This window comes from Hydra vulgaris, chromosome 02 (genome assembly GCF_038396675.1).
Source record: "Hydra vulgaris chromosome 02, alternate assembly HydraT2T_AEP".
Taxonomy (NCBI): Eukaryota; Metazoa; Cnidaria; class Hydrozoa; order Anthoathecata; family Hydridae; genus Hydra; species Hydra vulgaris.
In genome coordinates this window covers 19,811,315-19,955,493 of record NC_088921.1, presented here as the reverse complement: position 1 = coordinate 19,955,493, position 144,179 = coordinate 19,811,315, and the positions used below count along the sequence as shown (strand labels likewise).

Genomic DNA, 144,179 nt, shown 5'->3' with positions numbered 1-144,179 from the left:
TGATGTTAACGACACTGCCATATTTATCAATAAAGTTATTATTTGGTGGAAAATTTTGAATGTCAAAGCTATTGGTGCTGATACAAGGCATAATGATTCTTTGCAGGCTGTTATCAATAATCCTGATGACAAGCGTTTAAATTTAATACTACAATTTGGTGATATGGTAGTTAAAATGGCAGGTCCCAAAGGTAAGCGTATTAAACAGCTTTCTAAAGATACTGCAACTTGTATACATCAAACTTGTTATGGACTAGTAGATTTATGTAGATATTTACTTAACACTACGCAAAACTATGTACTTCTGGGTCAATTTACATCAGATCACCTGGAAAAAGAATATAGTATACTTCGTCAAGGATCTGGTGGTACTTATTTTCTTAGTGTTCAACAAGTTATTGAAAAATTACGTATCAAACATGCATCTTTACTTTTGAAATTAAATGTAGGTATTGACAATTTTAATGTGAAGTCTGGTCATCAATGTGTGTTATGCCATTACAAATTGTCTGAAGACTGCTGCGAAATTCTTGATAACTTGCAAGATCTAGAATCTTCTATTGCTGATGATGTCAAAATATCACTTATTTACATTGCTGGTTATGTTTCACGAAATGATAAAGAATGAACTGATTATGTACTTTTAGATCAAACAACGTTGTATTATCAAAAATATGGTCAGTTTTCTAAATTTTTGGATTGTGGTGGATTAAAAATTCCAACTGATAATTTGTGCCAATGGACATTTTTTTGTTTTGTAATTTTTCAAATAGTTAAAGATCATGTTTGCAGAAAATCTTTAAGCAGTATTTTTATGATTATATCAGACTATTATTTATTGGATATGGAAGAACATCATTGTGTAATATTGAGCAACATTTTTAAAAAAAATTTATGTACCACTGTCACTCCAAGATCTGGCAAAGAACCTGCACTAAAAGTATTAAAAATCTCTTAGAAGTCTACTTAGTTGTCTATTATTTATAATATATATATATAGTATAAAAGTTTTATATTATATATATTATAAATATTTATATTATAAAAATATTTTATAAAAGATCTGTAAAAGTTTCATATAGTAGTTGTTTTTTTTTTTAGATTTTGTTAACAATTTTAATCAAAATTTATCTAATATTCTTTGTTTGGTTTAATAACATTTCTACTCAATATAAAAAAATATCAATTTTGTATTTAGATGTTAAAGCCGAAACTAAAGCTGAAAGTATATAATTATGTAAATGTGTGAAATTTTAATATAGAAAAAATTTCTTTGCCCTTTATTTACATTGTTTATTACTTAAGATTATTTTTTCTTTCTTTTTCTTTTTTTATCAAAAAAAAATTATTAGGCTATACAGAGAATTAAAAATACTTTTTAGCTTTAATAAAGTTATTTTTTAGCTTTAACAAAGTTATTTTTTTTGCCGTAAAAAAGTAGGCCTCCACAAAAAAATCCGGTTGCGCGATGAATAGGCCTGTAGTAGAGAACGCTATGACCCGGCCTAATAAATTAACGAAAAATCGCCAGAACGTAAGTAAATCCACGTAATTTTAAATTACGTTACACAAATTTAAAATGTGCTTTAACTAAGCATCGCTATTTAAAACTTTAAAAGTAAAAACGTAACATTTAATGTTTTACGTTGTAAAACCGTTTTAATGTTTTAATGTAAAAATGTTTTAATGTAAAAACATAACATTTAATTTTTGAACGGATTTTCTCATTGTCGCGTGATAAAAAAGTATCATTGTAAAATGTTATTTTACCAAGAATTTATTTGCATAGTCGGAATTAATTTAGCGTGAAAATGGTGCTATCACGATCAAATTGTTGTTGGTCAGATTTTATACTTTATAAACTAAGCTTCGGCGTCCCGGAACGTTATTCCCAAAATGAACTGGGAATCACGTTATACCGGTAGGTATGTAACGGTAAAAATGAATCGAGACAAAAATTTTTAAAGTACGGTAATGTCTTGGTTCAATCGGGACGAGGTTGGTGCGGTAACGGTTGAAACCGCACGTCCCAGTTCATTTTCCGATTGGAAAACCGCACCAACCAAGATCAAACCGCACTAGTTTTTTTCGTTTAATACCGTGACATAACGTGACGTTCCGTTACGTTACCGCACTTTTCCAAAGATGTTTATTTATAAATTTTTAAAATAAAAATTTTTTAACACAAAATGCGCGTTAAAAGCAATTGTTATTTAAGAAATTATGCTTAAAAACGAATGTAAATAACGCACCCCGTAAATAGCGCTTTATCTAACTTTGGTTGATATCATAACTAAGGCTGTTAACCCGGTTGCCCGGGTACCTGCCCGTTGGTTACTGCCTGGGCAGCATTATCAAATGACGGGTAACCGTTGTCCATGCAAAAAAATAAAATGTTTCAATTTACAAATTATCATTTCTAAGTTTTGAATCATTAATTGAAATAAAATAATTTAACAATATGAGATATGACGTTATTCTTGGTTCGTCTTGATTCAAATTTTCGAGTGCGGTTGTTCAATCGGAACGTCACGTTATTCCCGGAACGTAACGTTTCAATTGGGACAAAAGTTGCCGTCACGTAACGTCGCGTAACGTTATTTTTTTGAACCGGGATGCTGAAGCTTATTATAAACTATATATATTTCAAGAAAATAACGAAAGAACTTTAACAATTTTCATGTAACGTTAGTTAACAAAAACATAATAAAGTTTTGTTTTTTATAAAATTTAGTTAAAAAACTTGAGCTTTTTAACAATATATGCAAAAGAATTTTATAATAAAAAAAACTAGCCGAGTAACTTAGAGTACTGTAACGTCAATAAATCAAATCTGCCTTTGAGCAGCGCGAAAAAATAAATTTTAGAAAATCTATTTTAAAGAGAAAGTTTTTCCGCATTTCTTAGCATTGATGCACGGTAAAACATCCAGTGCTCTAAAAAACATTTAGAGCAAAAAATAATTGCTGAAGTCTTCGATAAACATATAGAGCAAAAAATAATTAAAGAACGTTTTTTCAAAAGGGACATAAGTCATATTTTACATGTTTTGAAAAAACAAAAAAAATTAACTATTTAAATTTTTAACAAATAATATTTTTTGTTTTTGTTAGCTGTAGTTTATTGTGATTTTAATAAAAATAATTTTACTATTAAAATTTTCTCTTTTTTTTAATATACTTATAACGGTATAAAATGTGAGAGGTTTTTCAAAAAGGGCTTAAGTCTACATTTTTTTAGAGAAAAAGTAGTTATGGTGACAAATTATATTTCGTGTGATTTATGTTTGCGAATTAAGTTTATTTAGATTTATAAAAATAGACTTATAAAAATGATAACACAAATTTTTAGAACCCTAATACTTTGACCACCTCACCCTTATTACACGATAAGTAAAGGTGATAAAATATTCGGGATTTCATTTTTTTGTTAAAATTTAAAATTCATACGCGCTCTATTTAAAAAAGTAAAAACACTGGGAAAAAAGTGGATGTATAATTTTTTGTCCACATTAACGTAGTCAGAAACGTGCCATTTACATTATAAAACCCAAAAGTATACAAAACTCAATTTCGACAAAAATGGACTTATGTCCCTTTTGAAAAAACGCTCTTCAATTGCTGAAGTCTTCTAAAAAACATTTGGAGCAAAAACTGCTGAAGTCTTCTAAAATTGTGTCTGAAAGAAACTCTGATTTTCGCTTTTTAATTGATTTTAATTTGATTGACCTTTATCATTTTATCCTAAAAAAGGAACCCTTAAACATATGTTATTATTCATAGAGGTTTATTTGAGTACGGCTCAATTTTATTTGAAAACAGCCATGTAATAAGCTTTGCCACGCCTGCTTGCTAGTAGCCGCTGTAGCTTTACGTAAGAGTGGACTTTATTTATTATTAATTTATTTTTGATATTACATTAAGATGTTTAAAACATCTTAACGTAATATCAAAAATAAATTAATAATAAAGAAAGAAAAGAAAAACAAAGAAGAGTTGTTGAAATTTAGTTGAGTGTTTGAGTCCGTTGATGTTTGATTTCTAAATGTGATTGCGAACAAGACATTCATTATCATGGTATTTATATAACATAATCTCAAGAGAAACTTTAACAGTTTATCAAATGACAACCTAATACGTTTGAGTACAGCAATAAAATATTTGTTTAGCGCTACAACCGCTACCCTAAATTATTAACATTTTAACTTTTTTTAAATCATTTTTTAATTTTTTAATCAATTTTTAAATCGCCTTTTTGACTTTTTCAGAATAATCTTCAAAGCGTAAAGTTGAATAGTTATAAATATTTTTCTTAAACTATAAAATATTTATAATATTATAAAATATAAGATAAGTTTAGAGTTGCATGTAAGTATGTACAGCTAAACATGTATAATAAAAATGCTTAAATGAAAACCCAATTTGTCTGCGCTAACGTTAAACGCGGTTGGCTTAACACCGCAAGGTACTTGGGTACTTAAAAACAGTATAGTCTATCTAGTAGCCATGCTATACTGCTACTGCTTTGTTATTACAAATAAGACGCTGCGTGTCAGCTTTGTTATTAAAAATAAGATTATAAAATATTTTTTTATTTTCAAGGAAATTTTATATGCAATATTATATATAACATTTATAACACACCTTATTCATTGTTTCTAATATCTTTATATTAGATCTAATTGTATTTTTATTTGCATTTATTGCATATATTTGAGTGCAGTTTTATTTATAAATTGTTTTTTAGTTTAAAAAAATAATGCCTCATATGTTATCATCACCGGATGAGTTATCCATTATTACTTCACGTTTATCTCTCATTTTTTGATTAACGGTTTCATCATATTGTTCAATAAATTTGTCGTGAAGTCTTGAATCTTCAGGCATGCTATCCAATGAAAGTCGGCGTTGTCTGAAAAGTTTATTAACTGAGTATCCATCAACTATGTGAAATAAAAAAAGTTGTTTAATATGATTTTAATTAAAATTATTAAATCATTAAGATGCAAAACCAAGTTTTGTAAAATTAAAACAAAATAAGCAGGGCCTTCCCGAAGAGGTCTTCCAGGGTGGATGGGGGGGGGGGGGGGGAGGGAGGAAAACGTGTATGTTTTTTTAATAACTAGAGTCACCAATAATAATAATAATAATAATAATAATAATAATAATAATAATAATAAAAATGTCCTCCATGTTTGCACTTTGCTAACTATAGTTCAAAAACTGCTCAATGTGCCAACTCAAATGCTTATATGACAGTTTTGGGGGAGGGGAACACCCTATACCCCCCACCTTCCTTTCGGGACGGCCCTGAATATACGATGTGATTTTTAATTTCTAATGTTTTACCTAATGTTATATCTATTTACCTGTCAAAAATAAAAACAAGAACAAGATTGCCAAAAATCCTTTCATTTCAAATCAAAAAAATTTTCTTCAATGACTTCCTGTTAGCGTTGTAAAATAAAAAATAAAAATAAAATAAATCTAAGGTATAAAATTGATATAAATTATAGATATTGTAATTTAGTTTTAAATTTTAAACATTTATGAAAGAGTTTTAATAATTCATGCTAAGAATGTCTTAGATTCTTTGGAAAAGTTTTTCTATAGTTACAAATCAATAAAATTAGAAAATGACTCATATTTACTATATCAATAAATTATGCATCATTTTTGCAGGTTTGCATACTAATTGAATTTTAATGCATTTAATTTACTTGATAACCAAAATGTTGTTAACGTATTTGCATATTTTTGTTTCTACGTATAAATATTTCGACCCAAATTGCTTTAGATAAGTCAAAAAATATACAGCCAAGTATTGGTGACTACCTTAATAAAATTGGCAACAAAGTCAAAGAATTATAAGCTTGTTTAACAGCTTTCCCAGTGGGCATATGGCCTAAAGAACGTCTTTTGAACCGTCCAAAACAGTTTAAAAGACGTTCAAAACGTTCGAAAGACGTTTAAAAGACGTTTTTTTTACGTCCCTTGCCCACTGGGTTATGAGTTATCATATTCCTTTTGTAACTTGGAGAATAGTAAAGATATTGAAAATAACTGGAAAGCTCTAAAATTTTAAATCCCTTATGATCGACATGCTATAAAGAAATTTTTTACAAACTACGCAATAATAAAATACGTGGACCACCAAATCGGGAAATTTCCGGTGCGCCATACCATCTGTGGTGCTTTCCTCCACGCCACAATATTATTTTCATATGTATAGTAACTACAAAAATTTCTTTAATTGCTGAAGTCTTCTAAAATTGTGTCTGAACGAAACTCTGATTTTCGCTTTTTAATTTAATTTAATTGAACTTTATTGTTTTTATCGTAAAAAAGGAACCCTTATGCATATGTCATTATTCATAGGGGTTTATTTGAGTACGGCTCAATTTTAATCTGAAAATAGCAATGTAATAAGCTTTGCCACGCCTGCTTGCTAGTAGCTGCTGCAGTTTTACGTAAGAGTGGACTTGTAAAACAATTTTAATTTATTTGTGATATTACATTAAGATTAGTTAAGTGTTTAAGTCAGTTGATGTTTGATTGCTAACTGTGATTGCGAACAAGATATTCATAATCACGGTATTTATTTAACATATTTTCAAGAGAAACTTTAACAGTTTATCCAATGACAACCCAATACGTTTAAGTACATTATTTGATTAGCGCAACAGCCGCTACCCTAAACTATTAACATTTTAATTTTTTTTAAATCATTTTACTCCGCCTTTTTGACTTTTTCAGAATAATCTTCAAAGCGTAAAGTTGAATAGTTATAAATATTTTTCTTAAACTATAAAATATTTATAATATTATAAAATATAAGATAAGTTTAGAGTTGCATGTAAGTATGTACAACTAAACATGTATAATAAAAATGCTTAAATGAAAACCCAATTTGTCTGCGCTAACGTTAAACGCGGTTGGCTTAACACCGCAAGGTACTTGGGTACTTAAAAACAGTATAGTCTATCTAGTAGCCATGCTATACTGCTACTGCTTTGTTATTACAAATAAGACGCTGCATGATATATAACATTTATAACACACCTTATTCATTGTTTCTAATATTTTTATATTAGGTCTAATTGTATTTTTATTTGCATTTATTGCATATATTTGAGTGCAGTTTTATTTATAAATTGTTTTTTAGTTTAAAAAAACAATGCCTCATATGTTATCATCACCGGATGAGTTATCCATTATTACTTCACGTTTATCTCTCATTTTTTGATTAACGGTTTCATCATATTGTTCAATAAACTTGTCGTGAAAACTTGAATCTTCCGGCGCGTTGTCCATTGATGAAAGTCGGCGTTGTCTGAAAAGTTTATTAACTGAGTATCCATCAACTATGTGAAATAAAAAAAGTTGTTTAATATGATTTTAATTAAAATTATTAAATGATTAAGAAGCAAAACCAAATTATGCAAAATTAAAACAAAATACAATGAGATTTTTAATTTATAAAGTTATATCTATTTACCTAATGTTATATCTATTTACCTGTCAAAAATAAAAACAAGAACAAGATTGCCAAAAACCCTTTCATTTCAAATCAAAAAACTTTTTCTTCAATGACTTCCTGTTAGCGTTTTAAAATTAAAAAAATAATAATAATAAATCTAAGGTATAACATTGATATAAATTAATATGTTTTAATTTAATTTTAAATTTTATATATTTAAGAAAGAGTTTTAATAATTATTTTAATAACTCATGCTAAGAATGTTTTAGATTAATTAGAAAAGTTTTTCCGTAGTTACAAGTCAATAAATGATTATACAAATGATAATGACTCATATTTACGATGACTACTTCTGCTAATTGAATCCTAATGCATTTTAATTTACTTGATAACCAAAATGTTGTTAACGTATTTGCGTAATATTATTTTTACGTATAAATTTTTCGAATTATTTTAGACAAGACAAAAAATATACAGACAAGTATTGGTGACTACCTTAATAAAATAGGCAATAAAGCTGAAGAAATATTAGCTTGTTTAACAGCTTTCGCATTGGGGACATTGCCTAAAGAATGTTTTTTAATCAGTTCAAAAGAAGTTCAAAGCGTTGGAAAGATGTTTATAAGGCATTTTTTTACGTCTTTTGCCTACTGGGTTATGAGTTATCATATTCCTTTTGTAACTTAGAGAATAGTAAAGATATAAAAACGGCTGGAAAGCTCTAAGATTTTAAATCTCTTATGATTGACATGCTATAAAGAATATTCTTACGAACTACGCAACAGGCGCGAACTGGGCCACCAAATAGGGAAATTTCCGGTGCACCCAACTTGGTGCCTTCCTACACGCCACAATATTATTATCATATGTATAGTAACCACAAAACTATTTAGTATTACCGCCTTATGTACAAATTCATGATCTTTCAATTTCTGACAATGCAATTAAAGCATCTGGTACATCACGAACTTGATAGCAAACGGCTTCGACACTTTATTTTACAATATTGTGATTATTTATAAATTTAATAACTTTTAATGCTCTAATTAAAGAAACTTTAAACAAATTTATTTTCTTATAGTTAATCTTATAGTAATATCATATCAAAGTTCTTAATGACTGAAGAAAAATTAAATTGTCCTATTTAAAAACTGTTTTGCATAAATTTAGCGAGTTATAATTATATCGTATGATCTTAAGATCATACGTGCAAAATAATGTATTGTGCCTTATCTTCTTTATGTGCCTAAAGGAATTTAGCATGGCATAAGTTCCTTATGTGCACAAATGTGTACAAATTATTCAAAACTAAATTTCTTAAAAGCATAAAGTAGCAGAGCCTTTAGAAAACCTTATAAAACCTGATTTTAACCTTCATAAAATAGCATCCATACAGTCATTTTTGTATGTGTATATTTTTTGCTACACAAAATTTTGGGAAAGTATATAACACTTCGCTCAAAACTTTACTTTTTTGTCAGTCCTTATCTTGATGCTGTATTTAAAATAGGAAAATTTCCCGACATGCACTAACATCGTTTTTTATGAAGTATGATTTCTATTAGTATTAACTCAATTTTAGCTTAAAAAATTTTCATGATTGAGCGCAATCATAATTTTAAAAATGTCTGTTTATGTGCACACCAGGCCTTAAAGGGTTAAATTTATCCGTGTTACTACAAGTTTACGATACTTAGTAAGTTAGCCACTAACTGTTAGTGATTGCATAGTACATTATGCAGGTTGCTATGGTAATTTCGTCAGGAACTTCCCAGCAAGCGAATTCGTCAGTGTCTAATGAACAGAAGACGACTGCTACAAAATCTGACACATCATCATCTGAGGCTAAGAGAAAGTCTAGCGGTGCTCAAGGAAGACAAAAAAAAAAGTGCGTGATTTGCTTCGATTAGGCCGTGATTCTAAACAACGTAAATGACTGCTTAATAAACATATTAATAACAGTGTTGAAAAAGCAACTGTTCTCACCCCAAACCCTGTTTTAATTGAGGAAAATGCTTGTTCATCAAATATAACGCCTAACGTAATCAGTGAAGCAAGTACTGTGTTAAATACAATATCCTCCAGTCTTTAACAACATATACAATCAGCTGCTACTATAAGTTAAATTGATCATAAATACTATAACAGGCTGCGCGGTTTGCGCAGGTTGCGACTGCTGCGGGTTGCGCGAGAACTTGTTGCAGTATACTGAAACAAGTTCTCGCGCACTCTTTATGTTTATATAGGATGTCGGTTCATCAAGGTTTATCTTAAAAACTACTGGAGTTAGCATCATCTACTTCTTGATGATGCTAACTCCGGTAGTCTCTAACATAAACCAAAGTGTACCGAGGCAATTAAATTAATCTATAAGCCGCTTCCTAAAAGTGCACAGCCTGCACTTTCAGGAAGTTGTTATAGTGTGCACTTTCAGAACAGCATTAGTAAATGATAACATGATTCAGCCAACCATATAGATGTAAAGAATTTACAGTATAATCTAAAAAGAGATTATACTGTAAAAGATGTCTAAAGTCGTAAAATAACCGCAAGAGTTGAAAATGATAAAGTCGTAATACTTAACTGTAATGCATTTTTAATGCATTTGTAGCATTTTTTAAAAAATATTCTAGTAATAATCTTATCTAGTAGAAAATCGCGCAAGTATTGGAAAATATTGAAGTATTCAACCAAAGTTTTGCAGCAGTAATTTTTATTGGAGGCAAGCTTTTTCGTACAGTGGTAATTGGAGTAAGTCTCTTTAAAGATTGCACGATAAATCTTTTGATCAAAGGAAATTTTGGAACTAATATTGCCAATGTCAGAGTTCGATGTTCCACTTAACAACCATGCAAAAAAAGTAATTCAAGCAAGTCAAAAGAGGAAAGAATTTTTGAAACGCAAAGGAAAAGGAAGCTCACGTGGAAGTGACGGTTTGGTCGCAATGTTATTAAGGATCACAGTTAACAACATTATAGCTACTATTTCAAACTTGATGAGAAATTAAATAGTCAAGAAAATTGATGGTCAGAAATTCAGTGTTCAAATAGATGGTAGTCAAGATACGTCAGTGATTGAGCAAGAGACAATAGAGGTTCTGCTTCTACCTATTAACACTTTCATTCTCACAAGTGAGCTGTGAACGGGCATTTGAGAAATTAAAAGTTGTTTCTAACTATGTAGCGACAAGCTTGAGATATTTATGTTCATGTCGACCGAGAAGGACATTTTGGATTCAATTACAGTTAACGACTCAGTTGGCTATTTATGTAAAGCTTCAGTAAAGTTATCAAAGTGAAAAAAATCTTCATATGGATAAATGTTGTAACTTATGTTGTAACAGCTAAATATCCCCACCCCAACCCAATTTCTATTCTATTCCCACCCGTTTTATCAACAAAATATTTTTTACATTATTTTTTATTAAACCCATATCATGTTGAATATGTTTGGAAGGCATGTTAAATTCACACAGAGTTATCTGACAAACTAAAATTGTTTTTAAATAAATTGCTTTATTTTCACCTTATAACCTCCTTAATGATACTGACAAATCAAAGTTAGGCCAAACTATTTTATTCCACAAATAAGGTCCACGATGAGCAATACACAACTAAGTAAAATTTGTTCAGCAAAATGTTTCATTTAAAATGTTATCATTACGCAGGGTATATTTATTATTTGTTTTTAATGTGAAAAATATTTTGAAAATAAGTAATCCTTGATAATTCTGACATCGAAAGATAAAACAAAGAACTTTATAAATGTTTAGTTCATGTTATAAAATATCATGTCTTTAAATAAAATTTCTGTATGCACAAAACGATTTTGGAAATATATTTAGCAATTTACTTTTGCTAGTACTTCCCCAAGCAAAATATGCATAGTTAATATAGCTATGTATAAATGAGTAGTAAATTTGCATAAGGTTTTTTCCTTATACTTTTAGCAATTTTAGAGTTCATGTAATTAGTATGTGGTTTCCATGTAACATTTTTATCTGAATAAATTCCTTTCTATACAACTTTGTGAACGATTCTTTTTTATTTCAACTTATTCTATATATAATTTAGGTGAGATATTTGGCATTAGAGGTTTTTTTGATTAGAAATAAAACAGAATGTACTTTTGTTAACGTTCATAGTTAATTTATTGCCTGGTTTAATATGGGCTCAAGTTCCGGTTTGATTTGTGTTAAAATTCTTTGTTTACATTGATAAAAAGTTCATCAATGTTAGCATTTGATAAGAATAAATTTGTATTATCGATAAATATAGTTCCGATGCCTTGTTAAGGTCATAAGGTCACCAGGTGTTGTTGTTAAGGTCATAAGGTCACCAGGTGTTGTTGTTAAGGTCATAAGGTCACCAGGTGTTGTTGTTAAGTTCATTTATATAGATTTAAATTAAAAGGAGTTCTAAATAGATCCCTGTGGAACACCACATGATATTTCTGTGGAACACCACATGTTGTTTCTGTGGAACACCACATGTTATTTCTGTGGAACACCACATGTTATTTCTGTGGAACACCACATGTTATTTCTGTGGAACACCACATGTTATTTCTGTGGAACACCACATGTTATTTCTGTGGAACACCACATGTTATTTCTGTGGAACACCACATGCTATTTCTGTGGAACACCACATGTTATTTCTGTGGAACACCACATGTTATTTCAGTCATTTCATTACAGCATCCATTATTATCCGTATTGCTTTCGCTTTTTTTTAGAAACATTTTGATACCATTTTTAACAGATTATTTTTTATGCCGTAGTATTTAAGTTTATGAAGCAAAATACTATGATTTACGGTACCAAAAGCTTTAGAAAGGTCAATAAAAATGCCTAGGGTACACCACACAGTGTTCAACGGCCCATCTAATTGTTGACGTCACTAAAAAAATATGCTGAGCTAACACTAACTGAAGTAAAGCGCCAAAATAAATGATTGCCTATCTTTTCTTTATATATGAAGGAAGTTTGGCTATCTTAAACATAAAAATAAAACACATAGAAAGATTTGGAGCAAAAATAGTTGCGTAAATACTCTTAGGAATAATTTTCCTAACTGTTTTCAGATAACCAGAAAAAACGCATGACAACGGTAATGTTATTGAAATTTTTTCTTTTTCATGCTGACACAAAAAATAACAAAGACTTTGCAAAGGAAACTATTCAAGCTCAAAAAAAGACTACCCTACGGGTATTTGTTTTTAAAAGTTACGTTCTAAATGTCTTTTAACGTTTTTTAAACGTCTTTTAAACGTTCTTTACGTAAGAATGCTTAGAAGGCGTTTAAAAGACATTTAAAATACATTTAGAACGTAACTTTTAAAAACAAGTAATTTCTAAGTAAAGTATTAAAAAAAGCTTTTGTAATTTTACGCTAATTAAAATGTCGGAAATAAATGATTTTGAATCATTAAACTTCAACGTTTCAGAAACTAATTATTTCTCATCGGGTGAAAATATTGACCCAGACATAAATTATCATGATTTATTTACTGATTCCACGTATTATTATCCTAGCTAAATAGAAGAGTTTTTTTTTATTTAAGAAAACTAATGATAAAAACTACGATTAGATAATAATACTCTGCATTAATATAAGAAAACTAAGTCGTAATTTTGAAAATTTTTTCAATATTATTAAAGAAAATAAAACCTTTATATAACTTGTTTAACTGAAAATTGGATTAATTCGAAAAGTTTTGATAACACAAATTTTCAACTTTCTCATTTTTAGTAAATCTCTTTAGAATGGCAAAATAATAAACGTGGTGGTGGAGTTCTTAGCTTTTAAATGAAAATATAGTACATGCCTAAAGAATGATTTAATTGCTTCTGATGGTGATAAAGAAATTTTAACTATTGAAATTTAAACAACCATGCAAGAATTATTTTATGAAGCTGTTGTTATCGACCATCTGACGGGTTAAGTGAAAACTTGACCATTTTTTTCAATAAAATTATTTTAAAAGAAAGAAATAAAAGAAAAAAAAAATTTTCTTGTCGGAGATTTTAATATAAACTGTTTTCTCTGCAACAACGAATTTAAAATTAAAAATTTCTATGACAAAAAAAAAATACTCAGCAGTACCCTTGATTAACCGCCCGACTGGAGTTACAGTAAACTCAGCGACTCTGCTAGATGACATATCACAGCAGATATCGTTAACAATGATATTCAAAAAGGAATTCTAAAAACAGATATATCTGACCTTTTTCCAATTTTTTAGCTATTCGATCAAGCTCTAAAATAAAAATTTAGCACAAAAAAATTAAAAAACGTATGTTTGATCACGCTGATGTAGAACAATTTAAAGAATAATTATTTATTTATTTAACAATAATTAACTTTCCGATTTGTGAAAAGACTTTAAGTCCACAAAACTTAAATTCACCTTGGATTACTAAGGATTTTAAAAAATCATACAAAGTAAAACAAAAGTTATACATTAAATGTTAAAAAACAAAATAAATGACGGCTGAGAAAGCATAGATCTAAAGTAGTTAAAGTTTAAACAGAAAAAGTTGGGGGAGGGGGAAGGGCAACGCTTCCTTCGCCCACTGTCCAAACGCCAGAGTTTATATATATATTTTATTGTATCAATTACCAACTTTCGGTTGCTTATTGCTCTTGAATTAGCAGAAATATAGATTTACTATTTACGTTCTCATACACAAAAATCTAGTAAAATACTTGGTTCTATTACAAAGTTTAATTTAATTTCACGGGTTGTTTCGTTGTTGTCAATACTTACTGAATCTTGCAATTTGTCACGTACCCTTTCTAACTTCACACTCTAACTTTGTTTTTTTTCATAAAGGAAAACATTAAAAAAAAAAATCTTTGATTAGGTTGTTTTCTAAATTTTTTAAATTACTTGTTAATATTAAGGTAATAAAATCATTTAACATTTAAAAAACACATTTAAAAAAGTATATTTCATGAAAGTCTACGTTTATTTATAAAATTTTACCACTGAAACTTATTAATATTATATAATAAATAGTATTTTAGTTACTAAGTTAACTATACGTATTTCGTTCATAAAGCATAATTAAATATGAAGAGTACACGGGAAAAAACGGCATAGTCGCATTTATAAAGTTTTTAAAAAGTATTTATGAATCATTTATAATAGCCTTTGTATAAAGTTAGGAAAAAAAATTTTTAAATAAAAGTTACAAATATTTTATTAAAAATGTAAACTTCAGATAAATTAATTAAGAAATTATTTTTCTAATTTACTTCTATGCTTTATATGAAAATTTTTATAAATGATTAATATATACTTTATAAATATGAATATGCCGTTTTTTCTCGTGTACTCTTCATTTATTTACTATTTAGCATTTCTTTCCGTTTTTTTCCGTTAAAAACTGTTTCTCAAGTTGCGGTGTGAAACAGTTTCATTTCGAAAGAAGTTTTGTTTTGCAAGTACGACCTCCGTAAGCGCTACTTTCATACGTAGCGAAATAGTTTTATTTCGTAACTCAACTGCGAAAGGCTAAATTTCTTAACTAGCGTTTGCAAAATAAACATTGACGGTTATAAATGTAAAAAAATTCTGGATCTCAATATTATTCCGAAAGAATTTTTTTTTTCCAGAATTGCGCATAATCTAACGGTTAATAATTCTCGTCCATATATTACTGCAGACATTCGGAAAAAACAAAGCTATATCAAAAACTGAGAATTCTTTTCCTTTTTATAGTTCTAGAAAATAAAAAAAAGTTTCTTTTCAGTTAAAAAGTTGTTGACAGCAGGCTTGTGGAACCGAGCCGGAGCTGGAGCTGGAGCCGCAAAAGTTGAACGGCTCACGACTCTCGTAATTTTTAAAGGAATAGAATGTATCTTTATTTTACTGTAGACAAATTTTATTCATACCTTGTTTAACTAACTTGTTGAATGAACTATTTATTGAATTTCTATTTTTTTTTAATATTTTTCTAACAGTTACAAAACCTTCGACTCCATAAGCCTGGTTGACAGTATCTTTGATGTCTATTAAAATTAACTTTTTTATATTTACGTCAAGAGTATTGAATCACAGATATGAATGCTCAAAAACTTATTTCAGAGTAAAAACAAAAAAGTAATACTACTTTTAAGTTTGAAATGTAACTTTTGTATATAGGTGTAGACAACCACGGACCAAGAACCACCCTTAATTACCGCAAAAATTGAAAAAATCTAATGTTTCTAATCCTTTTTAAACTTGCATCGTAACTTTGTTATGTAAGAAAATGCTGCAAGCTCCTGTCTTCGTTTAAGAAGGCTAGAATCTGGTCATGTAAAAAAAAGGAGCAATTTTAAGCCCAAATGTTACTCATACGAAATACTTTTGTCCGAGTTTGTCAAAAAGACTTGGTAAGTGTTAATGAAGTAGCCAGAGTTTTCCAAGAGTGTTAATTTACCTCTAGCAATGATCAACACTTTGTAAATCATAAATTAAACCTTATTTTGATTGATGGTTATTACAACATCCAGAAGACATAACAATTTCAATAAATGCTGCTCCATTTGTGGATACAAGCAATCATAAATGAACAAACGGAGTAAAATTGAAGAGCATGAGCCTGAATTGAAACAAATTTTGACCTTGGGCCTTATTTCTTTTATAACAGGATTCAATTTGTGGAGCACCTTATACACATCAGTAACACAAAAGACCTAGAGATATAGAAGGTTAGAGAAACATGTAAAAGATGAGAAAGAGAAAGTTCAGAAAATTCTAATGAAGAAACAAGGTCTGGTTGTAGATTTTTTAGGTTCATTCTTTTCGGGCATTAAAAAAGAAAAATACACCCAGAAAGTTTAACAACAGCTTATTTTTGAACGTTTTTTATTGTAGGATACGCGATTGTTGCTGAGGGGTTGGAAAAAGAACTGCTTAAAAAGATCTTTAATACCATTTACGTTGTCTTTCAACAAGAAAACTGATTTTAGACAGAATAAACCACTTCAGTGGTTTTTGCTAGAACACTGATTTGTTGTTTATCAAACATTACAGCTGGTATTAAGTTCCCCTATCCGGCCACAAATTACTGATTTACTTTCATCAAGTGATCAGAGTCAAAAATCAACAAATTAGAATATTTTTTGAAGATGTTCATTATTCTGAAATCATCTGTTACCTATTTTCTTTTCATTAAAAAAATACCCTATTTTATGTGGTTATTAAGGTGCTCCCAGAAGTTCTAACGGAAGACAATTTAACTAGAAAGTTCACGCCTTATTCCTTACTAATGTCGCTTATTGGGCTAGAACCGGCGTTGAACCCCGGACGTTTCGGTTCTGATCTCGAACCCTTACCACTGCGCTTTTTTGATACCTGACATTGAGAACTTATGTTTTGAATTGTTGTATCAATAAATTTATTTATAGTGGCCTTTAAAAGCCACTATAAATAAGAATTTTGACAATTGAGGGTTGAGACAAATAAGAATTTTGAGCTAACTGGCGCGTTATTATCTCTCTGCTACTTTTTAGAGTCAACGTTGACGTTTTATTGATACAACAATTCAAAACATAAGTTCTCAATGTCAGGTATCAAAAAAGCGCAGTAGTAAGGGTTCGAGATCAGAACCGAAAGGTTCGGGGTTCAACGCCGGTTCTAGCCCAATAAGCGACATTAGTAAGGAATAAGGCGTGAACTTTCTAGTTAAATTGTCTTCCGCGGTGCTCTGTGATAAGATCGTTAGAACTTCTGGGAGCACCTTAATAACCAGTTTTGACTAATTGCGCGGCGGTTTGAACAAAAACAGCAGTTAAAAATGAGGAAATCATAATCATTTCTTTTGAAAAACTATTGGTTTTAGAAAATAATTCCCGCAATAAGTATTGGTTTCTTTTGGAGTATTTAAATCTAATAATAATCTGAATCCACCATTAATAAAAAACCTGCTTACAATTAAAAACATTCCTAATGAACTTCCATGGTGCAAAAAAATGTTGCTACCTCCCAAAGGCTCTAAATTAAAAATGTACTAACAACGTTTTGTATAGAGCCACCTCGCTTAGGAACTCTTCAAATAAAGTCGTGTGACCATGTCGTGTTAAAGTTTAGTAAGTTTTAAAAACTTATTAAAATAGGGCAATAATTGTTTTTGTAAAATATGGCACTTTTGAAAACTTTTTTTTTTTAATTTTTTTGTTTACTAAAATTTATAAATTGTTTTTTGTTTCTTATGTATTTTAAATTGGATATATAGTATAAAAATTGTAAATTAGATCTTCGGCAGGCTTATTTTATTTGTTTACAATCCTTTATAACTATTTATTTGTTTCTTTTTCAACTTTCTTGTGTATTGAAACTTTAATTGTTTCTTAATTTTTTATTTATTGTAATATTGATGTAAATTTCAAACATTGTTGTTAAGGCTTATCTTTTATTTAAAAGCCTTAAAAGGCTATTTGTTTATTTATCAACGATTTTTATGTTGGTGTGTGCTATATAAAGTTATATGTGCTGATTTTAATTAGTTGACAAAAACTAAACTATAATATCCTATAAACGGTAAATAAAGTTTTTAAATTAAAAAATAAATGCACGTAAAACTTGTTTCTAACGGACAGGAACTAAAATTTCAAATTTCTGAACTTTAATTAGAAGTCTTTATTTTCAAAAAACTCTTTATCTCGTTCAAAAATTCTGTTCCGTATTTTGATGTAATAAATAAATAGTTTTACTAGATTTTTTGCGCATACGTGATATCTGCTGACACGTTGTGTTGTAAAACCCCAAAATTAAGCGCACTGTGAACTTACCTCTGCAGCCATTGTTTCTAATATACAAAAGACAAAGCAATAGTAAAATTTACTATCGTTGTTCCCTATGTGCAACTAAATAGCAAATGGTTTACTTAGCAACAGTTAATGATATAAATGAATATAATAGTATAGTGATATTTTTTAGTTTTGTAATATAAAAAATAGTTTATAAAAAAAAGTTTTCTACTACACTATATTCTTTCTACCTTTTTTATCTAAAGTTCTTTTTAAATCTATAAATTAAAGCAACTATTATGAAACTGGCAGGGCCGACGACACGAGTTTTGAAGTGGAGGGGCAAAATCGTTAATTTAATAATAAAGTTTTTTAAATATTTAAAATTTAGAAATAAAGTCTTTTAAAAATTTCCTCGGGTTAAGTGAGATTTTTGCTTCATAGTTATTGATTTATATTTTTTATTTAAAAAATATAAGTTAATAAATATAAACTAGCTCCCTATTATAAGCATAATGTTGATAGTATGTTTAGCAACGTGCATTTCTACAATAAAGGAAACCTTGTTCTGCGCTCATTTATTGTTTTTCGATTGTATAATAGTTTTCTAATTTTCCAATAGTATTAAGTAATTTTACTGAATTTATTTTTCAAAAGTTATAGGTACTTTAATTTTTTAATTTTAAAAAGCATTGTTGTTTTTACAACTTTTAATAAGTTATATAAAGGAATATGAAAAAGGTAAAAATAAAAACAAAATATTTAACTTATAAATCTTAGACAAATCTTTATAAATAATACAAAAATGAAAATTATTTAACGTATTAATTAAAATGAAAATGATATTTAGGTTTGTTAATAAATATGCGTTATTAGTGTTTCATTTAATAAGTTTAAAAAATATAAATTAAAAATTATATAAATTGTTCATAAAATTGATAAAAATAATTTTACAAGAATCAATTCATGTCAGTTGCAAATGAATTTCTATGCATCGTCTGTTACTGTTTTCTTTAAGTGTTGCGGTTCGTCAGCATTTTTACCTTTTAAAACTGCTAAATGTAATGATAATAATTGGAAAGGGATTATTGCTAAAATTCCCATTAAACAATCTGACGTTTTTGGTATGCATATTGAAATATCCACCATGTTTTTTGTTGTTTCGTCATCTTCTTCGCATATAACGATTGGTTTCCCTCCTCTTGCTTTTACTTGTTGAAACGCGTTAATACATTTCTCGTATATCGCATCTCGCATTATAATCATTATAATAGGCATGTTTTCATCGATTAGTGCCAGTGGACCATGCTTCAGTTCACCAGAATGAATACCTTCTGAATGAATATTTACAACTTCTTTAAATTTAAAAGACCCTTCTAGACAAGTTGCTTGTTGGTAACCCCTCCCCATTACCAATAAACTTTTACAATTGACGTACTTTTGTGCTAAATCTTTTAAATAGTTATTTAGTTTTAAAACAGTCTTAACTTTGTCGGGTATTGTTTTCAATTCGGAAATAATTTCTTGAACGCGTTTTTGTTTTGATCGTTTATCTTCTGCCATTTTTAACGAAAACATAGTAAGTACAATAAATTGACTCGTATACGTTTTGGTACTGGTAACACCAACTTCATTACCTGCATTTAGATTAATACCAAAATGGGTTTCAGCAGATAAGGTGCTGTTCTCCTCGTTTGTTATACCCATTAGTAAAGCTTCTTTCTTTTTACAATACTTGCATGCATTTAATACATCGCTAGTTTCGCCGGATTGACTGATAAAAATACAGACATCGTCACGAAAAATAGGAACTTCTCTATCTAATAAATCACTACTTGTTTCTACAAAAACGGGCAGATCTAAAAGTTCCTCCATTATTTGTCTACAAGCCAACGCTACGTGAAAACTTGATCCAGCACCAACTAAAATTATTCTACGACACCGAAGTAGATCATTTAAAAAAGTTTCAATGCCGTTCAGATGAATTTTAAAGTTATCAAAATCAACTCTTCCTAACATTGATTGTTGAATGCTTTGAGGTTGTTCAAATATTTCCTTTTCCATAAGGGTGGGAATCGTAGCATCTATATTTTTGTTGTCTTTTGATTCACTGAGCGAGCAATTTTGCACTTTCGTGAACTGAAGATGCTGCTGTTTATTTCTTGCAATAAACTCTAATCCTTCGTATAAAGAACTGTTTACATCCTTCCACGAATTTGGCTGTTGCTCGTTGATAAATAAAGAAGTTTCCATTTATTTTTATTTAGCTAAAGAAAAAAATGTATGCATTTATTTATATTTCAACTCTAATATTTTTTTAAATGTTTTATTTATGAAAACTTACGAAATGAAAAGTTTACTAATGAAAAGTTACGCTAGGTTTCTGTTTTTTTTTCGAAAGTGAAAGTTGATTTTTTATATATATATATATATATATATATATATATATATATATATATAGGTTTCTGTTTTTTTTTCGAAAGTGAAAGTTGATGTTTTATATATATATATATATATATATATATATATATATATATATATATATATATATATATATATATATATATACAAAGTTTTAATTAACTATTAATAACGTAAACAAACAACTTAAAAATATATATAAACAATATCATAGGAATTAATCATGATACATAAATAAAATAAACGACGTATAACGCATATATAACAATTATTCATATATAAAACACTTTTTCAAAGTACTTATGCGTTTAATATTAATTATGTTGAATAACTATTTACTTCAAGTAATTAACCATACGTTAGCAATAATTGGTTTGCGTCAGCAACGATCGATAAGAATCTCTTTAAAGAACTTCAAAATTTAAAATTAAAATATATAAAACAAGAAAAGTAAAAGTTATCAGTATTTTAAACAGTATTGTAACTTAACGCTACGTGCTATTTTAAATGCATTTTAAATAGCACTTTATATGTTAGTACTCAGGAAGTAGTTAATAAAAAGCAAACGTTACTCTTTGAACTTGTAAAATAGTTTGACGCAATTGCAAAATACTTTTGTGAGACTTGAGAAATTCGCTTTGAGAAACAGTAGAATTATTGTGATTGTAAAAAATATGTTTTGTTATTTTTTAAATAACTTTCACTCGTTTGATATTTAGTAATAAGATAATTGTCAAACAGTCAGTCATCAAAAAAACAGCCTATGTTTTTTTGATAAATAAAAGGTGAAGTTAGGAATCATACAAAAATGTTTTGTATGTTTAAAATATAATCTAATTAAAACATTTATAATAAATATTTTAACTAAAATCTAATATAATGATAAAATATATTACAGTAATTTAGTAATGTGTTAATTAAAAGTAATGAGTTATTAATAGTTAAATTATTAAATTAATTATCAACAAATTCACACTTTGCAGAAAACGACGTTATCACTTTTTGATAATAATTTTACAACTTGTGCTGCAAAAGACGTATTTAAAAAACCATTTTTTTTTTCATAATCAATAATAATAAATATAAAACAAAAATATTCCTCTTTTTTAGTTTAAAAATATATATTAGAACAAAAATCAAACAAATGCTTAACTCGAGTTTGGTGTTTTGGAGGTTCCAAAACAAATATTAATCACTTTTATTTATATGTGTATTATATATATATATATATATATATATATATATATATATATATATATATATATATATATATCATAAATAAAACACGTTGTCTTTTTTGTCTTTTTTTAAAAAAAAAAAAATAATTTTGAAACGTGTCGTTGGGCCTGTTGTCGTAAAACTTGTTAACTAAGACATTTAACAATTAAATGTTTGTTATTGACTTGCGTCCATACCAACCATTTAACTTGTGCTTCGTCTAAAAATATGACAAGTTTCCACATTTTTATAATCCAATGCTTGATTGCTTTTCATAATTTGAGACAACCACAAACATTTTTTTGAAAAGATTTGGCTTTAATGCAGTATGGCACGATCAAAGATTTAATTTCTAAGCAAATCGTCTTTGAACTATATGGACACTAATGTTAATTATGGAGCAGGGATCTATAAACTAGAAGACCTTGTTACTATATACTAATTTACAATATAGGGTAAACTGGTGTAAAGTGAACTATTATTTCAAACTTTAAAATTATCACGCTTAAAAAAGTTTTTGTTAAACAATTTAGCATTATTTTTGCTTAATACAACATTTTAAAATGTTTTAATAAAATTGTTATGTTAAAATAAATAAAAAATTATAATATAGCCTTTGTTTTGATGTAATAGCCATTTTAAAAAATGAGTTTGGCGGAAGTTTTAATATTAAGCTCTCAAACTATGCATAGGTTTTAGTAAATTCAAGATTTGTTGTTATTAATGCGAATATCAGTTATATATACATTTATATACATTTAAAAGATAATATAATGCTGCTTTAGAAAAATTGTAGTTTTTATCATGATATAAAATAGCTATGTTTTTATTTTGTAAATTAATTTAGTTCACTTTACCCCTTATTTTTCTGTCTATTGGGGGTAAAGGGAACTAGTCTTTTTGTTATGCTTTTTCATCAAATATTATTAGTATTTGTATATATAAATCGTAATTACTTAACTAAGTTGTTTACTCTTAAAATAAGTATTTTAGTAAATTTAAAAAAATTAAAGTAAATTTAAAAAAATTACTTTTAGAAATATAATATATTGAAATAATGCCAAGAAACTACATTAAGAAAAAAGAATCTCGAAGAAAAACATATGCACCTTATTTGTTGCAAAATGCTATTTCTAGAGTTAAAAATAAAAAAATGCCTTCGTATGCTGCATCAAAAGAATATGGTCCAAAGTTGGTGAAGGGCGACCAAACCGATTATCTGTTGATGCTGAAAAAGATCTTGGGGATTATCCATTAAGGACGTCATTTAGAATTTAAATACTAACCAGAAGTAAAAGTTTATTTGCTCCCTTCCGCGGAGATTTTTTATTGAACGTATGACGCTATAATAAATAAAAATCTATGCGCACGAGAGCCAAAATTCTCCGACTTCTTGCCATTAGTTAAACTTAGCGTGACGTCCTTTATGGATGACCCCTTGTTTCGCTTTTATCTGCATTTTCTGATTTTGGATTTGGATTGGATAAAAAACAATTTATGAAACTTGTTCAAACGTATATTGAAATAAACGGATTTCAGAAAAAATTTTTGAATGGCGTTGCTGATGATCAGTGGTTTTGTAATTTTATAAATCGTTGGCAGAAAAAAAATATCTATAAGGACTCCATGAGCTTTTGACATTAACAAGAGCTTTAGGTTGTAACAAAACTGTAGTTGACGCTTGGTTTTCATTACTGAAAGCTACATTGGAAAAATGTGACATTATGAATAGATCTGCTCAAATACTAAACTGTGATAAAAGTGGGTGTTGCATTAACCCAATAAATAAAAAATTATTTGCAAAAGAGGTGTTAAAAACCCTGTAATTGTTGCTCCTGGATCAGGAAAAGTTTACTGTACTAGCAACAACATCAGCTGCTGGAAAGAATTTTCCTCCATTTATTTTATTTTCTATGAAAAATTTGTATAAGGAGTGGATATCTGGTGGATCAAAGGGTTTCTTATATGGGGTGACAAAAAAAGTTGGATGGAAACATAAGTTTTCACTGAATACTTTAACCATCTTGTTTTATGGTTGGAAGACACTCCCAAGCCTGTTTTGCTTATCTTTGATGGTTCTTTAGAAACCGTTGAAAAAGCAGTTAAAAATCATATAACTATTTTGTGTTTGCCAGCTCACTGTTCGCATTTGCTTCAGCCACTTGATTAAACCACCTTCAGCCTTGACTCGGTACACCAATTGGCCAAAATTTTACGCCAAGTTAAACATGTATGGTGTGAAATTCTGGCTTATTGGTTTACCGAGTCAAGGCTGAAGGTGGTTGGAAAATCTGTTTTTTCATCTTTATTAAAAAAACTTTATGATACCTCCTTTGAGCCAGCTCATTTAGTACAATCATTTGCCAAAACTGAAATTTTTCCCTTTGATCCATCTTCTATAGCATCTGACAAGTTAATTCCTTCTGAAATCTATGAACACCCTTTTTCTCAGAAAACAAATGATTATAATAATAACATCCCTCAAAACATCACTTTAGACACCAATGTCAAATATCATAATGATACTTGTGAAAATTTTTTAATGAGTCAACAAACAAATACAATTCACAAAAAATTATAATACCAGTAAAAAAAGACTTAAACAATGAAAAAATAAATCAACTATCAATATCAGACGTAGATTATTTTACTGGAAACAAACCATAAGAGAAATAGTAAAAGAACAGTCAATGGCTACAAAGGGTGATGCTCGTTCATACAAGAAGCGATCTACAAAAAAAAAAAAAAAAAGACGCGAATGGAGACGAGTGTCTCCATTCGCATTAAAAAAAAAAAAAAAAGACGAGAATGGAGGTGAGTGTCTTACATCAGAAAATGCATTTAAAAGATTAAACGATGAAAAAAATGAATGCTTTAAAATAAAGATCAAGCAGCAAGGCAAAGTACACAATAAAAAACTTAATTTATCAGAAATAACAAACACAAAAGAGTTAAAGATGAAATAGATCACTTTACCCTAATGTGGGGGTAAAGTGAACTAATGAATATGTTTTTTTTGAATATATATTTAATAATGTGATAATAATTTTTAATCTTACTATTTTGTTTTAATTTATACTATACTACTTTAAATAGTATAAATTTTGAAAACTGCAAAATGTTAGGCTTTTATTTTGAAAATTTTTCCTTTAAATATCAAAAACAGTTCACTTTACCCCAGTTTACCCTACTATTGGCAAAGAATATGAATTACAATTGTTTGCATAACGGCTCACATAGGGATGGTGGGTTTTGCTATTTTTTACCTAATTCACTCCAAACAAGGATGTAAGCAACCACTATTAAGCTGGGAGTTACTAAAAAGTAAAGAATAGAGTTAAAGAGATAGGAAATGGTAAACAAAAAATTTGAAAAGCTGTAGGCTGTTTGAGTTAGGATAATATAAAGTTGAGAGAGAGTTCTAAAAGATTGAAGTGCAAAAAAACTAGACAAATAAAAGTTTTTAGAGCATGCAGGGACAGATGCATTGAAAGAATGCAGCTTTGCTGAAGGACGAGTCAAACAAAAATGCGTTTCAATTGATGGGTATGTCCTTTAAGCAGCAATAATAAAAGTATTTTCAGAAAAGTGAAAATGATGCAACCATAAGACAATGAGAGAGAGATTCATTTATAATACGTTTTTTGACCTTGTCTTAAAGAGAAAGAGCATCATTAGAAGAACCAGCTCAAATATAACAACAGTATTCTTTACAGAGAGGTCAGTAGTGAACGATAACCCTCAGTCTTAAGGCCTCAGTGAGAGGGTTGATTTTCATTAATGTAGGAATGTCAACAGTATTGCAATGTTAAATAAAGTTATTTGCAGTAAAAAACTGTTTTGTTAGAATTAAAATTTACAAGACACTGCAAGCCTCAATCTGTTACAGACTTTTTGATCTCACTTTGAAAAGAAAAGACTTTTTGTCAAGACAAGAATATAAAGTTTAGTCATCAGCAAATAAACTTTAAATCTCACAGATACACCGTATAAAGGAAATTTATAGAGTAGACCAGCAAACAAAACCTTATCGAAAGTTTTAGATATGTAAATAGTAATAGCTTTTGTCTCGCCGCCACCATATAAAGAACGATAGAATCTTTCATTTATAGCAGTTTGCAAGTTAGCCATAAAACAAGATTGAAAACCATTAGAGACTTGTAGAGTTTGCTAACAAGACTGATCAGACGAGAGTTGAAGGGGTCAGAGAGTTCTCCAGAGTTTTTAAAAATTAAACCCATAGATGCCATTTTCCTGGAAGTAAAGCAAGGTTCAGTCAAGCACGGATCCAGGATTTTTTGGTGTTTAAGATAGCTAACTTCCAGACTAACTCCAAACATTTGTATGTTTATACTAATGTTAAATAATGAGGCTTTGTAAAAAATTGCATTGATTGAAGGCTAGGAACGAAAAAGCTCTTTGACTTTATAACCTTTTCTTGCAATAATAAAAAAGCGTTTGTACTCAAGAAAGTTGTTGTATTGAAAAATATGAAGAAAAAAAAATGATTACAAATAGATATAGCAGCTATAGATATATGTATAAAATACATTAACGTGTTGGAAATATTTTACATTTTCATATTAATATAAGATTTTTTTTTAAATGTTCTCGCGCTTTTTTTTTAATATTATTCACCTCCCTAAGGCCAAGAAGGCCACTACTGTCGAGAAGGCTTCTTGATTGTGGTTACAACCCTCTCTCAACTCTTTAACTCTAAAACACGAACTTTGACAAACAAGGCCGTTGCGCGGAAAAATAAGTTACAAATAATTATCGATTACCCAGTCCCTATCTAATATTAACACAAAAATCATTACAAACTTTTGGTTGACATCCTAATGACTTGTTAGCCTAAACATGTTAGTTAAGCAGTTGCAGGGCCAACCTATTTAAATAAGAGATCTAAGGTATAGCGTTTAAAGAAATAATAAAAAATAAATAAATTGCAAAGAATATAAAAAATATTTGTAATGAAATACACGAATTAAAATATACGCGGCTCCAGTTGATTGCAGACTTCAATTCAATTTATAAAAATACTTCACTCTAAAAACAATATCCATCGAACTCAAGGGAATAATCTACAATAGTAATTATTCCCTAAAATGAAATATATTAATATAATAAAAATACTTTTAAATTAAATAATAATAATATATGGTAACGTAAACAAAAGCTATAAATAAAAACTATATCGTAATGTTTGAAATATAAATACAAAGATATTTAATCATTAAACAAAACTTTATTTATATTTGACACATTTTGTTTTTGTTTTGTCATAGAAAAATAACCAATCAAAAAAGTGCTTTAACTTGAACTATAAAAATGTCAATTGTTTTACATTTGTGTGTTTTGAATTATTTTAAATAATCATTGCTAAACCCTGCCTTAAAAACATTAGACCCACTTATGGGAATATTTGGATTATCAGTTGTCGGTTAAAAATTAACAATTAAGTTTGTTTACCATGAACAAAAAATCGTATGATAATATTGAAATATGACTATCAAGTTAACATCTATTGCCAATTATTATCTAATCTTTTTTCATCGTAGTGACTTTTCCCAGCCAGAGTCGGCGCGAACACGTATTTTAATTTTTTTTTTTGGAGGGAAGGGGGGGGGGGGAAGGGGAGGTGTATGAGTATATAAAAAAATCCCGAATAAAATTTTTTTTTATTATTATTAAATTTAATCATTCTAGCATAGTAATGTTGATTACTAAAGACACAAATATATAATAAACATTTGCAATAATAATTATTATTGAATAATTATTATAATTAAAATTATTATAATTAAAATAATAATTATTTATAATAATTCAATAATAATTATTATTGAATAATTATTATAATTAAAATTATTATAATTAAAATAATAATTATAATTAAATATTATTATTATAACTAATTATAATTAGTTCTTATTTATGGCGTCAAAAAACATTGTTTTTTTTTTATTGTTTTAGAAATAACTAAGACATTTCCTAAACTAGATTTTTGATTCTTAATTTAATTAAAATTTGGTTTTCCATTGTTTCATTTACGCCCTTTTTCAACAACTCTTTTTAAATCAATTTTGTTCAACATGTTATTGTTAGTATTAAGAAGCATCAGGTTTTGTAGTCGATCAGTGTGCATTGTTGATCTGAAATAATTTATGATCAATTTTTATTTGCTAAATCTTCGTTTATTTGATGACGTTACCGGGGCTGCGGGAGCCATAAAGCTTTCGCAGTTTTACAGTTTTTTAAATGCTCAGAAATAATAAAAATAAAGTGTAAAAAAAAATTTCGGATTCTGATCTGGAAAATATATGAAAATTAAAGTCTGAGAATATGGATAAGCTTCATTATTTTTTTGGCAACGGTCTTCTTCTACGAACTCTTTTAAAATCAGATTCAGGATCAATGTGTTATTGGAGTGCATACTATTCAATCGATATTTGTACTCCCATTCAATATAAATATTGGTTTTTATCAGGCCCGTAAAAACAAGGGGGGGGGGGCCGCAGGGGCATTTCCCCCCCCCCCCCCCCTCCCCCTCAATAATTTTTCAAATAAATAATTTTGAAAAAATTGACTGAAAAAATAACTTAAAAAAAAACAAAGGTCCTAAAAGCTATTTTGGGGCCCAATACTCCAGCACTGATCCCCCCCCCTCCTAATATAATTTTTGTTCCTACGGGCCTGATTATATCGAGATATTGAGATTTATCAAATGATTATTTTATTATCAAAATCATTTGAATATTATTTTTAATAAATTTGAATGCTACCAGTCAAATACATAATTAAAACGTTGTATTGTTCATTTTTTAATTCTGTAAACGTATTAAGAATTTACTAACATATATTATTGAAAAATATATTTCAAAATTTTTTATCCTAAATACTTAATATTTTATTAAAGTTCTATTTTAAAATTTGTTTAAAATTCTTTTCTAACATTTTATTAAAATTTAAAATAGAGGATTATTTGCTGAAAACATTTTTAAACAATGAAATCATGAAGATTACTTTAAAATCTTGTGGTATGAAAATGTATCTGATGACAAAAGTAATTGTATATATATATATATATATATATATATATATATATATATATATATATATATATATATATATATATATATATATATATATATATATATATATATATATATATATATATATATATATATATATATATATATATATATATATATATATATATATATATATATATATATATTATTTTAAAATTATTATTATTTTTTTCTTTTTTGACTGAATGTTATTTTTTTGTTTTTTTGTTACATATATTTTTACCGTATTTGGTTAAATATAACCTTTTGTAACGGAAATATATTTTGCTTATATTATGGTGTGTAAAAAATTGCAATTAATATGTAGTTGTGAAAATATATATAAAATAAAAAAAATTAAAAAAATATATTATCTTTAAAAACTTTTTGTAGATTTTTTATTTAAACTTTTTTTCTTGATATGACTTGTAATTTATTTATGATCTGCAAGTCTATATTGCTCTTATATTATCTGTCTATATCATTTTTAAGAGATTTTTTGTAAACTTTTTACTTTTTTTGTTTCTTGTTATTCTTTTTATTATTGCAAAACGTTAACTTTTTTATTTATCAAGTGAAATATTTAACATGTAAATATGTAAAACGTCATTTTACAGCCCCAGCAAGCACACAACGTTGAAACAACGTTGAAATAACGTTGATCGACGTTGATCAACGTTATTTTAACGTTGTTTCAACGTTGTGTGCTTGTTGGGGCGGTTTCCGACGACAAGACGTCAGGTCTTTACTTGTAATAAATTATATATATATATATATATATATATATATATATATATATATATATATATATATATATATATATATATATTTTATTCAACCATATCAATAAAAATTTACAAATGCTCATCGTAAATTAATATAATTTGTTTAGGTGTCACTCATATAGTTACAAACTAGTCAATGGAGTGACACCTAAAAAACATAAAATTCTCGATAAAAAAAAATAAGGACATTAAAAAAAAAAAAATTGTTAAACAAATAATAATGATATATGTTATAATTATAGTAATAATACAAAATAATAGCAATAATAATAAAGTATCAATAATATGAAGAATGTTTATAATACAATATAAATTGTATATTCATATCATAGATAATAACTAAATATAATAATAACATAAAATGTAACAATAATAACACAATAATAAATGATTATTGTATTTCAGCTTGTAAATTTTATGAAATATTAAAGAAATGTTTTAAAATGTAATAAAGAATAAAAAATAAAGGGTAATAAAAATTTTTGAAATAATTTAAGTGATAAGGTTGTAATTTAAGTGTAGACGTTACACATCCTAGAAAGAGAAGATTCGAGCCAAAAAAAATGTCTCAGGATCATTCAATACCTTTTTGAAACCGTTACAATCTTTACTTTCAGAAAATTATATTTTGCAAAAAATATTGTTTTGAATTTAATTTTCATATAAAATTTTCAATTCGACGTCAGAAAACTCTAAAGATTAAACAGTTAATCTAAAGATTAAACAGTAAATCGCGTTCAAATAAAATAACAGTTAATCTCAAAAAAACATGCTATTAAATATGTACTAGTCGTAGAACTATTTCAAATTTTATAATTATTCCAAGACATGTTAAAAAAGCTTATTGTTATTCATTTTAATAAGAAGAATAAACAAAAAATCGACCAAGCTAGATGTTTCCTGCGCTCAGTACTTTATGGATGCCTACTTATGCATTAAGTCACAAGAATATTTTAAATAAAGCGTCTTTTGCTTTTTTCTTTTTTTTTTTGAGAAAGACAAAACAATTAGAGAAACAACTGAACTAACCTATAGATAACTTCAAAACTATTTCATCTCAAATTAGGACAAATGCGGACGAACATTGGCTTGTAACAGAGAAGTATTTATTACTGTTTGACTTACAGCTTGATAATATTTATTTTGGCATTGAAAAACAGCTTTCAATGTTACTCACCCTTGCAGTTGGTTTAAAGTGTCTAAGCAGGAAAAGCAAGATTTCACAATCTGAGATCATACAAGGTAATTGGAAATTGGTTTATCATTATTAAAATTATTTTCTTTTGTAAAAATAAAGAGTCATGCTGGATATTTAAACTCAGGATTTTAATCTAGGTTTTGTTTTAGGACACTTGGTATGATTAGAGATAATGCTGAGCAGTGCAAAAGGGCTTGTGAAGCTCAAAAAAAAAATGTAAACTCTTTGCTGCAGCCTTCAAGAATTGTGTACAAAATTTTTTGTTAGATATACTACATGATACACCTGTTTCAGAAATCCTCTCTCTGATTGAGTTTCACCTCTTTTCTGGAAATACAAACCGTTTATATAACATAGATGTTAATTGAAAATGTTACGATGAGTTATTGTTTATAACGGTAGACATGCAGATTTCAAAATTTATTTGGAGATTTGTGTTTTTAGAAGGCTCACATATGCTTTTTATTAGTCTTTTGTTTCAAATTTATCTCATAATAAAATTAATCTTCTATTTAAAAGTCAAATGTATGGAAATAGAACATGTTCACATATCAAGTCTCAATATGGTTTCATGTGTCTTGGAAAATAATTTAAAATAAAAAAAAATCTATAGCTTTCAAGCAACCTTATAAAGACATTAAATTTACACAAGGTATTAGAAAAATCAAAATGTCAAAAAAAATGTTTTTATATTTTGTTTAATAACTCAGTAACTATTATTAACATGAGATCAAATAAAAGCTTCGTCTATTGTGAACATTTTGACAGTTTAAAAGATTTTAAAATATGTAATATTCTTGAAATAACTCATGATTAAATAAAATATTTACTACACATATAAGCGAAAGTTCTGGTTTTTTTTGTTTTTACAAAATGCATTTTTTTTTTTTATTTATAAGTGTTATTTACTGAAAGTAGACATCAGTACGGTTTCAGAAAGGTATGAAATGACCCTTGAACCTACTTTCTCTAAGGTGTACTGAATAAAATAGTGAAATATAATAATGTGTTTTATTGGCGTAATTCAGAATTAGCATTATATTAGATTGCGGTAAAGAAGTGAACGTGGAATCCTTGGGTGTTGATTGGGTGGAGTGGTGTAAATATGGTGTGGAATAGATTGAGTGGCATTAAAAAAAATTATTGGTACAGGAAAGTGAAATCAGTCAAAGTTAACATATTAATAAAAAACGAGGGTATTAATAAAAAACAACAAACTATTTGATAAACTAAAATATTCGGTATGGTTATTGATTAATTGTTAGTGACAAAGCCAAATTAGACCAAGAAGAAAATTTGAAAGTGCAAAATTAAGCTTTAAGAGCAATTTTACGAAAAGAATTTACATGGAGTTGAAGCAACGCTGAATAAAATATGTTTCCGATTCTGGATTATCAAAAAAAAAATATTTTTAAAGAATGTGTTTCAATCAACTGATTTGAATTACGCAGGACCTAAGTTTACTAAAACAATAAAGATGGACTTCTAGATGAATCTCTAAGGTCTACGTTTACTATCAACTTGCGCGTTTAGTAAAACAAGTTGCCTTTAAATGAAATAAAATCTAGGCTTTTAAAATAGATTTTAAAGGTTTTTGTATCCCAAAGGGGTTTACCTGATCTTATCATTTTCAAAAAAATTTTAAATTTAAGGAGGCTGTGATAAGCGACAAACAGAGCTTTATTCTATCTACTTTTTCCTGGTGAGGCAGAATTCATACACGATCAGTTACATCTGATAAAGTTAAAATAAAAAAAACAGTTGAAAAAGCTCCTTTTTTTACGAAGAATTAGAAACAATATGCGAAAGTCTGTAAGTAACAATCTACCATTATTTTTACATAAGTGAGGATAATAGTGAAGAAGCTTTAGCATTATACCATTTAAATTTTAATCTAGTGATAGTCCGAAGGGAGAGCAAAGCTCGCCATGCATTGGGGCCCCAGTTTTTGCAATTTTTTAGGGGCTTCTTTTTTTTTCACCATAAAATAAAAACAAAATACAATAAAAAATAAAACTTTACTTTCTATTTAATAATTAAAAAGTTACGGTAAAAAGAAAAACGATTAAAAGGCGTTAACGCCAATCTTTACCGACTATTTTTGTTGTTGCGGGTGCCCAACAAATAAACTTAGTTTTAGTATTTGTGAGACCATATCTTCTTATAGGAGATTAAATAATCTAAGTTTATTTGCTAGTTATAATCTGCGGTCCATGGACCCCTGATGAGCACAAGGTGCGCTCTTTAGGGGCCATGTAGAAGGCGCGAATTTCAAAAAAGTTACAGTGGAATTTCAATTTTTTGAATCGAAAATTTTTTAAAAATAATAAAAGGAAGGGTGGGGGGAATTTTATTCCAGATCTATTAAACAAAGGAGGTGGTTTATCTTAATAAACGGGTGGGAGTTTTTTTACAAAACACAAATAAACAACTTAACTCCAGTGTGGCTTGCGGTCATTTTATTTACAGCTGTTTTAATACTATTCAATAGAATTTAATATGCTTACATAAGTTTGAGAAACTAATATGCTTACGTAAGTTTGAGAAATAAACCAAAGCCTAAGTTTTAACAAACCGAAGCTTTTTAAAAGCCAATGGTTTGGATTTTTTTTAGTGACTGATAGATATTTTTTTGAATTTTTTTTTTAAGTTTTTTGATGTTGTTTTTTTGTTGATAACAAAGAAATACTAATAAAGGGAATGGGGGTCTTATTAGGAATGGGGTGGGTGAGAAAAATTTCGGAAAATTAAAAAACGGTTTCCCCTCCCTCGTGTACTAAGCACTTAAAAGTATATAGTTTTTATTAACTAAAGTGTATTTTTGTAGAAAGTAATTTTATTCTTTGTTACAGTTTGTTAATAAATTCAAAAAAAAGAATGTAACAATTCATATGTCAACTTCGGTTTTACTTTTATACGAGATGGAACACGAAGCACAGTGCTTTTTATGTAATAATGCAAGGGCGGACGCAGGTTTTTAATTTACCGCGTCATGTTGTAAGTGACGCAACTACGCCCACAAGGCAAAAGTGACGCAATTACGCCCACAAGGGTGGATTCGGACCATGAAGTAAAGGTGGAAAGGGACAATTTTTTGATTCGTTCTATCCAGACCATCAATTTTCAGATTTAATGATTTTTTAAGCAGGCAAGGGCAAAAAATAGAATTTGCACCACACAATTTTATTCGAATTTCATGCCACTTTGAAACAACCACCCAAATTTACTTACGTTTTTAAACAATGTGTTCAATATCTCAACAAAAAAAAAACATCTAAGGAGGGGGGGGGGGGGTCAATCACTCTAATAGCCTCCCCCTATGTATTCTTTTAAATCTTCCTGCCATTGGGCTGGAGGATTTAAAGGGGTTTTCTTTCTGTTACAGTGAGAAGCTCATATCTTAGTTTTACTTAGAAACTTTTTGTAACAAAAAGTGTTTTTTATTAAAAGAGTATAGAGCTGTAGACTCTTTTCTACCATTTTGGTATGACATATTACAATAACATATAAATATAAAAACCAACAAATTATTGTTTTGCCCAGTTTTAGGGCTCATGAGCATGTCTAGAAACATTTTTTGCTCCAGACATGAACAGAAAAATTAAGAACGGAATAGAGAAAGACACAAATAGATTAGTATATATAGTCAAATAAAATATATATACACATTTATATATATTTTTGTATTACAAAACAATTAAAAAAAGTTATACCAAGTTAAACCTTAACAACAAGAAAGAAAATCATTTTTGATCAAATGAAAAGAAAGGTAACAGTTTTTAAAAGCAATTACAGTAAAAAACTGGTTTAAAAGGCAGAAAAACCTAAGAAAATTATTAGGTTGATTGAGAGAAAATTTATTTAAATTTTTAAATTTTTTTTATTTTATTGCTAAATTAGAAATTTTATTTTATTGCTAAGTTAGAATGATAGAAAGAAATTGTCATTGTCAGAAAGAGAAGGTCAGTGTTTGCCTGAACTATGACCACTAACCATGTAGCTAATCCCAAACAAATATGTGGGGTTACATATAACCCGTCCTTTTAAGGACACCATTGATGTCTAGGCCTTTCAAGGGGTTTCCATGCCTATTTATTAGCTGTTATAGGAACAACAGTGATAATAGAAAATAATTTTTTAATATAAAGTAGTTGGCGTGTGTTAAAATAAGCAGCATAAACACTAATCATTGATGCCAATTCGTCAATTTTTTATAGAAAATCTGTTATTAACATTATCAATAGAAGGAGCGATTTCTTGATGGATATACATTAATGCCAGACCCTTAAATCAATCTTCTGACATTTTTGTTCTTGTGCAGTCTTTAAACAGAAAAACTCCTCTCACATTACGTATCCTTTAGCCATCCTAATATTTTCAAATCCAGGAGATGATATTGATTTACGAGTTAAGAACACATTGTCAGAAATAGTCCCAGAGAGACTTTTCCAATATTTTTTTTCAACGCCATTCAACGCACTGATATTAGGCAAATCATCTATATAAAAATTACAGAACATTTAAAACTGCTGTCTCCAACACAATTGGGTTTTGGGTCTTTTAAGAAAAAAGATAATAATAATAAATGAAATAATTGCTTACCTTTTATATGCAGCCACAGTTTCTGGTTCAAATCTTTTAGATACAGTATTGGGCAAAACATTTGCAACCAACATCGAACAATGCTGAAAAGTGTTCCTAATTTTACATGTCTTAAAAACGAAACGAACTATACTACCACAGCAAACAGTTCAGGAGTCTGGAGTCATAGCATGCCATGACATGAGCAATCATCTGACTGGTGACAGCACACAGGCAGAATTTCGTTGACAAGTGCCATTTTGCAGCGGACAAAACAAGTGCAACTTTTTTGGTTTGTTACATTTTCTTAAGTCTGGTCCGTGTCAACGTCACGGAAGTTTTTTAATAATTAAAGGAAGTATCCAGAAGTTTCCAGAAGCATGCAGAAGCTTCCAGAAGTTTCCAGAAGAAGCATCTGGAAGCATCCAGTAGCATCCAGAAATATCCAGAAACATTCAGAAGCATCCAGACGCATCCAGAAGCTTCCAGAAGCATCGAAAAGAAGCATCTAGAATCTTCCAGAACAGGTTCACACAGGTTCATTTTACTATATAAGAGACATGTAAATTGACATGTAATTCAGTCAGTATATGGAAGTCAATCAGTCAGTATTATCAAGACAGTTTATAGAAGTGAGTTTTATCAAAGTGTTTTATTGAAGAACATCAATACAAGAAGTGAAATACAACAAGTGTTTCATTACATCAATACAGTCCACATCCAACCAAGACGTTGTGTTCCACAGAGCATTATTGTATCATCACAAGGTAAGTGTAACACAGTAAACCTTGAGAAGCGTGATTATTTATTTTTATGATTTTTATGATTTCAAGTGCAAAAATGGCTCCCGACAGTCTTGGATTGGAGATAAGAAAGAAAATTATTGGCGATTACGTAAGTGGAATGTCACAAAAAAGAATTTTGATAAATATCGCGTGAAAAAACGGACCGTATCAAGACTATGTTCCAAATATCGTTCTACGGGGAAATTGGCAGCAGATAACAAAGGTGGAAGACCGCGTTCCACCACTTCTAGATAGGATTCTATGATCGTCAGATCCGTCAAGAAGGATCCCTGGATATCATCAGGCGAGATACAAAAGCAATTAGAGCTGCCTGTATCGGACCGAACAATCAGACGACGTGCTGTTAAAGCCGGATTGTTTTCTGCAAAGAAACCGCTGATTTCACTAAAAAACCAGAAGAAAAGACTCCTGTTTGCTTCATCTCATATTGACTGGAATGTGCAGAAATGGCGTATTGTCCTGTTCAGCGATGAATCGAAGTTCAACATCATTGAGAGCGATGGCATTTGCCGTGTACGTCGACCGGCCGGAAAACGCCTCGATTTACGTTACTGAATTAGACCGTGAAGCATGGTGGAGGCAATGTAATGGTCTGGGGGTGTTTTTCTGCAAACGGTCTAGGTCTAATACAACGAAACGATGGAATAATGGACCGTTTCATGAATAAAAATATCCTGAAAGATGTTATGTTACCTCATGCTGAATGGAATACGCCAATAAAATGGGTTTTTCAGCAAGACAACGATCCGAAACACACCGCAAAAGTAGTCAAGCAGTAGTTTCAAGATAACCACCTATCGGTGATGGATTGGCCGCCTCAATCTCCGGATCTCAACCCTATCGAGAACCTGTGGGAGATCGTCAACCGCAGAATTAATCGTGAAGGTGTTCGTAATAAGGATCAACTGAACAAATCCAAAAGGCTTGGGCAGCGATTTCACAAAGTTTCATTGATCACCTGATCGAATCTATGCCTCGAAGATGCAAGGCTGTGATCGACAACAAAGGATTCGCCACGAAATATTGATAGCGAAATACAGCTTGGTCAACATTTTGTCGAGTTGCACTTGTTTTGTCCAGATGGAAATCAACTTTTTTTAATACTTTTGATTAATTTATTAATTTTCGTGTGCAAATAATGAACTTTGTGATAAAACTTGAAGAACTTTGTCTCTAAACAGTTACATAGTTATTTCTCTAAATTGAAAAAATGCAGCACTTTTATATAAAGAAACTAAATTAGCATTATTTGGTTGCACTCGTTTTGTCCGATACTGTATAGATAAAAATACATAATCTATAAGAAGAATAGTTACAGCTCTTTTGAGGTATTGTGAAACAGACTCTGATGGAACATTAGAACAATTTTTTTTGAATAAAATTGGTTCTTGGTTTCGAAACCAAAATTTCAGTTTCACTTGAAAGCAAACATGATGCTTTGAAACAGCTATTTTGAAAATTATATATATCATTTCTGATGGAAACGTATTTATTTTACAGAGCTGTAATAAGGTGCAAACCGTCTAAGACATCATAAGTTTTTGATTGCAGTAACTGAGTTACAGGTAAAGTAAAATCAAAGACACGTGTTGTCATAACTAAAGTAAATATGAATTGATGAAGTGCTAATGAAGTTTTAAAAAGTAGAAGATTTATTTTGCGTGTCTTTGTTAACATAATTCTAAGGAGAAGCCATGAAACATAAAGCATAGAAAATTGATAAATAATATTCAAAAAAAGTGTTTAAATCATCTTTACGCTTGATCCATCTAGTTCTACAAGCATCCTTTTTTATGCGTTTGAGGTTCAAGCTCTAAAACTTTGTCTATTTTCTGAATAATTAAAAAAATAAGAAAGTTTAAGAAAAAAATAAGAAAAAATCTCTGATTGCCATTCCAGAGGATTTTTTTTTGTTAATATATTTATATATAATTAATATAGTTGTATAGAGCTTAAAAAAGACTTAAAAAATGAGGGGTCTTTTAACTTTAAAAGTTAATTAGATCCAAAGTTATTCCATTTTTTGTGCTGGAAAATCATGAATAAATTTTAAAAAGGTTCCCCATTCCATTAGATTCCTTATCCGTTTTTTAATCTAAATGTAAATTTTTAACAAATTTGATGTGTTTTGGTACTTGGGAAATCTTACCTTAACAAAAACTACTTTCGAAAAAACGTGTCCCGGGGCAAGTTTTTTTATCAAGAGCTGTCTTAAGACATGAATAGTATATAAAAGAACCCATATTAAACATAGTAATTTCTATAGCATAGAAATTAAATGATCAATTAGTTGACTCAACTTCTTTCTAACCATATATAGACCAGATATGGTTAAAAAGAAGTTGCGTCAAACTAATTGATGCAAAAAACCTCAAGATTCTAGCTTTATTATAAAAAAAAAATAAGTACTTATCTGTTTATGAATCATGTAATGTCCAATTAGTCTCAAAGATTATTGATAAAGTTCGTGAACTTTCTAATTTTTAAACTGAACTTAAGTTAATTCTTTAGAACGACTGAACTTAAGTTCAGTTATGGCTATGACAAACTGTATACAGAATTTATAATGAGAACCTGAGCAGAAAGACCATTTATATAACCAGAGAAAGAACTGGCTTCATTATATCCTTAACCCCTACAGTTTTTTATACCTAGATTCAATTTGCTTACGCAATTAACACAGATTAACTTATTGTATTAAAATATAAAAAGAACATATTTTCGAAGAAAAAGTAAAGTGTCTTATCTCACAGCAATACAATGCTTTTTATTGTTATTTAAATAAGACGGGATACAAACTTCTGTCATATATTTATTCTTGTTGTGCTGTCAACAATACGACTTAAAAGATCTTCATTAGTAACCATTTTGTTATTGGTAATAATAAATTTATCCAATAAAGTTTCACAAAACATTTTTACAAGATCATCAATATACAAAATCCTCAAACAAGATTGTCGGTTTTTAATATTTTTAGGACATCTTCAATTAAGTTTTAGCTATGCTTAGACATTAAAATTGAAAAACTTTCTATCACGATTTAAAGGAAATATTTTGTTGATAGAAGTATATTTGCAACCAATCTGCAAATGCTGCAAAGTATAGTTTACAATACAATTTTAAAAAAAAGTTTTATTGTTAAACGAATCAGGTTGGGTCGATACCTTTTCCCAGTGAGTAAATCCAGGTTTCGCATTTTTTGTAAAATCAAGACTCGAATTGTTTAAATTTATTTATATCATTTACACCCATTTTCTTATAATAATTTGCGATAGATAGATAATTTAATAGGTTTATTATATTGAATAATTCCATTTAATATAATTCTAATAACTTATACCCTATTAAAAATGAATTCGATATTCAAACATTTATTATATTCGGATCGAATTTATTATAATCTGATGGTTGAAAAAGTTTCAACCATCAGATTGATACTTTTAACAATTACCTTATCCAATTTTCTCATATCTTGCAAAGTATAATTTACATCATCAAGTTTTATAAAACAATTTTCTCATATACTGCAAAATAAAGTTTAAGTGCAATTTTTTTTTAAACATTTTTTGTAACCTCTGCGAAGCATAGTTTTTCTGTGAACTTTTTCTTAAGTGTATTTTCTAACAAAATATAACAAAAATATAAAGATCGGCAGTTAGGATTAAGCGGGTGTTGGACGTATTAATACCAATATTTATATATATATATATTTTTTACCCCGTCAGTTGCAGCACTTGCCCGGGTTTAAATACGCCTCTGATAAAATGTTTCTTAATGGTGTGAAGCCAAAAAAACTGTCAGAACATCTTAAACACTTACTACCCAAGAATCCCATTCTACAATGTTGATGCTTTTGTGTTAAAAAAAGTTTAATTGGAAAAAAACCGGCTCTTTACCCAAACGAAGTTTTACTACAACACAAAAAATGTTTAAAACATTATACAAAGTTGCATATTGAATTGACCTATAAAAAGCCGTTATTCAAAAATCAAAGTTATCATGTCATAAGAAGTTGCAAAAAAAAAAGAAGATTTTTTCAAAACAAATTATTTTAAACAAATATAGAAAAAATTGAATTCGACTGAAATAGAGCCCTTTGTTTTTAAATGTTTCGTAGAAACGTAGGCATAATTAGTTATAAATATGCATAATAATTAGTTATAAATATGCATAATAATTAGTTATAAATATGCGTAATAATTAGTTATAAATATGCATAATAATTAGTTATAAATATGCAAAATAACTAGAGTATATTTTTTATCATTTGAATTTTAAAATAAAGCGCGTGTTTCGAGACAGTGGCGTCGCTGAGGTTGATGTCACCAGGAGCGGTAAACTTTTGGTGTCACCCCTATAGACTGAAAAAACTAAAAAAATGTTCTCTATATCTAAAAATTAAAAAAAAAAAAATTCTTTATCGCAATTTTCAAGGAAAATTGGTCATCCTTGATGACAAGTCTTACTTAACGCTGTTGCACTTGACAATCAACGGAAACAGCAACAAACTTCTCTTTTTGGCAGAGAAAAGATACCACCGAGCAAAGACTATCGCAAAAAAAGCAAGTTTGAACCTACGGTGTTTGTCTGGCTGGCATTTTTTGACTATATTTCCGACCCACTTTTCGTTCCCAGCGGCCGTGCAGGCAACAAAGCCAAATAGAAAATGGATTGTATCTGGGAAAGATTAATTCATCAACACTCATTATGCCGATGGTAGTTATGTATTTTAGCTATACCTGTCTTTGTCGCATTACGCCACAACTGTAAACGACTGCGATATCTTTTTTGGCAAAAACGATCAAACAAAAAAAAAAAAAAACAGTAGTCACAAATTGATGATAACATCAATTTGTTTAGAAAGATGACGGTACGCATGCCATACCGGAGTGTCGCCTAATCAAGAATTTTACAACTACAAACAAAAACGAAGCTTTGTTCGAAAAAAGTGACCTTAACCTTGTATTTTTACTTTTCTGGTCAACTCTTAGAGTTGGCCGAATCCGAAAAAACAGACTGGTTGAAGACAAGCTCCTCAACATTAGTATATTTTTAAAATACCAAAAAATTATTAATGGAACTCCAATGCAACGTTTTAGTTGTATTACTGCAAGTCGCAGGTTACAATGATTTACGTTTAAAAAAAAACAAGATGTATTGGACAATTATTTTATTTCTATTCCTAAAAAACAAATTGGCGCAATTTGTTGAAAAACTTTAATCTGGTCAGCGAAATTTACTTTTTCTAAAATATTCATTTATATAGTTTTCAATTATTTTCATGAACCTGTAAAAAACGCTGAAAATTTTTACAAAATACTTCAGTTACAATGTTCTTTTATTTTAATAAAAACTATTAACTTTTTTTATTTTAATGAAAATGCAAAAATTTAGAATAAATAGTATTTTAAAGTAAAAAAAAAAAAATCTATATAAAATAATCTATAATATATCACGATTATTAGGGTTTTAAAAATATAATAGCTATTATTTATCCTAGGTAAAAAAAAATATTAAAAAAAAAAATTATTAGGTTAAAGTATATTTTTGTTGCGTATAATTGCATACAAAACAATATCTCGAACATTAGATTCCGATCTTTATCATCGATTTCTAATTTTAGTCACCAATTTTAGATGTATCGAGCAAGCGGTTTTAACATTTTAATATACATACGCTCGTAGTCGTATACGGTGCAAGATATAATACACATATACGCAATCTTGCGCACTCGCACCTAAGATCGCGTATTTGTACCTAAGTTCGAGGAAAAACGAAAAAACTATTTCCATACTTTTATAACGCCATTCATAGAAGATGTAATAAGAAAGTTTTGAGGGGATTTAGTTGTTGCAATATCTGTTATGCAATCATGATGGCCAATAGATGCTTCATCTTTACGAGGACGATCTTCATAGTTTAGGCGACGCTTTTCATATGTCTCGTAGATAACCTCGGTTCCATCAATCATTCGATTGCTAAACATAAAATAACATAAGTTTTTAAAAAAAAAAAATTTTTTTTCGTTAGAATAAGAAAATATACTTACAGTTGTAATCTCCCTAGTCTATAACCAGAAGCAAAGAAGGAAAATTGATAGTATAAATAAGCTATGAACAGGGCTGAAAGGAAAACTGAAAGAGAAATAGCGTACAGGGAGATAGAGTACGCTATTTCTCTAGTACACACTGCATTAAAGCGACGCCTTTCTTAAAAAAGTATTCTCAAATTTTGCAAAAACACAAGGATTTGACTGTTAAAATGTGGCGACGTGTTATTTTCTTAAAGTTTCTAAACAGGACCTAGCCTCACTAGCAGATTTGAGAAAAGCCAAATGAATGTGTAGAAGGAAACCATTTTGAAAAAATTCAAAATGGTTCTTTTCTATAGAAATTTATGAACTTGTCAGATTTTATCAGATTTTTTTTTAATAAATAATAAATTAAAAGTTTCAAAACTAAAGAAAAAGTTAAAAATTGGAAATTTCACTTTCATCCCATAAGCAAAATCATTTCGACAAAAAAAAATTTCACTTTCATCTCATAAGCAAAATTATTTCGACAAAAAAAAACAAAAAAAAAACAAGAATATTTTCAGTTTTTGATGATGTTTTTTGGTTTGATTTGATACGGCGAAGTTAGATATTTTTAGTTTGACGTGAATAATTTGATAAAAATTAAGAACAAGGAGCAATCTACTAACTACAACATGAACTTTTTTTTTTTCAAATTAGGACTTGAAACCAACAATTAAGCCAACTTTTCAGGCTGTAATGGGTGTTATTCTATATTTTTCAGCTCGATCTCTATCAGAAATACTCGGACTTAGCTTCAGTGATCTCATGATTGCCTGATGAAATTTTCTGTTAGCTAGGCGGGATTTAATAGAGCATCCAGGCGTTAAAAGGTCTTTTAACTACAGTGGCGACAGTTGAACAATAGTAATTAAAATCTTTTGCAATTTTCATTATTTATTAAACATTAATTTGTTGAGACATTTTCTCCTAATATTTATTAACCACTTAACAAATTGCAATGAAACTTTCAGCAATTATTAATTATACTATTATAAACTTTATTAGATTATTATTACATACGATTATTATGGTTCCATAATATTACCAACTATTATCATTATCATTGTTCCAAAAGGCTAAAAATTATATCACTGTTAGTGATCAGGTTTTGAAGTGTCCATCAGTAATTTGGAAATTATTTTTAGCTTCTTTAATAAATTCACCTTAATAATATCACCTAGACAACATTTGGTGTTTGTTTCAAGCAACTCTAATAAACCATGTTTATGGGAACCATGGGAACTCTAAGTTTTCATAGCGACATATTTATCAGAAGTTATCTTGAAATTATTTTATTAACAAATAAAGTATATACATACATATATATATATATATATATATATATATATATATATATATATATATATATATATATATATATATATATATATATATAATATATATATATATATATATATATATATATATATATATATATATATATATTTAAACAACTTTAAAAAGTATTCTACACAATAGAGTGCTCAATGTTCTTAAAAGAACAGAGCAATTTTATATTAGTAGAAAATCACTTAACAAAAATTTTTTCCATTTAACACTGTGACTTCATCAGAAATCTTTTTTCTTAATTTAAAAATGAATAAAGTACCAAAAAACTATAAAATACAAAAAACCATCATCATCACCAAGTTCTCTAAACCATTCACTAATATTTGTGGTTTTCAAAGTAACTTTTCTTCTGTTGAGTCTTATCACTTGCAAAGTTCACCAGACCTACTTGCTCTTTGTGAGACTAATTTAAGTTCAGCTGTCTCACCTGTGATCTTAGTGTTGATGGTTATCTTACTTCAATTCGTAAAGACTCCAATAGTCACATGCTTGGTCTAGGCATTTACATTCATAAGAATTCACCCATTTGTCAGGAAATTAGGTTTGAATCCGTAGACTATTATTTTATGTGCTTTCGTTTAGCACCACTTCACTCGCCTATTGCCTTTCTCTTTGTTCTATATCGCTCTCCTTCATCTCAAGACTGCACTCTTGATATTATTTCTGATCAGATTGACCATGCCCTCTTCCTTTATCCATTAGCTAATATTGTTGTTGTTGATTACTTTAATGCTCATCACACTGAATGGCTTGGCTCTAATGTCAGTGACTCTGCAGGCATTAAAACCCACAACTTTAGCCTTTCTTAATCCCTAACTCAAATAGTCAACATTCCAATTCGCTTTCCAGACAACCCAAATCATTTACCTTCTCTACTCGACTTATGTCTTGTTTCTGATACTAGTCAGTGCTCAGTTTCTTCACATTCTCCCTTGGGTGCTTCTGATCACGGTTTGATTTCTCTAAAACTATTATCTCATTCTTCATCATCATCATCTAAACCCTCCTATCATCATACCTCTTACAACTACCTTAAAGCTGACTGAGACTCTTTCTGTGATTTTCTTTGTGATGGCCCTTGGGTAGAAATCTTTTGTCTTCCTGTTGACAAATGTGCTTCTTACATAACTTCGTGGATTCAGACTGGCATGGAATCTTTTATTCTCAATCGACGATTCCAGGTCAAGCCTCACTCTCCTCTATGGTTTTCTTGACACTGTGCTGCTGCGATTGCCAATCGAAGCCGTTACTTCCATATTTATCAGCAAAACAAATCTCCTGAAAACAGACATCTGTTTATTACTACTAGAAACCATTGTAAAAAGGTTTTGTCTAATGCCAAAGCCCGCTCACTCAGGTCATGAAATCTCATATTTCATCACAAAAATTAGACTCGTGACTTCTGGAGAATCTTTAATAGTATCAATAATAAGGGCAAATCTGTAATTCCACCTCTCTTGTTTGGTTTAGACTTTGTCACCTCTCCTAAAAACAAAGCTGAATTGTTTGCTAAAAACTTTTCATAAATATCATCTCTTGATTCCGCTAGTTGCGTTCTACCTGATATAGTTGTCAAACAGGTTGATCCATTGTTTTACATTCGTATCACTCCAGCTTCCTTATCTAAAGTGATTTCCTGCTTAGACTCTTCTATAGCTTGTAGCCCGGACAACATACCTGTCATAGTCTTGCAGAAGTGTTATCCAGAGCTGTCGTCTATACTTTCAAAACTATTCAACATGTGCTTATCAGAGTCTAGTTTTCCAGCCTGCTGGAAAGCGGCATCTGTTATCCATATGTTCAAAAATTCTGAAGAGCGATCTAACTACCATCCCATTAGTCTTCTTCCTATTATAAGCAAGGTTTTTGAATCTTTAAATAACAAACACTTAATCTCTCATCTTGAATCTAATAAGTTACTTTCTGATCATCAATATGGATTTCGATCTTCTCTTTCTACAGCTGATTTGCTAACAGTAATAACAGATAGGTTTTATTGTGCATTAGATAAAGGTGGAGAGGTTAAGGCCATCACTCTTGACATTTTTAAAGCTTTTGATAAAGTTTGGAATGCTGTTTTTTAATTTTATTCTATTCTCTATCTCTATAAATCTTAAATTTGGCCTTGTATGGAATACTATTGCCATATCTGGGGCGGATCTTCTAATGATGCCCTTTCTCTTTTAGAAAAGGTGCAAAAACGCGTTATAAACATAGTTGGACCTGCTCTTGCAGTCAACCTCCAAACATTATCACATCGTTGCTTCTCTTTCTCTTTTCTACAAATACTGTAATGGGCACTGTTCCAAAGAGCTTGCGTCTCTTGTGCCATCTACTAAAATTTATTCTCGTGTTACTCCCCATTCAATTAAGTCTCATCCTTTTTCTGTGACTGTTCCTAAGTGCTCCAAAAACGCTTATTCATCTAGTTTTTTTCCTCGAACATCAGTTCTTTGGAATTCACTTCCTTTATCTTGCTTTCCTGATTCATATAATTTGCAATCCGTTAAATTGTCTGTCAATCATTATCTAGCTCTACAATCTTCATCTTTCTCTTCCAGTAATTTCTAACTCTAATTAGTGGTTGCTTGCAGCCTTGTTGGAAGCGAAGATGTTTCAAATATATATATATATATATATATATATATATATATATATATATATATATATATATATATATATATATATATATATATATATATATACATATAAATATATATATACATATAAATATATATATAAATATATATATATACATATATATATGTATATATATATATATATAAATATATATATACATATAAATATATATATAAATATATATATACATATATATATGTATATATATACATATATATATATATATATATATATGTATATATATATATATATATGTATATGTATATATATATATATATATATATATATATATATATATATATATATATATATATATATATATATATATATATATATATATATATACACATACATACATATACATCCCTAGATGTATACTCAATGCACGAAATAAATAATCGAAGGTAGGCAGTCAATTCAACCGGGTAACACATAGAACTGACTTTTTTAGTGTTTTAATTTTTGTTTCATAATACTTACTGAACTTTGTAAATAAAGAAATAATCTATGCTTTAAAACTATTTCTAATTAAAAATAGTAATTTTAAATTAAATCATTAATTTTTTTAATGAAAAATCACAACAAATTTTAAAGTAATACTTTTAATAGTGTTTGAAATAACATTAGTCTAAAATTTGGTTGTTTCATTTCATTGTTTTCAATTTTCTGACTTTTTAATTTAGGGTTGTTTTTATTTCTTGTTTTGGTAACACTCCATTGAGTATTTTTTTTAAAGTTTATTTAGGTGTCACTCCATTGAGCATTTTATTCTGAAGTTTGTTTAGGTATTACTCCATTGAGTATTTTTTTAAAAGTTTTTTTTAACTAAGTGACACCTAACCTGATTTTGTGAAAATTATAAAATTTGTAAATTTTTAATTTTTGGTTAAATAAATTGTAAATAAAATAATCAGATATCTTTTAACCAGTCAATAACAGCAAGAACTCATTTTATTAGTTCTCAACAATAGTTTTGATCATTTCAGGTGGTTGTTGACTGTTGACCGTCCATTATTTTTGTGCGCTGTGTATACTAATAGGGGTTTTTTTTTCCTTGTAAAAAATAAGGTAAGGAAAAACTAATAAGTAAGGTTAAGAAAAACTGTAAGTTAGGAAAAACTAATAAACCTTGGATGGTTATCTTCCAAGTGGTAGTATTTCATAAACATTCCTGACCTTGGAAAGCAGAAAGGGCATGCTATTATAAAAAGCTGTTTTAACTCTTTCATAATGTCATATAAATACAAAAAAAAGCATTATGAAAACCTGTTTAAACCACGCAAGTGTGTAACCAAGGATATTTAACTTAAAAATGTGTACATACATTGGCCAAAGGTTTTGGCCTGGGCAAACAATTGATTAATATAAAGTAAAGCCTTTTTTCATGTTTTAAAATTTTAAAGGACTTCTTTTTAACTTATTTTAAATCTGGAGTTTAAACTTTTTATGTAAAATTTACACCGATCAAAAAAAAAGTACACCAATCATAATTGTGTGTGTGCGTGTTAGTGATTGCATATACAACAAAAACATAATAATAAAAACTAAATGTTAATATATAGAAAAAAATTACTTGTATATCAGTTGAACATTATCAAGGTTATCAGTTGCTGACCCAACTATAATCCCAGATTGCTCTGGTTCTCGCAAATCCCAATATCGTATTCGTTTATCTGTTCCTGCAGTAATGAAAAATGTTTTTGAACCTTGATGCATAGAACGCATAGTAAGAACAGTATCATTTGATACCTAAGAAAAAGAATTTGAACATTTGAATCTTTTGACACTTAGATCACTTGTTAGATGTGAAAAATAAATATTCTAAATTATAAATGTAACACAATCACAATCTCACAATTACAACCACACAATCACAACCACACAATCACAATCTCACAATAACAATCAAAATCACACAATCTCACAATCACAACCTCACAATCTCACAACCTTTATATGTGAGAGCAATAAAAATTATTTTGGTTTATGTGCAATATATTTACAAAAACAATTCAAATTGAACTCTATTCAGGTTCCCCAAGAAAACTAAAGATGGGTTACTGCCTGAGTAAAAATTTCATACTGCAAACAATAAAATCTGGATGAACTAGATTTATATCTGAAACAATTTCTAAACACAATAGAAGCTTTCATTAGTATCTAAAACAATTTTCTTTCTTAACACAATGGAAGCTTTCATTACTTTGGATGCTTTCTCAAAACTTAATAATTCTTTTATGAATTTTAAGTGAATATATATTTTTTACATTAGGAACCAATAAGACTTTAAATGCCTAAAGTTTAAATAATTTTTAGACAATACAATACATTGAGCACTATCACTATAAATAAAAAAAATTAAACAATGACACAGGTTAAATTGCATTACTAACCATTGTTCTTCTTTTTTAATCAACAGGTTACAGGTTACTGTTACAATGTTTCTTGAGTAATATTTGTGCCTCATGTCATTTTAAAAAACATACTAACTGTACTTTAAAACTTAAAACTATAAACTGAAATCTATTATGGGTATTTTTTTTTCAACATCTTCGCTTTCAAAAAGGCTGCAAGCAACCACTATTAGAGTTGGAAGTTACTGGAAGAGAAAAGATAAAGTTTATAGAGCAAGATAACGATTGACAGACGATTTAAAGGATTGCAAATTATATAAATCAGGAAAGCAAGACGAAGGAAGGGAATTCCAAAGAACTGATGTTTGCTGATAATGCTACCTAATGGTAGCATTATCAGCGAACAATGCCACCTTAGATGTGAGAATATCTGGAGGATCGTTAATGTGAATTTAAAAGAGTTTATAACCAAGGATAGAACCCCTGAAGTTACAGGATATGAAGATAAGTGCTCTCCATCGAGGACAACTTTTATATTATGATTGGAAAGGAAGGATTCAATAATCTTAAAGATGTTACCTTATACACCCTAAAAAGAAAGCTTATGGAGAAGACCAGCATGCCAAACTTTATCAAAAGCTTTAGAAATGGCAAGAGCCATAGTCTTTACCTCTCCAACTCTATCTAATGCACAAAAAAACTATCAGTTATTACTGTTAGCAAACAGGTGTAAAACAAGAAGATCGAAATCCATATTGATGATCAGAAAGTTATTAGATTCAAGATGAGAGATTAAGTATTTGTTAATTAAAGATCCAAAAACCTTGCTTAATAAGATTCAACAGAAGGAAATTTAATTCAAAGAAAACTAATATTAGTGAATGAGAACTCGGTTTAGAGAACTCGGTGATGACAATGGTTTTTTATGTTTTATAGTTTTTGGTACTTTAGTCATTTATAAATTTATTAAAGAACTTGACTTAAAGCATAGATTGTACTCAGTCCACTATTTAATAGACCAAGCAATTGTCTCATAACTATTATTAGTCGTAACAAAGGTCTCCAAATATGGCCTCGATAATGCACACCAAAAGTACGAACCGAGACACCATCCAGGTGCAACATGGCACTGTTAAGACTCTGATATTTAACAGCTGTCAATGGAATCAGCCTCTCTGAGAGCTACCACAGAGTGTGGGAAACCTGACTACCAGCTGTCCTCAGAACCATAAAACTGAGTTTTAGAGCTGTACACTTTTTAAGAGATAATAAAATGAGTTGCCTAGTCATAAAAACAGAGGGCAGAAGCAAAACCAATCCGAGGGTTGATATATATATATATATATTTTTTTGTTGACTTTTTTGAATCTGAGGAGTAAAGAATCAAATATAAATTATAAATAACGCTATGACTTGCTTGTCAACTGTGACAAGCTAAGTCATCAAAACACTAAGCACTTTTTTGTTTTGTTTTAGTTAATTTACCTCCACAAAGGCCTAGAAGGCCACTACAGACAAAGAGGCTACTTAATTGTGGTTATAACCCTCTCTCAACTCTATAAGTCCAAAACACAAACCTTGACGAACACAGTTACTGCGTGGGGAAACATGTTGAGCAGGGTAATACCAGGAACATGGTGGGGATTGAACACGGAATCTCTCAATAATGAAGTAAGCGCTCTACAAATATACCATTACTGCATACTTGCAGATGTAAAGATAAAAAATTTGGTTTGTACAAGCCTTTCAGCTACATACTTACCGAAATTTTCTTTGCTTTATATCAACGACTTTACACTACAGCTAAAAGTTCATTTTTTTAAATTATGTTTTAAAAAACACAACATATTGTTTGTTGTAGCAAAAGTTTAATTGCAGCAATAATTTAATTGCCCGAAAGTTTCTGATTTAACTTTAAGGTTACAGGCTTTCTAAGTATTTATGGTGAGCCACTTTTGACAAACATTAGTGGTTTGCAAGTCTCAAACTTTATATTTTCCTGGCTCAAAATAATTTACAGATTTTCAAGTCTTCTGTTACAATTTTGCTCTTTAACTTTTTTTTTGCTTTCAGTCAACTCCCAACTTTGTTGCAAAAGTTAGAAACAAACATGGTTTTCATTCTTTCAAAGCACTAAAAGTGCCCAACCATTCTGAAACTCAACAAAAAAGTGCAAGAACCCGCGGCAGAAAGTTTTATGACAATTTTATTTCTAAAAATTTCTGTATTATTGAAGACAATGAAACTTATATCAAGTACGATCTTCAACAAACTCCTGGTGCTGTTTATTATATTGCCAAATATAGAGGAAAAGTAGATAAGAAATTTAAATACACAAAACATGACAAGTTCGCTAATATATATTTATATATATGTATATATATATATATGTATATATATATATATATATATATATATATATATGTATATATATATATATATATATATATATATATATGTATATATATATATATATATATATATATATATATATATATATATATATATATATATATATATATATATATATATATTTATTGTAAAAGACCATAAGGTATGTATAAGAACACTTACATCTTTTAAAAACTTAAGGTACAAATTTGTTTGAGATTAGTAAAATTTGTTTTTAAAATGGGTTTTGAAAAAAGTAACTTTATACTCAAAATTTAGATTTAAGTGAAAAAAACTTAAAAATAAAAAAAAACTACATATTTCTTTACATAATTTAAGAAATAATAAAAAATAATTTAAGAAATATTAGGTAACTGTAAAGACAATCTATCTTGTATAGATTCATTATTAATTTTAATTGAACATGTTTAATACAGTAGAAATCTTTTATTAATATAGTTATAGTTTGATATATATTTGTTGTTTTTTAAAATTAGATTTTATTTTAATTTTAATTATAGTTTCATTTTATTCTGACTTTTGTAAAGCATATTTTAAATACTTTTACTTTAGAAAATTATCCAATTACCAGATGAGGTGTCCAAGTCATCCTTGGTTTTTCATTTTTTTGATTTATGGGGTACTGATAAACGAACAAATGTTGATCGAAATGTAGATAAATCCACTGGTACCAAGTCAGTATTTATAAATTTTTATTCATATAAATAAACATTAATATATATGTTGCAATAAATGTTATAAATGTTATAAATATAAAATAATATGTAGGAGGCTGTTTCAAATAATCTAACTGTTTCCATTATTAGGTAACTGTAAAGGTAAAGCACATACACTATCATGTATAATGAACAAACCTGTGAGTGAGATAAAGGAGGATATTGGCTTGCCCATAATGTTTGTCTTTTAGCAGCAGTTTCTAAATCCCACATAGAAACTTCATTATTGCCATGAAAAGATGCAGCAACCCATGAAGACTCTAATGCATGGCAAGCAAGTCGCCTAACACATGCATCTAAACAAATTTTTTGCTTATTCATAATATAAATTTTTAATGTATAAAACAATATTATAAGAATAAAATACAAACACAAGCACACACACACACACGCATATATATATATATATATATATATATATATATATATATATATATATATATATATATATATATATATATATATATATATATATATGTATATACATATAAATTATGTCAGTGAATTCTACAAATAGAGTGTGTATGTATATATATATATATATACACACATATATATATATATATATATATATATATATGTATATATATATATATATATATATGTATGTATATACATATAAATTATGTCAGTGTATTCTACAAATAGAGTGTATATATATATATATATATATATATATATATATATATATATATATATATATATATATATATATATATATATATATATATATTGGGTTGGGGAATGAGTTTGTTTGCTTTTTTTTTAAAAAGGATTATTTAAAGGATTTGTTGTATTGGATTTGATTGTTGGATTATTTGTTGCTGAGCAAAGTATTTGTACTCATAAGACAGTGCCTAATCTGCTCTACAGAACTTGTTTTTTCGAATATTTTTAGTTTTTCCTATTTTCCGGCCTTAGAAATGGAATACCCAGGTGGCAAAAATCAGCATTTTCAACACCTACTTTTCTTTGCTTTTCATTGGCATCAAAAACCAGCTGAAGCCACTCATGACATATGCAACATGTATGGAAAAGGTGTCATAGGTGAGCGCGCAGCACAGAAATGGTTTGCAAAGTTCAAAAACAGCAACTTTGACCTCCAAGACATACCTCGCAGTGGACAACCCACAGAATTCGATTTACGCCATCGAGCAACATGCGGCCATAAACAGCCTTTTTTGTACCAAATTGTCACAGGAGATGAGAAATGGTGCCTGCACAACAATAAAAAACAAAGAAAGGAATGGGTGGCCCCAGGAGACACGCCAATGCTGAGTCAAGCAAGATCTCCACCCAAAAAAGACCATGATCTGCGTTTGGTGAGACTGGGAAAGCATGATACACTGGGAAATACTTGAAAGGAACGCAACGGTCAATAAGGAGCTCTACATTGCCCAACTACGCAGTGTAAATAAGGCTATGCGACTGAAAAGACCTGACCAACACGACCAAGTCATCTTGCTCCATGACAATGTCAGACCCCATGTTGCACAAGTTGTCAAAACCGCACTCTAAGAGCTGGAATGGGAGGTTCTTCAACACCGCTCGTACTCTTCGGACCTTGCGCCAACAGATTATCACCTTTTCTGCTTCTTGTCGAATCAAGTGAGGGGTGTTAATTTCGATGGCAAAGAGGAGCTCAAAAACTGGCTCAACAACTTCTTCGACACCAGACGGGGCAATTTTTGGGGGAGCGGCATCAACAAATTGGTCTAGAGGTGGGAGGAGGTTGTAAACAGCAACGGCGAATACATAATTGATTAATTTATTGTTATAATTATTGTTTTTTTTTTAAACAAAGCTCTTAGAGAAAAACCAAACAAACTTATTCCCCAAGCCAATATATATATATGTATATATATATATATATATATATATATATATATATATATATATATATATATATATATATATGTATATATATATATATATATATATATATATATATGTATATATATATATATATATGTGTGTATATATATATATATATATATTTGGGCGTCCCAGAAAAAAAAAACTTTGAATTTAATATTGTGCACTATGTCAATCCTCCTTATTTGGTCCCAGTAAACCACCATAAAAATATCTTGTCTCAAAGTCACTGTTTAGCGGAAGAAGGTGTTTTAGAAAACACTTGCATATAAATTTTAATGAGTTTTTTACCATTTATTGATTGAAACTACGATAGTATTTAATATTTTTATATTTTATTTTTATCAAATTAACTTAAAGTTAATCATCCAATTCATATATTCTGACTGATATACTTACTGTAACTTTAAAAAAGTTTCATAACTATTTTATTCTTTATTATGATTGCATTGCTTTAAAATGTTTTTTAAATGAAATACTACGAAATACAAAAAAAAAATTAGGTGGCGTAAGAATTAATAAACTTTTTTTGAAAAAAATATATTTCAAAAACAAAAATATATAAAGTTCTTTTATTATCTAAATATTCTTCAAGTCTTGTTTAGTGGCACGTTAACACACCTTCTGTTGGTTGTGGTAAACCACCATCATTGTGTCTTAGAGCGTCTTAGAAATTTGACATTTCTTCTTCTTTCCATGAGAGAATGTCATCTTTTTTTATACCAAGATGGAGAAAAAAGAGATAAGACTCTAAGTGAGACTGTCTGTCTCCTCGTAAAGCTACCAGACTGTGAAACTAAGTAGCTTTGATAGCTTTGAGAGGAGACACACCTGTGTAAAAGGTTCTGGTTATTCTTTGTCAAAGCTCTTCATCTCTGGATCATTATATTTTAACAATTCTACAAGAATATTCATCCACTCTTTCTCCTCTAACCGCTGGTCAGCTAAAGCAAAGATAACACACTGTGGTGTAAAATACCAAGTGGGTAATTCCGCATCAAATCACCCAAAGTTTAGAAAATTTTGAACCATGGGTCTTCAAATTTTTTAAAAACCTCTTTGGCTGTTGCATCTTAAAAAGAAAAGTTAACATATAAAATTTTAGCTAAAAATGTTGAGAGGTTGACACGATACTGCAATTTTAATACTGACCTGGTTTCCTAAAATGACGCGGTTTTCATAACATCTAAAAAAACATTTTTCTTAAAATAATAAGAAATAAAAATGGCAAAAACATGAAAATAAACATATATAATGGTTTTTTGATGCTGAATTCAATAAATGTACTTAAAATGCTCAAATATAAAAGGAACATGCTTAAAAATTAATAAAACAACTAGTTTCTATAAAACAACTTTGGGGCCCAATATCTCAAAACACCCCAATCAAAAAAATTTTTTTTTTGCTGTTAATATTTTCAGCTGTTTATAATCTTACTAGGCACAAAAAATCTAACTGGAAAAACGACTGAAACATACGGAACTTTAATTTCAAAGATGTATCAAATTTTCAATAAGCTATTTTAAAAAACTTTTAAATAGAATTCTGTAAAATATTATATTTAGTTAAAAGACTCCTTAAAAAAACAAAACAATTTTGATATATTTAGGAAGTCTTAATTATATGATAACTTAGTTATTTGAACTTAACAACTGAAAAAAACATCCTGTTTTGTTTTATATAAAAACTGAATTAGTGTGATATGGATGTGCATTTGTTTTTAAAATTTTAACAACTTTTGTAAAAGTTTATAACTAGTTTATAAAAAGTTCAGTTAAAAAACAGCATTCGTAAATTTTATTTAAATTTTAACAAATTAACAATTTGATATATATTTAAATTGTATATATATATAAATATATCTATAAAGAAAATTAACAATATCTATCAGTGTAAAAAATTATACAACAGTGGGATTCTGAAAAGGTTTGAATTATTTCTATATTAAATTTTTTTTTTTACTAAAAATTAAGTAGGAAAAAAGAATTCTCTTTTTTTTAGGAAATACATTTATACAATGTAGTTTATTATAAGATGTGTTCTATTGGGTTAATGACATCAGATGCATGCAAAGGCCAACAAGATGTTATTTGAGAACTTTAAGCAACGAAGAAAAAATAGCTATATCATTACGCTGTAACATTGAACTATCAAACTTAACAACATTATGTGAAAAACATGCTACAAATTATTTGAAAATGTATCCTATATGGCAAAAAGCATGCTGTGATCCATTCAAAAAACATACAAAGAAAATTACAAGTAAGTAAAAGTGGAATTTAAGTATTTTAATATATATATTTTTTTAATTTGTGTTTTCCAAAACATAAACAATGTTTTAAACAATTGTGCAGATAAGCTATATACAACTATACATACAATTATACTATATACAAAATACATAAAGCTATATGCAATTATATATACAATTCAATTACTTTTAGAAAATCTTAGAGTAGTTACGATAAATGAGTCACAAGACATGATGAAAAGTAGCTTAAATATTGCTCCTGGGAAGAAACTTTGCAAACCCTGTAAGCAAAAGATTGCCAAAAAAGCAGATCTTAAAGAAGAGAAGCAAAGTCAGGGTGAACAAGATGAAGATTTTCTAATATCATCATTCAAATCAAAAAGACAGGAGATCAATGAAGAACTTGAAAATTTTAACATATCTCCTCTAAAATCTCATTCAAAGTCATCAAAACATATACTCTCAGAAGGAAAGCGAAAAGTTGCGCGCATCAACGAAATGGTAAGTAACCTTACTAGAAAAACTGAAAGTCAATTCAATGTTCCCTCAAAACTGTGTTATGAACCAAATGACATTAAAAAGAAGGCTGAAAACTTGATAAAAGAAAAAATTCTATGTTCTGACAAAAGGACTATTGTTCAACTGACACTGACACCCCCAAGTTGGTTAATATTAGAAGTACAAAATAACTTTGCAGTTACAGAATACCAAGCAAAAAAGGCTAGACAACTTTTTAATAAAAAAGGATTGTTGGCTATCTCACCTTTGTATAAAGGGAAAGTCTTACAAAAAGAAATAGAAGATTCTGTTAAACTTTTTTATGATTTAAGTGATTTATGTAGAACTATGCCTAGAAAAAAAGATTATGTTAGCATTCAAAAGAACGTCCATAAACAAAAAAAACTGCTTTTGTGTAATTTAAAGGAACTATATTTATTATACAAAGAAAACAATCCAGAAATACAAATAAGTTACTCAAAATTTGCTTTACTTAGACCAAAGTGGTGCATTTTGCCAGGTGCAAGTGGTACACATTCTGTTTGTGTTTGTTCTTATCACCAAAATGCCATATTGCCAGTAGATGCTTTAAATATTGGACTAAAGTATAAGGACTTACTTTCAAAAACCGTTTGCTCAGTAGAAAACAAAGAATGCATGCTTGCACAGTATGATGATTGTCCTGGTAAAGAACCCCTCACCAAATATACTTGTATGAGATTTTTGGAGAATACGAAGATGATTTTGAGATACACTACAAGCAATGGCAAACTACTGACCGTGCAACACTATTAAGTTTAACAGCTGATGTTCCAACGTTTGTTGAACTATTAGCATCTTGTTTTGAAAAGCTACAAGCTCATTCTTTTATTGCTCACTCTCAATCACAGTACCTTAACCAACTGAAACAATATATGGATCAATCAAACATTATCATTATTGGCGACTTTGCTGAAAATTATGCTTTTGTTGTCCAAGATGAAATACAGAGCTATCATTGGAACACCCAACAATGTTCTTTACATCCATTAGTCATATACTTTAAAGATGATAAAGGTGAACTGAAACATATTTCTTACTGTTTTATATCAGATGACATTATACATGATGTAACTTATGTGTACAAAATATTCCAACTAATCATACCAATATTAAAAATAAAATTTTCCAATCTGTCCAAATTATATTTATTCACTGATGGTTGCGCAGGACAGTACAAAAATTGTAAAAGCTTTTACAATCTATGCCAACTAGAGAGCGAATTTTGCCTTAAAATTGAATGGAACTTTTTTGCCACGTCCCACGGAAAGCCACCATGCGATGGGATTGGTGGTACTGTAAAAAGATTAACAGCACAAGAAAGTCTAAAACGACCGTACAGAAACCAAATTCTCACATTAGAAGCTATGTATGAATTTTCTATTGATAAAATCAAAGTTGTTAACTTCATTTACATAAAGGGATTGGATTTACAATTGCAACGTGAAGAGCAAAAAGAAAGGTACACTGGTGTAACAACTCTACCTGGTACTCGTAGCTTTCATCAGTTTACACATCTTGGAGATAACAAGGTTGGGGCAAAGAGGTGTAGTACAGACACTAATTATACAATAATCCACAATCTTAAAAAGAAACAAGACATATCTCAACTTGATACTGTCACTTTAGGTTGTTATGTCGCTGTAGTCTGTGATGATAAGTGGTGGATCGGCATTGTAACTAAAACCAACTTAGAAGAAGTTGATGCTAAAGTTAAGTTTCTTCATCCAAATGGTCCATCAATCTGTTTTAACTGGCCTGAAAGAGACGACTACTGTTTTATTCCAAACACCAACATATTGAAAAAACTATCTGTTCCACAAGCTTGCTCTAGTTCTGGTAGAAACTATGTGTTTGAAAATGCTGAAATAGAGGAAGTACAAGTAAAATGGGAGCAATATTGTAAACTATTACAAACACAGTCAAAATAACTTTCATCTTTGATACCTTTAAAAATCTTGTATATTTAAGTAACTTTTTAAATTACGATTAACTTTATTTTATTTACAAATATTTTTTGGGAATTTCTTGAAAAAGTAATACATCTTTGAAATTAAAGTTCCGTATGTTTTAGTTGTTTTTCCAGTTAGATTTTTTGTGCCTAGTAAGATTATAAACAGCTGAAAATATTAACAGCAAAAAAAAAAATTTTTTTGATGGGGGTGTTTTGAGATATTGGGCCCCAAAGTTGGTTTATAGAAACTAGTTGTTTTATTAATTTTTATGCATGTTCTTTTTATATTTGAGCATTTTAAGTACATTCATTGAATTCAGCATCAAAAAAACATTATATATGTTCATTTTCATGTTTTTGCCATTTTTATTTCCTATTATTTTAAGGAAAATGTTTTTTCAGAGTGTTATGAAAACCGGGTCATTTTGGGAAACCAGGTCAGTATTAAAATTGCAGTATCTTGTCAACCGCTAAACTTTTTTAGCTGAAATTTTGCATGCAATATTTTTTTATAATTAGGAATAGGAATTCATGTGTCAAAATATAACACAAAAGGAAGATACATGGTTCAATGGACTGGGTGATTTGATGTGGAATTGCCCAAGTGTGTCTGAGAATAATTAAATTAAGAGCTTTTCCAATCTTTCCACACTTCTTGGTGAAAAGTGGATCTATCATGATCTGAAATGAAATCTTTAATGCTCTAAGATCATTGGATGGAGCCTAAGCTGCCATTGGGCTCTTCAGAAAGAATAAATGGTGAAAGATCATTATATATTCTGTTGCATCCTGCATCATCTCAATCTTATTGATAATGAGTTGCTTGTTATAATTCTTGGTCATTTACATTTGCTAATAGATACAATGAATCAACCATAAATCTTGCTTCATGATGTGCACCTGGTTGGAGAAACCTGAAGTTCAATAAATCTGCTCTGAGGTAAAAAGCTACCAGTTGACATAAAGAGTTGTAATCACCTCTGTCAAAAATATTTGTTTTAGGAGCTGTTGTGCAGAACTGCATTGTTTCATTTGCAAGATTGTAAAAGAGGGTTCCAAGAACAAACTCAGGTCTCTTCCAATCATATTTCTCAATGTTGGTCAATGTATTCATACTTTTTTCAATCTTAGGCCAAAGATCTTAATGTTTTTTGTATAAGGATCGACTGGATCCCTTTGTTTCTCCCTGTAAAGCGTGTACACGAAATAAATGTGAAAGAATAAGCACGTCATTTTTTTCAGTGGTTGTATTAAAATCTTTTGAATTGTTTTGTATTTTGTTTACAACGTGTTGTGGTTTCAAAAAAATATGTTAGTTTTTGGATTTAACTTGAAATTAGTTTTAAAAATGAAGAAAGAAGAAGAGGTAAGAGAAAAAATTATGGACAAATATTTACAAAATCCTATTAGTAGCTACAATTCGATAGCAAAATTGTTGCAAATACAATTTGAAAATATATGGAATTTCTCATAGTTTTGTTGCAAAAGTTAGAAACAAGCATGGTTTTAATTTTTTCAAAGCACAAAAAGTGCCCAACCGCTCTGAAAGTCTATATCAAGTACGATCATCAACAAATTCCTGGTGCTGTTTATTATATTGCCAAATATAGAGGAAAAGCAGATAAGAAATTTAAATACACAAAACATGACAAGTTCGCTAAAAAAGCTTTGATTTGGCAAGCTATTAGAAGTGTGGCAAAAAATCAGCCCTTATATTTCTCAGTCCACACTTTCTGGTCAAACATATGTTAAAGAATGTTTACAAAAACGCTTTTTACCTCTCATTAAATCACACAATAACAGATCTGTGTTCTGGCCTGATTTAGTTTCAATTTATTAGTGTAAACTAGCTATGGAATGGTATAAAAAGAATAATGTGAAATTTGTGCCTAAAACAGAAAATCCTCCAAACTGCCCATAATTGAGAGTTATTGAAATGTACTGGGCTATTATTAAAAGAATGAAAAAAAAACAAAAAAGCTTTTCAGAAACATTAAAGATATCAAAATATCATTTAAAAAAGTATCAAATAATTTTGATTCTTATTCTGTGCGCAAGCTTATGGGTACCACTAAAGCAAAAGCTCGAAATTTTATTAGATTCCCACAGGAATAATTATCTTTTTTTTTTAATGTTTGATCTTCTTATATTATTGTATTGCTTGGTTCGAAATAAAAATTGAGGAGCACTATTTTTTAGTTGTTTTTCTACTTTCACATTTATTTCGTGTACACGCTTGAATACCATCAGAACATGATGAACATGTAGTTATTATCATTTTTTGTCATTACTCTCAGAAAAAACGAAAAGAAAAAAATGCCTGTAATTTATATAGTAAAGCATCTATATAAATTACAGGCATTACTATATAAATGTAATTTATATAGTAAAGCAATTCTTTGGCTAATGTCTGCACATTAGCCAAAGAATTGGACAAGTTAGAGAGTAATCTACAATATTTCTAATTGCACCATTATGTTTTCTGGTGTTTGAGCAAGTTGTGTCAGCACAACAAGCTATGATCTGGTCTGTTAAGTCATAATATTCTACAAGACTTTGGAGGAGGGTACTTCAAGTATTCCCAGAAGAAAGTCAAGTAAGCCGGTCTCTGGAGAAGAAAACGCTTATTGCCAATCTTTCTACTGTTTCCGAAATCTTGACCTCCATCCTGTAATGTTTGACCAACTTTGTGCCAAAGTGAAGAACAAGTTTTAAACCCGTTATGTTATCCAGGTTCTGCTCTCTTACTATTAGTGCTTCATTCTTTATAATTTCATATTCTTTTCTTGCCATCTCAACTTCGAAATATTCACATGTCAATATCTACTCCCGTAGCTTGAAATAAGGAAGACAACATTGCTGTTTCAGCTCTCATGTTAACTTGATACCTAAAAAACAAACAGAGGATTGTCATTTTTTAAATTATGTAACATTTAAGTTGTTTTAACTTTTTAAGTTTTACCTTTCTTTTTTTTTTTTACTTGTAATATACTTCACTTTTTTATACATAAACTTATTTACTTTGTCATAAATGAAATCCACTTATCTAACACATCATTCAGACTGATTTGAAGACAAATCTTGGTTGAATCATACAACTTTCTTTTCTTTGCAGTTGGAGTTTCAAAGTTCGAATCATAATCTTTTCCACTACACCCACTGGAGAAATCCTGCTCAAAATTTCCTTAAGCTTCTTTTTCAGCTGCTTTTTCCAGTAATTGGCTTTCTTTTTTTGCCCAACAATTGCTCTTAGTATCTCCTCATGTTGCCTTTTTTCTATCATCTTCCTCAGCAGGTTTTTCATTTTTTCCTCACCTTCAGCAACTACTTCAGCAAATGTTTTGTCATATTTGTTGGATATCTTGACCATGTCCCCTTTCAAACATCTCTTCAAAAAAATTGAATCCTCCTTTACAGCCTCTTTACTCCATCTAGGATCCTGGCTAATTAACTTAAAAATATCTTCCTTGTGTATAGGAAACAAAACACTAGCTTTGTCTAAGAACTCTTGAGTATGTTGGCTCATGGTTACTTTATTCATATTTAAGGTTCTCATATTCATAACTTTAATATGCTGGGTATACAGAGCAATGATTCTATTCCTAAATTTAAAAGTTACAATATTTAAAAAATGTCAACATTTTAAAATATAGTATAAAAACTTATATGTAAATATATTGCACAGATAAATATGTTTCACAAAATACTTAATTTTTATGACAAAAGTTTTTTCACTGACTTAATCGACTGTTCACTGATGATAAAATTTTCATCAAAGCCTGTCTTGTTCAAAATGTTAATCAGCTTCCTTATGATGCATACATTTGATAGCTAGCCTGTACTCCCCAGAGGACATCCAATTCTGGATGACAATGTTTTGATTGCAGTTGCATGACTCCGGTTAATCTAGTAAATTCAAAAACAAACTTCCTCACCGGTTGGAAGTCTATTTAGAGAAAATATCTGGAGAGAGCACCCCAACAGATAAAGAATTCAATTTTCCAATGGTTTTTCCAACATGCCCTGTATTAGCCATATTTGATATTATTTTCTATATTATAAAATACAACAGAATTGATAACAAAATAGACAGTGTTTTTATATTCTACATATATGTAAAAATTGTCATTCAGAAATTAAATTTATTTTACTCAAATTATAATTAAGTAGCAGTATACAATATATACATATATATATATATATATATATACATATTTTTTCATATATTAAAACTATTAGCACTAGAGGCCTTTCAAATAATTATCAGTAGTGCTGTTTTTGGTATTATTGCAAGATATTTGTATTAAAAACAAAATTAATTTAATTTTCATATTGTTGCTATGGGTAACTATTGATTGCGAAGGATTAAATTGTAATTATAGACAGGAAATATCAATTAAATGTATCATGTTTTTGTTTGTGCAAATGGTTTTCATATGATAACAAAAAACTTTCATTGTTAAGCTCAAGAAAGATAAAAAGTTGGAAAAAAGGTTCAATTACACTTTTGTGGGCACGTTGACAAGTATAATGATATAATGACAAGTATTATAGTTCTTATAATGAAAGAATTAAAAATGTTTTTCCTAATATTCACCCGGTACTAGCTTTTAAACAACCTCCTAACTTACTAAGAAGACCTCTTCAAATATTGAAGTAACTAGAAAGAAGATTGGCATATTCAAATGCAAAGATATTCGGTGCAAAATTTGCAAACTATACCTTCAAGAAGTAGATAAGCTTAAAACATCTAACGGTACTATTTGGAAAATGAAAAGTCACATTATTCATTTTAAATTACTTCTTTTTATGGAGACATTAATAATAATTATATTATTTAACTATTAGTATTATTTGGAGACCAATAGATAATAGGTCTCATCATCAGACTATGAAACTAAATATTTTTACAAAAAAGTGTTTAAAAAAACTCGTTAAAGAAAACATTATATTGACGTCAATTTTTAATTTGAATAAAATGCCTCATTGATTTCTAAAAATCTATGTTTAGATATTGACCATTGTCATTGGCATTGGGTCGCGTGGGCTAGTTTATTGGTGCTGTATCTCCAAAGCTTCCCTAATTTTTTATTCAAATTTATTAGAAATTAATGCTAAAACTTTGACACCAGTCCAGTAAATATTTCCCTGACAAAATTTTTTTATAGTTTGATACACCAGAATTATTCTATTTCCCGTCCTGAATTGATTTTTAATGTTGTAAAAATCGTGTGGACATTTTCAAACCAGTTTCACATATGATTTACAGCAACTACAAGTTTATAAACACCTATATATATATATATATATATATATATATATATATATAATATATATATATATATATACTTATATTTAAGTATATATATATATATATATATATATATATATATATATATATATATATATATATATATATATATATATATATATATATATATATACTTAAATATGGAGTTTTCTTCTTGTTTCAAAGTTACTTAGCTCAAACATCAAAAAAAGTTGTCTACAGCCTTGCCCTGGATCCATCACTGCACGGCATTGAATACTTTTTTTATTGACGAAATAAAATTAAAAAAAAATAGTTTTGATTTTTTTAAATTCTTTATTAACAACCCTGCTATTTCGTCATTTCACACAAAAATCTTTACTTTGTACTTTGTATGCCTTTTACAAAAGATTGATTTTTGAATTCTTTAACAAAAATTGAAGACACGACAGTGTTTTGTTGGTGTAGACACTATAGTGTTTTTTTGATGTGTAGACACTATAGTGTTTTGTTGATTTTTTGATTAGCCATAATGTTTTCAAAATTATATTATCTTGAGTTTGTTTGTCATAAAAATTTTGATGTTTAATTTTTAAGCTTTTAAAAGAAATACCAAGGTTAAGAAGACAGCAAATATTTATCCCCATAAAGCCGAAGACTGTTCGACAATTGATGTTTTGAAATTCATAGCAGAATGGGACTTCATTATGTCTCTCCCAATACTCTCACTAAGCCCACAACTATTTCTTACTATTTTTGTGTCTGTGGCTTCGTGTGAGAAGAGACTTTTAAAATTGAAACTTATAAAGAACTACCCAGTAAACACAGATTGGTTCAGAATTGGTCAATATTTAGTCGAAAAATGGATAAAACGTTTAGCGACCTATTATTGACTAAAAACCGACGCTTGATTTGAGATGCATTTCAAACTTTTATATATATACGTTTACTAAACGTCGATCTAACGTTTAGAATATCGACTTACATTAATTAATATTGTAAACCTTTCATCGACCTTAATTAAACATAAACATTTATGGATTTAAAATCTACGCTTTATATCTTTTAATATATATGTTTATTAAACGTCGATCAAACGTTTACAAGATTGACTAATATAAGTCGTTATTCTAAACGTTTGATGACGTTTAATAAACGTTTATTATGTTATAATATAGTAATATAGCCATTGGTCAGAAGACTCGCATAACAGCTTAAGTCACGCGGTTTAAATAGGCATAATTAAAACGAAACAAAAAGCTTTTAAAAAATTATTTTTTATTGGCTAAATAATTAAATTAGACTTAAATGCGTTTTCAAGATTCACTTCCTTACAACAACTAAAAGCAAAACGACTGATAAATAAATGATAAACGAGTATCGAATGCGCCATTTTAGTTCATGGAAGCTAAAAAACTCTTATCGCGACAATCTTACCTTCCTAAATGCCTACAAATCAATGGACTCCGATGTTTTGGAAATTATTGATGGAAACATTGACACAGTTAAAAAATATGAGTTGCTGGTCTCTCGTTATGAAAGTCCTGCTGGAAGAACTTTTTTTGTAAGTTTTATAAACAGTTTAAAGCAAGACTATTTAAAGATTTCCAAAAAAAATAGTAATTTCGAAGATAAAGATCTTTTTTTATACTTTTTTAATTCTATAATTATAAGTTTAGTTCTTTTAGATAAATCATAATCATTATTTAAAATAATATCTGTTGCTTCTTTAAATGGTACAGATAACAAACAAAGATACAGAAGGTTTACAACATCATAAGATACTTTTACCTCAGTAAATGTTATACTCCAGGACTTTTTTTTTTCAACCGATGCATACAAATTTTTTAATCTTATTACATTTTTATCAAGTGTCGGTTGTACAATTTTCAAATTAATATTCGGATATATTATAACTTGGTGTTGCTATAATTGAGACAACAATTTTCTTTGGATAGCCTTTATCTGGCTTGTGTACTTATATTGCGCTGTACATGCAAGAAGGTAAAAAATCACTTGGATAAAGATGCTTGTATTCACTTGGTAAATCAATTTTTTAATAGAGTTCTCTAAATGTGGTGTGAAACATTTGGGTAACTTTTAGTGAAGGATCATTTGTAATTATTATTGTAGTTCCTATTCTTTTTTTTAAGAGCAAATCTGAAGCTTTGATTTAAACCTTTAAAGTGCATTTATCAAAAGGATAAATTTGTATGTTTTTGTTGATTGTAATTTCTCTAATTGCTGTTCTTTGAAGGAAGTAAGGATGGAATGAAGGCTAAGGTTAAGGCAAAACCACCTTTTTGGTGGTTTTGCCTTTATTTTGTACAGGAAATATATATATGGTAAATGCTTCTGAATGTCTCCATAAACAGAAGAAATTTAAAATTATATATATATATATATATATGCGAATCATCCCCCTCAAATCTTAAATATACTCGAATCATCCTCCTCAAATCTTAAAAAAAATTCCTATTTCAATTAACAATAGACTAAACCAAAACTCCTCTAATGAATATATTTTTAACTCCTACAAACACATGTTCGAAGATGCTCTTAAAAAAAACCGGATTTAAAAATTTCGAGCTAAAATTATAAAAAACAAAGTTGATTTTTTTTCATTCTTGGCAAAAAAAACAATCTGACACATTATCACAAGAAGCAGTGGATTCCCGTCCATGTAGCAGCTATACTCTGGATTTGTTGATTGGTGATTTATTTTTCCTAGCAAAAAATTAGCTCAGTAGGTTTAAGTATATCCTACCAATCCTGTGGACTGGATACTTTAATATAATTGATTCTTTGAGTTCATGGCAACAAATCAGCAAAAAATAGATGTTAATGCAACTGACTTTTTATGGTCCAAATCTTGTGACAATGCAGGAACTTTGCAACATGCTTTAAAAGAGTTATTTTTTTCAAACTAGTAAAAGTAGGGTAAAAAGAACTAGTAAAAGAAACTCGATTGGATGGTATGATGATAAGATTAACACCTTGCTTACCATGCTTCTTTTTTAGGAAAACTAAAAGTTCTCTAGTAAGCAATGATTTTGCATCTAGAAAGTTGCTCATAAGGCAATCAGTGAGCATGAGTAATCTGCTGAACATAATAATCCTATGTTATATCTTAATGTCTATCTTTTCGTTTTTTTTTTTTTTTTTAAAATCTTTATCTTTGTGAATGTGAATTCCACAACAGATCTGCTGTTATTAAGTTATATTGGAGAAAGGTCCTTTTCAACTTTAAAAAGGGTGAAGAATTGCTACAGTTTTACATTTTTACACGAAATTAGCGTAAAAAGGTATTACTGATCATTTTGCTGATTTAAAAGCTGAGGCAAGATATCTAAATAGTTAATCTACTTAATAATGTAATAAAGTAACCTAGATGAAAACTATAAAATCTTAAGAAATATCTATGTTTTGCTTTACCCTACTAAATTGTTGTAACTTTTATGCAAAATATAAAGATCTGATTGTCATTTGCTTATTCTTTGAAAACTAATTATTTGTTTGTAAAAAAGTAACATTTTTAATATTTAAAAATTAACATAAGCCACAAAAAGCAATATAAAAAAATCGTGTTAAAGTACTAACATATTTTTTGGGACAGAAGATGAGAAGAATAATGAATAATTAGAAAAATTAGCCTGACTTGCAACACTACACTGCAGATTAGACAAATAGCCTGACTTGCAGCACTACACTGCAAGTCAGGTTATTTGTCAGTCGATGTAAGTACTGAAGCCCCCGCCAGCAGGCTATTTTAGTATGATGCAACACTGCTCACCTAAATCAGCAGTATAAGATATATATATATATATATATATATATATATATATATATATATATATATATATTTATTTATATATATATATATATATATATATATATATATATATATATATATATTTATTTATATATATATATATATATATATATATATATATATATATATATATATATATATATATATATATATATATATATATATATATATTATCAGAAAGGTTCCTGATGAAACTACTGATGGTGAAACAACTTGTTGAAGAAAATTAGATAAGTATTTTACTAATTTATTTTTGCTCTGTTTTTTAAGAACATTGAGCACTCTATTTGTAGAATACACAAGCATAATTTAAGTATATATATTTTTTGTTAATTCACCTCCCCAAGGCTGAGATGACCACTTAAGACAAGCAGGCTCCTTAATTGTGGCTATATCCCTCTCTCAACTCTATAACTCCGAGACACACACCTTGATGAACAAGCCCCCTGCGCAGAGAAACAAGTTGAGCGCAGTACCACCAGGGACATTGTGGGGATCGAACTCGGAACCTCTCTCAGTTATTTTAATTAAGTTACATTGTTGATAAAATCGACAATCAAACAATAAAAACAAAATTATTTACGTCAGGATTTTAAAATTGCCCATAAATTTTCAATGGGTTAAGGTCCGGACTTTGTGGCGGCCATTTAAGGATGTTAACTTTACTTTTTTTTGAGGAACTGTTGTGCCACTTTGCTGATGTGTTTTGATTCGTTGTCTTGTTGAAAAAAGAATTTGCAATCTAAATTCAATTCTTTAGCTGATTGACATAAATTTTTGAAGGCAAATCAACATACAATTGTCCTGTCATTATACCTTCAACATTCACCAGTAATCCCACACCATTTGAAGCAAAGCATCCCAAACCATAATTGAGCCACCTCCATGCTTGACAGTTTTTTAAAAATTTCTTTCTAAGAGTGCATCAAAAGGTCTGCACCAAACTCTTTGTCATTGTTTAAAGCCAAATATTTGACATTTACTCACATCCGACCATAACACTGAGTTCCAAAATGCTTCACCCTTGTTAATATGCAGTTTTGCAAACGCTAAACGTTTTTTTTTGCTTAGACCACTAATGAAGGATTTACTTTTCTGAAGACAGTTTATTAAACCACTTGAATTAAGTCTTTTCTGTACAGTTCGACTGGAAACATTTAATTTAAGATTTTCAACAATCTGTCTTGAGGCTTTTTGTTGAATTTTTTTTTGCTATCCATGCAATTAGCATATCATTTCGTGTTGAAGTCTTACCTGGGCGACCACATCTTTTCTGATTTTTAACAGAACCAGTTGTTTCATATTTTATACACATCTTTCTAAAACCACTTATTGATATTTGATATTTTTCAGCACATTGCTTGTAAGTTAGGTCTTTTTTTCAATCAGAAATGAGCCGAGATCTGATGTCCAATGAATAATTTTGATGATAAACCATTATTATTATTAGTTTTACTTTTTCTAAAAATAAATTCCAAAAAATAGTTTAAAATGCTTATTTTTAATAACTTTAAAATGTTTTTAATAATAATCATTTTTAATAATTTGACAAAATAATAAAAATGATTATGAAATAAAATATTTTGACAAAACATTTTATTTCATAATAAAAACTCAGATGTTTCTTACTTTTTGTAAGATGGCTAATTTCATTTAAAAGAGTTACTTTTGCAATCAGTTAAAAAGAGTTATAAATATATTTGTTTTTCTTTGGAATCAAATTTGAAAAAAAAAACCTAAAATTATTGCAGTTATGTAGATCCTGATGTAAATAATTTTGTTTTTATTGTTTGATTTTCGATTTTATCAACAATGTTACTTAATTTTGTCCATGACTGCATATATATCAGGGATGCGGAGTCCCGAAAGGACTTCGGCTTTATATCTCTACTTTTTCCAAGTCTCTAGTGTCCAGAAGCTCTAAACATATTTGTTGATTTATGATCTGCTATAAGAAAAAAATTCATGAGATTTAATGACTTGAAACTTATTGTTTTTAAGCCTGGAGTCCCGGAGTCCTTGCCATTATTTGAAGGACTCCGGGTTCAAAAAATGATTGTTCCTCTAACCTAAAAGTCTCAATTTTTTTCCTATTATTAGTCCATAAACTTATTTATATTTTTAGAGCTCCTGGATACCAAAAACTAGGATAAAGTAATCTTTTTGTAACTTTCAAATCCGGAGTCCTTTTTGAGACCCTGCATCCCTGATATATATATATATATATATATATATATATATATATATATATATATATATATATATATATATATATATATATAATATATATATATATATATATATATTAGAGTATTTGTTTTTAAGAAAATTTTTGAATTTCAATATACTACCACTTGAAATGTGGGTCATTGGTGTGAAAAATATTAGCCTGATTGGATCACTATTCCTCTCCCAATCTTCATTTAGTTTTTAAAAATGGTCAAAAAATGCAAAAAAATGTTTATACTCAGAAGCCTTGGGGAAATTTATAATAAAAAAATTTTGAACTGATTTTCTTTTATAATACAAGTATGGATCTATATTTTTAAAAAAAAAGGGTAGTTAAGGCAGAATAAAATTGCCTTATTTTTTTTTTGTGCGATCAAAAGTGTTAAAAACGTGAAAAAAGTGAATTTTTTAGCTTAAATACTTAGTAATATATTTATAAAATAACATATAGTAAAATACCTTATTTAAGACTTTTTATTTTGAATTTGATCAATTGATTTAAAATTTTTGTCATAATACCAATTCTACTTTAGATTTATATATACATAGCTATTAAACATTAGGATTTATATATACATAGCTATTAAACATTGCTAATATTTTTTGAGCTACATATAATATTATGAGTTTAAACAATTTTCAACTCTATACAAAAAGAAATGATAACTTAATAAGTAGTAAGGTTTTTTAATATATTATGGTTTTAAATTTTGCTGTGATTTAGCAAAATCTTTGATGATCTTAATGCTTTATTGTGTGTACAAATATTGAAGTAGAAGAGTTAGCAAGCCTCTAACCTTTTGCTTATCCAACCCTATTCTATCAAATATCAAATATGAGAATTGATAAAGAAAGTGGCACGATTGTAGAATTGAGATTCTAGGTATGTTTATAAAATAATTTATTACTGCTTCCATTGCATCTGGTTTGGCACAAACATCTTTGTATAGACGTATTTTATGCATTGATAAAATATCCAGGTGGCCTTGTCAGATTGCAAATAGCATTTTGTATAAAAACATTATATGAATTCTGTCATGATATTTTTTTCTTCTAAAAGTAGTTTATCTTTTTGAACAAACTTAATCTTATTCGAAAGGAGTTGCAATTTGAGAGAATGTAAGGCTTTTCCAAGGAACTATGCATAAAGGAGAGCTCCTGGTTTCCTCATTTCCATCAACTCCAGAAGACAAACAACAACTAGCTTAGCAAGTTATTTTCTCTCTGAAAACTTTTTCACTTTTGATCATTGCAGAAATAGGGAGACTCAATTGCTGAACACTCAATAATAGTTTCTTTTGTCTTACCCTAAATGATTTTTTATCATCACTAGTATCATAATGAAAATCAGCAGTTTCAGTATCTTTGAGTTTTTTAAATAAAAGATTGCCTGGTCTAGAAGTCTTGATTTGTGTCACAACATTACAAAAGTGAAGAATCTTCAGCTCTGATTCATGGTGTATATAAGCTAGAAAAAAAAGATTGATATCTAGATCATTTACAATTCTAAGAAGTGAACCCTATTTAGTATAAGTATTACTAAAGTTGTATTAAAGCATTACCTTCCTTCTTTTGGTGTCATAGTCCACAAAGAAATTCACCACAACTTTATACTGAAAACTTTAACTAACAAATGCTGCAATAGCAACACAACCACTATAAACATCTTTAGAAATCGTTCATGTAACGGATTTTATAAAATTTATTTATTTTCTTCTTGTCCAGTACCCATGTTCAAAGTCTGAATCATTTGATATTTCAGTATCATATTTATCTAAACTTATTTTCTGTTCTATACTTACCATTCAGAGTATTGTTTTTTCTTTTGAAAGTTTTCTTTCTAATATTCATTTTAACATTTCTTTTTGTATAGAATTAAAAATTCCTTAATCTCTCAGAATATTATATGTAGCCCAAATAAAAATTATTAACTATATATATATAAATCCTTTATGCACTTTGCAGTATATAAAAATGATATTGATAAAACTATAGCATTTTTATTTGATATATAAAATACGTTTGTATACAAATAAGAGTATACAGCAATTTATTTGAGTAAAATAATAAATTACCTGATAATGCTGGATTAAATTCTCCGATGAGAAAAAATAACCTTGTCTTGACCTAAGATCTATTTCTTCATCACTGTTTTTATTTCTTTATTGTTCATCGTAAAAAATACATAAATGTAAAAAAAAAAAAGAAAAAAAAAAAGAACTTTAATAAAAAAAAAAAAAGAGAAAAAAAAAGAGATTAATTTAAACGAACCATAAAGTTCTCCTTAAAACTTTCATTAGGTTAATAAGTATTTTATTTAATTTTTTTATAGTCTAAAGTAGAATTGATATTACAACATAAATATTATAAAATAATTTTTTCAAATTCAAAAAATTTATTTTACTATTCAAATAATTTAAGCTAAGAACTTTACTTTTTATACGTTTTTAGCACAAGAAACTTTACCACACAAAAAACAGCAAAATCAGTTTTATTCTGCCTTAACTACCCTTTTTATCTACAAAAAAATCCATGCCTGTATTATAAATAAAATCAGTTCAAAATTTTTTTATTATTGCTTTTCCCAAAGCTTCTGAGTATAGACTTTTTTTTGCATTTTTCTATTTTAGTTTTTAAAAGCTAAATAGGCACTGGGGAGGCACAAAAGTGAAACAATCAGGCTAATATTTTTCCAAAGTCATTTAAACACCATGTATGTATGTATGTATGTATGTATGTATGTATGTATGTATGTATGTATATATATATATATATGTATACATATATATATATGTATATATATATATATGTATATATATATATGTATATATATATATATGTATATATATATATATATGTATATATATATATATGTATATATATATATATATATGTATATGTATATATGTGTATATATATATATATATATATATATATATATATATATATATATATATATATATATATATGAATTATTTTATAATTAAATTTTTATTTTAGATTTTAGTAAACAAAAAGTTACGTTTTTAAACTAAAAATGAAAAATAGGGAATTTAACAAGATTTTTTGATTATAATTTTTTTTACCTATGTTTTTTTATAAAATGAATATTATTTTTGAAATTTGTATATGATTTTGCTTCATTTGAGACCCAACTTGACATAATTTTGAAAAACTTTTTTTTTTATATTATTAGGGACCTGTTTGATGTATAAGGGCCTTGTGGCACCCGTAAAAATATTTTTTATTCAAAAATTTTTTAAATCCAGTATTATTTTATTATATGAAACACATTTAGGGGTTGTCAGCTGACATTTTCAAAAAAAGTTGTTTTTAGCACCACCCTAATATATATATATATATATATATATATATATATATATATATATATATATATATATATATATATATATATATATATATATATATATATAATATATATATAGGGGAGAGTGGTGTACCTTGGAGGCACGTTAATTGTGCTGCCATCTTAAGTGATGAATTCAAACTGAAATTTTAGTTGCATGTATTGGTCTCTAAAGGCTCATAATAAGTTATTTTCCCACGGCTTACACATTTGTTGTTGCAATAAAAACAAAAGTATGTTCCGGTACCAAAGAGTAATTTTTTTAGAGCGCATTCTTTTTTTCTACAACTGTAGGTATAAACTTTGTTTTAAAACTGATTATCAAAAATTGTAAAACAGGTTTTCAGCTGCATTTATAGATGCTTGAAGCTGCTTAACTCCTAACCTATAAACATATGGTAGCGGTTTTGTAAAAACTGTGGTAGCAGTGTACCTTGGAGGTAGCTAATGTATATATATCAAAAAAATTTTATTTTATTTTATATATAACAAAATAGTTCATTTATTATAAAGTTATCAAATAAGTATAATGAATAAATAACATATTTACATTTATGAATAAATAATCAATATAATCATTATTACTACATATTAATTTATTGTATTATTATTGTATGTAGTATACTTATAAAATTTGTAATTATATAAATGACATACTTCTGGGATGTATTATCTTTGTAATAGGTAGTTGAAATCGCATGTCCCAACATACCAACGCTCCATCACTAGTTCCACAAGTTATCCAACATTGAAGAGGATCAATAACATAGCTTGTAATCAAACCTTCAAAATAATTTATAAAATTTAGAATATTTAAATTTATAAACAAATCTTTTATAACAATTCCTATACTACGCTTAAAACAGTGTTTATTTTTAAGTACACACCTGATTATTAAACAATTTAAAATAGCCAATCAGATTATTTATTACATGTGCACCAATCAAATCACTTGTGCATTTTAGTTTAAATATTAAAATCATATAATGTAAAATCAAAAAATAGGTAATGTTTAATAAATAAAAAGTTTTAATGTTTATTAATAATATAAAATCAAGAATAACTTTTTAAAAAATAAATTTTATAGACCAAGCATTTTGTACCTCAATAAATCATTATACCTAATGTTAGATCATTTTTTAGTTTCCACGCATATTTATCTTTTGGCAGACGCAAATCCCAACCACACATGTAACCATGGACAGTAGCATATGTAATAATCCACTGACTTCCTAGAAACATCAAACAACTTTAAAATGCAAAACTAAGTTACGAGAGTAAAAAACAAAATAAAGAAGTTATGTTAAGAATAATGTTATATCAATTAAATAAAGTTGTTGCTAGGGTAGCCAGGGTAGGGTAGCCATATAACTAGCTAGTACTCTATTAGGGTAATGAAAAATTAAAAGTTTGAAAGATTAATTTTGTTATGTTTACTTTTTGAAAAAAATTTACCTAGTTACCATAATGGAATAAAAAAATTATGAGTAGTAACTATAATGCAATTTTCATAAAGTTGCGCCTTATAACCGAAATGTTCATAAAATTCATAAAGTTACGCCTAGTAAACAAAATGCAATGTTCATAAAGTTACATCTAGTAAACAAAATGGAATGTTCATAAAGTTACACCTTGTAAACAAAATGCAATGTTCATGAAGCAATGACTAGTAATTATAATGTTAATAAAATTATGACTAGTAACCAAAATGCATCATTTTAACAATAGACTTTGTAAAATCATTCAAGTTTTAAGTATTTTACAATAGACTTGAATGAACAAACAATAAAAAAAAAAGTTATATATAAAATATTATTTCAAATATACACTTAAAGTTTAAATTTTATGGTAAGTATGGACAGCAACTGTATTACTATTCTAATTTTCCTCTAGTCTAGTCAACCATGGATACTATAGCTTATTTTAGATTTTTTTTTTCCAAAAATTATTCTTAACATACTAAAATATCAAATGTGTCCACATTAATACCATAATTTAAAAATAAATAAAAACAAAGAATTTAAAAAAAAAAACGCAATAAAAATATATTTAAAAAAAAATTATTCTTTTTTACATAATTTAATAATATGTTAAATAATTAAACCTAATTGAACCTTTTAGAAAAGGAAAGAAATAAAGTTTAGATAAATAAATTTTTATATAGTTTAGAATATATATTTTTATAAAAAAAAAACTAAGACATAATAAGCAGAGAGCTTGCTAAACTGATAACAGCCTTATGGTTCAAAGCAAAAAGTCAATTTAAACCACCAGTTACAATTTTGGAAAAATCATTTTCAAAAAAAATTAAGAGACTATGAATAAAAACATCTAAGAAGCAACCAATAAAAAAAAATTAACTAAGATAGTCACTTGGATATCATCACATGTACTCATACAAACCGCATCATTATGCAAGATAGGTTGTTGCACATGTTGATTGTTCATGCCTTCTATTAAAAAAGATTCCTGTACTTGATCTTCTTTAGCTTTGACTTAAAAAGAAAGAGATTTCTACAATTCAAATCCAAAAAAAACAATTATTGAAGCTAAGAAATGTAATAACAAAAACATAATTGGAATAAGAGATTCAACTAATACCAACACACGTCGGTCAGGGGGTATTCATGCTTATCATGAAAAACTCTTAGGACATGAATGCTATTGGTTGATTTGCATGAAACATCAAACTAAGACATTTAATTATATCACTTATAATAGCAAGGATAGATTTACTGGATACACTGATACACTGGATTAGTTTACAAAAATTTTAGTTTGTAAATGATACGGCAATAAAATATAATCATACACCCCTACCAGATGGAGAGGAAATTCTAAAACTTGATGAGAAAGACATAAAAAGCTTATCTACTAACATTTATCTTACTTATAGATATGTAAATGCTATCAAATCAAGAAAACTTTGTACAAATCTTGCAAATCTGAAATGTGGATCACTATCTTAATCTTGCTTTCAAAAAGTTTTTTTGATGTTTTTGTAGACAAGAAACCATAACCTTAATACAGTTTTTACTAAAGGTTTGACTTTGATGTTTTTGTAGACAAGAAACTATAAACTTACATACAGTGAGCTGGAAATCTTGAAGATATTAGTTGAGTTTTGTGTCAAAATGTAATTTAAACTTTAATTTGAATTAACCAAGGAACATTTTGTTTAAACTTGAAATTCTTAGACACTTCCAGTCAATATGGTGAATATTATAACAAAATATATAAACTAGAACTTGGTGATCCATAGTGAGTGTATTCTAATTACACTATTGACTACCTCTAAGGAAATTGAAAGAAAATTTGTTGTTGAGATTTTACAAATCCAAGGAAATTATGAGCTAGGAGACATTGTTGTTTGAAAAAACTCCAAAGATTAACTTTGATGCAACTCCTTTAAGAATTTCTTGGAATCTAAAAGAAAACTAAGAACCAATATTTACATCTTACTAAAGCTGAGATCTCAAAGTACTTCGAAAATCCATTTAAAATCCCTAAAGGTGTATTATGGAAGCATCTACCATTGTTTATGGCTAAGAAACAAGAGATTGATTTATTAAAACTAATATGATACAATGGGCTGAATTTACCTTTTCAAATCAAAGAAAGGATGTTCTTAAAATAATGTAACTAAGAAATAAATAAAAATAGTCTATTTTGTATTTTAAGTTTTTTTTGTGCTAACTTTCCCAACTTTGACATTTGACGTAAAACCAGTAACGTTACTTAACGTTATTTAACATACCAGTATTGTAAACATTAAAATATTATATATTATATTGTAAACATTAAAATATACCAATATTTTAATGTTTATACTGGTGTCAAATTGACTTTTTTGCTCACAAAAACAAATGTACCAGTTATTATATTTTTGAATTTATTCTGTGGTTTGCTAAATGAGAAGTTAGTACATTTCAAATAAAATATTTCACAAAAAACAGTTTTTTGATTAAAATTATAACTTATAAAGTTATAAATTTATTAGCAAATTAAACAATATGAGGTGGAGTAATTTTTTGATGAAAAACAATGATGGCAGTATTTCATTTTATGATAATAATGAAAAACGATGATTGCATTAATTCATTTGTTCAGAGATAGGTGAGGTTAGGGGGAGGGGGAGAGATAGGGGGAGGCTGTTTCCAGGCTCTAATCATTAAGAAGGTATAAACCGATTCTGACAAAACAACCTCATTTATTAATTGACCATTTATATATTATTTGTCCATTTGACAAAAGTTTGAATAGAAAATAATTTAGAGATTATACTTTTGTGAAAAAATAAAAAAAATTTTAATGATATACTACATAACTTAAAGTATCAAAACATTTTCAAGTTAAATAACACTCAAATTAAAATTTAATTTTGCAATAGTGTTTTTTATAAACTAAGCAATGTTTTTTATAAACCAAGCAAATGTTTTATAGTACTAACCATATTGCACCTTATTGCTCATCTATTATATAAACTTTTGAAAACTTTTCAGTAATTTAAAACGACTACTTTTTTAAAAATCTGTTTCAAAAAATAATTATTTCAGTTATTTCAAAAGCCATTGAAAATTTAAAATTTTTTAGATCCAACAAAAAAGCAGCTTATATCCGACATTAAAGTAGTTTATATCCAACATAAAAGTAAATTTTAAAGTTCAAAACATCTTGTCAAAGTTTGACGTTTTATTTTTAAAAATAAAACGTCAAACTTTGACAAGATGTTTTGAACTTTAAAACTTTTAATTTTAAAAAAAAACAAGATGTTTTGAAACATCAAACTTTTATTTTTTAAAAAAAAAAACTTTTTTTTTTTTTTTTTTAAATAAAAGTTTGAAGTTTTATAAAAGTTTTATAGCAATATAAAATCATTCAAAGTTTAATTATAACTGTGGTTTGAGTTGTGGTTTGTGGTAAGAGTATTATAACTGTGATTTGAGTTGTGGTTTTTAGTAAGAGTATTATAACTGGGGTTTGAGTTGTGGTTTGTGGTAAGAGTTTTATAATCTTTAGCAGCAATATAATTAATTTACTCACCTTTACAGTTTTAATTTCTGTCTAGACATCTGTCTAATTTTGTATATTGGTCTTGTAAATTCTTGTAGTTCTGATTAAATATTTCCTATTTTTATCTGAGGCTGACGAGTTAGTGTTGCATGAAGATAACAGATTTATTCTGTTTATTACCATTTAAGAAATATTTGTCATTTTCTTACTTAAAGTTTTTTTCGCATGAAATAACTTTTTGAAAAACATTTTTTCTCAAAACGGTATCTCTTGTTATAAATATGAATTTAGTAAAAAAAAAAAATTTTGCAATAAAAAAGAGTTTTAACAATACTTTAATTTTAAAATCTATCAAATAAATAAAAAAATATTATGATTAACTTTATATACACCTTAAAGAAGAAAAACTTTATTTTTAAACTACAGTAAGTTGGAGTTTGGATTAATTTGCGTGCCTATATAGGTATACTAGTCAAAAAAACTGGCATAAATATGTCATATATAATAAGAAATATTTAAATATTGTAATAAATATAAAAAAAATGTAAATGGTAATACAAAATTAATATAGTAGAGTAAAAAGTTAAAATTTGTTCTAATTTAAGATACATTTACACTAAACACAGAGTTTTAAAATTAATAAACCAATAGGCATAATATCATATCAGTTAAAAAAGGGTTGGAAATGATCATGGAAGTTGCAAATACTTCTAGATAACGCCTTAAATGACATAAAAAGTCATTTTAAATGTTAAAAAAAACTTATTGAACTAAAATTATACAAGAAATTGTTCTCATTTATTTAAAACTTTTTCTTTATTTCATTTTTATATTAATTAATAACAATGTTGTAACATTATTAAAAAAAAACCTGTATCATAAAATTGCATATCTACAGCACGTCCGTCCTCTTGAACATCTAGCTTCTTCTCTATTAGTAAAGGCACATTGTTACCAGTAGCATTTGTGTCTACCCTAAATACATTTGAAAAAAAAATTTCATTTTATAAAGATTGGTGGCAGGTATTGCGGTGTATGTGTATTGTGTTTGTATGGTGTATGGTTCAAAGGTGTTACCATGAGATTACAGAAAGATTAGAGGCAATAACAACAACATAGTAAGAAAAATTAGTTTTAGCAAATAATAATCTAAATACATAAGTACAAAAATAAATCACAAATCTAAATTTTCAATTATTTAAAATTTACAAATATATTGACTGATTGTTTTGTAAACAGGTGTAGCAAAGTGTAACACCTTTGAATTTGACTGGGGCTTGGGAAATAGTCATAATAAGATACAATATATAAACAACAATATAGCTAAATTTATTTCAAAATCAAAATAACAAATTTAAATGTATAAAAGAAAAAAAAAAATACATTTTTAAATAAATTTATGAAGAATCCCTTAAGAATGTGATAAAGTAAAAAATGAAGCTGCACTGTTATAATAGAAACTGAGCTGATATGGTATATATCTTTTTAACTATTATTAACACAGCTTTAACTAAAGTTGTTATTTGAATGGTTTCCTTATTTTTTTGTTTTGTTTTTGTTAGTTTACAAAAATTAATTTATCGTTTTTTTTTTAAATATAGGGGTATGTGTTATTAAGGAAGTAGAACTTACGAAAAAAATAGGTCATTATCACTTTTTAATTTTTTAAAATGAATTATATCAGCAAAACCTTAAAGCAACATAAAACACAAACTAGTTACATTATCAATTGGTATTTAAAAGGAGAACTACATTTTGTAAAATATTATGTGAACCAACTAAGCCATCTTTAAACCTTAAAGCTTCATATAACATTGAGAGTGTTGTTATACATCATATCTTTTACTCCTGGTTTCGGGAAAAACAAGTTGGTTCAAGTATACATATGCAGATTTATAGCTTACGGTGTAGGCAGGTATAAGGTAGGTGTAGGCAGGTATAAAGTAGCGTCTATGCACTAAAGATTTTTATTACAGTTTTTTACTTCTTTTCAGATTTTTACTTTCTTTTTAGCTATGTAGATTAAAGTTAACTTTAATTTTTATTTATAAAATAAATTTAAAAAAAGTTACAAACAACAAACCTGAACACATGTATAGAAGCATCATCAGAAGAACATGCCAATGTTGTTGAACTCTGACAAAATGTCAAGCAGTTAATTTTACCAACTTTGAAAATAATATTTTAACTTTAAGTATTTTTATGTCAATTTTTCAAAGTTAAAAATTCTCAAAAACAGCTTACTTTGTTTGGTGTAAGTAAACTTTGAACGTGTTGTATAACCTTTTCCATCAAGTTTTTGAGTATCCCATATTTTAACTGTTGAATCATCAGAAGCAGTTACAAAAAAACTGTAGTCTTCATTTGTAATGACTCTAAACAAAAATAAAGTTAAATCTCTCAATTAGAAAAACTCAAACTAAACCTAATATATAAATAAATATATATATACATATAGAATAGGATATAGGAAAAATGAGGTTGGCAATTTAATGCCGACCTTGAACTGTTAAAGGCTGGCATCAGGTCAGCAAAAATAATTGACACAAAGAGGTTATCATAAAACACAGAAATGAGGTTGGCAATTTTTTGCCGACCTCAAACACAATTTATTAATTAATTAATTCTTCAATTTATGAAGAATTAATTAATTTTAAAAACCTATTTCTTTTACTTTTCTCTTGCTATTCTAATCTTCTTGCTATTATTAACTTTTGAAGTTCTACTCTACCTTTTATATTTAAATTTTGAACTCAACCTTTTATATAAATTTATTCAGCTGGAAATTATTTATAATTAACATGAGAAATTAAAAGTATTTTTTATTTCAAAAAAATTACTAAGAAAGATTCTCTCCCTATTACCTTTCTTTCAAGTTGCAGGAGGACGAGTGAGAAAAAGAAAACTAATGTAATATTATACTTTTATTACATACTATTAGTTGTATTTTAAATCTGTTTGCAATACAACTTTGTACAACGCTTTGGCAATATTTTCATTCATCTGGTAAGTTGTAGTAGTTGTTCAACCACAACTAAGGCAGAATCAAGATGTCTGTCAAATAATTTGATTGATGAAGTAGCTCCATGAACAGTTATATTCATTACTTCTTCATCTGCTACAGAGTTTTCGTGTCTTACACAATATTTTAATAAAACTCAATTTAACCATCAATGAGCAGCCATGGTGCAGTGGAAGCTCACTTGCCTCAGAAACAAAAGATCTGTGGTTCAAACCCCACCTCTGGGCAAGTTTTGAGACATTGGTTAGGAAGGAGACGTGAACTTCTTATTAAATGCTTATCCGTGGGGCTCTGTGATAAGACCGTAAGGACTTCTTGGGGCATCTAAATAAAATTAAAAAAAAAGAAAAAAAGAAATTTGTGCTGTTTTTTTACGGTGTTCTTATTTATCATTATTTTTAACCTGATGCGAAACAGCAGTTGTAGATACTGATAAAAGAAACTATTGAGTGTAAATGATGCTAACAAACACAGCCATATCACAAATCTCTTTTATATTTTCCTCTGATAAATTTGGAATGGTTTCCAACAGTAAACACATTTTTGAGGTAATACAATGATTTTGTCATTAGTCTTGCATGATGCAGTGAATCAGGAATACAAAGTTCCAAGCTCTTTTTTTTGAGAAACTGCCATCAATGATAGTTCAACTAAATCCTGATAATTCTTTCTTGATTTACCATCCTAAAATTAAAAGATATACACATTTATAGTTTTACATATTTTAATTGTACAAAACAGATTATCAAAATTATTTTTATTGAGCCACAACAAACAATGCAGTTGCAACTAGTTGTACTAACCTTTTTTTTGTACTTATTTGTAACAACCTTTTTGTAGATCATATTATCTATTACATCTCTGTAGAACTGTTCAAGATGTTGCTTAAAAAAGTTCTTAATTTCAATACTTTTTAATGAAAATGTGTCTTTTTTCAAGATTGCTCCAGACTGATTTTAAGAATTAAAAGACCTGGTTGTTTGGACCAGATTTTTTGCTACCTAGATAAATCTTGTTCAAGTGGGCATATGTTTTTTCAAAATATCATGTCTACAGACAAGGAGAAATAGTGGCAGCCCAAGCTTGTGTCATTTTTGTTATGACTCCTTGGTTTTTTCCAGTGTTGAAAGCATTAGTGTCAAAACATATACACTGAATATGATGACTGATGCCAATATATTCTATTAAATTATAAACTGCTTTATACTGCTTTTCTCCAACACTTGACTCAATATGATAAATGTCTAGTAGCTCATTTTTCCAGTTCACATTCATTAATACAGCTTCATCTTTCTCTTGTGCCTGAAATAGTATCTATGTATTTTTTAAATAGCTTTCCATCAAAATTAATAGAAATCAGCTTATATGTGGAATTAGTCAAGTCTTATGAACTAACATTTTGAGCTTCTAAGCAAATCACTTTATCTAAGAGAATAGCTCGAAGAGATAATGAATTGGATTATTTCTCATTATTTCTTCTCCTGAGATAGCTATAACACTTCTTATGATAGCAGTGTGCTGGTTGGCAGAAAGTACTTTTCCTACAGCATTTAGCAGTGTACACTTTAGAATATCTTTAGGCAATATTATACTTAGTTATTTTTTTTGGCTATTATCATTTAGCACACATAGAGTCATTGCATTCTGAGCTTAAAGAATTAGTGACACCACTTTTGAGCTATAAGATTTCTGAGCTATAAGATAAATTTTCTGTTTTTAAGAATTCCCTCTTAGATTTCTTTTTTGTAAATCTTTCAGCAGCCTTTTTAAAGCTGATATCAGAACTGATTGAACTACTGTGATTGATACTGTATAGCTTAACCTATGTAGGAATTAACTTTAGACAGTCTTGTGTTCTTAGTTCATATTATATCATAAATAAATGTGCAATATGGAAATAAGTTCAGATGAAAGTGATGAGTATCTTGAGTAAAAATCAGCAAAAAAAAAGGAAAGTGTTTTGAAGAGAAACATAAAGATTCCTAGAATGAAAGTAGAAGAATTTGTTAACTACCAGGGAAACACTGTACCTAAAAAATGCACTGACTCCCTCTGCAGGTAACTTATTTAGTAATCAATGTTACTGAATATTTTGACAATAAAGCACAACTTATTTAAAAAAAACTTATTAAGACTGACTTTGTCTATGTTTAAGGTAACCCAGCTTACTGAATTGAAAATTATAATACCTATCAGAAATTATATTAGTATAACTCAAAGTGTATTATTTGTAGCTATGTAATAGTAGTAATCATATTTACGTGTAAGTAACCATATTTACGTGTAAGTAAACATATTTACATCATCAACACAAAACAAACAGATTAAAAATAATCAAGTTTTGACTTAAGCTACAATAAGGTAAAACTAGACATACTAAAATAATTTTAGTCAACTTAAATTCAACTTAAACTAAAATTATTTACATATAAATACAATTTTTATAATTACTAAATTTAAAAATATTATAAAAGTTGTATTATTAGATTTGTAAATAAATTTAGTTTATGTTGACTTTGTTGTGATATGTTACCATTATCTTTAGTAAACCTGATTAAATTTATTTAGCAACTTAACCTACCCCGGTACCAAGAATCTAGATACCCCGGTACCTAGAATCTAGGCATCGTTAATCTAAGATTGACTAAATGACTACAAAAATTTCATTTTTAACTGATAAATTTTTTTACAGTATAAAAGCGTTTTTTGTTTTTTCAGCTGTAAGAACAACTGAAATGGAAAGGAATAACTCTCTTGAAACTATTAATAATGAGGATCATATGAACACTTAAGATGAGCAAAATTTGCTCCTACAATCCTTTAATAATTCCCAAGAATTAAATTAGAGACGACCCAGGAAGGAACAAAGTTCTAAAAAAAATGTGCAGCCCTTAAATATCATGTTATGGTGAGTTCTGCTCGAATGCAGGTATGTTTTAAAGCTTTTTTAAGTTTACATGCTGTGACAAAAAAATGTATTGAAAGATTGAGAGCTTTGAAAATGATTGGGAAAAGTATAGCCAATCATAGAGGACATCTTAAAAAACAAGCATTATTTGTAAAAATCAAACGTATCAGACAGCACATTGAAAGCACATTGAAATTTCCAACTAAGGCAAGCCACTAACTTAGAAAGCCTATATCTAGATACCACTTTAAATTTTAAGACTATGTGTACGCTGTTTAAAGAAAAATAATTTGAAAATAAAATGAAAAGCATAAAAAATCTACAACCAGAAAAATTCCAGTGGAGTTTGAAGACTTTTATGCTGAAATTTATGTGGCCAACAACCTAAGTATTTTAAGTTGAAAATGATGACCATGTTGTCCTTACTGCTTATCTCAGACTAGAGCTTTATAAGAAGATATCTTAAATTAGTTCTTTATTTATAGGAGTGTAACTATCTATTTTTTGGTGTTTTTAATAAATTACAGTACATTATCTAAAAAAAATTTATTTGTCTTTTTATTCAAACTATGTTTTTTATTCAAATAAAAAAAATTTCTCTGAATAAAAGTAAAGATAACAAAGTTTTATTTTTAGTTTCTTTAAAACTATGTGTTGTTGACTACTCTCCTTTAAGCATGACCCAATTCAAAACTATTAAAAATGTCTATAAAAATCTACTGAAAACACGTAGTAACCAAAAAAGCAGACCTATTAACTCATTACATACCTATTAATAGCAGCTTTATGTTCATGTAAATGAGCAACCAGCTGACCTTTAGGCTTCCATCTATTTAAAATTTAAATGACTAAATGAGTAAAAAAACACACACACATATATATACACATACATACATACATATATATATACACATACATACATACATACATACATATATATATATATATATATATATCTATATATATATATTTGTATATATATATATATATTTATTTGTATATATATATATATATATATATATATATTTTTATAAATATATATATACAGCAAGCAATATAGTTTGAACAATATGAAGGAAAAAGAAGCCAAACAAAACAGCAATATTCAAAAAATAAATGAATTTTTTTAAGAAAAAGTTAATTATATTAAAATATTACTAAGAAAAAATTAAATAACACTTGAAGCCTTTCAGTATTTATCGCCAGTATTACTATTGCAAATGTTATTATCGCGATTTTGATATATGTAAAAAATTAAATAGAAATATTTCATTGCAGTTTTGTAACTATGAGTTACCATTGTTATGTTACTATAAAAGAAAGTATTAGTTGCAAGTGTCATGTTTTTGTTTATGAAAATAATTTTCATAGGTCAACAAATTGTTTTTATTTTTTCAAGAAAAATAAAAAGCTGAAAGAATGGCTTTATAGTTTTTTGTATATCTTTTTTATATCATATACATGATTGTCGAATCTATCTGTTGAATTGCCAGTTTTGCAACAGGAAATATGTCCATTTGTGTGGTTTCTTAAATTGTTTGTTTTTCCAGTATAAGTAGATAGTCCATTACATGATAAGCATTTTAGATAATAAATGACATTACATGCAATGTGACTTTTAATGCTCCAAATAGTGCCATTAGATGTCTCATGTCTTATCTACTTCTTGTAAATATAACCAGCAGATTTTACATTGACTGTTTTTGCATTTGAATAGTCCCATTTTTTTGATAGATGACATAGAGTGAAACTTTGAGCAAGTTATTTGTCTCAGTAAGTTTGGTGGTTGTTTGTTGGCAATTACTGGTTGAATACTTGAAAAAACCTTTTTTAATCTTTCATTATCATATATTTATAGCAAGCCTATAAATATATATATATATGAAAAAACCTTTTTTAATCTTTCATTACCAGATAATAAATTACTATAGAAAGTAGTCACCAAAAAAAAAAACTTATTTTGATTGTTTTATTGGCGTTAGCCCTTGTAAATTTGCATTATGAATGCTTTTGCTATTACATAATCAGGGTAATGACTTTTAACCATATTTTAAATTCTGCTAGATGTAGTTTTTTTGTTTTAACAGAAGCTAAGCTTTTGTTTAGTTTTATCTGATAATGAAAGACTAAAAAAAGTTTTTTCAAGTATTCAACCAGTAATTGCATACAAACAACCACCAAACTTACTGAGACAAATAACTTGCTCAAAATTTTACTCTATGTCATCTTTTTAAAAAATTGGACTATTCAAATGCAAAAACAGTCCTTGTAAAATCTGTCAGTTATATTTACAAGAAGTAGATAAGTTTGAGACAATAGCACTATTTGGAATATTAAGTCACATTACATGTAATAGCAAGAATGTCATTTATTATCTAAAATGCTTATCATGTAATGGACTATCTACTTATACTGGAATAACAAACAATTTAAGAAACTGCACAAATAGACATATTTCCAGTTGCAAAACTGGCAATTCAACAGATAGATTTGAAAAGAAAATATACAAAAAACTATTTATTTATTTATTTGTATTTGAAAAATGTACAAAATACAAAATGGTGAGAAAGTTAATTACTAAATTACTCTTATGTAACACTATGGAGCCTTTCAGCTTTTGTTTTTCTCAAACTAAAAAATGAAAACAATTAGTTGACCTATGAAAATTATTTTCAAAAACAAAAACATGACACCTTCAACTAAAACTTCCTTTTATAATTACATAACAATGGTAACTCATGTTACAAAACTGCAATGAAATATTTCTATTATTTTATTCTTACTTTTTACATATATCAAAATTATGATAATAACATTTGCAATAGTACTAATGATGATAAATACTGAAAAGGCCTCTAATACTATTTAATATTTTCTTAGTAATATGTATATATATATATATATATATATATATATATATATATATATATATATATATATATATATATATATATATATATATATATATATATATATACATAAATACATGTACAGGTATGTTTATATAACAAATTATACCCAGTTTGTTTTCCTCTATTTTCTGTCAAAGAGTTGAGCAAGTTTTTGCGTTTAAGGTCTAAATAAATTATTAAATAAATAAAATAGTATCTCAAAATTTAAAAAAATAAATAATTAAAAATAAAAACTTTTATAATAATAAAAAAAATAAGAAAAGTTTAATGTCTATAATTTAAAAAATTTGTTGATTAAAAAAAATTCATCTCACTATTTCGATTAAAAATTATCAATTAAAGTTATCAAAAAAAATGTTTACCCGCTAAAAATGTTAAAATGTTAACTTTATACATTTACCTGATACATACTGTTCGCATTTGAAAATTGAAAGTGTTCGCACATCTTGTTTACATTGTGCAAACTTGGCTTGATCAGTCAAAGTTGAAAAACGAGAAGATTGATCTTCAACCTTAAAAAAATTAATAAAAAATTTAGTGAATGTATAGTTGACAAACAAAAAGATCTTCAGGCTTAAATGTCTATTAAATGATATGATAATATATATGTTATTCATGTTTCTCTTTTTTTTTAATTCAATCATCTTAACCATCAGTTATAACAATTATAAAAAATTTAAATAATGGATAAATTATTAAAAAAAAAACAATTAAAAAAAAAAAATAATGAGATAAAAGCAATATTCTGAAAATAAAATAACCTTTTAATCACTTAACCTCTAAAAAATTACCTTTTTCAACCTTACCTCCCTCCCCCCCCCCCCCCTTACACCGTTACATGTGTGTGTATTTGTGCATACAAGCACATTGAAAACAAATAAAAAACCTCCTTTGACAGTAAAAACATTTGTAAAAAAAGATGTGTTGCATTTAACACAAATACTCAGCATTTTTGATTTAATGATTAAATCAAATTTGATTGAATCAATCAATCGTATATATGATATCCATGAAAGGTAGTGGATGATAATCACAAGTGGAATGATATGATATGATATCCATGAAAGGTAGTGGATAATGATCATAAATCAGTAGTGGATGATAATCACAATTTGTATTTGAACAGTGAAAGCTATCTAGAAATATAGTTACCTTGAAAGTTATCTAAAGCAATGATTCTAATTATATTTTATAAACGGTTGTTAGAAAAAGTTGCATAAAACACTTTCACTTTCACCAGAACACAGAACAGAAACACCATCGGACATTGGAATCAACTTATGGGTAAGCTTTAGAACACACAACATAAGAAAAATATTATGGGAAAATAGAACAATGGACCAGCATATGTATCATTATAACTTTGTTATTCAACTTAGGTCAAGTATAAAAAATATTTCAAAAGAATATGGATTTCAAATATATTTCACAATAGAATTTAAAATATCCAAAAGTAAAAATGATAACAGTTATGTCATGGTCAGTAGAAATTCTGATATAAACCTAATAGAAAACATTAGGTCTCTATTGGACATATAACTTTTAGATTGTAGGGCAACAAATAGTAAGCCTTAAAGATGTGCAGAAGTTATTAAAAACAAATGGCCCATAAAATACTATAATAATTCATTTTCATTTCAATGAAAATTGTCTTATATTGTTTACTAACTTAAATAAGCAATGTTAAAACACTTCTTGTTGGTTTTTTTCTTTTAAAAAAAAAATGTAGTGAAGCTACGTTTTACGTACGTAGCGTGACTATAAAAAGTCAAACCTTTTGAACACCTTTGTCTTCACAGTCATTAAGATAGTCTACTTCTAAATTAGTCATAATCTGTAGAGGCCCCTAAAAAATAAGTTTTAAAATTAAATATGCTTTATACAAAACATTTGATTAAATTTTAAGGAGGAAAAAAAAAACAAAAAAAATATTGTAAATATTGTCAATCATTAAAAAATAAACAAAGAAAATGAAATTTAAAAAATTTAAAAGTTTAATTGGAAACAACTCCATCCCAATTTCGCTACTTTCAAACTATTATTGGGTTTTAAAAAAAATGGAACAAATAAATATAATTTTAACAATCCCATTGCTCTATTATAACCGACCAGAAAGATATGCTTTACATAAAAAAAAGTGAAAACGTAATAGGCTAAAACCCTTTTAAAAAGAACAAGGAAAAAGCTTTTGTATGTATGAAAAGCTCCTGAAGGGAAGCCTCAGTTTCCTCTTCAGAACAAATTTGAAAAAGAAACTGGGGTTTCCTCTTCAAATTTGTAGTTTATTTCAAATACAGAGAAATAATTAAACTGGGAAGGATTAAGCCTAACCTTATCTATACATTCTCAAGAGTCTTCTTTGATTTTAGATTCTACTTTAACGAAGTGTCAATCTGAAGATATCTTTTCAATCTGAAGATAGTCATGTTACATTCCACCTTCAGCTTTAATTTTAGCAGACAATCACCTGTCAACTGAATATTGGGCTTCAACCTGTTTTTAATATGAAAAGTGCTATTCTAGTATTGCATGTTTTATTAAAGGAAATGAAGAAAAACAAGTTTTAATCGCGGTGATCTTCTCATTATTCTGCCTACTTTTGTTTTTTACTCTGTATTCTTTTTTTCAGCAAAACAAAAAATTTTGTTTTGACCATTTATTGGTGCCTTTCTGCCACTTTTTTGCTCTAAAATGAATACCTAATATCAAAAAGACAGTCCAATTTAACCAAGAAGTTACCCCATTTTCTACCAGAATCACCATTATGTTTTTTGCTTTTTAACAAGCTATGCCACTTATTCCAGGGGAAAAAAAGATATAATATAGATTTCTTATTTGATTTTGTCTTGATACATGCCATGTTTCAGAAAGTTAGCACACCCAATTTCATGACTTGTGACATGATTTATTTATCACGATATAATAAAAGAAATTTCAAAACTTGTCTTTAATTGGGCAGATTGAAACAACTGATTAAAGTACCAAATATTAGTTGAAAAAATCTTAGTGATTAATATATAATCTGCTAAACAGTTTAATGCCAAGAATTTGAAAAAAAAAAAAAAATTGTATATATATATATATATATATATATATATATATATATATATATATATATATATATATATATATATATATATATATATATACAGTGCTTTTTTTCTAAAAAAAAAGGTGCTGGAACTCACTTGTATTTTTCTTTATATTTCAAAAATGAGGCAAAAATTAGTAATTTTATTTGTAAATAAATTTTAATATGTATAGCCGTTGGTAGGCTCCCCTGCACATCATACCCATAAAGGCGGGAAGCTTTTTTTTATTTTCAAATAATGACAGATGTTGTTTTTTTTTTGGTAGAGGGTGAGGGGTCACGTCATTGTATATAAAATAGAAACTTTACAAAACTATGAACTTCTATAACAAATCCCATAGTTTTTTCAAATTTTCGTTGGACATCTCCTCTCATCTCCTTTCCTTGCTCTTTGTGTCTACTGCTGAATGCTTTCCGCTAAGTAACCACGAATCAACGTACTTTGAAGGATCGAAGCTTGTTAGTGGTGGTGCCACTAATTTAATGAATAACAATATTGAAACTGTTTTTGCCATTAATGAAGTTCTTGTTGGTGCGATGATCAGATTCATCTATGAAAACCCTCATTCTCATTCACTTGAGGAAATGGGGATAGTATATAAAGCGTGTACCAAATGAACTAAATTTTCAGGATATGTTTTTTCTTCCAGGTATTCACGGAATCCAGGAATCATTTCTCTTTCATTTAACTGGAGTCTTAGTGACAGATTTCTGATTTCAGTTTCTCCAAAGGTCAACTGAGTGTTAATGTTTTTAGGCCAATGATTTTGGTCTATTATGCGAGTCAAATCAACATCTAACTCAACATCTTTGTCAGCAAGCAACCTTTTCTCAATTGACTCTTTTAGTTTTATGTAAAAGGCATTTGGATCAATAGTTGAATCATTTTTGGAATTTTTATTGTGAAGTGAAACTCCATGAAAACGGAGATTCTGTGCTGAAACTAAAGCAAATTTGTAATAGGGACCACCATTATTTCTTCTTTCTTCGAATACTTGAACAAGAGCTTAAATTTTTTTATTTGCATTGCATAGATCAATATTGCACTCTTGTAGGTCCAAACTCAATTCCGATAATTCTTGGAGAGCATCATACATTAATCCTAGATCCATTAAAAACTCTGTAGATGTAATTTTTTTTTAAACTTGCATAAGTGGATTTTTCTTTTTTGTCCCTTGTAGGATCAACCATTGCTTCCTCAAAATATTTCACCATCGCTTCATAATTTTCCCATACTGTGTATTTAAAATTTACCAATTTTTAGCAGCTGAATATTAGGTAATTCTGCGCATGAACATAACTTTCTACTATTTTTTGGGGAAGTATGATACACAATGTAAAGCTTATCTAGAAATGATTTGAACCTGCTAATACTTGAGATCTCCCTAATAGTATTGCATACTGATAATTCCAGTCTATGATTAGCACAATGCCAAACTATAACACAATGAAACTTTTCAGTGATTAATTTGAAAACGCCACTTTTGCATCCTAACATCACTGCTGCGCCATCACATGCTACAGAAACTAAATAGTTTTTCAAATATTCATCTTTCATCCCATAAGAATGAAGACACTCAAGTAAAGCATCAAATAGTCCTTTAGCCATAGCACTTTCAAGCTCCTCTAAATCCAAAAATAAATTTATTGATGAATTCATTCCGCTGCCTTTTACACAGCACCAAATGTACACTATCAGTGTCAATTTTTGGCTTATAGTGGTTGACTCGTCAATTTTTATTGAAATCTTACTTTTTGACTTTATGACTTCTGCAATAATTTTTTTCCTCATTTCGTTAACTATATAATTGACAATATTAAGGCATGTGTTTGTAGAATGAAGAATAAGACCCATTTCAACTCCATTAATTTCTTGAAGATCAATTTCCATTTCAAAGTTATTAAAAGACTGGTTTCCTTTAGCAACTTTATATGCAGTTCGAAAAATGATTGCTGTTACAATTTTCTCACGCGTTAAAGATCTTAAAATATTTTTTGACAGTCTATTTTTTAGCTCCTTCCACCATCTTTAATGCAGCTTGATATCCAGCAGATTCTTTGTGATCAAATATTTTCTTACGTAATGAACTCAAATGTTTTGGTGTAATTGTCTGCAGAAGGTAAATTTAACGTTGTAATTTTGATTTCTTCTGTTTCTTTTGCATTTAATTTGATTTTTTTCTGAACAGGGGAGCCCATCAAGAAGAAACTGGTAATTTTTTTCATAATTAGTTTTGCGTTATTTTGCTTATTTGATATTTTTATATCACTATTTAAATATATAAATTAGGTTATAACTTTGAATTTAAAATGCTAATAACAGGAAATTCATTAACGATTTAATAAAAATTACTGTTGCAAATAGTGTAAAGTTTGTATTTTAAAAACAGATCTTTTTTTAAGTATTGTAAGGCATTGTGAGATAAATATTCGGACAAACATAAATCGAAAAAAAACAAACAATTAGGCGCCATAAAAACGAACACTACTAAGAAAAGAAGAAAAGAAATTAAATTCTTCTCAAACAAATTTTAAAACGCAGCGCTGTAATGTTTTCAAATCTGCAAAAATTGTTTAATATTTAAATATTAACTAATTTCATTATATAATAATATGAGGAAAAAATGTTTATATAAATCAAAAAAATTATATATATATATATATATATATATATATATATATATATATATATATATATATATATATATATATATATATATTAAAAAAAGGTTTATGTATATATATATATACATATATATATATGTATATATATATATATATATATATATATATGTGTATATATATATATATATATATATATATATATACACACACACACATATATATATGTGTATATATATATATATATATATATATATATATATATATATATATATATATATAAATATATATATATATATATATATATGTGTATATATATATATATATATATATATATATACAATTTTTAAAATTTTAGGAAGCAACATTCAAAATGATTGTTTAAAATAACTATCATACCTGCAGGGTTTGCTGGCCAATTTTTACAGGGCGTTTTGCAGATTGAAGGATTGGGTCAGCTTTTGTTTCTACCATACGACTTAAATCTATTTCTTTACTTTTCGGAATGATATTTAAAGAAGACAAGTCTAGAAGTCCTGGAAAAACCAGATCTTGGGTCTGATGCATTTCAGGACTAATAGAAAAAAAATCAATAATTACAACTTTGATTTTGAGTCAGAACTCTGCATGAGCATACAAAAAGGTAAAGCTCAGCTTATTGCTTTTTTAATTTTATTTTTAAGTATTTTTTTGGCCATTATAGGTATTTAAAAAAAAAAACCTTGTTGCTAGCTACATCATAGGTATTAAAGCCACCTATAAATAGATAAACTGATATGTAAGCAATATGCTTAATCTAAACAACTTAAAAGCATACATACACCTTGTCGAACAAGGCGGCTGTGCAGTGAAAGTTGAGCATATTACCATATGACACGGTAATATGCTCAACTAACTAAAAAAATTTCTCGCTTATGACGCCAGTGCTCTTCCACAACACCACTACTGCAACTGATGTCTTGTTCTTGCACTAAGTTAATTATAAACCTTATTAGGTTCTTGAATAAAACTTTATATACCAAAACGAAATAAAAAAAGGTTATATTAGATTTAAAGCTGGAGGTTAAGCTAGTCAATAAATAAAATCTACTTTTTTTTTTACTTTTGCTGTATAAACATTGTCAGCGAAAAATTAAATTGAAAATTATTAAAAAAACAAAACAAAATTTAAAAAAATAAAACTAAATTTAAAAAAATTTACTTAATTTTATTAACATTAAGTTTGAGAATAATTTCTTTAAGTCGAATAATCTTTTTCTCAATTTCAGCAGTCATTCCTTGTGATTTAAGTTTTCTTGTAATTTGAGACAAAGGATCTTCATTTGAAGGATTAAACATGGTTTTGTTGTCTTGGTGATGAAGCTCTAATCTGGGATGTAAGGAACAACTAATTATTATGAAAATTCATCATGAAAAACACAAATAACAAGAGAAATGAGAAAAATGGATTCAAAAAAAATTAGAAATTTACCTTGCAAGAAGAGTTCGTGTTTGGGGTGATCTAACAATGTAATCATACACATTGCGTGGTATTGGATCAACAAGAACGCTTAACAAAACAGTCTAAATTAAAATAATATTAAACAAAACATTAATCAAAGTAAAAAACTAATATATAAAATATAAAAAATAAAGGACTCTGATGTGTCGTCATTTATCAAGAACATCAACAACATTGTGTTAATTATGTGAAGCAAACTACTGAGTTTTGTTTGGGTTAAAAGTCACCAGCTTTTGTGATAGCTTGGAATGGCAAGTCACAAAAGAGAGATCACATGCAAGATCTGTTGTTTTAAATTATTTTAAACAATCAAAAAATGATGTCAAGACTGAATTATATAATTGTAGTACCCCAAGGTTACCAGAAATGAAGAGGAGTGTTGTCCATTGAGGACAACTTTAATACTGCAATTAAAATGAACCTTTTTTTATTTTTTTAAACATCTTCACTTCCAACAAGGCTGCAAGCAAGCATTATTAGAGTTTGAAACTACTGGAGGAGAAAAGATGAAGTTTATAAAGCAAGATAACAATTGACAGACAACTTAAAAGATTGCAAATTTATGAATCAGGAAAACAAGAAGCCAAACTTTATTAAAAGAGCCAAAAGCCAATTTATCAAAGAGCCAAACTTTATTAAAAGCATTTGATATATCAAGAGCAATAGCCCTTGCCTCATTCCTTCAATCAAATGCACAGTAGAACCTGTTATTATGTTAAACAGGTGAACAGTAAAACAAGATCATGATCTATTACAAAAGATCACGATCTATTACAAAAGATCATGATCTATTACAAAAGATCACGATCTATTACAAAAGATCACGATCTATTACAAAAGATCACGATCTATTACAAAAGATCAAGATCTATTACAAAAGATCATGATCTATTACAAAAGATCATCATCTATTACAAAAGATCATGATCTATTACAAAAGATCATGATCTATTACAAAAGATCATGATATATTACAAAGATCATGATCTATTACAAAAGATCATCATCTATTACAAAAGATCATGATATATTACAAAAGATCATGATCTATTACAAAAGATCATGATCTATTACAAAAGATCATGATCTATTACAAAAGATCATGATCTATTACAAAAGATCATGATCTATTACAAAAGATCATGATCTATTACAAAAGATCATGATCTATTACAAAAGATCATGATTTATTACAAAAGATCATGATATATTACAAAAGATCATGATCTATTACAAAAGATCATGATCTATTACAAAAGATCATGATCTATTACAAAAGATCATGATCTATTACAAAAGATCATGATCTATTACAAAAGATCATGATATATTACAAAAGATCATGATCTATTACAAAAGATCATGATCTATTACAAAAGATCATAATCTATTACAAAAGATCATGATCTATTACAAAAGATCATGATCTATTACAAAAGATCATGATATATATGGTTTTTTTGTTTGTTTTAATAGCCATTTTTTTTAGCTGCTGTTTTTTATTCTTAACTTTTTATTAAAAGAAAAAACAAAAAACAAAAAAGAACAGATATGATTTCAACTTTAACATTTTAATTCATTTAATAAATCATCAGATAAAACTAGAAAAATAAAGCATACAGTGCAATGTAAGATTTTAAATAATACAACCTTAAATCATAACAGTCTAAAGAAACTTTGCGGTGATCAAATATTTTAAATAAGAAACCTCAACTATATTTATATCTGATTTAAATCTTATTTTAATATTTTCTTATAAATCAATTATTTACTTATTTAATATCATTTTAATAATATAAAAACTTTAGTAAAGGTTAAATTTCTAAAATTATAACTTCCAAAAACATTTGTATTTTTTTTCAACTTTTTGAATGTGTTAAATTAACTTTAATTTTTCTTATATAAAGTTTAGCAAGGGGCCATCAATAAATTATGCCACACTTAGGGGGAAGGAGGGGCGAAGAGGTTAGTAATTTTGTGACAACTCATACAAAACTGTAACTAAAGTGTTAGGATGTTGTAACAATACAAATTTCATTATTACTAAAAGAAAAATAGTTATCAATAATTTGTTACTTTATTTAAAAGTGTTTCAATATAAAAACATTAGAAAAATGAAAGTTTTGATGTTATCTATTACTAAAACTTTTTTGTATTTAGTGTGTTTTTAAAATGTTCAAAGCTGCAGTCAAGTTGTCTAAACAAAATATTATTTTTAAGGTAATATCATCATGTAAAATGGCACACCTTCCAGAACAAGACTGTTTTTCTTGTCTTGTTAGAGTCACACCACACATCTATCTAATCATCATCTTCTTTCTCAGCAAATATATTAAATTGCCATACAAAGAGGGGAGAGTTGCCAAAATTGGAACAGCACCTTAATTCGAACACTTGCAATTATTTTATTGTTTTCTACATTTTGAGAGATTTTGAATATTATCGCTCAAAAAACTCATGAGCACCATTAATAAAAACTGTGTTCACACTATATTGATTGCACTGGGTAAAAATATACTTCTGTAGGTTATAAAGTTTTTTGTGTTTAATGTGATGGGATTTAATATGAAAGCAATAACATAAACTTTTCTTATAACTGCAAGCATGATATTGCAGTGATATAACTAAAATAGTTCAAAGTTTCTATAACCTGAACTATAAAGTTTTCCTTACTTAATTAGTGATAAAACCAAAGGTTTGATTAAATAGTTCAGGTGTAATTTTAAAATAAATAGTTACATAAACTTATTTATAAACCACAAAAAAATACTTTATCGAGTGATTTTAAATTAATAAAATGAGAGAACGCTATAATAGTTAAACCTTTTTGGAAAGAAAAGACAAAAAAATGTTATTAAACTTCTTCCATTCAACCTCATTTTTACAAGTGAGAGAAAAACAGCTCAAGATTATTTAATATGAAAAAAAGTAAAACACCAACTTTTAATAAATTTTAAAATTATACCTGATTTACTAACTGAATAATTGGTTGTTTTAAATATGGCAGCACTAAAGGCATAAGACGACAATGTACATCAACAAGTGGCATCTTTTTAGCGCATGCAACAATGTATCCAACTGATGCGTACCGTATCCATTGATTCTATAAAATGAAATAAAAAATTAGATTTCACAACATTTTTCTTTAAAGTCCATTAATTATAAAATTTTAATTGTCACAGGTATAATTATACCGGATGTGAAACAAATGGAACAACATCAACAAGCATTTCAGTTATGATAGGCTTCTGCAATAGACCGAGGTCAACTAATGATGTTAGTGCTTGAAGAGCTCTGACTACAACAAACTCTTCTGTATCTTTTAAACCCTAAAAAATGTAAGAGTAAAATATGATGGAGATAATATACAGGTAAAATATAGTGGTTCTTCTACAAGAATACCAACTTAAGTTTTATATTTATCACACCAAAAATTGGTTTTTCAGAGTTAAAGAGTTGAGAGGGGGTTGTAAATAACATTAAAAAAAAAAACCTCAAGTGTTATCATATGTAAGTGAATAATGTATATGCTTTTTGTTTAAAATAAAATCTTTGTTAAAAAGTTAGCTTCATAAAACAGCTTTTGAAGAAAAATTAATAACTTTTGGCTGTAATCATAAAACAATAAATTTCTTAAAGTTATTTTAAGAAGTAAATTTCTTAAACTTTATACAATTTACAATTTTGGTGTATTTCAAACTGTTTAACTACCTTTATTTGTCATGTTTTTTTTTTTACATCAATTTAACAAAGAAAAGAATTATATCTTAATAAACTTTCATAAATTTGAAAAAGAAATTTAAGCAGTTTGCTTTAGAAAGTAAAATGCTACCATTTTTTTTTAATAAGTTAAGTTTTGTATACTAATTAATACAATTTTGCACAAATGATGAATTTAAGAAGCAATAATAATTGCCTATTTAAATTTACATTTTTTGTCTTCTAATTTTAGTTTTTTAATGAGGATCAGTGAAATTAAGTTTTGCCTTAAAATATAAAAAGTAAAACTTATAACTATATTAAAAAACAAATAAATAGTTTTTTAATGCTATGCATTAAAAAATTATTTATTTGTTTAATTTGTCAATTTATTTAACTTATATCTGAACCAGATGCTATTTAAAATATCAAAAATATAATTATTATTATTTCTGAGTTGAATCAAGGGGGAAATGAAATAAATGTAAACTATGGAGTGAATAAGTTGAGCATTATTCATCTTTATGTGAACAATCATACTGAATCTTTTGTGAGAATATTCGAATTGAAACCTTTGTGAGAATATTCAAACTGAAACCTTTGCGAGAATATTCAAACTGAAACCTTTGCGAGAATATTCAAACAGAATCTTTTGTGAGAATATTCAAATTGAAACCTTTGTGAGAATATTCAAACTGAAACCTTTGCGAGAATATTCAAACTGAAACCTTTGCGAGAATATTCAAACAGAATCTTTTGTGAGAATATTCAAACCAAAATCTTTGTGAGAATATTTAAACTGAAACCTTTGTGAGAATATTCAAACTGAAATCTTTGTGAGAATATTCAAACTGAAATCTTTGTGAGAATATTCAAACTGAAACCTTTGTGAGAATATTCAAACTGAAACCTTTGTGAGAATATTCAAACTGAAACCTTTGTGAGAATATTTAAACTGAAATCTTTGTGAGAATATTCTAACTGAAACCTTTGCGAGAATATTCAAACTGAAACCTTTGTGAGAATATTCAAACTGAAATCTATGTGAGAATATTCAAACTGATACCTTTGTGAGAATATTCTAACTGAAACCTTTGTGAGAATATTCAAACTGAAACCTTTGTGAGAATATTCAAACTGAAACCTTTGTGAGAATATTCAAATTCGGTAGTGACTCCACTACCGATTCCGGTAAATTATTCCATCCAAAGTGTAAAAAAGTGTTGTCTACTTAAACAATTTTTAACAAACTCTGATTTAACACGATATTTATAACCTCTAATATTGGATGCAGGACCTGGTGTACTGATTGAATGCATTTGTATCTGGACTTTCTTCATATCAATAGATTCAAAACCCTAATATAATTTATATTGTTGTATAAAGCCCTTTCTTAGTCCGAACTTCTAAAGTTGTTAAATCTAATATTTTTAGTCTTTGATTATGTCCCAGATGTCTTAATTATGGTATCGATTTAGTTGCTCTTCTTTGAACTTTTTCAAGTTCTTAAATATCTTTTTTATAATAAGGATTCCAAGCTTAAATCGCAAACTCCAAATGAGGTCTAATGTACATGCAATAGCGCATTTTCATGAGGTATTTATCTTTATACCTAAAAGTATTATTTAATATTGCAAACATACTGGTTGCTTTACTGGCAGCATCCCTTACTTATCTTTCCCATTTCAAATCCTTGGATATATTAATACCTAAGTCTTTTTCAAGAGTAGATTTTTCAATTTCTTTTAGTTCATCATCATTTTTTATGAAATACAAATATATTTTATTACTAGCATCAAAATTTTTTACATTTCTTATTTTACATTTCTCAAAGTTCAAACCCAGTTTCTATTCATCAAGTTTTTTTATATCATTTTGAAATGATTTTGAATTAACCTCGCTATAAATAGGTCTACTTACTTATAGGTCATAAACAATTTACCAAGTCTGCTTGGTAAATTGTTTATGAATAATAAGAAAAGGAGTGGCCAAGTACAGTACCCCGTGGTACTCCACTTAACACATCAACCCAATTTGCCTTGCATTTTCCCATCACTACTCGTTGTTTTCTACTTAATAAGAATTATTCAATCCATTTAAGAGGCATACCAACAATATCGGAAGCATAAACCTCAGCACATAATTTTATGTGTGATACTGTCAAATGCTTTTTGAAAGGCGGTCTACAAAACATTAATTAGAATACCATTTAATAATGCGCTTGTTAAGGTGTCAAGAAATTCTAGTAAATTCACTGTGCAGCTATTACCTTTCAGAAAGCCATGCTGTTCCTTTACTAATAGCTTGTTTGTTATAAAATGTTTGATTATATTATCAGTAACTATTCTTTCTAATATTTTACATGGTATTGACGTCAGAGATATTGGTCTGTAATTTGTTGGTTCCAACTTACTACCTTGTTTAAATATAGGCATTATATTAGCCTTCTTCCAAACACTAGGTATAGTACCATCTTCTGTAGATTTTTAAATATTAAATAAAGAGGACATGAAATTGATGAACTGCACTGTTTTAGAACAAAAGGATGTAGCAAATCAACTCTAATTGCTTTTGATATATCAAGAACCTTTAATCTTCTTTCTATATCATTTTGTGTTATCTCGACAGCTTCTAATATTGCGTTTAATTGACAGTCATCAATATTTTTGCTTACATCTTTATCTTCTACATATACAGAATGGAAATATTTATTAAATTCTTCAGCAATAGCCATTTGATTAGTGACAGTTTTTGTGTCACTGTTCTTGATCGATGTAATTTGGTCTTTTACTGACTTTTTCTCATTAATATACATATAAAGTAACTTTGGATTTATTTTACAATTATTAATCTCCCTCTCAAATGACTTAATGTTTTCTTTTATTTCGTTTCTGATTTCAATCTTTAAACAATTAATTGAGTTTTAATTTATTCACATTCCCAACTACCTTTATGATACAATTCTTAAGTTCATTACACAGATTAGATTCTTTTAGTATATGCTTGCAATTTAATAAATGATGACCTTGTTTTGCATCACCTAAAGGGGATGAGTGAACAATAAAACAAACATTTTTTTCATTAGTAATTAGAAAATCCAAAATATTTTTGAATCAAAGTTTGCTTTTTGGTAAGTTGGATCATTAACGCTCATTGATATAAGAAGCAATTTTCAAGACACATTTATTAGCTTGAGAATCACTCTCAGTAGGAGAGAATGGAGATTTTATTTCGGAGCAACCAATAGTGTTGTAGTTAAAATCACCGGTAATAATTAAATCATTTCACAATCAATACCCAATTTAGAAGAAATGATCGATTCCAGAATGGTATTGTTATAATCCTGAGTTGCTAATGGTGGTCGATATATACATACAATTAGTACTTTTTGATTACCAAAACATAAACAAGTCCATGTCAGTTTAATATCACTACAATTTGATTGCTTAATAGTAATTTCTATTGAATTTATGTTGCTCTTTGCTTAAATACAAACTCCACCTCCATGTTTCAGTCTACCTTTCTAAAAATGTTATAATTGATCATGTTAACATCTGATCTAACAGTAAACCATGTTCTGCAACACAGATTACATCCGGTTCATAAATATGTGCCAGAAATCTTAACTCGTCAATTTTATTATTAGGAGATGTTGTGTTTGTATACTATATTATCAACTCTAGATTATTAGTAACCTTTAATAAACTTTTTTATCTTGATTAATTGAGCTATTCTCTGGTGAAATTCTACCATTATTGTACACATTTTTATATTCATAAAAAATAATGACTCATAGTTAATTAGTTTTGATTTCTGATTATTTATAAGTGACTGCTATTTAATTTTAACAATTTGGTCATTACGTATACCATAATAGTAAACCAATGGTTGTAAATTTTCTAAATTTTGTTTTTTGCACTGATCTCTTAATAATTTAGCATTGTATTTTTCAGCCTTGGTTAAATCAGGGTTGATAAAAACATTGCTAAACATGCTTGAATCTTTTTAGTTTTTTGCAGCTTTTAAAATAGAGTTCCGCTTCTTTTTATTGTTAAGGATAACAACAAACGGCGGTTCTTTATCAGTTTTCGTTTTGAGCTTTATAACTTGTTTAGGTTCAATCATTGCATTTATTGATTTAAATACATCAACAATTGTTTTTCTGTCTTCCTCTTTAGCATTTGTCTAAATCCTTTGATGCATTAAATTATAACATTATTTTCTCGTTACGTTCTTTCTTTTGTTTCGGCAGCAACAACATTCATAATATACTCCTCTAACTTTTTTACTGATGCATTTCCACTAACAATGCTTGCCCAAAATATTGAGGTTGATTTACGAGTAGTTTCAACATTTTCTAAAACTCTAATCCTTTCTAGTAACTTTAAGTTGCTAATCTTTAGCTCTTCAATCGACTTGTTCAATGCACCAATCATAGAATTAAGTTGTCTGAACATTTACCATGATTAAATATAAACAATAAATTTAACTTAACGAAACTTTTTTCTAGTTTTAATTTTAATTAACTTGTTTACAATTATTAAATAAAACACGTCTTCTCGCTGTAGTTGTAAAGAGTGAATATGTTGAGCATTATTCAACTTTGTGGGAACATTCAAACTGAAACTTTTGTGAAAATATTCAAACTGAAATCTTTTTGAGAATATTCAAACTGAAACCTTTGTGAGAATATCTAAAATGAAATCTTTGTGAGAATATTCAAACATTAAATATAATTGATATAATTTTTCTTTTATTACCATGTAATTTTTTTTTTTTTTTAAATTACATTTTAAAAATGTCCAAAAATTCTTTAAATGTATTTTTAATATTATACACATGTACACATTAAAACTAGGTAATCACAAGCAAATTTTTTGTCGTTCTTAAATTTGATAAGGTAGATTGTGTGTGAGTGTGTATGTGTGAGTGTGTGTGCGTGCGTGTGTATGTGTGTGTGTGTGTGTGCAAGAGATGCGCTTTTACTTGTGATTGTTAAAAAAAAATTCTGTCTATTTATTGTTACTTTTTAATAATATTATTATAGACAAATATTTAAAAAAAAAAATTTTTTCTTCAAGTGATTGTTTTTATTTTAATGGAGGCTGCTAGGTTTTGTCATTACTGTTTGTAACTTTCCAGTCTTTGCCTAATATTTAAGTGTTGTTTTGAAAATAATATTGGTTTATTATTAATAATTATCTTATTATTGTTATAATTGTTAATTTATCATCATTACTACCTTCATTACTATTTTAATAATGTGTATTTATTAATATAATTTCATGGTATTTACTTAAGATTAGTTTTCAACTATTTATGAACTTTATTGTAAAATCTTTTATCAAAAATATTGATTGAATTTTGATAATTCAAATCAAACTGTTTTGTGTTTACACTTAATTGCAAGTGAATGTTTTATTCAACTAGCATGTTTTATTCAACTAGCAACTGAAATTTTATTTAAATTTAGAAAGGTTTGCATAAATTTATTGTTATTACATAGCCCTCTATTGTGAAAGTAAGATAAAAATTGTAATAGATTTCCTGCAGCCTAACTGTGGTAAGTTCAGAAAATGACTCAAACAAAATTTTTGCCTACTTTAAAAATATAAATATAACCAAAAAGGATACAATTGTGATACTTTATTGGTAAATATTATTATACTTTATATTATATATCATTTATATTATTATACTTATATATTTATTATTATTTATAGAGATAGAATATATAAAATATAATTTCATCAACAAAATCATTGATAAAACCATTGGTATGTTGTTTTGAATTAAGTGTCAGTTAATGAACATTTACTTTTCCTTTCCCAATGAGGAACTTATATTTTTATGTATTGACATGAGCCATCGAAAGGTTTTGGTATATTAGATATATAGATGGACAAATTATTGTTGATTGTCATTTCATCATAGTTATACCATAATAGCTTATGTAACTAATTAGCAAACCAAATAGATCATTTAATATTTTGTTTATTTTAAGTACATTTGACAAATTTAATACTGATTCATAATATTAAAAGATGAATCAGTAAATTATAATAATAATAACTTTAATATGTATAACAAAGCTAACCACTCTAAAGTAAGCCTGGGAGTTTTCACAGAACTCAGAGAACATAAGAGTTTTAGTGTCAGTCTAAGAAATCAGAGAACAAAAGAGTTTTCGTGTCAGTATAAGATGCTTCTGAAACTTTATTTAGTTAACTTTATTTTCTAATTGTTTTTATTTAGTTCCTAAATATATAATACAATTTTGAGTAAAAAAAACTCTGCATCATTAAGTAGAGTGGTGGTTTAGTGGAGCTTATTGAAGTCTGGCTGTTGTGCATTCTTAGATCAGTTTTATATTCTTATCTTGCAAGAGTCATTTATAATCTTCAAGAACCATTTATAATTTTTAATTTTGTAAAATTTTAAATAATATGGTGATAATAATCATTTTGAAAATAATATGGCTCAAAACTATATCTTCTATTTTAAAAACTTTTACCTGTTGTAATAAAGGTTTTAAAATAGATAGACAATGCCAACCAATATAGACAGCTATTCCAACAATGCTATCAAAAAATGCAGCTCTTAATTGCCAGTCATGCTTATCATTTAAAAATGTTATAATGTGAGACAATAACACATCATTAGCTTTTTGTCTTCCAAAAAATACACAAAGCCGAGTGAGTCCATTTTCCATAAGAGTACGCTTGACAACACTGTCAGAGTTTGTGAGCAAAGCAACAACTTTGTTCTGTATGAGTTCATGCAATGCATGCAGCTCAACATCGTAACTCACCTAAAAATAAATCTTTAAAATATTAATAGAAAAGAAAGTAAGAGACATTAAAAAAATAGCTAAAAAAAAGAAAGAAAAAAAAACAACACTATTCTGAAATTAATTTGCATCAGTGTTAACCTGATATTGAATTTGATCATCTCTGTCATTATTGTTTATGCTGCTTAGTTGGGCAAGCTCTAAAAATCGAAGAGCAGTTTCAGCCAGAGATGATATATTTTCTGCAAATGCACACTGCACTATAACTTCAGGATCATTAACAAGCTGACTCTTAAATATTGCAAAAAAGTATTTATTTGAAATATATATATAAAAAAAATGATCATGTATAATGGATGGATTTTTAAAAATACCACAATACTAATGTGACAAAAAATTTTATTTGAGACAATAAAATTAGAAGAGTTATTGTATTTCCATGATCATAATCTCATGATAATAATAATAATTTCTTTGATAATCATGATTTAAACTACTTACAAGATTAGGTAGAATGTACTCTGGAAATATATTAGCTTCATTTTTGGGTAAAATAGTGATGATTTGTAAGCACTTGGTAATTGCAGTGATAGAATGTGCACGAACCCGAGGAATTGAATCTGTCACAAGGAAGAACATATATGGAAGAATCAGCTCTAAGATAATCTCATCTGTCACATAATAAGACAACTTCAAAAGCAGGTCTAATGCATTTAACTTGGATATACAAAACTAAATAAAAAATAAGAACATAAATACAAAACTGAATAAAAAAAAACAATTTCTTTAAACACGTTTAAGAAAATATTTGAACAAAAATAGAAGAGCAAGATTCTCAACAAAAATAAAAATAAATAAAAATGACACGTGCAACTTTTAAAACAAGGTTTTTATGCTTAGTGAAAGTTTTATTTCATTCAACAGAGTTAAATAAAACATATTTTATATATAAAAAAAAATTAATTTAAACAAAACCAGAGTTTTCAGAAACAACTAGTATATTGATTAGCCTGATGTATATTTTTGTTTTTTGAAAAAAAATTGGTCTGTGAGCAAACCTTTAGTTACCAGCATTCTCTACAAGTTCGGTAACTAAACACAGAACCCCTTTAAATTTAAAATTTTAAAACACTGCTGCCATTGACCTCATGCATAAGTAACTAATAAACTACAAGGTTGCGCAAAAGAAAAAATAATATAACTCACTTTCAAATTCCTGACACATGAGATCACCAATGAAACAATCATAACAAAGCAATCTATATATTAAATAACATTTACAAATATAAAAAATAATTAATAATTATATTTATTAAATATAATTATTAATTATATTTAATATATATAATCATTAATTATATTTTATATTTGTAATATTAAACCAAAGAAGTTGATTTTTAGATTAAACAAAACTTTTTAAAAACTGTTAAAATTTATTTTAAGTTGAACAGTTTTTAAAAACTGTTTAAATTAAAATTTATTTTTAGCTGCAAAATTTAAAATAATAAAAGCTCTATTATAATAATATATTTTAAATACTATCAGTTTCAGGAACTCTTCTTTCATCTTTTTCTATAGTAACAGTTTCTATAGCAACATTAGGAAATGCTTCTTTAGTATTTACAGCATACTTATGGCACAAAGAACTGCAAATTAAATCCATATCTTTCACCAATCTAACAAATGGTATCAAGTTAAATAAATATATATATATATATATATATATATATATATATATATATATATATATATATATATATATATATATATATATATATATATATATATATATATATATATATATAATAACATTGTTTAAAAAAAAACTAAACTTTTATTTAAAAATAAATATATTAAATCAATAATAAACAAACTTAGCAATTTTTTCATCTGCAGTTATAATTGGCAAACCCACAAAACCTGATAAGTAACTTTTAAGAAAAGAATAAAATTCTTCTGGAAATATTGACCCTACAAAAAACAAGTATAAAAAAAAAAATCAATAAAATCATCTTTAAGAGCTTTAAATTATCAAAACATCTGTTTATTATGACAAATGAATCTATTAAAACATCTGTTTATTATGACCATAATTCTATCATAACATCTGTTTATTATGACGAATGAATCTATTAAAACATCTGTTTATTATGACTAATGAATCTATTAACTATTAGAGCATATGCAGTAGGGTGTTTCATATTTTATCAATTTTTGAAATTAAACTCGCGAATCGATTTATAAATTGACCATTTATATGAAAATAAGTTTGAACAAAAAAAAGTATGTTTGTACAATTTTTAGGGTCCCCGCCAGTTTGATTTTGGGCAAAAATGTTGGGTGTTTTAAATGCCTGGCGGGGACCTTAAAATTTATCCAATAAAATTTTTTATTCTTTTAAATAATATATGTTGGATTGGATATTAATTACATAAAAGGAGCATGTTGAAAAAATTAAGATACGCCTCCGAGTTATTAATATTTACAAAAACCTATTTTATAACTTGGTGGCGTATTTTATAACTCGGAGGCGTATTTTATAACTCGGAGGCGTATCTTAATTTTTTCAACATGCTCCTTTTATGTAATTAATATCCAATCCAACATATATTATTTAAAAGAATAAAAAATTTTATAGGATAAATTTTAAGGTCCCCGCCAGGCATTTAAAACACCCAACATTTTTGCCCAAAATCGAACTGACGGGGACCCTAAAAATTGTACAAACATACTTTTTTTTGTTCAAACTTATTTTCATATAAATGGTCAATTTATAAATCGATTCGCGAGCTTAATTTCAAAAATTGATAAAATATGAAACACCCTAATATGCAGATAGCCTATCCAGTTAAAAGCACTTCCTACATTTTCTAAATCTAAAAGCAATTTATTTAATTTTTTATTAGATATGTATTTTGCTTCATTTCAATTTTTTTATTCAATTTATAATTATAACTACAATTGAAAAGTTTAAATATAACTATAATTATAATTAAACTATAATCTACTTTAACTTTGCTTACTTTATATTAAATATATTTTTTTTATAATACTTTTAATAAACATTATTTAATTGCCATATTCTTATTTTATTTTTAGTAAATATAATTTTTTGTTTAAGTATTGTATTGTTATTGATCTAAAATGTTTACTTGAAATTAGTACTTGTACTATGTGTAAATATTTTATGAAATGTAAATCAATTTCAGAACACAATTGATTTGATTATAGGCTATATACTAAGTCTATAATAAATACATATATTAAGTCTACAACATCTATGTGGAGGCTTTGATACATACATTTACTGATTTTAACTCAATGGATTCACATAACAAATGCCAATTAAATATACATAATAAAAAATCTTTAAAATTTTAACTCAATATGCTTATTCTAAGCAATCAAAATAATTCAATTTGTATCGATGAAGAAAAAAATGGTTGTATCAATTGTTTGTATCGATGAAGAAAAAGATGGTTGTATCAATCGCTTGTATCAATGAAGAAAAAGATGGTTGTATCAATCGCTTGTATCAATGAAGAAAAAGAAAAGTTGTATAATTAGCAAACTAATCCACTTTAGCAAAAAACAGATTCACTTTTGGCAAAATTGTTTTTATTTAAATAATAACCAATTTAATATTATAATTAAATAATTTATGAATAAGATTAAATATTTTATGAACCTCTATATTTAGTCATGTATTCTTTAGCTGTTAACCTTTTTGATGGATCCATTTGAATCATGTGCATAATCATATCCTAAACAAGAAACTTTTGTAAAGTTCACAATTTAAATCATGATAAAATCTTGTTTAAATTAAGTTTTAATTTATACAAGATTTAAGTTCTTTTAATTTATACATTTTTTTTTTTTTAAAGATTTCATCATAATAAGAATTAAAAATAACCTTAATATTCTCATTAATTTTTTGTATCTTGACTTCAGGGTGAAAATCATTTAATCTGTAAGCAAGTAGTTGAGAAAGATCAAATAAGCCAGCACCATCACAAAATAGCTCTCCAACAACACATCTAAGTTAAATTAATTATTATCAAATATGATTCTGTAGAATTTAATTTTAACTCTAAAATATTTTCAATATTGCATATATATTTTGGCTAAAAAGTAAAATGTATTATTTTCATTTAAACTAATTTTTTATTTATTTTTCATTTTATAACTAATCTTCAAACAATATAAGCCCTGTCTTTTGGCTTCAACAATATAAGCTCTGTCTTTTGGCTTCAACAATATAAGCTCTGTCTTTTGTCTTTAACAATATAAGCTCTGTCTTTTGTCTTCAACAATAAAAGCTGTTTTTTGTCTTCAACAATATAAGCTCTGTCTTTTGCCATCAACAATATAAGCTCTGTCTTTTGTCTTCAACAATATAAGTTCTGTCTTAAGTCTTCAACAATATAAGCTTTGTCGTTTGCCTTTAACAATATAAGCTATGTCTTTTTCTATTTTGCTTAAACCAAAAAAAGAATGCTATTGCCATAGAAAAATTCGAACTAAAAAAAGCTAGAAGTGCTGTAAAAGTGCCTCTTTCTCATTAAATCTTTAATTACTCTAACTGTTGCTTGGGGATCAAAAGAAATAATAACAAAGTTGGGCAAGCAGAACCCTACTCAGCCAAGCTCAGACAATTTTTGCTACCTTGACTTTGCAATGTGAAGAAAGATATTATCACGGAGGAAATAAATTTTGTCACGAGGGTATTTTCTTTTTTAAATCTGTGAAGCTTGAAAAATTGAGCACATTAGATTGCTCACATAATTATGATATTAGGCAGAAGCAGTTCCCAGTACACAATTACATGCAGGTTTTGTCAAACCAAATGCAATACTTTTTTAAGGTGTAGGTAGAACTTTTAGAGTTGTAATTTATGTATGTTTGCCAGGTACCCAGTAATTTGAAATTACCCTGTACCCAGTACACCTCAGAGGTTTCTAGTTAACAAACACCTCTTTTTTTGTGTTTCTGGGTTGCCAGGCACCTTCGAAAACTACCAAGCACCTTCAAAATTACCAAGCACCTCCTATAATTGAAAGGTAAACCAGCACACTTAAAAAAACTCACCAGATACACAGCACATCATTATTCTATAGAATCATGAACACATCCAAGTTTGCTTGCTAAGCAACACAAATAAGTTTTGGATTACTTTTGAATACTTGACTAAAATCAATGGTCTCCTCAAATATTATTGGGAAGATATATTTAAGGATTGTGTTTAATAAAAATGCTTTAGACAGTGCTGAGGGTACAGCTAAAAAATTTCTTTTTTTTTATTGTTTACATTAAACACCTAAATTCCAATTCTAATAGTCTGCCGGATCAGGCCTAATCCAACATTAAGTCGCTTTTATGTAAGCATTTAAACCAACGATAAGTCCTCGCTGATTGAGCTGACTCATAAACATGGAAAAAATGAAGAAAAATTTTATCAAAATTATTATAGATAAATACAATCTTGCCATTACTATTATATAAAAATTTTAAAATTAGAAAATTTAAAACTTTCTTGATATCTAATTTTCTAAGTTTCTAAGACCTTTCTAAGATCTTTAATAAAATAATATCTTTAAGTTTTTATATCTTTAACGCTTTTAGTAGAGTTACACCATTTTATAATAGCACTCTTAATTCTTGCAGATGTAAAGATAAAATACAGGCCTTGTTACAAGAGTTTTTTGTGTAACCAAAAACTGTAGTGGATAACTTAACTAAGCTTATTTGTTTATATTGCTAAATAGTGTCTTTAGCATATATCACATAGTAATTGAATTCAATTTTAAACCTTGTTAAAAACTATTTAAACAATATAACTATAACAAAAAAATTATTAAAAAAAACGTAATTGAAAAAGATTATATTTCTTTATTATTTATTTCTTAAAACAATCTCATATGTAACATACTAATTTTTTGTTTGATGAACTTTTAATAAAGATTTTAAACAGTCTATAAATAGATTTTATCAGTTACCAAAAAGATATTCATAAACATTATTTATGTTCATATATAAAACTTGTCGTAGGAACTTTTCATGATATAGAATTAATAAAATTGAATTAATAACAAACTATTTATAAATTCTTAGTGTGCTTTTTAAGCCTTTAAAATATCCACCACAATCTACAGACTTTATAATTTATTCAAGCGTGTTAAATTCCAAAGTGTTTTACTTTAGTGTATGACGTCATTGTAGAAATTCAATAAGAAATATAGAAATTCTTTTTATCTTTAAATTGTAGAATTTTTTTTTTCCATCATATTACTAAAGAATTTCTTTAGCTATTTTATTTTCTAATTTTTGTCAAATTCACATTTAAAAAAGAATAAAATATTTCGATATATTAAGTTTGATTTTATCAAAAATAATAAACTTAATTTTACAAAAGAATATAGATAGGAAAAAAAAAAAAAATAGCTGATGTCAGCTATTTTGTTTTTTTTCCATACAGGTTTTTTTTGTCTTTATTTAAATAGGTTCTAATTGGTATGAAGTTGCCAACATTTTAACAGTCTATATAAAGCATTCTTCTGTTTAGCTTCAAAATTTACAAAAAAGTCAAAAAAGTAAAATTGATAAGAAACACTTATTTTAAAAGCAAATAATATTGATTCAAAATAAAATTTTGAATTTTCCATAAAATAGAAATATAGCATATATTGCAGGATATATTTTAAAGACTTAAAAATTACACTAAAATGTAGATGACAAGCTTCGACTAAAACTAACAAGGTAGTTTTTCTTGGAATACGATTATCATTTTGTTTTATTTAAAAAATTCAGCTCAAACATTTTTCTTAAACAATCTCTTTAATATGTACACATCTTGCCTTGGCACTTTGGTATTCCTTTAACAATTTGCTTAATGAATTGATAAGAAAAAAATCGTTCAAGTGAAAAAATTCTAAAACCCTTTTACATTTTTAAAACCATATTTAATTTAAAACTTTCAATTTTAATTAAATATGATGAAAAGATTAAATCTAAAACATTTTCTTTTTTTAACGTTTGGGAATTTTTATCTAAAGAAAAATTTATTTAACAATGTATTTTACAATAATTAAGTACAAGATAATTTGATTTTTTAAATCAACACTGCATAAACTTTATCAAAAGACAATTTAAATATTTAAATTGATAAATGTTTTGACTGAATGTAAATTTGTAGGTAAAATTTCATACATAAAATGCATACAGTGTCACAACTGCAAGCAACCACTATTAGGTTGGGAGTTATTAGAAAATAAAGAATATCGTTAAAGAGCAAGGAAACGGTAATACTTGAAAAGTTGTATATCTTATGAAACAAAAGACTTAAAAAGTTGTAGATTGTATGAGTCGGGAAGACATGAAGATGGGATAGAGTTTTGCAGCATTGATGTGCAAGAAAAAAATTAGATGAATAAAAGCTTTTAGAGCATGAAGAAACAAATACAGTGAAAGTATACAACTTTGCTAAATTTTTTGATGCAACCTTTTGCAACCAATTATGGAACAGTGGTTCAATCTTAGCAGATAGAGAAGGTCCATTTATATCTACAATGTGTTTTTGGACCTTGTCTAGAAGAGAAAGAGCATCATTAGAAGAACCAGCCTGAATGACTATAGTATTCCACTTGAATTTCTCTTTTTTAACAGCTAGTTTTTGTCAAAACAGGAAGAAAAAAAAAAAGTTGAGTTGTCAGCAAATAGAGCCACTTTAGATGTAAGATTGTCACAAAGATCAATAATGTAGATAAGAAACAATAAAGGAACAAGGATAGAAACTTGTAATTATTGGAAATAAAAAAGAGTTTAGGCCTTCCAGGATGATTTTAATACTGCAGTTAACAAGAAATGAATTAATAATCTCAAAAGATTTCCCAGATATACTATTTAAATAGAGTTTATAAGCTTTTAATGTCAATAGCAACTGCTATTGGTTTCCTGCCTCCATCTAATGCATAACCTTTCTGGCACAACAGTTAGCAAGTCAGTTGTAGAAAGAGAAGATCAAAATCTTTTGTCAGAAAAAAAGTTAGACATTAAAATGAGATACACTGCGACCATTTTCTATAGACGCATGTGGATTATGTCTTAAAAACGTACTTAACTTTATTTTTATAGTGTATTTCATTAAATTATAAATAAAGTATAAAAAAATAACGAAAATTATCAAAAAATAAAATCAAATTTGAAAAGAGGTCAATCATAAATGAATTAAGTTCAAAAGATAGCTGACTATTTTCTATAGTTGCAGTTTACATTTTTAAACAAAACTATCTAAAAAAACGTTTTTATCACATTTTTAGTACTCGATTGGACCTCCTTCTCGCTCAATTACTTGATAAATTCGTTTTGGCATACTTTCCACCAAGTTTTCTAGCACTTTTGGCTCCATATCCTCCCAGCATTCTGACAACGCAACTTTTAGCTCTGCCACAGAGTTATATTGCTTCTGGTCAGCATAGATACGTCTTACAATGATTCCCCAGATGTTTTCAACAGGATTCAAATCTGGACTGCAAGCAGGCCACCACATTCGCTCAATTTTTGTGAATGCTGGTGTTGTCTTGTTGAAAAACAAACTTTTTGCGTCGATATTTGTTTTTAAATGGAATCAAACATAATTTTAGCACATCTATGTATTCAGAACTTTTCATTTTGCAAGATGTAAATGCTAAATTTAACTTTCCTGTTGCACAAAACCCAAGCCAAACCATCAAAGATCCACCACCGAAATTACTTGTCGAAAAATATTTGGGTTCTTTCCTCAAATCACGCCAGTAGCCACTAAAACCATCAGGCCCATCAAGATTAAACTTTTTCTCGTCTGAAAAAATCACCTGGTATTGAAAACAAAAATATTCAGCTATTTAGACATCTTAAGTATTCATGAGAATTTAATCTAAAATTTCTTACTTGTTCCCAAAATGCGTGCCATGTTTTCACGGGCAAATTCCATCCGTTTCTGTTTGTGAACGAGCTTTAAATTTGGTGCTTTATTCATTTTTGATCATACTATATGTGTCTTTAAGAACTTTTCTAATCGTCTCCATGCAAACATTTAAACCCAAATCTGACTTAATTGTTTTCAAACTTCTTTATGAATTTGATGCGAGTCGAACAATTCTGCGTTTTTCACGGTCTGAAACCCTAGATTTCTTTGGTTTTCTCTTGATTGTTGCATAATCTGTTGGATTTTTCAAGAAATTACGGACAATGTGATCAGATCTCTTCAATCTTCTAGCAATTTCTCGATTTGGAACTTTTTCTCGATAAGCCAATATTTGACCTTTTTCAATATCGGTAAGGACCTTTCCTTTCGGCATTTGGTTAAGTTCAACTTAATTTCGACTCACAAGATAAAAAATACTACAGAATATAAGAAACTTGCGACAAAACTCGTAAAAACTTTAGTGCGTCTATAGAAAATTGCCACGCGAATATTAAAAATTTAATTATTTTAATACAATCAAGACAATTATTAATTAGATGCATAATGGATCATTGTTTTCTTACATACACTTATTCAAAAGTACCGTTATAACAATTTTATTACCACTGTAGCACTGTAAATTCGCCAAATTCTACATGCGTCTATAGAAAATGGTCGCAGTGTATTAGAAATATGTTGATTACATAGGACTTATTGAAAAAACTTTTAAAGATAGATGGTATAAGCATAAAACTTTCTTTTCTTTTTAAAACATCACAAATGATGTAATCAACAACGATGTAATTAACACAGATGATGTAATTAGTCATAACTAAAATAACGATATTGATTTAAAACAAAAAAATGCTTCCACCTTTTATACCTGATTTGGAAAACTTCAAAAACCTATTGCACTTAAACAATAAAGTTTCGACAAATAACAAATTTCAAAAAGAGTTAAAGTAAGATGTTTAAAAAATTAAATCAAAAAAAAAATATTTTGGTTTTCAAATAACATTACCCAACTCACAACAGAAAACTAAAAAAAATGTACACAACAATATTATTAATTCTTATGAGAAAGCCTCTAAAAGTTTGGAAAATGTAATTTATTAAGAAGCCTTAAGTATCATTAAAAAAAAAACCTTGAAATCAGAATTGAATCAACTGCCCCTGTCCAAGCCTTTGTAACACTTAAAGATCATAAACCAAACTTTCAAAACAAACTTTCTTTTAGGTTATTGATTCCCTCAAAAAGTATAAAGGAATATAAAGGTCACAATAATCCTTTCTTGTAATTTTTTTATTTTTAGGAGAAATCCTAAATAAAAAAATGATAGAAAATTGTAATTGCAAACAAAAAAACAATTGTCTGATGAATGGAAAATGTTTATCAAAAAATTAATGTTTTGCATATGTGTGAAATATTACAGTAGTTAAAGACATTTTTTTTTATTTTTGATGTAATTTAATTTTAAATATAAATTAGAGTTTATTAATTTGGTCATTCATTTCTGATGAATCATTATTAATGAAACACTGTTTATAATGAAACACTGTTTATAATGAAACACTGTTTATAATTAAACACTGTTTATAATTGAAAAAATTTGAATAAAATTTAAAGTTAAAAAAAGTAAACATCCTGTCATAAAAAAAGTTAAAAATGTTTTACCCTACTGAAAATATATCCATTGCTTCAGTTAATTCAAATTGTTGGGTTGGAACTCCTTGCATAGGGAGCATAGTGCCAACCTGTTCTTTTTTATTTTCTCCATCATAATTGACATTACTTAAATCTAAATTTCTTGTACGTGAGTCAATAAATCTTTCTGGAGCTAAACAGCATGTCCTTCTACGAGATGTATCGAAAAAATAATTGAAATCAGCAGGATTATCTAATGGCAAGAACACAGGTTTAAAACTGGCAATATCAGTTAACTGAACCCAGTTCCAACTAGTGACCATAATATTCTCAGTCTTTATATCCCCATGGCATACCTACAAATAAAAAAAGATTCAGTAACAATTGATATGAAATGTTTGGAGAAAATTAAACTATAATCTAAAAGAGTAAAAAAAAAACCTTAACAGAATGCATCTGTTCTAGTGCACATAGTACTTGAAATACAATCCATTTTTTTTCAACAATACTTAGAAATGGACGTGTACTAAAATGAAGATAGAATTAAAATATCAGATAAACAAACACTTTATTAAAAACCCTGGCTTATAACAAAATATTAGTTAATGTTGTACTTCGTTGAGTTCAATTAATAATACAAACATAGTGATTTAATACAAATTTTTTTTCTAAATATTTTTTATAATTTCCAAAAAGTAGTAAAACAATGCTCATTGGCATTACAATCTTTAGATATAGTTGTATGTGGACCATTGGTATGCTTTAAGTGCTTGCAAAAAAAACAAAATGTCTTTAAAAATGTAACAAATGGTTTCTTTCATCAAACAATTTGATAAAAAATTGCAATAATTAAGTTGTTGCAATGGCTTTGAGGCTAAACCAATCAACAAACATGCAAACATTTTCAATATATATAATATACAGTCTTCTCCGTTTAGCTAGCATTTTTGCGCTCAAGCCTTTTCGTGCTCGCCCACGCGCCAGCAAAACTATTGGTGAGCGCATTCAGTTAAAATATAAATAACCTTTTTTTTTCTTGTTAACATGTATTTCCATTTTTATTTTACTTAGTTTGTTTAATATTTATATAAAATGTTTTTTATCTTTTATTTTTTTACTGTTTTTATTTTAATTATTTTAGCTATAATTTAAATAAAAAACTTGTTTAACCAGGTTTTTTCTAACTATTTTATCTAGTATTTATTCTAAGCATTTTTTTGCTGTTTTTGTTTTAATTTAAATAACAGAAAAAAATTAATTTTTTAAATCGTGTACGCCAACCTAAAAATGACCATCCCACTAGCGCTTTTTCACGTGCTTGCATTAAATTCTCAAAAACTCAAACTATGTATCAGGAATATAAATGAACTCTATGGTGAATAATTCGAACAGAAGTTATCAAAATTATACTGTGGCCTTTATACTGTATACATGGTGCTGTTGTAAAGTAAACTAAAAACAATAAAAAAAAACTTTAAGAAAGATTATATAATATTTTATTATAGGTTTATTATTCTTTTTGAACAAGAATGACCACCATAGAAAAAGGATTGATTTGAAAAAGAGATTTTTTCATGACAACAGTTGCTATGGCAACATTTAAAAAAAAATGTTTTTTATGGTTTCGGGACCCAGGAGTCAATTAAATTTCCAATGCTTAAATCAATCTATTTGATCCTTAAAATATTCTGATAAAATTTTAACATGTTCTGAAAAAAATAACTCAAGATATCATTTCTCAAAAGTAAAAATCAAAAACAAAGAAATTCACAAACTTTAAATATTGATTTTATACATTAAAAAAAGATTAAATAGAATGTATGAAAGTTACACAAATAATGTATCAAACATTTATTTGAAATTCAACAATAATGATCATTTGTAAATCCAATAGATCAGTTTTTTTTTTATTCAGATTAGAATCATCTACAAAAGTAATTGAATCTTCCTTAAAAGTTTCAATTTTTACTTTTTTATTAATGGCACTAGGGTTTGGTGGTTTTTCAAAACTGGTTTTAAAAAACTGGTTTTTTATATAAATTTGACACATTTGAAAACCAGTTTTTAAATTATGAAAACCAGTTTTCTATTTTTTACAATTTCTATTATATATTGTTATTATACAATAGCATTTTGTTACATTATTTAAGTAATCTGTTTCCTATTTTTTAACACGCTTCTTTAAATTTATCCCTTATCATTTTTCTAAAATGTTACGTAATAATTACCTAATAGAAACAGTTGCTTGACTAAAAATACACGCAATGTTAACACAAATTTTTAGAAAATTTTTCCGAAATGGCTTCCCAAAAAATACATATGCTTCTCAAGTGATTGGGATTTATTATTCATTTTTAAATTGTATTTAAATGTTATATTATATAAGATTATATTTTGTTTATGTATTTATAAATGTAACTAATTTAAATCGTTTATATATTAATAGTATATATAATACTATTATGATATTTATATCAATTTAAATGTAATATTGTAGTATATTGTATATCTATTTAAATGTAATATTGTAGTATTGTATTATCTATTTAAATGTAATATCGTAGTATTGTAGTATACCAGTCAGATCAGGTTATCCTGCTACTGGTAACATGTAGCCCAGTACAATCTGCTTCATGTCCTGCTGCCTTGTAGGATATGCCTTTTTAGACAAAGGCTAGGAGATGCCAACTCCAATTTAAAAAACCCCCTGCCTTGGGGCTCTTGGTTGAGTAAAGGCTAGAGATGGTGTCTCAATAAAAATACTCATCTTGGGCAGATGTTAAATGCACCCGGGTACTGTCTTGTAGAAGGCCTCCTAGGCAAAGACTTAAGGGGTAAACAGATTCTATCTGTTGACCAGCCTCGCACCCCTTCTTCGTCTATTAGGCTGGTGCAGATGTATTTTTAATACATTTAGGATGTTGAATGCTGGATCTTCTTGACTCAATGCATGGGTTTTGCTTGTGTCTCTGTTTTTATGAATATGCAACTCATTCTATTATCTCCTAATGAGGGTACAGCTCTAAAACTCAGTTTTATGGTTCTGAGGCCGGCTGGTAGTCAGGTTTTTTGAACTCTGTGGTAGCTCTCAGAGAGTCTGATTCCATCAACAGCTGAAAAATATCAAAGTATTAACAGTGCCATGTTGCGCATGGGTGGTGTCCCTGTTTGTACTTTTGGTGTGCATTGCGGAGGCCACATTTGGAGCCCTTTGTTATGGCTTAGGGTTTATTAGTAGTAATGAGGCATTTGCTTTTAAAAATGAATTTAAAAATGAATAAAGTACCAAAAACTATAAAACACAAAAAACCATCATCATCACCTAGTTCTCTAAACCTATCATTCCCTAACATTCGTGGTCTTTGAAGTAACTTTTCTTCTGTTGAGTCTTATCTCTTGCAAAGTTGACCAGACCTACTTGCTCTTTGTGAGACTAATTTGAGTTAAGACTCCAATAGTCACATGCTTGGCCTGGGCATTTACATTTGTAGGAATTCACCCATTTGTCGTGAAACTAGGTTTGAATCCACAGACTATTCTTTCATGTGCTTTTGTTTAGCACCACTTCACTCTATTGCCTTTCTCTTTGTTCTATATCGCTCTCCTTCATCTCAAGACTGCACTCTTTTTGACGTTATTTCTAATCATATTGACCAAGCCCTCTCTCTTTATCCATCAGCTAATATAATTGTTGTCGGTGACTTTAATGCTCACCACTCTGAATGGCTTGGCTCTAGTGTCAGTGATTCGGCAGGCATTAAAGCCCACAGCTTTTGCCTTTCTCAATCCCTAACTCAAATAGTCAACTTTCCAACTCGCTTTCCTGACAACTCAAATCATCTACCTTCTCTACTCGACTTATGTCTTTTTTCTGATCCTAGTCAGTGCTCAGTTTCTCCATATTCACCCTTAGGTTCTTCTGATCACAGTTTGATCTCTCTAAAACTAATATATCATTCTTCTTCATCACCTGAATCCCCCTTTTATTGAACCTCTTACAACTACAGTAAAGTTGAATAGGATTCTTTCCGAGATTTTCTTCGTGATGGCCCTTGGGTAGAAATCTTTTGTCTTCCTGTCGACAAATGTGCTTCTTACATAACTTCGTGGAATCAGGCGGGCATGGAATCTTTTATTCCCTCTCGACAATTCCAGGTCAAGCCTCACTCTCCTCCATGGTTTTCTTCACACTGTGCTGCTGCGATTGCCAATCGAAACCGTTACTTCCATATTTATCAACAAAACAATTCTCCAGAAAACAGACGTCTGTTTATTACTGCTACAAACAATTGTAATGAGGTTTTGTCTAATGCCAAAGCCCGCTATTCTCAGGTCATAAAATCTCGTATCTCTCTCAATAATTAGGCTCTCGTGACTTCTGGAGGATCTTTAATAATATCAATAATAAGGGCAAATCTTTAATTCCACTTCTCTTGTATGGTTCAGACTTTGTCACCTCACCTAAAGACAAAGCCGAATTGTTTGCTAAAAACTTCTCATCAATATCATCTCTTGATTCACTAGTTGCGTTCTACCTGATATTGCCAACAAACAGGTTGATCCATTGTTTTACATACGTATCACTTCAGCTTCTGTATCTAAAGTGATTTCCTGCTTAGACTCTTCTACAGCTTGTGGCCCGGACAACATACCTGTTATTGTCTTGCAGAAGTGTTCTCTGGAGCTGTCGTCTATACTCTCAAAACTATTCAACAAGTGCTTATCAGAGACTTGTTTTCCAGCCTGCTGGAAAGCGGCATTTGTTATCCCTATCTTCAAAAATTCAGGAGAGCGATCTGATTCGTCTAACTACCGTCCCATAAGTCTTCTTCCTATCATAAGCAAGGTTTTTGAATCTTTAATTAACAAACACTTAATTTCTCATCTTGAATCTAATAACTTACTTTCTGACCATCAATATGGATTTCAATCTTCTCGTTCTACAGCTGATTTGCTAACAGTAATAACTGACAGGTTTTATCATGCATTAGATGAAGGTGGAGAGGTTAAGGCCATCGCTCTCGACATTTCAAAAGCTTTTGATAAGGATTGGCATGCTGGTCTTCTCCATAAGCTTTCTTCTTATGGTGTATCCGGCAACATCTTTAAAATTATTGAATCCTTCCCTTCCAATCGTAGAATAAAGTTGTCCTCAATGGACAACACTCTTCTTCTTATTCTGTAACTTCAGGGGTTCCACCCTAGGCCCTATACTCTTTTTAATTTACATTAATGATCTTCAAGATATTCTCAAATCTAAGGTGGCATTGTTTGCTGATGATACTACCATTTATTCTTGTCGTGATAAGAAAGCAACACTCTCTAATTGCTTGGAGGGGGCATTTGAGCTTGAAAAGGATCTCACTTCTGCTACAGCATGGGGCTCACAGTGGCTGGTGAACTTTAATTCAGATAAAACTCAATTTTTTTCAGCCAACCGTTATCGCAATAATTTAGATCTTCCTATATTTATGAATGGTGATGTACTCAATGAGTCACCTACTCTTCATTTTCTAGGACTAACACTTACTTTTAATCTTTCTTGGAAACCATATACAAATCAGTTGCAAAACTAGCATCTGCTAAGGTTGCATCTCTTTATTGAGCTCGTCACTTTCTTACTTCGGATTCTATTCTCTATCTCTATAAATCTCAAATCTGGCCTTGTATGGAATACTGTTGCCATATCTGGGGCGGATCTTCTAATGATGCCCTTTCTCTTTTAGACAAGGTGCAAAAACGCATTGTAAACATAGTTGGACCTGCTCTTTCAGCCAACCTCCAACCATTACCACATTGTCGTAATGTTGCTTCTCTTTCTCTTTTCTACAAGTACTATAATGGGCACTGCTCTAAAGAGCTAGCGTCTCTTGTGCCATCTACTAAAATTCATTCTCGTGTTACTCCCCATTCAATTAAGTCTCATCCTTTTTCTGTGAATGTTCCTAAGTGCTCCAAAAACGCTTATTTGTCTAGTTTTTTTCCTCAAACATCAGTTCTTTGGAATTCCCTTCCTTCATCTTGCTTTCCTGATTCATATAATTTGCAATCCTTTAAGTCGTCCGTCAATCGTTATCTTGCCCTACAATCATCATCTTTTCTCTTTCAGTAACTTCCAACTTTAATTAGTGGCTGCTTGCAGCCTTGTTGGAAGCGAAGATATTTAAAAAAAAAAAAAAAGTCAAGTTAATTTATTTTTATGTGTATATATACTAAGTTTTTTTATTTTGCAAATTAGATTTTTGGAACTTGTTACTTATAAAATCAAATTTGTTACTTATAAAAATCAAGTATGTTTTATATTATAATTTATAAGTAAATGGTCTCCCTTGATTAGTTTGTTAAGTATTTTGTTAAGTTATGGTAATATAATTATGATATGAGCTTAAGCTCTTATCAACATGGTAATATAATTTAAGGTTACAAATAAAAAAAGTAAGCCATTTTTGTTTCAAAAATATTTATTCAATAATTTAATTTCATTTCCAGATAATTAAAAAAAAGTCAGAAGTTTAAAATAGTTTTAAAAGGACAGGGATAGAAAAAGCAATCTGCAAATATTGTAATAAAATGTTGAGTTGCAAAGGTTCATCAACAAGTAATCTACATAATCACTTAAAATTAGTTCATAAAATTGATATTGAAAATAAATCAGAAACATTCAGCAAAGAAAATACTGGTCCTTCATCTTTTTTTAAAAAAAAAATAATATTTTAAATTTTATGCAAGTAAAAAGGAGTAGCTTACAAGAAATCTTATCAAAACTTGCTGCAATGGATGGGTTTTCTATAAATAGCATTATGAAAAGCTCATTCATACGAGAGTCTCTTCAACAACGAGAATATTCATTACCCAAAAAAAACTCAAGAGTAATGGATCTCATTCGTGCATTTTATGACGAAGCAAAACTTGAAACTATTACAGAATTAGATTCAATAAAAATGAGTGGAAAAAAATTTTCTATAACTTTAGATGAGTGGACAAGTAAAAGAAATTATAGATATTTAAACAATGTACATCACTTAGCAGAAGATTTTAATTTAGGATTAGTTCCAATAGCTGGTTCTTGTGATGCTCAGAGAACATTAGAATTAATATCTGGAAGACTTAAAATATTCAATTTGAATCTAGAAACTGACATTATTGCTGCAACAAATGATGATGCTGCTGTTATGATAAAATTTGGCAAATTATCATGTATAATTAATCAACTATGCTATTCACATGTAATCCACCTAGCAGTTACTGATGTATTATATAAACATAGAGAAATGATTGAAGCTGAATCCGAAGTAAATGGTTCAAATGAGGAATCGGATGATGAAGATGAAGACAAATATGACGAATATGAATAACCTTTTTCTTATATTTGTAACCAAGAGCATCCTATTCCTATTTCGTCTGACAATTGCAAACATTCCGTTTCACAAATCAGAAAAATTTGTAAATTTTTTCGCAAATCTCCAGTAAGAAATTCTTAAAAATTATATAAAATTAAAAAAAGGAAAAGAGTTGAATTTAATTCTTGACTGCAAAACAAGGTGGAATAGCATAGAGGAAATGGTTGGAAGATTTTTAGCAGTAAAAAAATGTGTAGTTTTAGCATTGAATGATCTTGGTTCATCTTATATGTGGAATGAACCTCAATATCCTACACTTTTGGAACTTCATAAAATCTTGGAATCCATTCGTCTAGCAGTAGAAGGCTTAGAGGGACGAGATGTCACTTTATTAACTAGTGAAGGTATATTTTCATTTCTATTAAATGAACTGAAAAATATAAGTCTAAAATAAGTTTGAATCTATTAAAGGCTTTAGAAGAAAGAATTCAAGAAAGAAGACAAGTTGAATTAGCATGTCTTACTTTTTTGCAAAATCCGGAAAACATTTCTGGTCCAGCAAAAAAATCTAGTATACTTCCTTTAGCTTCAAAAACCGACAATATTAAATTGTCTGAAAGGTTATTGTCTACAATATTTCAAAATTCTATTATAAACACCGCTTCAGATCAAGAGGAAATCAAAGAAATTACTCATCAGAGTAAAGCTTTTTTAAAAGAGGTCATGGAAAATTCAATTAATAAGTTTCTTGATGAGCCTGCAGAAAACATCACTAACCCAAAAACACTGAGGGCTGAGTTTTCATTATTTGAGGCAACACATAAAAGAACCAAAAACTTAGATTTATTATTTGATGCACTTAAAACTATAAAACCAAGCTCAGTACCTAGTGAACGCGTATTTTCAACTGCAGGCAATTTTGTGTCCAAAATTAGAACAAGACTTAGCCACCGTTCAGTGGACATATTATGTTTTTTAAAATCTTATTTTCTTAGAAAAAATTACGATAAGTGAAATAAATATAATATATAAATTAAGTATCTCTCATTATTCAATTTTTTTTTGAAAAATTTGAAAACTGGTAAAAACCGGTTTTTTGGGGAATTTAGAATTCAAAAACCAGTTTTTCAAAAAGTCGGTTTATGTCCAAACCCTAAATGGCACTATCTGGCTCTGGATTAATGTTAAACCCACCTGAAGAGTATGAAGGCGTTGTATCAAACTTCCTTTTTTGGTTTTTTCATAACAATGATAGCAATGATATGATCATAGCAATGATAAAGTGAACTATTTCTGAATTTTAAAACAGATACTTTCCAGCAAAGAAAGTTTTTTTTTCACCTTCATTTGTATTAGCTCTAACTTGATTAGCTTCTATTGAAGTAAAAATACTACTCAATCCTCCAGAATTCTTTTGAATAACAGCAACAATAAGGCAACACCAACAGTCAATTTAAATCTTCCACAAAATATAGGTTTTGGACATTCAAAAAACTGAATTCAAAGCTTAATAATGATTTTATGTCATTTTAAACAACATTAGATAAGTTCTGATTCTGAAAGCCTGCAAAAAAGATGTACACGATAAGATTGCAATATATTGTTGGTAACAACACCAAGAATTGTTCCACTAGAGCAAAACTGATGCTGCTATGACAACTTTCGCATTTTTCTAGAATTGAATGAAATTATACCAAATAACATTTTACTACTATTTTAATTCTTCCGAATAGCTACCCGAAAGTAATTTTGAAATCAGTCAATAACATCTTTTGTTAGACGACCACAATCACCAACAGTAAAGCTGTCACCAAGCTTAACATCCTTTTTTACTCTTTAATTTAATAGATTTGTTCTCATTCTTTTTGAAATGTGTCCAACAAAGTCCTCTTAAACAACAATACAATATGCATAGCATCACGAACAACAGCTAAAGATGATGAATCACCATCACAAACATAAGTAGATACTTCAAATTGTATATGGAAAGGGATCAAGAAAAAATTTCAACTGCACTTTTCTTTTTCCATGGTTTCTGCTGATGCGGTGTGATTAATACTACAGTTTGGTTTATTAGTTTCATACCATAATTTATATCTGTTGTTGTTCTTGTTCCGTTTATTTCTTGCGCTGTATTTAAAATAATGTGTTTTTTTACCTCATAGACCAGCACGTATAAACAGATAAAACAAAAACTAGACCTAGCAATGAATGGCTGCAAGTATTGTTTCACATTACTTGCAGCCATTCATTAATACAACTACTGCATATACCAGAATTATTAATACAATTTTGAAGCAGTATGCTTTTACTATGTCAGAGGAGCTTGGAAAGCCTAAATTAAGAGCTTTTTTTCTGGTTACAATTTTCTGACTTTCCACTTGGAAAAAAAGGCAGTTTGCATTGAACTTAAGCCCAGATTTTGTTACTTCAACAGGAGGAGCAGTAGTGGATTGCTTTGTTATGTCATGAGAAACATCACCACAAGAAAATGTCTGACCTTTATGACCTGTAAACACACTTGGTCTTTTCTTTTTATATGAGGATCTTTTTTTCCATTAAACATAAAATATACTTTAACACTGCAACCCTTGGAATTAGGGTCAGATTTTGACAATGTCAACCTAACTGCCTACCTAAAAGTGTTTAAGGTCAGCAAAAAATTGCCAACCTTGTTTCTATGTTTCATAGTAAAACCTTTGTATAAACCTTTTTTTGCCAACCTGATGCTGACCTCTAACAATTTAAGGTCTGCAATAATTTGCAACCTCATTTTTCCTAATTCCAAGGGCTGAGACTGTTAAAATAGAAAAAATAATATAAATAAATAATTAATAAATTATTTTAAAAATTAAAAAATAATATAATTATTTATTAATAAATTACTATAAGGTTTCATTTACACTTGAGTATCAAGCTTTATTTGTAAAATATTTTTAGACTTTCAATTTGGGACTATGTGTTATTATAATGTTGATATGCCAGCTGCTAAGGGCAATTATTATAATGTTGATATGCTGGCTGCTAAGGGCAATGCTAAGATACATAGTTTGACTTATATCAACAAAATTAAAATTATTGAAAAAAATGTATAAAAAATATATTAAAGTATATATATATTAAAAGTACAGAAATTTCATTTTAAAAATGTGAATAAAAATAGCTTCATACTTTTCAAAAAAAAACTTTTTTTGGTTAACATCCACCTTAATATGAATACACTAATTAGAGGTGTACCGCAGACGATATGCAGCTGGATATCCGTCTGAAAATACCAGATAATTTACAATCCGGTATCCAGCAGGATATATTTTGTACCTTTTTTTTTTAAAGTTCTAAAGCTTTTTTAAAGTTAATACAGACGTTTAAACAAGTCATCAACTAAAAGTTTGATTACAAATTTGTTTTTAAATAATCAGTGAAAATTGCTAATACTACACTAAAATGTTTTAATGGTTGATGTTGTAATTACAAGTGTATATGTTACTTTAATTTAAACTCCCCTATGCTCAAAGGGGCAGAACAAAGTTCGCAAAACTATAAGGAATCATATAATGAACACATTTTACATCAAGATTTTTGGAGGTGGGGAATTCCTTTTTTATATTAAATTTTATTTTGAGCACTCTAAATCAAAATGATTTACCGGCACGCTGCTAAATGGGGGCTAACATGATTTTTTTAAAGCCTTAGATATGACATGTGTCAAAACCACCTCATGATATATCCTTAGATATGACATTATCAAGCTTTGTGCAAACTGCAAACTTAAGTATGTTTATGCTTTATAGAATGATGTTTTGCATCAAAAAACATTAAAGCATGGGAACAAAAATAACCTAAAAAATATATCTTGACCACCTCCTACAAATGGGAGGGAAATCGCTTAATAAATATTTCATTAAACTTTCTTATACCTAAGTTAAATTCATTGAGGTTTTAAATTTCATCAATTAATGTTCGAAAGTTATGGTTATGTTTAATTAACCCCTTCATTTTGAATAGGGTAAAAACTTTACACGTTCATAACTTTCCAACACTTTTTTTTTAGGATTTAAAATACTAGAAACAAAAAGTCATTGGAAAGTCAATAAATACTATCAAAGAACAATAAAAATATAATTTCAACAAATGAGTAAACGCAAAGAGTTGTTCTATTTTCTTCCCATTATGGTGAATTAACAAAAGTATTTCTCCTGTATTAGGCAATAACCTAGATCATATTTTCTCATAGATACTACCATATTCTGAGAACAATCTTTCAGAAAATATGGATGATGCAGGATTGCACAGGTGTTTCAAAGCAATCTTTTTAAAAAGTTCTTTCCTGAACCACTTGTGGACAGATATTTTTGTCTACTTTTTTTATCTCTTTTCTAATCAAAATCTCATAGTTTTCTGAAAGGTTTTTTTTCAGACATTGCATTTATAATTTCATTGAAACATGCTTCAAGAGTGTCTTTTCCTTTTTGAGTATTAATTAAAAAATTTAATTGTAATGATTCTTCATTTACACTGAAATTTACTTCAGAAAAAAACAAGAGTTTTTTCAAAGATTTAAATCTTAGAAAGAAGGAAATTTAAATCAAATTTAAAAACTAATTTTAAAGAAGTTATAAGTTAATTCTTTGTTTTTTGAATACTTAAATCAACTTGAGATAAATTTCTTTAATTAGCACATATTTGGAATTACAGAAGACAAAGTTGTTATTTCTGAACTCATTTCATGAGTTAATTGGAAAAAAGGTTTTAACAATTTAATAATTTTTAATATTAATGTCCACTCAAATATAGAAAAAGTCATTAAATCAGAACATTTTGCTAAGTATAGTTGAACTGGAATTTTTAATTTGTTTAATCTTTCAAGCATCAGATAACTGCTGTTCCATCTTATTGGGACATAAACAAGAAAAAGAAGGTCAAGATTTTGTTGCTGCTGAATTTGCTTAATTAGTTGTTGCATGCTAGGGATGAATGGTTGAAATGAATTACAAGTTGGCGACATTTTGAAAAACATCAATTACAATATTTTTACTCATGATTGAATCTGAAACAACTAATTGAAGCAAATGAACGGTATAATGGATTGAGGGAATTTCAGCTAGATTACTCCCACTTACCATATTGCTAGAACCATCTCATATAAGAAGATGTCACGGTTCAACTTGAACTTTCCAGCTATTCCACATACTTTTTAACCTTTTCAGATATGATAATATGATGATTCCTGTATGGCTTTCAAGATGATGACCTTAGACAACCCGCTATAACTAAAGTAAATAGTGGGTTGTCTAAGGTCATCATCAACCGAATTTTACAATGAATAGTTTGAGACCTAGAGTCATTGATGCTACCATACTTTTTGTGACTTTAAATATTTATCTATTGAAGTCTGCTAAAAAGTCTCAAATACAATTTCATCTTTTATTGTAATGCCAGTTGACAAAACTACTGGTGTTATTTACAGCCTGAGCTGTTCCTTTCTGTTCACTTATGATTTGTTCTATGATATTCTTTTAGATGATTTATTTTAATGTGGCTATGCAGAGGTGTTGTACTAAAACATTTTTGCCTAGCCTTCATAGTTCTACATTAAATCATTCTTTTACAGATATTACAGTTTGCATACACATCAATTGCATCATTTATTTTATATAATAACCAGATAAAGCTCTTCATTATTAATTTTGTGTGAAATTTAAAACTATACGTGTTCACAACTGGCATTAAATATGTAACTATTATACACATACATTTGATACCAACACATCTGTATTTTACAGTTGGTAATTTTGGTATAGTTAATTTTCAATGTAAACATTGTTAGATTCCAAATGCATGGTTACATTGTAATGAAGACAATAAAAATACTCGTTGTTCCTAGTTCATATTTGTTTAAAAACATTTAACAGCTATATATTTAAAGGTATTTAACTTTTATTTATAACAAAAACATGTTATTTATTTAATTATCTTTAATGATAATTACAATAATACTGCTTTCCTCTGATGCAGAGGAAAAAAATTAAAATATACGTTCAATATCTATTTTATAGTAAACAAGATATAAATTTTAATTATTGCACCGATTGCCACTATAGCTGACATTGTATGTAAAGAAATTCAAGCTAAATTCTGAAATTCAATATATCCGGCATATCTGGGATATATGGATATATATTTATGGATATGTAAATATATATCCGGTATCCGGCTGGGTATGTAAAAAGTTATATTTGGTACGCCCCTAATACTAATACATGTTTTAAAGAAGAAAAAATTTATAAAATACCACATACATTTTTTAATATATGAAAACTGTTTTTAAGAAAAAAAAAATTTTAATTTATCAATTCCTGAGGAAACAATAGAGTTTTTTTGTAGTCACTAATAAACTAGATTGTTGCAGTTGTATCTGGCTCAGTTTGTTGTTTATTCTAGTTCAGTTTGATGAAAAATTTAACTAACTGTTAAAACTTGTTTTTGTTTAAAGGATGATCGAGCGAATTCTTGTTTTTATTATATTTTTATTTTTATTTCTATTCTTATTTGTTATAATATTTATAATATTTGTATAATAATATTTATATTCATTTAGTCCTAGTCATTATTGCTATAATTGCATATTCAGGCTGTTAGCTGAAGCCTTCATTTTTGATTCACTACCAAAATATCACCAAGAAGTTAATCAAAAAAAAAATTAAAAGATTTTATAAAGAAGTTTTAAAGCTTTTGATGAATTAAATATTAAATTATATCCAAATCCATTGAAGTCGAAGAAGTAGTTACATTGTTGAAGTTGAAATTGCAGGAGAAATTGCATTGTTTTGTAAAACTAAAATATCACATTTGAGTCTTTAACTCCAGTTATTTGTTTATTATTTTTATAAAAATTAAAAAAAATTTAATAAAATTTTTACCTGATTCGATCATACAGGTTGTCATGTACAAATTGCCGAATCAGAAGACCAGCACGATCAGTAAGAACAGATCTTTGAAATGGAAGAACATTTGGAAATCCAGACACATTTCTACCAATTCTAGACAGTTCCTCTTGATATGGCTGCAGTGGTATTGACGGGTCATGAATTACAAATACTTTAATAACAACATAACCCTCCCTAAAGAGTGTTTTTAAAATACTAATTTGTACTATAACTAAAAATTATATGTAAATATATATATATATATATATATATATATATATATATATATATATATATATATATATATATATATATATATATATATATATATATATATATATATATATATATATATATTAATGGCATCTTAATAGTAGGATGAGATTTATATATAAAATTGAAAGCCATTTTCAAAATCACTTTCAACTCTGTTTGAAAATGGCTCACCTATATGAGCCCAAATATCATACATTTAAAATTAATAGTTCTATAAATCAGAATAACATCATATTGTCAATCTTTTATACATGTATATATATATATATATATATATATATATATATGTATATATATATATATATATATACTATTTGCTGATGACTCAACTTTATACTCCTTTCTTGATTAAAAGTCTTCTCATTTCAATCGCCTAAACAGGCAGCCAATCTTAAACCAGATCTCTATTCTATGACAGCAATAATGGAATTAAGTAAAGGGGCTTGCAGCACCCCCTTGCAGTGGCCCTGCAGTAGAATTAAATAAAGGAACTTGCAGTGACTTCAACAAAACCCACAATATTGTTGACATTCCTATATTGATTACTTTTACAGAGTAAAATACTTATTTATTTTTTATTCTTTTTTATATGTTCTTGGTTTATTATTCATTTTTGACCTCTTATGGAATCTATATATATAATTCATTGCAAAGTTAGCATCTGCTTTGATTCTCTCTACTGTTCTCCATTTCTTTTCTACAGATTCTATTCTTTACCTCTACAAATTTCTTACTTGTCCCTATATGGAATAAGTCCAAAAAAGCATTGCTAATGTATTTGGACCTGCTCAAGCTTGGCAGATCCAAATAAAACAACTTTTTAAGTCTTCTGTCAACTGTTTTTCTTACTTTTTAACGCTATTTATTGTTTTCCAGTAACTTCCAATTTAATAATGGTTGCTTGCGATTTAAGTGGTAAGTAAACTTAATAATTGTAATACAAAGTAAACTCTCAATCACTAATGGTTAACTTCCAAACATGGTATAAACTCAAAACTTCATGAAGAAATCAAATGAGAATGATTTACAAAAAAATACATCAGAACTTAGGGGAAAAATACTCTAATAATTTTTCCTTTATGACTTTCCTCTAGGAAAATATTATTTTGATAAAAAAATTACGTTGTTTTATAGTAAAACAACGCAAGCAATTTATTTTAAAAAAATAATAGTTTAAAAAAAATAATAACTTAATTTACTTAAATTTATTTTGTGAGATGAAAAATAGTAATCATTAGTTTTATTTAAGTTAGAAATATTAATAATGGATATTAAAAAATTAATAATGGATTATTAATTTTAATAATCCATTATTATATACTGATAATTAATAATAATGATTAATAATAATGGTATGATATTAGGCATAATGTTTTATTAAGCAAAAGGAAAAGAAAGTCAAGCAGCAATAGTTTTAAACTATTAATTGTATAAATTTAATTTATATATAATTTATAATAAATATAAATAAGAATAAAAAAGACACAACATTTAGAATAAAAAAGACATTAAAAACTGTTCTCTTTGTAAGTCAGCAAATGTAATAATAATAAGTGCCAAAAAACCTCATGGATTAAAATTTACCACAAAGTAGATCCTTTGTAATATCAAAGAGTTTGGTAACCATAAGAAAAAAATAAAACAACCAATGAGGAAAAAGCTTTCAAAAAAAAACTGGAAATCGTTATAATGGGTATCATTAAAATTAAATTCTATTGGATATATTCTAGGTACCAGACAGGTGTTGTCTAGCAAGATTTGTGATGGCTGTTTGAAAAACCTATGAATCTTCATTGGATCTAAAATATAACAAAGGAGATAGAACCTAATATGAAGGGCTTATCTATTAATTTCAGATCCAATAAATACCAGCTTTTAATAATTGTTTCTAACGCTGAATGAAAGTGTTCTTTTTTTACTATGAATGTAATCTTGTCTTTTATGCAAAACACTTTTATAATAAAAATGGTGTCATGTTTAATGTTTATTTCATTAGTAAGTCTACCAATTATTGATTTTGATCCAAAGTACTACGTAATAAAGTGGTTTGGTAAAGGACATGGGATTGCTAATTTCAGGAATTGTGAATTCTCTTACATTAAAGTCCATTAATAAATGCAAAATAATCACATCCATTTACTATACTTGCACACTCAAAAAACTTCTATTCATCTAGTTTTTTTCCCTGGTCATTTTTTACCCTTTGGAACTCTCTCCCATATTCATGATTTTCTGACTCATACAACATACACTATTAAGTTAAGCAACCACTATTAAGAAGACTTTTTAAGTCTTCTTAATAGTGGTTGTTTGCAGCCTTGTTGGAGTGAATTTAAATTTTAAAAATTTGGAAGATGTTTTGACAAAAAAAAATGTTTTCTTCATACATTAGTAAATTATTCATAAATGAAAATTATTTATAATGAAATTTACTTAAGGTTGAAATTTTACATTATTTGTTTATATATAACAGTGTTTTGATTGATGATGACTCTTGATTTTAAATTTATATTAAATATATTCTTTATTTTATGGTGACATGAAGGTAAGAAGAAAATATTAAAAAACATCCCAATACCTTTTTTTCCCGCTTCAAGCTCATTCATTATCAAAGCATATTCACAGGGTTGCAAAAAAACCGGTTTTTTTTTGAAAAAAAAACAAAAACCATAGGTTTTTTAAAAAAACCAAAAAAACCATGGTTTTTTTGGTTAAAATTAGGTTTTTATTAAATAATGCCGTATTAAGTTAGCATTTTAAATTAAAAAAAAGTATAATGCATTTTATTTAAGTAAACTATATTCTTCATCAATATTACTGTAATATTTCATCAAAATTATTCAATACATCATTGTTTAATGTTCTATATATAAATACAAGCTTTGCTACTTTTTCTACCCCCAATTGATTTCTTAACTTAGAATGAACAAGGCCAAAAGTTGAAAGAATTCTTTAGATTCCAGCACTAGAAGCTGGTGCATTTAATAAACCTTCAATATCCATTATGTTACAATCCACAATTTTTAGAGATTTCCACCATTCTATTGGTGATACATTTTTTAAAACAGATTCACTATACAAAAAGCTTTTATCGAATGGAGCAGATTTGGCTTTTAATTTGAATATTATTGGTAACAAATTCTTGAACTCTTTATCTGCGAAATTCATGGCAGCTTCATTTTCAGAAAGATTACATCCAAAATAGCTAGGATCTATTGTGTTTTCCAGGAAATGAGCATCATTGACAGTCTGAAGGTATCTAGATTCAATTGTTTGTTATTTTCGCTTGTTAAAAATGATATACTGTTTATCAAATCTTTAAAAATTTCAACAGTGTCACTTATTTTTGTTTGATCTCTTTGCAACTTATCTAGAGCTACTGCAATTGGTTTTAATATTTTTAATAAATCTTCTGTGTTTCGCTTTATCTGTATATCACTTTTTTACCAATCATCGGATTTAAGTCTTTATTTTTTTCAAACATTGTGAAAATGATGCTCCAGTTGTTGACATATTTTTCAAGTGAATCACATACAGAATTCCAGCGAGTTTCAGTAGGATATGGCAATTTTGCTCCTCCATTTAATTTATAAATTGCTCCAGCTTTATGATTATTTCTTATAGATTTTATTATTTGTGTAACATTTTCAATGTTAAGATCATTTGCTAAAAGATTCAGCATATGAGCAGCACACCCAAAAGTTATGATAATATCTCTTTCAGATGACAGTACTTGTCTCATTGATTTCTTATTAGCTGCATTGTCAGTCACAAAGCTTTTTACAGTGCATCCAAATTTACATCTTACAGAATCTATTGCTTCTCTTGCTAATTGTGTAAGATATTCACCAGTATGTGAATGACCAGAAGTGTTGATTGTTTCTACTAAAATGTTAACTTTATCTGTAATTACAGAGATACAAACTATAGGTTCATTATGTACATTACTCCAGCCATCTAAAGACATGGCTACAATTTTACCATTCAATACATTACATTTTTCAATATCTTCTGCATAAACCCTATTTAATATTTCTCCTCCAATTTGAGTTCTATTAGGTAGAGTGTATCCTGGATAAAACATATTGATAAATTTTTTATTTTTTATATATAAAATTCTTTGTGTTCAACTGTTCTGAAGCTAGAGTTTGTACTGTATATAAATCTACCAAGTTGCAGATCAAATAAATCTTTCTCTTTGAGGCTTGTTTGTGTGAAAAGCTTATCTATTTTCAAATATTTATCAGCTGATGTTGAATTGGGCTGAGACCTTTTCATTTGTTGTTGTGACGTTGATGCTGAGTTACCTTTAAAATGAAATTGCAGTTTATAGAATTATTCTAAGTTAATATGTCTATATGTGATAATTCAAATATATATGTTTACAATTTAGGGAAAGTTTAAAATTTAAAATGGCGATGCAGTAATTTAACTACCTTCAAGAAGTTGTTGATCTTCCATTGACTCCACAATTTCATGGGGTTGTGATTGCTTGCTCTTTTTTATATGTTCATGCATCCTTTGAATTTGACTTTTCTATTTCTTTTCTACACGCATTACAAACTGCTCTGCTCCCCTTTCTTTCTGGAACAGTCACTCGTGTATATTTTAACCAAATTATATCACATTTGCGCCCAGTTTTTTGAGACATTTTTTGTGGTATCAATAAATTATGTTAGAACTACTTATAGTTTTGCTAAACATTTAAATATTTATTTCATCAGGAAGTTAACGATATATATATGTGTGTGTGTACATATATATACATATATATATATATATATATATATATATATATATATATATATATATATATATATATATATATATATATATATATATATATATAAAATATCTATATTGAAGATTAGTTATATTTGTTAACATAACCCTGTTTTAGTTTTCTGTTGTAAGTTCAAATCTTTTTAAAAAAACATTAATTTGGTTTAAACCAACATTTTTTTAATTGGTTTAAACCATGGTTTAAACCATTTGGTTAAAACCATGCAACCCTGCATATTCATTTTTCAAACAATTTAAATTAGTTATAAGTAGGAGACACCAAAATGAATGATCTTTGGACTTTTTTAAAAACCTGCATCTACTTCAAAAGCATCATAATATATTTAAAATTCAAAATATTTTCTGATATATGTTCATCTAACTATAAAATACACTCATGATAATTTTTATAAATTTTTATAAATTTTAACCAAAAAACCCTCTTTTTAGTCTTTTGTCAATGTACCTCTTGTTATTCTTAAGGTTATTACTTCATGGTGTACTGTATCTTTTATGTGCGGTGTTTTACAATTACAATTGCATAACAATGCATTCTAACAACTATTACATTTTTAAAACAAGTAAATTATACAAACTGCGGTAGTGGTGTAGTGGTAGAGCGCTCGCTTCATAAGCGAGAGGTTCTGAGTTCAATTACCACCACGTCCCTGGTAGTACCACGCTCAACTTGTTTCTCGCTAATATTAAACTTCTCAATTTCTTGAATTTGATTGTAAAGTAATTATTGAACTTGGTGAGTATTTAAATTTATTGTTAATACACCTTATTATCAGACTTATATGCAAAAAAAAGAAATCTTTTAAAGTATTAAGTGTGTTTCATTATTTTAATTATTCTAATTATTCAAATATCTATAGTTTTATTTGTTATGTAAAAAAATTTATCAGTTTTGTGTTAATTCATTTAAAGAACTAGTATATCTTAAAATCTTAACACTTATTTTCCTATTAAAGCTCTAATTAAAACATTTTCTGTAACATTTTATGTAATTTTGTTGTCTGACTTTAATAACCTCTGCTTAAATTCACATTCAAGCGTGGCAAGTGTAATTTAAAGTGATAAACAAAAGTGATAAAAAACAAGAATAAAAGACTCGTAGGAAACTTTTGAAGTTTGCAATGACTTCATTGACATAAAAGTATTTTAAAACATCTTCTAATCTTTGATTTCCGTGTAATTCTGTGAATTGTTAAAATTCAGCCGAATATTTGTCATTTTATAGATATTGGGGGTAAGCTTAAATTCAAAAAACCTACAGCAAAAAGTAAATCTATTTCCGAGTCCTATCACCTCATTTCTGTTTTTTTTTTCAAAACAAGAACATATTTTTTTAACATTCTATAATGTTCTGTTTTTATAAAAATCTAAGATAAAGATAAACTAAAAACCTACAAAACTAAAACTCTAAAAATGCTTTTTGTTTTAACTCTTTTGTTATTAGTAACTTGTTAGTTTTTGTTATTAGTCTCATGAAATTTACTGAGCTGCGAAAACAGTGCTCAGATAAACTTACAAAACTGTTACCCATTTTAGAAAATATTATTCAAAAATCAATGCTACTTAAATAAATTTAAGTTAGCATTAAAACAAATTACTTAAAAAGCATTTGTTCAGAATAAAAGACTCCTAGAAAACTTTTAAAGGTGTTTGAATGACTTTTGATGAAAAGTATCTTAAAACATAATCCTAATCTAACTTTGATATCCACGTGAATTCTGTGAAATGTGAATTCTGTGAAATAAGAATTCTGTGAATTACTAAACATTGATTCAGCTGAAAGTTTGTCATATTATTGATATTAAAGTTAAATTCAATAAGCCTATAGCAAATATGGTAGTTCGTATAACTTTATTGCTCAGATAATAGGTATAAACAATACATAAAATTCATTATTAGCTATATATATGAATGCCACTATATAAAGAGTGCTAATGTTACATACTTAGAATGCAGCTTTAAGAAATTTGAATGTTAAATTCAAAAATTATAGCAAAAAAAAATTTTTACATGACTTATGACCTTAAGACTAAAGTTTACTCAAATTTTTTTATTTTTTAAGAAAGATTTTATCAGGTAAAACAATTAATTTTAAAAAGTGCTAAGTTGCACAAGTAAACCCATATATAGTTTAGGTGCTGTGATAAATTAAGAACTAGATGTTTTTTAATTAGATTTAGTAGTTTATTAATTTAGTATTTTATAATTTAGTTTTTTAGCCAACATAGTAGTTTTCAAAATAAAAATGAATGATCCCAACCCTTTAGTTTAAATTTTTGTAAAATATATTTAAAAGTGTTAACGTAAATAATTATAAAATATTCACTATACTAAATTTCTATTTTTGATCTAATTTCATCAAATTAGTTCAACCATTATTAAAGAAAAGTTTGCAGCAATTAATTTGTTTTTAAAAACCTCTTTTAAAATTAAGGAATTGCTAGGGTTAGAACCATACATTGGGTCTATGGTAAATATAGTATATATTTATAATATATTTTCGTATCTCATAAACTGGCTAATATTTTGGAAATTACTTATTGTTTTAATACTGTCTATTTTGCTTAAAAATTTAATAGATTTTAGAAACAAAATTATTTATATTTTTAGTTTAATAAAAATGAAGCTCACTGAATTTGACTTATTTAATATTTTTATTGCTAAAAAAAATAAACAACTAAAAACTATTTCTACAAATATAACAGATTGTATACTGAGAACTGTTAAAACACTTTGTTCTGATGAATTAACATTTTCATAAAAACAGATTACCTGGAGTAGATTTCAACAACTGAACAAACAAAACAAAAAAACGGCTATGTTGGCATACAATTTGAGTTTGGAAAAGAAATCTTGCTTGAAAGTATTTATTTAGATTACTGAAAGTATAATGAAATTGGACGTAAACAACAACTTAGTTGAAGTTGTTGTTTACATCCAATTTCATTATATTTTCGGTAATCTAAATAAATGGAGATCTTTATGACGTTCTATTTATTTTTCTTAAAAAAATTTTTTAACCTTAAAAAAATTAATTTAACCAAATTAAATTTGGGATTTTTATCAACAAAATGTTGACATAAGTGTGCATCAGATTTCCGATCTTTTTTCTGAACAACACAGGGATTACTCTTTTTATAAAATTTGTCAATTTATTGAGTATGTGATTTGGCAGACTCTTTTTATAAAAATGTCAATTTGTTGAGAATGTAATTTGGCAGACACTATATACAAACTAAAACAAGTTCTTTTATCTGCTGGTTTATTACCTAGTTAGAAACATCTAAGAAAAAAATAATCTGTAGTAACATTAATTACTATGAAATTGACAGTGCAAAGAATATTAGATAATTTTTTTTTTAGATACATGATAATATACTAATAAAAATAATATTTGGATTTATGATAGTAAAAGCCATGCAACATTTAATCAAAAAATTATGATTACACTAAGAAAATTATATTGACAATTTTCTGCCTTATTTTACTAAAAATGAAAGCAGGTTTATTAATATGGTTACAAGTCACAGAGTATTGAGTCTTCTAATCGGAAAAGAATCAAGAGAAACTTTTCAATCAAAGTCTGTATTTAAATCAAACATTGAAGATTTAAAAAATAAAGAGAAAAATATCTTAAATTAAAAAATTAAAGGGTGTTAAAAAATTAAGGGTGATCATGCCGTGCATGATAAATAAGAAAGTAGCAAATATTTAGGAGTTGCAGGTGAGTATTGTGTTTATATTCAAAAGATCAGATTTTTAATATTGAAAGAATTAAATATGCTTTTTCAAACAATGGAGACACTATAACCACAAAAAAATAATAACAAACTTGAACAAGAACAGTTTTTTACTTAAAAAAGACTTGTAAGTCAATATATGTCCATATAAATGCCTGAATCCCAATTTATCAGTCTATGTATTTACATTTAATTGTGCCAATTCCTAATCGTCAATCAATGTATGTACATTTAATCGTTCTATTTTTCAGCTGATGTATATACATCAAAAATGTAAATTGAATTAAATTTGAATAAATTTTAATTTTAAGGACAATAAAATTGGCTCACATATTTAAAAAGAATCTGAATCAGCATAATGTATTTTATCATAATCAACCAATAAAACAGAAAAACAGGGGAGGAGAGAAAGTCGCACATATATATATACATATATATATATATATATATATATATATATATATATATATATATATATATATATATATATATATATATATATATATATATGCATATATATATATAAATATATATATACACATATACATATATACATATATATATATATATATATATATATATATATATCTATCTATATATATATATATATATATATATATTGTTATTTCACCTCCCCAAGGCCCAGAAGGCCACTACAGATGAGGAGGCTACTTAATTGTGGTTATAACCCTCTCTCAACTCTATAACTCCGAAACACGAACCTTGACGAACAAGGCCGCTGCGCGGAGAAACAAGTTGAGCGCGGTACTACTAGGGACGTGGTGGGGATCGAACTCGGAACCTCTCGCTTATGAAGCGAGCACACTACCACTACACCACTACCGCATGTATATATATACAACCGCATATATATACAACCCTCGGAACTAGGAAAAATGAGGTCGGCAATAAAATCTAACTGTAAATATTCCTATCGACACTGAACTAGACATGAATGTACTTCCTGGTCCCAGTCAGGAATCTAGTTCCAGAAAAAGCAGCAGGCTCAAAGTTTGTAGAAAATATAGAGAGGAGTTAAAAAAAAAACATTTTGTAAAAGCAAAGAGGTGATAAATACATATGAACATTCTAAAGGTTTGCGTTCTGCAAAAGATAATACTTCTCGACAAGTGGTTAAAAGTACTAATACAGTCTTCTTCGTTTGAAATTTAATGCCAGCGCCAAAAAAAACGCTGGTAGGATGGTCATTTTTTAGTTAGCCTGCGCGATTTTAAAATTTGTTTGTTTTCTGCTATTTAAATTTAAACAAAAATAGAAAAAAGAATGCTTTGAATAGATGCTATATAAAATGATTTAAAAAAAAAACAAGTTAAAAAAAGGTATTTTTCATAAAAGTTGAACAAATGAACAAAAAAGCTTTTGTTGCAATTTAAAAAAAAACGCTTTTATTTTTTTGCGCTTGCTAAAGTTTTTGCAGGCGTGTGAGTAAGCGTAAAAAGACTTTAGCCTGAAAGTTCTGGCTAAATGGAGAAGGTTGCTAATAATACTTAAGATTTTGTAAAACTCATACCATGTACTATTTTATGTCAACTATTAAAAACTAATGATTACAGATGATTATTATTTTTGTAAAAAACACTGACAGACACTTATAGCTGTTACACCATAAAGTGTACTAATAAATACTAATTCTTAACGTCAGGTCTGTGGTAAATTTTTCACATATGTAGATAACGCTAAAAGTTTTAATTTTTTTTTGTAAACTGACATTTAATAAGTTTTGTGGATACTTACAAATGATTAAATATACTCTAAGCTATAACAACATAGCTAAGAGTATATTTAATCTATTAATAATATTAAATTTATTTTAACTTTTATAAAATTAATAATTATTGAAAAGTTATTTTTCAGGATAATCATATATATATATATATATATATATATATATATATATATATATATATATATATATATATATATATATATATATACATAACTCCTAACTGGTTGTCAGAAAGTTTTTCCGTATTTTGTTGACACAAAAAAAAAATTAAAATGCAATAACGGAATTTTTTTTTTTTTAATTGGGAGTGATTGTCGTAGCAGCAAGGAAGTGCTGTTACAACAAACCCTCAGTCGTAGCAGCACTACCTTGCGAGTCAGGCTATAAGATAGTAGCAACATTCCGCGCATGATTTACAGTAAAAAAAAATTAAAATAAAAACATTGTTTATAATATTAAAAACATTCAGAATATTTTAAAAACATTCAGAATGATTTTAAAAACATTCTGGTCAATTAAATTTGCATTTGTGCAGTTTTTTTAAAAAACAATTAATTTGTAGTAAAATTAATGGTTTTAACTTTCTAACAACACAGAAATTTTGGACAAAAGTCAAAAGTAATTAAAAGTGATGTATTTGTTGGCAAAAGAATCATTTTTTACCTTAACGTACTCCCAAATGCAATAATTTATATATATATATATATATATATATATATATTATATATATATATATATATATATATATTTGTGTGTGTATATATGTTTATACAAATATATATATATACTTAAAAATGAAAGGTAAAATAAACAAAACAATAAACTTGAAAAACAAATTTTTTCAAGAAAAATATATAAATATATAAAATTTTACTTATGCTTGGCTCTTGCAACTTTCAAAAATCGTGTGCTTCCTAGACTAAAAAAAAAATTAAAAATTCATAATTCTAAATTCAAATGTAAAAGTATTGCAGTTGATATATATTATATATCAGATATACTAACTGTATGATAAGAACAAATTCATCTTCTACTTAAATAACTGTTAATTGAATGATTTCTTTTACCTGCTTTCAAACTGAAAGTCTGGCAATTCTACAAAGTAATTATCTGCACTCAAAATTTGTGCAGGTGCAATGCCAGATAAATGACTCCCCATTATTCATTATTTATTTCTAAAAAGAAAAGAAAAGCACATACAACTATGTGTTTTAAACACAAAACATAATAATGATTTGATGACATATCAATGACAGACTATAACATAAACGTCACATGAAAATTAATCTGACAAAAATATTGTAAAAAAAACATACACACATATATATATATATATATATATATATATATATATATATATATATATATATATATATATATATATATATATATATATATATATATATATATATATATATATATATATATGTATATAATTATATAAAAAAAGCATACACCATATTACAGAAAAAATATATTAAAAATAAAAACCAAAATAAAAAATTATTGCAGTAAAGAAAAATATTTCAAAAACATGTTAATATGTTTACGATATACAAATTTTAATGCGAAACTTATTAGTTTATAAACTTATTATATTTCAAATAAATCTAGGTTAAAAAATAATTTAATTCAATATGTGAAAAAACTTACCCTTACTCAGATAAATAAAGATCATTTTTAGTTTCAGAAATTACAAATAGTGGATCTAGTAATTCCAATAGCAAAAATAATAGCAAATTCAACAATTGTTTACTATTTGCTGAAATATTGGAATTGCTAAAATGAGTGTTGGAATTGCTAAAGTGTTTTAACAAAATATTTATTTATTGACATTAATTTTTTGTTACATATAACTAATATGTAGCTAAAATTATTGTGAAATAAACTATCTTTCTAATTCAGAATTTTAATATACTTATATTCATCTAGAATATTTGTTTTGCATTTTGTTTATCATTTAAGTAAAATACAATTATTACGAGTTTATTCGTTACACTTAAATAAAGGGTTAAAAAACTATAGATTGTAAGACTTATTTAAATTTGGAGCTCGATGGAAAAGCAGAACAAGGAAATTAAAAACTGTTTTTTTTTAAACACGCAAATTTAATTTCTTTGACATCGCTATTATTAAGCAGTACCGGTATTTTTAAATTAAAAACAAACTTTTGCGTATTGGCGAGAATTGTGGTTGGATTTTCGGTTCTCAAAAATTTTATCACCAGACCAAAACTTTCATTAAAATTTATGGTCCCACCGAATTAGTTTTTGTGATTATTTTAATCTGCTTTAACGTTTAAAAGGCGTTGATGTATTCTATTACCACATACGAATTTACTTTTAACAGCCACATCCAAAAACTTTATCTATTTGAGAATATTTTTTATCAGCTTCAGAACATTTTAAGCATTACGTAAGGAAGTTCCCATTTGTTTGAAAATTTAATTTACAATAATATTATTAGTTAAAAATTTTATTACATTTAAGTCGAAAATTTGTTTTAATTATAATAATATCCTTGTGTTTTCATATCTAAAACAGATTTTAATTTACACATTTAAAAATACCCGTGCGTTTTTATACACTGACAATTTTATATAATTTTTAAGGTAATCTAGCAATAAATAAATAAACAAAAATGATAACAATAATGATATAAATGGTATTTAATTAAATATAAACATCATTTTTGTAGTTTATAAAATGCAGATAATATGATCGGTATGCATAGAAACCAGTTCTAAGCGCAATGTGGTTCGTGTTAAAAAGATCGAGTCATTGCTAAGCTACTTCTATTACAACTCTCCACTTCAAGTTTCCTTAATACCGGATTAGTCAAAGAGCAGTCAGCTGTTTTAAAAATAACATTGAGTTTTGTGTTGTCTATTTGGTTTCGCCCATTTCACCATAACCTATATTTTATTATTTTTCATTTGCTTGCAATAAACACAATAATAAGTATAGGTATTTTTATCTTCGCTAAATCAAATTTCGAAATATTTTTACGTAATTTTGTATTAAATAACAATCAACAAGTATCAAAATTGTCATTAAAAATCACTTTACATATCTACAACTATTAATTAAAATTAGAAACCGTTATTGTCATCAAATGTTCTAGATTATAAAGAAATGATAAGTTCCAAGAAAACGACGGGAACCGACTGCCTGTAAAATGTTTCACTTTTACAAAGAATAGAATAGCCACGAAAATCTGAAACTTTATTGCTTGAAACTTTATTGCTTCCATAAGTATAGCATGGGTAACCCTAATTTTAAAGCTTTACTAGACAGAAGTTAAACATGAAGCAAAAAAACAATAGCTTAGACCTCTGCAATCTTAAGTAGAGGCAAAGTAAATAATGATAAAACTAATTTCGGTAATTTTACTTTTTCTTATTCGAAAGTTCAAAAGTATCGAAAGTAGCAGAAAAGAGACTAAGACTATTTAAAGAGACTTTAAATGGTCTTAAAGCTCTGCAGATTTCTCTTATTGCTTATACTCCTCACTTTCTCTGCCTCTATTGGTTGAGATGCAGCTGCTAATTATTTGAGCTTGTATAAGAAATTGTAAAGGTCGTAAATAATCAATTGCTCTGTTTGTTATATAAACATTTTTTAGAAGCTTAAGGACTGTAGATCTTTTATTTTCTGATGCTACATTGATTGTATTAAGAAGGTGCAGTTGTTATTTAACACAAGAGACAATACTATTTTGTCTGTTTTTTTCAAAACTTAGAAATGATGAAAAATCTAGAATGGCTAGCCTTGTTTTTTCTTACAAGCCAAATATACATGAACTTTACAAACCTATGTATCTCATATTACCGGTTGTTTCAAAAAGAAACCTGAGTTGTTCCCCGGACGATCTCTAGTTTTTAGGTTGAATTACTTTATATTCTATTTTTACTATTTTATTTTGATTATCGATTAGTAACTAATATTAACATACTTGTTAATGTATAATAGTGTATAGTTTTTAAATGGTAACAATTAACTGAATTTTTACTTTTTAATAGGTGTACGCGCTTGCTAATGA

The 144,179-nt window shown here is 27.8% G+C and overlaps 2 protein-coding genes and 1 long non-coding RNA gene across 3 annotated transcripts; all 3 read right to left on the bottom strand.

Annotated features, from left to right (window-relative positions):
* Window positions 1-4,575: 4,575 nt before the first annotated feature.
* On the bottom strand, window positions 4,576-5,485 carry LOC136076439 (uncharacterized). Its single transcript, XR_010636271.1, has 2 exons — window positions 5,369-5,485; window positions 4,576-4,942 (listed from the first exon to the last, which is right to left on the bottom strand). It is a non-coding gene; the product is annotated as an uncharacterized LOC136076439 (long non-coding RNA).
* A 13,723-nt stretch (window positions 5,486-19,208) lies between these two features.
* Window positions 19,209-20,474, bottom strand: LOC105844017 (glutamine--fructose-6-phosphate aminotransferase [isomerizing] 2). The gene has a single exon (XM_065789359.1). The coding sequence runs from the start codon at window positions 20,472-20,474 to the stop codon at window positions 19,209-19,211; it is 1,266 nt and encodes a 421-aa protein (XP_065645431.1).
* A 21,358-nt stretch (window positions 20,475-41,832) lies between these two features.
* Window positions 41,833-141,330, bottom strand: LOC100208429 (phosphoinositide 3-kinase regulatory subunit 4). Its single transcript, XM_065790276.1, has 30 exons — window positions 141,206-141,330; window positions 141,013-141,057; window positions 129,570-129,770; window positions 115,751-115,835; window positions 115,340-115,665; window positions 108,637-108,760; window positions 108,412-108,487; window positions 106,598-106,694; window positions 106,263-106,399; window positions 105,930-105,982; window positions 105,225-105,455; window positions 104,865-105,014; window positions 104,448-104,744; window positions 97,429-97,563; window positions 97,200-97,337; window positions 94,205-94,296; window positions 93,935-94,102; window positions 93,133-93,307; window positions 88,795-88,866; window positions 87,421-87,532; window positions 87,127-87,184; window positions 84,878-84,937; window positions 80,423-80,553; window positions 80,262-80,346; window positions 79,050-79,153; window positions 74,287-74,397; window positions 73,823-73,948; window positions 51,990-52,147; window positions 47,943-48,118; window positions 41,833-42,281 (listed from the first exon to the last, which is right to left on the bottom strand). Exons 1-30 carry the CDS (start codon window positions 141,295-141,297, stop codon window positions 42,086-42,088), a joined length of 4,011 nt encoding a protein of 1,336 aa, XP_065646348.1. The 5' UTR covers window positions 141,298-141,330; the 3' UTR covers window positions 41,833-42,085.
* Window positions 141,331-144,179: the final 2,849 nt, after the last annotated feature.

Coding starts and splice junctions, on each gene's coding strand:
- LOC105844017 (XM_065789359.1), bottom strand. CDS start 20,474: ATGGAAACTTCTTTATTTATCAACGAGCAACAGCCAAATTCGTGGAAG.
- LOC100208429 (XM_065790276.1), bottom strand. CDS start 141,297: ATGGGGAGTCATTTATCTGGCATTGCACCTGCACAAATTTTGAGTGCA. Junction 84,938..87,126: donor AATAGAGGAAAACAAACTGG/GTATAATTTGTT, acceptor AATTTTAAATAG/ATGGAAGCCTAAAGGTCAGC. Junction 79,154..80,261: donor GCTTCTATACATGTGTTCAG/GTTTGTTGTTTG, acceptor AAATGTATTTAG/GGTAGACACAAATGCTACTG.